Raw genomic sequence first — 144,179 nt, 5'->3', positions numbered from 1 at the left:
GACTCTGAGAAGATGACCTAGGGCTTGCTGGAATAGATCTGTTAGGAAAGTGTTTTCCCAGCACACATGAAGACCTGGGTTCCCTTCCCAACACAGCAAAGACTAGGCGGAGAGAGGCACATCTGAACTCCCAGGCCTAGGAATGTGGAGGCAGGAGGATCATAAGCACAAAGTCAGGCTCAGTTATACAGGAGGTTTGAAGCTACCCTAGGCTACCTGAGACCCTGTCTCAAAAACTGAAACCAAAAGACCCATCTGTGTTTAACACACAGATACTAACTGCTGTTGTGATGCACGACTCCCTTCTAAAAATGCAGAGTCAAACCGTGTGAACTACTCAGGTAGACTTGGTGTAAGGCAGTCACCATGTATTCACAGCCTAACTTTCATGAAGAAGAATGTGTCAATACAGAAAGCTGAACAGAAATGTCTGCTGCTGGAAAAGAACATTTAAAATATAAAATAGCAAGAATTTTAGAAAACTGTCTGTGTTCAATGAGATTAATTTTTTGAGTACCTTCATTTTCTCATGAGTCACATTACCATGTGGTCCATTATAAGTTTGCAAGCCTGCAGAAATATTTTTTAATAACTCTACTATGAATGCAATATTTCCAGATGTAACGTCAGAGGATTTCACAGCATCAACTATGCAGACATAGTCCTCAGGGCAGTATTTGTGGATTCCTTGAAATACATTCCCGATATGAACCTTGTTGTCTATTAAGTTCATGGGAAAAACAGAGGATGCTGCGATGGAAAGACTAGCTGCAGCATTTGGGACCTGAAAAAGAAAAAAAGATAACAAGCATTAGATGAAAGGAACTAAACCACCACAAACAACTTCAATTTCATTGGGAAAACAGACTGACAAGGTGGCCCTAGAAGTAGGTCACTTGCTGAGAGTAGCAGTCACAGGAGGCCTGGCTACCACCAAAATTCCAGAGATCGGGCTAGTGACCCTGCCTAGAATTTGCTTTCAGGATAATGGTTTGAATTGAAAGGTGTGTGTGTGTGTGTGTGTTATAAGCATGTATATGTTTGTGTGTATACAAGTCACAGGATGGAGGGTGTCCTCACCTGTGTTTGCACATATGGACATCAAGAGTCAATGTCGGGTGTCCCCCTCAATCAATCTCTCCACTTTATTACATTTTAGGATTTATTTTATTGTTAATTATATATACCCATATATGTCTGTGTGCAGGTCTGTGCACATAACTACAGATACCTGGGAAGGTCAAGAGAGGACATTGGTTTTCTTTGGAGCTAGACTTACAAAGAGTTGTGGGCCATCCAACTTGGGTACTGAGAACCAAAGCCTGGGCCTGTGAACTGGCAGAGCCCTATTGTTGTTGTTGTTGTTGTTATTATTATTATTCGGTCTCTCACTGAGCTTGGAGCTCACTTTTTGGCTATACTGGCTGAACAGCTAGCTCCAGGGAGGTGCCCAGCATGGAGTTTACAGGCACACATGGCTGTTACAGCAAGAACTTTACCCACTGAGCCATCCTCCACAGTCCTTCAAGATTCTATAGCAAGCCAAATTCGACAGAAATAGGGAGAAGGAAGTTCCAAGTGGAATTTCAAAGGACAATTGTTTGGGTAGGTTAGCTGTTCAAATACTAAAGAATCAAAATTTCAAAAAAAAAATGTACATTTTTCCAAGTGTAAGTTGTTGACCATTTCCTGTTATTTTTTACCTATACTCCCTCAGAAAGTAACTTTGAATAAGTAAGCATTTCTGTTCTCTTGTGCCTCTCACTGTAGTTACAGGGGCTTCACCATGATTCCCTTGGCTATAAAAGCAACATCCTCTGTAATTTCTTTCTAAAGCCCCATTAAATAAAAAATGTGGAGATCCATGTCCTTTGGGGGAGTTGGAGGAAATGGAAAGAAGTGGGTGCCCAGTAGAAGTATATGAGATAGATTTTTATTGTAATTGAGACACGTAGGGACCATTGAATTTTTATTCCATCTACATTCTGTTTTAGTTAAAGGATTGAAAGCATTATAAAAGAAGTCAAGTTTAATTTAAGACATGTTTAGTTGATTTAATACAAGAGGCATACAAATCCACCCATGAACCTAAGCTGATAATTCTCATCCATCATTTGCATTTACTTTAAGGAACTTTTATTTGATTTATTCAACCATCTGTTCCCAAGGTTAGAGTTGACACAATCTCTATTTCTCAGCTGGACTTCTCACCCAAGCCTGGAACTGATCTTTACTGAGAAGAGGGAGAGAGTGAAGAAAGAGGCAAGTACATCAGTGCATGGATAAGGAAAGGCAGCCATGATGCAAGCCACTGGGCAACTTCCCCCAAGTCATTTAGAGCAGATAAGAACAGAAGTGCCACCAACCACCCCCTTACACACACACACACACACACACACACACACACACACACACCCCTCAGGGAGAGGTAGCTCCTGTCACCAGGAGTATACCAGAGTATCACCTGAAACAGGGTGTCCACAGAGAGGCTTGTACATGTTTCAATTCTTTTTTGCCATTTATCTTGATTACATGTGAATTCTATTTCTCCATGGAAATACCAAGGACAGCTCTGGCTACATTTGGTAGATGGGGTGCAAGATCCATCACATGTATCTGAAAATAGGAAGACAAAAAAAAAAAAAAAGACAGAAAAGAAAAAAATCAACAAGTTAGAAATTACCATTTCCACACTGATAAATTCATCTAGTTCATTCTGGAACTTCATGAATAGCTAGCCAAGAAGACAACACTGAACTGCATTCTCAGCAACAAGAAAGAACCACATGGTGGATGGTGAAGCTAGTGTCCAGGAGGAGTGAGCAGGAGGCAGAAAGGGGGAACTCAGGGTATCCAGAAATCCGTGTTGAGAAACTCTGAGGTGGGAGAAAAGGAAAAGAACATGAGAAGGAACACAAGAGCTCTGAAGACTGTGGTAGTGGAAGTGAGACGTGACCCCCATGAGCTCATGTATTTGAGCTTGGTCCCCAGTTGGTTTAGCAAGGTTATGGAACTTATAGGATGCCAAGTATTTCTGGAGGAATTATGTCACCGAGAGCAGGCACTGAGAATGTATAGCCTCACCTCACTTCCAGTTTGCCCTCTCTGGTTGAAAATATGACCTCTCAGCTCCCTGCTCTGAATATCTGCTGCCATGCCTCCACCACCACTATGGACTCTCCTTCCTGAACTAGAAGCCCAAATGAACTCTCTCTTCCTGGTTACCTTTGGTCATGGTGTTTTATCACAGCAACAAAAAATAACTAGCACAAATGCTGAGCAGAAAGCATGATTACATTTGTGATTGAAAGATAATTGGCAGGTGCAGAGAGCAAGAGCCAGTGAGCCTTTCTGTGCAGAGCTATACACTTAGAGCTGGGGAATATGATGACACAGGCAATGCATGTAACCTTTATATCATTTGAGGGACAGTCACTGTCCTTATTCACTGGGGTTACTCTATATACAGTCACCATGAATTAGCGAGTACTGATACAAGGCTAAATTCCTGGGATTTTTCTGCTCATGATATTCTCAGCATGATGAGTCTGTGGCCTTGCTTTGATCTGTATTTCTGAATAAAAACATAACACAGTCTTTAATACATATTGTTGATTCATTAAGTTGAGCTCATAGTACACAGCACTCATAGTGCATAGTGGTTCTTACTCAAGCCTGAACAATGCTGACCTGGCCTACCTAACATATGCATTTTCTCCACCACAGCCATCTTTGGTCTATAAATACTACACAGCATTCCAACATTCTTATTAGAGGATCACTTGGAAAAGAAAAATCACCACTAATAAGTCCCCAAAACACAAAATGATAGATCCTGGTTAGTTTTTCATTGGTGGTGGTGGTAGTGGCAGTAGTGGTGTTCTGCTTGTTTGTTTTTGTTCTTTGTTTTTGAAAACTTATTTTCAGAACAGATTGGCCCTAAGTGGTGGAGCAGACTTAAAATTTAGTACTTGGGAGGGAGAATCAGCCTACATAGTAAGTCCTGTCTCAAAAACCAAAAGCAGAACAGGAAAGAAGGGGAAAAAAATAGCATTGAGTGATATTACAGTGTTGGAATCAGTAAAAACAAGGTAACAAACTAGACACAACTCCACTCCCCGGCAAAGGAAGTAAGTAGGTTTGTATTTTTCCTTGACATCTATTCAGGATACTTATTTTGGCTAATTCATTAACTAGAATAGTACTTAGTTTCTTCATCCACTATTTGGAGATGGTGCCTTGGTGTTGTTGTAGACATACAATGGGACAGCATCTTGCACAACACTTAATGTTAAATACTCAATAATTGCTATCTTCCTTTCTGTCCTCTTTGTTTCCACAGAAAATGAAAAGCCGTGGATTCCTTCCAGACTAATGTGGTTTGATCAGGCCAGACCACCTGAAACAGAGTTCCATTTCCATTATCATATTACATGTGCTAGTGGCCTTAAACCTGACAGTGACTTGAAATGTTTGACTGAAGTCATATGATGCTAAAATGTTAGTAATGATAATGTTCTCATTCCTCTACTTCAGGAGTGGCCAGTCTTATCACCATCAAATCACCCTGTCTTGCTTTACCAGAACTCAGATCACAAGAGTATTGCATATATTTAAGAACCCTGAATATGCCTTTGCAGGAAAGAATAATAGGGCCCTCTTGACCTGCTCTGAGTTTAACAAATTTACTTTCCTTCTAAGTTTGAAAATGGACATCAATCTACTGTTGTAGAGCATGTGTGAATATGTGCCAACTTGCCTAATTAGTTACATAAGAAACAAATTGTTGATAAACACAGACAACTCATGAAAGGTTATTATTGCATTGCAAAGTCTGAGGTCTGAAGACATGCTGGCACCATCCACCTCCTTCTCTATTTTTGCCCTGTCTCCAAATGAATGAAGACTATTCTATAGCCATACATACCTTGCATCCGACTAAACTTATGCTTCCATGAAGATATTTGAAGTTCATTTTTATCCTGAAAAAAAAAATTTCCAAAAGAACATTTACTGTGTGATGTTCTCTCTCAGTTTAACTTAAAGTATCCATGCAAATGCAAAGAGGAAAAGTGTCCAAGGCTAAAAAGGAAACTGTGACAGACTCAAGTGATTGTCTGGAGGGAACTTGCTGGACAAGTCACAAGTGAGGACACTCTGAGGGCTAACCTTGTAGGTCACTTGAGCTCTGAAGGTCAAGCTAGTGGATGGGGTGAATCTCTTGTAGTTTTAAGGATCCAGAGAGAACATAGAAATGGCAATTACACCATCAAGCTAGACTCTACTGACTGCATGGATGGAATACAGCTAAGGAGAAACCCCAGTTACTCAAAATCCATCCTTAGGATCAAAATAATAGAAATTAAGAATATTCACTGGGTTGCAATCAAATCACAAAGCTTTTATACAAGTGAAGGATTATAAGTATTGCCTTAAAGTATAAACTTCGATATGATATAGATATGATATATGATAAAGAAATTAAGAGTCTGTGAAGCAAACAACTCCCAGAGCCAGAAAAAAATAAAACTAAAGAGATCTGAATCTAAATTGTTCTGCTGCAAGCTTTGGTTTGTCCCCTCTTGATAGTTACCTGCAAACAATCTCTGTGGCTTGCACAGGGACTGCCTGTGCTATTATTTCCACCCCCTCTTAACTTTTGTTGATATTCCATTCATTTGAAAGTTACTATCGATAAGAGTAAAGTTATGGTCATACAAAGATGACCATATTTGGCATGTGACTGATCAGATTCCTAGACATGTAAGAGAGGTGATTTCTCTTGGGATAACACAGCAAAAGATAAAGTTTACCTTTTTGTGAATCTTGGGTTTAGACTGAGAATATTCTGTGGTCAGGAAAAACACTAAACAGCAAACAATGGTGACCGGGGGCTTCATTTTCACACATGAGGATTTTAACCTGCAACAGAAGAGCAAGAAGGTAGATACAGCTGAAGGTGATGACTTTACTTGATCTACTCAGTACACAGCAGGGTAAATATACCAAAGAGAGCCACAGTGGGGTGGCTAGAGTCATGGGAAAAACAGGAGACTCAACTGAGAAAATGACTCCTTCAGCTTGGCCTATGGACAGACATGTCTGTGGGCATTTTGTTGATTAATGATTGATACAGGAGGTCCTGGTCCACTGTGAGCAGCTCCACCCCTGGGCAGATCTTGGGATGTATAAGATAACAGGCTGTGTAAATAATCAGGAACATCCCAGAAATCAGTGTTCAGTTGCTATTCCTGCCGAAGCTTCTCTTGGAGATGGACTGCAGTTGGAATGTGAAAGAAGAAGCCCTTTACTCCTCAGAGTTGCTTTCAATCAGAACATTTATCATAACAATAGAAAGCACACTGGGTTACAAACCAAAGCAACATTCCTTAGGAGAGGACTCTAATACCTATTTTCAATCTAATTAAAATGAAAAAAAATTAAGAATTTCTCTCATCATTGATCTCTCTACCAGAGGAGACAATGGACGTATCCAGAAAGATGCATGTTCAGCAAAACTCCAGTCCCTATTCTTTACATCACAAATTTCTTGAAAGTCATATTTATCGAATTTTCTAGGGAGTCTGGGAAGATGGTCAGTCACACCTATAATCCCCTATGATTAGGAAGGCTAATACAAAAAGAACCCTGGGGCTCACTGGCCAGCCAGGCCAGGCAAATCAGCCAGTTCTGGGTTAGTGAGAGACCCTGTCTCAAAACAATGTGCAAAGTGACAGAACAAACACAAAACACAACAGTGTCATCCTTTGGCCTACGTGTGTGTGTGCGCACGCGCACGCACGCACGCGCGCGCGCGTGCGCGCGCGCACACACACACACACATACACACAGGGAAGGGACTATTCAACTGCTGTGCATCAGGTCACATGGAGACAAATAATGAGATAAATTAATGTACATACCTGTCTGCTACTAGATCAAGTGCTGAGACTCCCTCAGTAGAGGAGTCAGCTACTATGCAGATAGACTGAAGGCCCTGGGGAGTACTTATCTCTTCTGTACCCATATCTGCATTTCTTACCTTTTCCATGACAATCTTTCAAAGTCATATCCCTAAGAAGGTATCACCACAGCACTTCCATGTGGAATAGAAGCAATTCAGACCCCTTACTTTAAAAAAAAAAAATCCTTATAATTTTTCTCTTTGAGGTATAGAGCACAGAAGAGGAAAAATAGCCTAGGAGATGAAGCTGGGTTGCAGGTTCCTGTCTACTATTTACAAACTGTCCTTACCCAGCCTGTTTTCCCACTCACCTCCTTAAAGTCACTGTAGAACGACACTAACAACCAGCATTTATCAGGTGACTCGAATTTGCCAGAAACTACTGCAGCTGATGTGAGAGAGTAAAAGAAAAAAAAAAAAAAAAGACAAGCTGTATTGGTTACTTTTCTGTTGTGAGGTTTGGTTTACGGTTTCACGGTGATGTGAACTCATCACGGGCAGAGGGTTGTGGCAACAAGCAGCGGACACTGGAACAGGGACGTGAAGCTGAGAGGCCACATTTCAATGCAAGCATGAAGATGGAAGCTGGCACAGGATGCTCAAGACGGGAGTAGTAGGGGAGAGGGAGATGAAGAAGAGAATATGGGAAGACAGCAAAAACGAGGGATCATTTGAGGAGGAAGAATGGAAACCTAATATAGCAGAAGATTCCTAAAATAAATACATATAAGAAGGTGATCTAAATGAAATCACCAAATAATGGGGGAGAGAGAGCCCCAATTGGACATCGCTTGTCACCAAATGAAGCTTCCGGTAGTGGGGATTGGGTTACATCTAATTAGTTGTTGGCCAAAAGGGACCCATGAAAATCCTCAAACAACCCACGCTGTTTCCAATACTATAGGTTGCTATCCACAAACTGACAGCGAGGCGCCATTGCTGAAGATAATACCTTCACAACTCATTGAACATGGAGAGGCCATGCCTACATAGAGCCTTCACCCCTACATGCTAGTGTCTCCCGTACAGAGGTACTCTGCACACTACCAAAAGAGAAAACAGAAACATCAACCCAGCCGCAAACCCTTTGATCTACATGCTGTGGTGCCTGCAAGAAAAGGAGGCACAAAGCTTATGGGTGTAACCAACCAATGTCTCCTCCACAAGATGGAACCCATATGTGACATCCTTGGGTGACCAAGAACCTGAGACTAGCTAGCCTAGGGACCTACGGTAAAACCAAATACTACTGTTCTAAAAATAAATAAATAAATAGAAATTAAAAAGTAGCAAAATAACGACTCCTAATGACATTCTGCTACACTCACAGATCAGTGCCTTGCTCATGCATCATCAGAGAAACTTCCTCCTACAGCAGACGGGAACAAATACAGAGACCCTCAGCCAGACATTATACAGAGAGTGAGAGACCTAGAGCCCTCAGTCCCAAAGGAAGATTTCTCCAATAAATCCCTCCCCCTCTGGCTCCGGGAACCCTTCTAAAGAGGAGGCAGAAAAAGTGTAAAGAGCCAGAGGTGGTGGAGGACACCAAGACCACAATGCCCCTCTAAACCAGCATCGCAGCTCATACGAACTCACAGATACAGAGGTGGCATGCACGGGGCCTGCCAGAGTCTAAACCAGGTACCCAAAGCTTCCAGTTTGGTGTTCTTATTGGATTCCTGAGTGTGCAGGCAAGTGTGTCTCTGCTTCATGGGCCTCCTCTCGGGCTTTTTTCCTTCTGTTTGTTTGATCCAATCCCAATGTGATGGTTTTTGCTTTACTTTATATTTTATCTTCTTTGTATCCCTTAGAAGCCTGTTTGTTTTCTGATGAGAGACAGAAAAGAGATGGATCCAGATGGCAGAGGAGGTGTGGAGGAGCCGGGAGGCAGGGGAATGAGTAACTGGGATATATTGCATAAACAAATGTATGCTTTCAACAAAAGGGAAAACATTAAGAAGAAATAAAAAGGAAGTCTTCGCAGGGAAACGGAAGCAGGAGGAAGGACAGCTGAGGGGTGGCAATAAATTCGCAAGGACTCTGGGACTGTGTGTACAGAATTCATGATCTTACAGTGTGGGTGGAAAGAGGCCCCGGGATCTGATTGGCCCATGGTTGTGCTGAGCAATGCCGTGGTAGACATTGTGATGGTTAGTTAACCATCACAAAACAAAATACCAGAAGAACCTGTGTAAGTCATCTTTAAGTGCCCACACATTTCACAGACACGCCTGACTTTCAAATTTCGTTACCATGACACAATTAAAAAAAAAAAAAAGCATACAATATGAATCAGTGTGCATAAACAAATATGCATATAGATCTCTATATACAAAACGGAAAATTAGTCCCTTCCCTGACATGGCCTTTTCCAATCCTTCCTCAGTACTTTTCTTCACAATTACTCTGAAATCTCCCTCTTGAGGTATGTGTATCAGGCCCAGAGATGTAGAACAAATTCTGAAGACTAAACAAAGTCTCCTCTGCTGGAAAAGAGAACGAGAAATGTACAAATAGGCAAAATGTCCACAGAGGCGTTTGTAAATAATAACACCTGCACCCGAGGCTTCAAGACAAGGGCTGCTTTCCCCACACCGTGTTTAGTACAGGAATTTTGTTTAAAGCTAATTGTGCTTTCCAGGCATGGTGGATACACTGCTATGCCTGGTACACGGGCTACTCAAGCAGGAAGTTTGTTTGAGGCCATTCTGGCTTGCACAGGAAGTTCCTGTCAAAGGAAGGAGGGAAAGAAGCAGAGAGGGAGGAAGAGGTGGAGAGAGAAAGAGAGAAAAAGACTAAATGAAGAGAGAGACGTAGATGCAGAAGGAGAAAGAGAGGAAATGAAGGGGGAAAGGGAGACCGCGGGAAGGAGGCCAGCTTGCTAGAAGAAACTCGGGCACAGCAATGTGACATGATGTATGGAATTCCCAGTGACAGGGCTTCTGCATTGTGAGTGTTAGGGTGCAACGGATCCAGTAGTCACAAATTGTCAAGCTCTTTGAGAAGCTCTGTGAGACAAAGACACATGGTATATATTCCTACCAGCTAAGAAACATTTAACAAGCAGACAATGTTTATACACACGTGAGGCCATGACTGTAAGAAACATAAAGCTGGAGCCCATCACAGTTAGCTGGGTGGTGTTGATCGTTTGTCCTATTGTTGTCAGAGATCTGTGATGACATATCATTTGGTGTGATAATTACTGTATGTTCAGTTTTTTTTTTCAGTTCTATCAAATACTAGGGGAGAATTTGAAAGCTGTTATACAACAGGAACCACTCATTTCTAAGTTTTGCCTACTCTGGTTGACATGGATGGATGCTATAGATGATGTCAGGTTGGTCTCAATGGGGTTTGTTTTAGTTCTTGTAAGAAAGAATTGAACAGGAGCCATCCCTCTAGAACTCAGATGTAACCAAAGACAAGAGCTGGCATGCTCTGTAAAGCAGCGAATACATTTTAAGAATGGAAATTAGGGCTGGAGAGATGGCTCATCCATTAAAGACTAGGCTTACAACCAAAAATATAAGAATGCAAATTAAAAGATTTTAAAAAAGAATAGCAGTGTCCTCAAAGCTCACAACCAGAGGTCAGTGTTTCAGCCAATAGGGTGGAGGAAGCACTGATATTTTTATTTAAACCTTCTTAGATTTACTATTGATTAATACTTAAAGTGAATTAAGGGCTGGTGACATGGCTCAACAGATAAAGACCTGTTAGCAAGCTTGATGACCAGAGTTGGATCATGGAACCCATTTAAAGAAAGGAAAGAGAGATCCAACTCCCACAAAGTTGTCCTCTGACCTCATGTGCACACTGGGACATGAACCTGCACACCTGCACACCTGCACACACATGCACTGTAAATAAACACATGGAAATTTACACTTAAAGTGAAGTTTACATTTTGCAAGATTCCAAACTGAAAAGTTTCTATTAATGAATTAAGTCCCTCTCTAGTCTTTGGCAGCATCTTGTACGTAGTATGTTATCTCTTAATCAGATAGAAAAACACCTAAGTACTATTCTTAAGGCAACAGAAAGGTGCAAGCCATCCAAAAGAGCAAAGCGCAGCTCTCAGGCAGGAACCTAGGCTGTCTCACCTGGCTGGACAGTTCAGCAGTTCTTAGTGAAGACTGAGTGTCAGGCCTTACCCCATGGAAATACTAAGTATTGCTGCACATATGTGGTGCTCAGCTTTGTTCTGCAGTATGTTCAGCTTGTTGGCAAGTTGTGTGCATCTTTAACATCTATCACTGTGAATCATGGGTGTGGTAGCAGAGATGCTCCCAGTAGGAAGATAGTTCACTGGCTTCTTAAATAAAGACCCTAACTCAGGGATAGGTGTATGTTTCCATGGAAGGAAAAAAAAAAACACCCACTTGGCTCAGGAAAGGCCTTGGCTTCAAACCCCAGCATGTAATACAAAGAGAAAGAGAGAGAGGCGCTAGGACTCTGTGGGAGAAAACAAAATAAGCAGGGTTCTTGGGGTACCACAGTAATGCATATGTATATATGGGACACTTTCCTATTATCCACCAATTTTTTTCCTCAGCCATTTGCAATGGGAACCAAATGTGAAAGAAAATAAAACAAAAGAAAATTTTAACAATCAGGGCATTTATATCCACTGGTTTCAATTTTCTTTGAATTTGAGAGCTCTGTTTGCTTTCCTATGGTAAGCAGTGTAGGTTTCATGTACACTGGGTTCAGTGCCCTAAACTGGGATTCTGTGGAACCTTAGTTTCAAGCTATATAAAGAATGTTACAGTAACTCAACCTAGGGAACAAAATAAACTACACCAGGCTCCCTCTCACCTGCAACACACACACACACACACACACACACACACACACACACACACACACACACACACACACACTTCCTTCAATAACAGTATTGTTTCATCCAGACTTTAGCAAAATTACATCAGCAACAAAAAATGCTTTGGGGGCTGAGAAGAGGTTGGGTAGATGACTCACAGGTTAAGAACACTGGCTTCTCTTTCAGCTGACCCAGGTTGATTCCCAGCACCCACATGACAGCTCACAACCTTCTGGGGGTCAGGTCCCGGGACCTGCTTCTGATCAGTGCAGATACTACACGCACATACTGCATATGTGCACACAGGCATATGTGCAAGGAAAACTCTAGCTTGGGGTCAGCTGCAGCAATGGCGTAAATAGCGAGCCACTTGACATTTGCAAAGAACCTCTCTCTGGTTTCTATGCTGGCCCCCCAGTGAGGGCAGATCCACGCCTTATTCGCCTTATTCTCGGAGTGAAGAGCACAAGGTACTAATTTCAGCCAAGCCACCTAGCGCGGCAGTTTCTCAGGACCTATAAAAGTCAGTGACGCACAATCCAGATCTCTCCTTCTGTCCAGAGCAGCTTGCCTCTCCACACACCCTGACAAAAGTGTGAATTACCCTCTGCCATCCACATTCACTTCTCACACAATAATAAACAGCAATTCTAAGCTGCCAAGTACAGCCAGGCTCCCTGTTGTAACCTAGTGATTACAGAGAGAAAATAACATGGGCCGGCCTCAAAGGCTTGAGGGGATAACGCAACTAAATCCACTAGCCAGCCCAGAGTGCTAAGTAACTACCTCTCCCAACCTATTTACTGTCGTGGTCATCTCACACACTCCTATTGAAGAGTTCTAGTCACAATGGGTCAAGAAAATCTGAGAGAAAAAGAAAAAGAAATCTTGTTAGCCAGGAGATGGACATCTGCAGTCTCTCCATCCTCAGCCAACTCAGCATTTGTTCAGAGTGGAAAACCCTTGTTGACTAAATGATGAGTGAATGAATAATCTGCAGATTGAATGAGTGAATGAAGCCCTTGCCCACCATCTGAAGGTTTGGCTCTAAGACCCGAGGAAGCCCCTCTGTCCTTAAGAATTGGGTGAGCATACAGATGTCTCCCAGTAGCCTCCTTCAGACACCAAAATCCCTACATACTTAGGTCTTTTCCAAAAAAAAACTGGTGCAAGCATTTGCACAAAACCTCTGCTGCATGTTACACTGTCGCAAAAGCTTTGTAAATAGTTGTTAACCTGGCTTGTTTCGGAAATGATAATGATAGACACGTCTGCACGTGTTCCGTTCCAACACAGGATCATCCCTGATGCTTTGCGCACTCCCATTAAAGATGTGGGTATGGAGCACACAGACACAGGCGATCCAGCTACTTGCAACTCCAGATAACTTTTGGACCCTGCTGAGGTTGATAGAAATGTTCCTTCTCTCATCACACCTCCATTTTGTTGCAACATCTGGGCCCTGATTTAAAAAAAAAAAAGTTTATGAAGTTTCATGAAGGAAAGAAAGGAGGGAGGAAGGAGGGAGAGAAAAAGCATGAAAGAAAGAAAAAGAAGACAGAGAGCGGAAAGGAAGGGAGGAGAAGGAAGCGAGGTAAAGATGAGGGCACGGGGTGCTGGCTGTGCATGTGTCCCTCGAGTCATAAACACTGATGCTGAGGACAGATCACAAGAACTGCATGTTCCTGAACACCACCTCCTATTTGTTCCCTCTTTCTTGTACATACAGCTGAGTTTCTGAGTGAGTTGTAATTCCAAACAACCAGTCTTTCTGGGTCCTGGGACTCACTCCTCTCATTCACTAGATGAGGCTGTAGGATGAGTCATGCTCGCAGAGGCACTCCGCACCCGTCTCAACAAGCCCCCGGGAAGGACTGACATCAGGATCCCAAAGAAAATAAAAGGTCAGGCCACGAACTGAAAAGTAGACAGCGGTGAAGGATGACTGGCGTATGAGCTCTCAAATGCCTTGATTATCTCCTCTGCAGTGTGAGAGAGAGGCATATTCTCACTTCTCTATTAGCCTTGAGGACAGCATCTGGCTTCATACTCCTTGACAAATCCTACTATTTTATGGGAATGACTAATTCAGAAAGGTTAACTGGAGGATGAGGAACTCAAAGAGCGAGAGGGGTGTGTGTGTGTGTGTGTGTGTGTGTGTGTCTAATTCCATAGCCATATATCCCTACTCGTGTTGTGTAATTAGAACTTTGATTATAGCATCAGATGGCTAAATGACTTGTTTATATGTTGACCTCAATAGTAGAGTCTATAGCCTGGCTTTCGCTGGTTCTCTTTCTCCATGCGTGAAGTATAGAGCCTTGGTGGAAGAAGAACTACAGAGAGCTACTAGAAATAAAACCAGACCCATCTCTTCTTGGCTTCCACCCATCTCTTTGTATCTGGATCCAAATGTGGTCAGCTCTTAGGAAGCACAAAATTTCAGAGTAGGGAAGCATCTTCATCTCACCAACTATCTCAATACTCAAATAATTATAAGAAAATATTGATGCTGGCAATTTCTCTGTTCTGTGAAGAACATATAGCCAACAATGCAACACCCAATAAAGCAAGAGCCCAACACTCCCGCAGTTTCCCTGTGAGTCCAGAGCACAGGCCTTCAAGCAACCCACAATGTCCACCCAGACCAGGGGGACACTGTAGGAAGGGGTTTCCAGCAGTCACTGTAGGTAGTGCTTTCTTTTGCATTGCCACAGAGACAATTTGTCAGGGTCATGAAAATAAGAGACAAGAGTTTTAAAGGTTTGCGTTTCATCTGAAGGGAGTTGAAATTTTTCTGGCATGGAGACAGCGCAGAAGCAGTGAGTCGAAGTGGCTGGCAAGGCACTTTGCATTCTCACTCCAAGGAATGAGCAACGCAAGCCAGACAGATGGCCCCGTGAAGAAAGACAAATATAAAACACGCTCCAACTCTGAGCTAGCCACATTCCAAAAGGCATGAAAGAGGGGACACTGCAGAATCAAGCATTCCAGAAAACACATTCCCCCAACTCTGGAACGGTGCAGGGAAAAATCAGCTGTTTACTAGGAAAGGGATGATGGCATGGGCCAAGTACTCACGCATCCAGGAAGTAGATCTGGCTGCCCAGAAACCGACAGTCACCTGGCAGGAAAGTCAGCACTGAACTGCGTACCGTGGTGCCCCACCATCACGTGGCCACACCGAAACTGTACAGCCCCCTTCAGCGATAGTGACCCATCACTATCTTTTGGATAGTTAGTCCCGGAGGCCCGAGTGAGTAGCAACTGCCGATGGGGAGAACCCAATCTGTCCACTGCAAAGCAGCCCACAGCCTCCAGGCTTGTGTGAGGCTGTGATTCACCCCACAATGGGTCTGTCAAGCATGCCTAAGAGAAATTACAGGTTTCTCTTGTCTGAAGCGAATCCATTAAAGTGAGTCACTTGTTTGTCCTTCGGTTCTTCAGCTTTATCTCAGATGGTCACGTGACAGTCTGTGTTACATCTTCCCTGGTGTGATCAGAACAAGGGTGACAACATGCAAGGCTTTGCCACTATTGTTTACGGTCTTAAAAGGCTATTATTGTACATTACCTGTACCTATGAATTTGGAGAAAGCTGACCGAGAAAGTGACCAGAAAATTATGAGCTAGTCTCTACCTTGGCGCCAGAGAGATTTATGGTTCTTTCTTTTTTAGTTTATTTATCTGTGTGTGTGTGTGTGTGTGTGTGTGTGTGTGTGTGTGTATGTGTGTGTGTGGGTGTGGTGTGTGATGAGCCAGGTCATCAGGCTTGATGGCAATTGCCTTCACACACTGAGCTGTCTTTGAGCCCTACTTACTTCTTCTTTTATTTCTAAGGAATAGGATGAGAAGTTCTTTCCCAACCTCCCCATGCCAATGTAATGCAGAGCCAGAAAGGCACCATCTCCACATGCAGAAAAGTTTCACATGACCCAGCTTCCCACCGACCAGTCAGTCTGGATTGGTGTCCTCGCCACTAGAGTCCCACATACCCTAATTCTGGTGGCGCCTGTTTAGAAGCCTCCTTTCCCCAGCTGCTGTAATGCCATGCTTAGAAGTCATGGGGGAGGGGTGATGCAAAGAGAAATAAGTGAGTTGCAGCTGCGTTACATAACTTACAGCAATGCAGGTCAAGGCTGCGACATTTGCAGAAATGGGTCAGTTCCATGTGGGTCACTCCTTAAGTACTGGGTCATTTGTGTTGTGGAAAAAAACAACACGCTCTCAAGTGGTTGTGTAATCGAAGGACTTTATTGAACTTAACATATTTACTGATCATGCTCTATGTAGAAGACACTGGGTTGCCCTATCGGTGTGCAGAAGAAAAAAGTTACAAAGTGCTTATCAAAAATAAAGTCAGCCTGTTCCTAAAGAGTCACAACCTTATCTGGGAAAGAAAACATAGAGAAAAAGACCAAGCCGAACAAACCATACAGTCCAGTATTAGTGGAAGTGAACAGCACAGAAAGTGTGTGGGGGCGGGAGACCAGTCAGGGAAGGAGGAGGCAGAAAGGAAGGCAGGCTTGGAAAAAACACAGGATGAATGGAGCCCCATGGTAGCCCCATGGCAGCCCCATGGCAGCCCTATGGTAGCCCCCATTGAACTATGCATTATGATCTGGGGACACTAAGGCTCATTCCATAAGCCTCAGTGGGTTTTACTGGCTCATAACCCTACTGTTACACAGACAAAATCAAATGCTTCATTGTTTTATTTAGAAGTCACTTAGCTTGTTCCCATGAGGATATCTTCATTCAAACTCATGCCAGAGGCCATGGCTGTGTGTTTACTTGTGCATGGGCATATATGTTCATGTATTCACAGGCATGCTAATAAAAGAAGTTAGCAATTATTATTCCCCCAGTACTATTATAAATGCTTCACTATTTTGAATCAATACAGTAATCTGAGGAGGGAGACTCACTTGTCTAATACTTACAAATGAGGAAACCAAATTCTAAAGAATGTTAAGTGATTTCCCAAGGAGGGCCAAGTAACGTGTTCTTTCAAGTGACAACGGTTCTTCAGAACAGTATCTCCTTGAGCTGGATGACCATAGGACGTGAGCAGAATATTAAAAATGTCTCCACTGAGGCTCACACAAATCAACCTAGTCTGTGTAGTCCCTTGACATCTTTCAAGATGCCAAAGTGTACATTTTGAGCTACAGGAGAGAAGGTTAGAGTTCTTCTTCTTCAAGAAAATGCCCAGGAATGCCAGAGTGGTTCTTTTAGCATCCATGGGCCTTTCTTGGTTAGTGATATCACCATCCTGTCACAGAATGAGTGCACCCGACTTGAGTACTTTCAAGCCAGACACACCTGCATGAGTTGCTCCCTCTCTCCCTGTGCTCGGGGTTCTCGTGGAAAAATACTTATTCTTTTCCAAGCTCTGTGCACATTGGCATTCTTGCACCCATTAGCCACATGAGACTCCATCTTGAGTTCATTATATTGACCTTAAGCAAGTGACAGTTCATGATGCTACAGTATCTGCACTGCAGAAGGAAAGTCGGCACTGTATCTACCCCATCTTATGCATTTAAAGGGATATGAGGATCTGGACTGTAACTAACTAGACCATCTCTGTTACATGAAAAGGATGCTATAGCCCGTCATCAGCACCCCACTGGAAAGATTACTTTTTCCTAGTTGGTTCATGCTTTCCCATCAAATGAAGATATTTCTTTTTATTTCTGTTAACCATGTGTGGATAGGCTGGGGAGATGCCTAACTGGTAAGAGTCCTTATTGTACAAGCATAAGGACTTGACTTCAAATTCCCGAGATATAGAGCGAGCCATACCCACCTATAATCCGTGGGTGGCAGACAAGGGAGGCTCACTGGGGCTTGCTGGCTTGAGTGTAGCTTAGGTCAGTGAGAGACCATTTCTCAAAGAAGTAAGGCAAAGAGTGGTAGAGCAGGACCCCAGGCATCCCCTCCTGAGCATCTGGAGCACGCCACACACATGTGTGCAGACACACACCCACACATAAACAGCGCACACATTCTCGCACACACAAAGGAGAGAGAGCTACTCACCCACAGAGTGAGCCTGACTTTTCCATTTGTGTTTTGGTTGGGGTTTTAGTTGGGGATTTTGCTGTTGTTTTTGTGATTTTGCTTGTTGCTTGGTTTTTATTTGTGTGTGACGGGTGTGTGATGGGGTATTACTCTTTAGCTTTGGCCCATCTAGAACTCACCACGTAAACCAAAGTGGCCTTGAACTCACAGCAGCTCCGTGTCTGCCTCCCAAAAGCTGGGATTCCAGTGGAGCCCACCCTTCTCAGTTTCCCATCTGTAACAGAACACCAACAATACTGGCCTCTAGATAGGATGGCTTGGGCACCTGTCCATGTCCCTCCGCCTTTATCCCCTGCTTTACTTCAGGGGCAGCTGCCTGTAGGTTTGCTTCAGCATTGCTCTCTGTCAGGTGACAGCTGATTTGAATGTTGAATGTGTTTATGAAAAGCAAGGAAAAGGAGTAGCACGAGGCTTGGAATATGATATTTCCTCTCCCCCGCTCAGGGTTCAGCAGCCTCTTGTGTCCAAAGGTGGAATCAGAGCCTCTCAGAGACCCCACGCTCTGGAAGACAACATGAGTTCTGGAAGCTAACAGAGTTGACCCAGGCTAGCAGAGCCATGACTCACAGTTCTAGGCTTCCAGCTCCTCTTAAAACAGGCATCCTGTCTGATTCAAAGCCCTATGGTTTTCACTTGGCTTGCTGTCAAAGAAGTCACATCCAAGTCCAAGCCAGGCTTGACCATCTAATCACTTTGACTTTGAGAAAGGAGAATATACTGGCAGAAGGCTCCCTTCTATACAGAGAGGCCGCTGTGAGGTACTTAAGAGTCTGTCCAACCACTGGAGACTATTCTTCAGAGCCCTCCTTTAGAATCCAGCACGTTGCATCATAGGCCACCTTTGCTGAGATAAGCCGGGCTCCCTCCCCGATGGTAAGTATGACCCAGCAGTATGGAGATGGAGGGACCACTGACATGCTGTTGTTGTAACCCACTTTGTGTCCTTGTCCCTTGTGGATGCTTTAGCATGTCATATATAGATTTGTAGTTGGTGGGGAAGACATGTTTAGAAGCACAGAACAGCTTTGACAGAGGGGCCTTCGTGCTTTCCACACATCACCCCCTCCTCCATCAGCTCTGCAGTGTGGGAGGCTTCCTTCAATGTGCCCAGCGACAAGAAGACGGGAATTAAGTGCATGCTTCCTCAGGCACTGCCATTCCAGGAATGAGCAACCTTGTCAAGAACAGAAAACCCCAGTTTAAATATACAGACGCTTCACACTTGCACACCAAGAGCCCAGTCTCTTCCTCGAAGTTTCTTTAGAACCCAGGAACTTGTCTTGTTCTGTTCCCAGAGGGTGCAGAGCTGTAAGCCTTGCCTTCCTCTAACATGAACCACTTCACTTCGGGAACGAGTTCAGGCAAGATCTCAGGTAGCACAAGTTAGCCTCAAACCTGTTATGTACTTGAGAATGACATCACAGTAATCCTCCTGCCTCCACCCCTGCAAGATGTCCTAGGAGTGGAAAACGAGAAGGGACGGGGCAGAGGGAGCCAGGAAGAGAGGCGATCCCTGCTCAGCCCCCTTAAGTATTCCCAGGCCAGGTCATAAGCCTTTTCAGAAATACCCTATTGTTTTATGGAACAAAAATTTCAGTAACCCAAGAATATGCCTTACCAAGACAAGAGTCAAGAGGACTTATTTCTAATTATAACCAAAGGAATGCCATAAACACAAAGCATACTTAGAGACTGCCCTGCTGCATGCTCACCTCCCATGCTAGGGATGCACCCTGGTTTGTTAGCTTGGCCCTTTGGTAGGATGGCAAGAGAATTCAGAAGAAAGGTCCTGTTGAAGACAAAATATCACTGCATTTATCATTACCAGTCAGTCTGCAGTTGTCACAGTGATTCTAGGTGCACAGAGAACCCAAGGCATGGGAAAATAGTCTTACCACTTCACACCACCGTCTCCTTCCCTGTTTATACTAAAACTAACAACATAGTGACAGGCTTGTCTAAGGGGTCTTTGCCACCATAACCTGGCACTAAGAAAATTCCACAGGAGGAGGAGGAAGAGTGGAAGAGCATGAGAAAGAAAAGCTGGAAGAGGAGAGAAGAAAAAAGAGAAGAGAGAGGGGATGGGGGAATAGAGGAGAAGAGAAAAGAGAAGGGAGGGGAGGGGAGAGGGGAGGGGAGGGAGACGGGATAGAGTCGTGAGGAGAAAGGAACCTTGGCTTAAGAACTGTTCTACTGAAGCCCTCAACAGTAAAGTACCCCCTACACCTTTGTGATGCTCCTGTGCCAAAGGATCTTTTGGGTATGTTTTAGTCGTGTGTTGTCTAAAGAGGCAAGACATTGACACGGCGGCAGATCTGCAGCTACATGAGCATAGGCTAGCTCATCTTGTCAGCTACAAAATGAACACAAAAGGGTATGCTGTGCGGGGTGTTGGGGACTAGGACTGGTCCTGTCCAGGTGGGTTCCATGGAGGGTGAGCTAAATCTGGACTGTAGAAGATTACTACCAGGGATTGCAGGCCCTCAAAGCAGATGGATAAACAGACGGTAACGCTACTTCTTCTGTACTTGGTAAGGGTGTTAAAGCTAATGACAGGCAATGGCCTAAGGCTGCTGAACAGAATGAAGGAAGGAATGCAAGATGAAGGATAAATACATGTTGTCCTTAGACCAGAGGCTCTTAACCCTAGCCACATGCTAGAATCACTGTAGAACTCAAAATAAATGCTTAGGCTCAAGCCTCCAGAGTTTCTGGTTTAATTTTTGAGTGAGGCATAGACTGCGGTTTGCTATGGGGATTTTTGTTTGTTTGTTTGTTTTGAAGCTCCCAAGATGTTTCTAAGATACAGCCAGTATCAAGAACCATCAACAATAATGAAGGGCCGGGTGTCTTTCTGACTTAGGTAAAAACCAGAGAAGTGGAGAAAATGACTGTTTGTCTTAGCCCTCGAAGGCCAGCCAGAATTTCCCTATGGCGGCCTGAATAGATCATTCTAAAAACACACAAGGAAAGGACCAAGGCTACTGCTTTTGAAGGGATTTGAAATAATCAGGCCAAGTCAGAGACAAGAGCCTGGGGTGGTTTGAATGAGGATGGACCCCATAGGCTCAAGGATTTGAATGCTTGGTCACCAGGGAATGGCACTCTTTGAAAGGATTAGGAGGTGTGGCCTTGTTGGAGGAAGTGTCTATTCTCAGTAAATTTATCCCCTTTTTAAAGATGGGACAGAATATAGAGAAGTCAGTAACCTCCCTCTGGGTGGGACTAAGGATGTGACCAAATTTGGCTGAGGGTAAAGAGGAAGAGAATAGGGAGGGAGGGCAGCTGGGGGAGGGGAGGGAGAGGAGAGGAGAGGAGATAAGCAGGAGGAAAGGGGGCAGAAGGCAGATGTGCAAATGGAAAGTGGTGCACTCAGCCAGGGGTGCCCAGGCACACGTGTGCTCTGCTAGGTCAAGGAATGGCAGGTGATGAGTCAAAGCCACAGATCACCTCTTGTAGTTGGGCATGTTCGTTAGGTCAGCCCTGAGCCCCTTTGGCTGACATGTAAACATTTCCAGTTCTTCCCTCACTCGGAACAGCCTTGCATCACAATAAAGTTTATAAATCACAGAAAGAGAGGATAAGTCACAGTCCAGTCCCCACGTGACGACTGAAGCACCTCCCGCACATCTCTGGACTGGCCCTGTGCCTACGCCACTGTGGTAACCATGGCAACTGCTTCCTTGATAATCAAGCTCCTGGGAGGTCCTTGGCATAGGGTTTCAGTGTGAGCTCACTTCCCTAGGCTTTTCACGCTTGGCATGTGAGCAGCTGAACAGTATCGGAGAGAACCACCAGGCTGCCCTGGCAGCCTGAGAACATTCATCTCCTTCCATTTCTCCTTCTGGTCAGCCACTTCCTACTTCAGGGTTTGGGGTTGGTACCTACAATGTCTGCCACCCTGTCACCTCCTCTTTATACATTTAAACTGACTTTCCTCTTCATATTTGGACAGCTCAAAGAGACGCCCACCCAGGAAAACTCCGCATCCAAAGGGTTTACACTGTTACCTCATCAAATGAAAAAGCAAGGGGTTTTACCTCTGATACTCTGGAGATCCACTTGGCAGACGTTACTCGACTCTTTAAGGCTTCTCTTATCTGGGAATTTAACAAAAGGGGTTAATAATTAAACATTTATAGGAAGTTAACAATGTGCTTGTAGCTGTGGCCAAGGGAAGTGGCGGCCGGCTGGGTCCTTTCAGTGGAGTCAGTAACACGGTGGAATTAATAGAGAAAATCAAGGCAATGAGGAGGGGCAGCTTCTGGAACAGACACATGTCCAATCTTAAACATGGATCCTGTGACTAAGAAGCAAGTTTGCGAGAGCTCTTGGGTTCTAATTACAGTATTTTTTAAACCATTAAAGTAGTTCATCTTATCTCACTTGAAATTATTCAAATCTTCTATGAAGTACTATGCAAGGTATCAGTGGGTCCAGAACTAAGGAAATGATAATGATGGTGATGATGGCTTTGCAATGTTTTCCGTACCTGTCAATCCCATTTTATGAAGAAAATAACCCTGAAATTATTGTCCCCATTACACAGCTGATGAAACTGACACTCCAAATTTAAATAACACCAAACTCAGTTAATTGCAAAGATAAATATCCAGGATTCATGCCCATCAACTGCAGATGGCCCTGCCTCTCTCCCTTACCATATCCTAATTTCTTCGCTTTCTCTCATCTGCCATGGAAAACCTTGCTTTCCAAGACCCTGCATACATTATCTTCACACTAAAGCCTGTGAAAGCCCTCCAGCCCAGAGAGACTTCACCCCTCCCTGAAGATGCAAAGATTTTGCTGCAAGTTTATAAGGAAGGGAGGTGCTTCTGGCTTCTGCTGGGGTCTTCAAAGCCATGTCAGCACTTCTACCGACATATCCTGCTCTGATACTTTTTGAAATTCTACATTTCAGAATTGCGTAATACTCACTTAATACATAATTGCATGATATTCACATTAACAGTAAGTGCATTTGGGAAGGCATGCACAGTTTTCAGCTGAGTTTAGGATTTTCAGGGCTCCTCCCCCTTTGCATATATTAATCATGGCTGGTCCTGTGATGCTTCCTGTATTTACCTTTTACATTTTAAGTTTAATGAAGAGATTCTGATCTCATACACATAAAGCAAGTGAATAAATCTTAAGAGATAACCCTGCTTGGGTTGGAGAGAGAGCTCAGTGGGTAAGAGCATGGGCTGCTCTTCAAGAGGATCAGGGTTCAACTCCCAGCATCTATACGACAGCTCACAAGCTTTTGAAATTCTAGTTCTAAGTGATCCAACACCTTCTTCTGGGCTCTGCAGGCAACACCACACTTGGTATACATACATCATCTCAGGAAAACACACATGTAAAAATAAATAAAAATCTCAAAACAATTAATAAAAAAAAAAAAGGGAAGACTGATGCTCCATTTCAGATGACTGCACAGGTGACGGAGGACAAAGTCCATTAAGTGCTCTTCACAAGTCAGCATTTCACATCATGTTTGCATACAATACCTTTGGGTCCAGGATTGTCCCAAACACCAGGATGAAGAAGCCCTGTGAAAGATGGGGGAGAGAGGGGGAAAAAGACCCATTTACAATGACGCTGAAAATAACAAATGTGGCATTCATCACATCACTACTATTCAGGCCACAATCATTCTTCTCATCCCTAGTCTAAGGCCACAGTGACGACTCTTTGTTCAACAAATAGTGTCTAAAATAAAAACAACAAGCATGCCATTCAATTCCCCTGTCCCTTCCCCTGATCTCAGGATGTAAAGTTCTCAGCTGCTCCAGCACAATGTAAGCAGGTAAGCCTGAAGTCTTCTCCCAGGTTTTAGTCTACAATGCTTTATTCTCTTACTAAAATATCTTTGGAATGTGAAGATGTCTCAAAATCCCACCCAGCCCACAGTAGCTCTCAGAGAAGACAGAAGAGGAAAGAGGCAGCAGCTACTGTGACACCAAGGAAGCTACTGACTCCACACTAATAGTTCTGCAGTGAAGGGGCTGGCTCGACTCCCAATCAGCAGAGATATTTCTGTAGGACCATAATCGGAGAAGCTATGGAAGGAGTTGCCTCCTTCACCTTCTGCCCTCCCAGACTGTTCAGAAACCCTCTTTTGCTCTCTCAGCCTCAGCTGCCCCTCACCACTCCTCACCCTAAGCCCCGCCTCTGCTGTTGCTTCCCATCCTGTTGATTGAATCTGACCTCAGAGGGGCTACAGCTCTGCTCTCTGCTCCCTTTCCTTCCTTGCTGAGCATCTCAAAGATGCCCTAGTACAAGAGTAGGCAAGGACTGTATCAAAACAGACCAAGAAAGAGGTTTGGGGAGTACACGGCTGTTGTTTTGAATCTAATCCACGTCCCTGTCAATCCATGTCACTGAGTTTTACTGATGGCTATGTCTATAACCATCTCACAAAATTCCTAAATTATAAGTCAGCTTCCATGAGGCAGTACCAGCCATAACAGCACTGCCTTCTCCCATGCCAGTGTCTAGCCCTCATCCACACTGGTTGGCAGCTGCTAACCACCTCATAGGTCCTGGCATCTCAGTGACTTCGCCCTTCTCCTTGCCAGGAGTGAAGACAGAAAATGACTTGAGTTTGACGTTGACCCTATTAGAAGTGAAAGCACCCACAGTATCAAAACTGAAGCTTTCGCAGTCCAATCCAAAACAAGAGTCACAAGTCAGGTAGCCTGAGGGGAGCCTGCCATGGCGTGAGGCAGGTGTTTATTAAGGGTTTATGAAGAGTAGGCTGGAGATTTGCTGAGCTGAAGGTTAAAAACCATGGGGTCTTCCCTCAGTCCCATCGATAACTAGACTGCAAAGATGTATAACGAGTTGATGATTACTAACATTGCTATAAATCTAGGCGGTAATAACATTTTCTATAGAAATACAGAAAATGGCCAAGATTTACACATGCTCTTCTACTGCTAACAGTGTTCCTCAAGGCATTAAAATGTTTACTGTATAAAGTGAATCATTTATGTTCACATTTTGAAATAGAAAAATGTTTGACCCAACTGGGTAAAACACGTATTTGAAAATACTTTAACTGGCTACTCCACACGCTCCAAAAATTGTATAGTTCTTTAGAAAATTAGAAGCTTCTTTTTAATTAATTACAATCTTTGTATTTAATGTATGTAATTTTAATCAAGAAGAAAAACGTTCAATAGAAAATATTATCTAAACATGAAATAGACATATACACTAGATCAGTGGAAGATTAAAATGTAATGTTAAGTGAAAAAGAAAATTGTATAATAGCTATAATGTCATTCAGTGGGTAGAACACAGTCTATAAAACCCTGAGTTTGACCTCCACCACCATCTAAAATGGAACGTTGGAGGCATGCATGCCTAACAGGCACATAATAATATACATAAATTTTCAATTCTTATAGTAAGTATATATTTGATAAGCAAACAGAAAGAAATTGGCAAGGATACACATGAAACTGTGAACATCACTTAATCGATACAAGCATGAGAAGGCTGAAGAGAAATGACCTTTAAAGCCTCTGGTGTAACTTGCCTTGTTCAAATAAGATGGTATGCACTGCTGTCTAAAACCATGAAGCAGCAGAAACTACAACCAGTATAAAAAATGTAACACCTCCAGTCTAAGACTAAATTTTAGAACAGGTGATTGTTCGCTTTCTAAATAGTAACAGCTCAGGGCTAGCATACAGCTCAGTTGGTCGATTATTTGCCTAGCATGACGCACTGGGTTCAATGTCCAGGACCCCATACATGGTGCATGGTGTGCACACCTGTAATCCCAGTCCCTGGGGGATGGAGACAGGAAGATCAAAACTTTAAGGTCATAGTGAGTTTGAGGCCAACCTGGAATACATAAGACACATCTCAAAAAATATGAAAACCTCAACATATTAACAGATACCTATGGTCTTTAGTACCTGATTTTAGTATTTGAACTTGTTGCTTTCAATTTTGTACTTATTTCATTTTCCAGGCACCTACAGAAAGTCACAGCACTATTCTCTCCTTTTGTAAGAGAAAAACATGTGCTCGCAAAAACTAGACATGAAAAATCATGCTACATATTCTTAACAAATAAGTCAGCATTCATACCCAGGCCCTTCTGAAACAAAAACGTGTCTCTATGTCACTGCCTTCTGCATGAAACGTGGTACCCTGGGCTCCTGTTCACAAGACAGCTGCACATATGCTCCTACTTCCGGTTCTACCATGGCATCCGGACTTACCTGCAATGCATTCAGTAAGGAGAAAATAATGTGGAAAGCCAGAGAGCGACCGTCGATGACCATGGCTATTCCGAATCCCCAGGTCAGCCCCAGCAGCGGTGTGAGGATGGCAATGTTCTTACAGATCCTCACGATGGCTCTTACTTCCTGGAACATGGAACTACCAATGGCAGCTCTCTGGGTCTTGATGATAACCAGTGTAACCGTAATCAGGTTTACTGCCACAATGGCCAGAGCTGGAACTACAAAGGCCAGGAGAGCCTTGGTTATGTCCCAGTTAAGCCAGCAGGCCTCGGGCCGCAGGTAACCTTTCCCAGGCTCTGTAACAGCAACTGTGATAACAGCAATCACCAAAGGGCACCCGTAGCCCACTGAAAACAGACAAACCACCAGGAATGACTTGGGCAGTGTATGGAACACGATCAGGATCCCATAGAGAATAAGGAGAGCCTTGGCAAGCATCCAGAAAAACACAGCCAGATAAAAGAAATGAACAAAAAATGTCGCAGCCACACATCCATTGTGATGTGATATTGGGCCACTGAGAAAGGAAGCCACAATGAACCACACATCGGCCATCAGCAAGGTGGCTGCAATGTTAGCGATACACAGGTGACGTAAGTATGAGATCTCTGTCTTTGTCACTTGACTCCACACCAAGGCCTCAATGAACAGGCAGATGATCAAGCTGCAGATGGAGATGCCCAGGCCTATGTATGTGATATAAATCAGAACTGGGGACTCTATGGTGTCAGGTGACATGAGAATGGAGAAAGAGGTAAATGACTTGTTTGGCCAACATCTGCAAACGGCTTGCTGGGAGTTTTCTTGAATCAGCTTACAAGCTCTCTGGTCCCATCTGCTCTCCAGGGAGTGCCAGCCCACGCACTGGGACTTCCTTCCTTCAGCCTTGCTGATTTTTTCAAACATCAGTGAGATTTTTTTAAGCTCCTTGGGCAAAATGACAGACAAGACAAGCCCATTCACGGTCATGTTTTCCGAAAGACTGGCTTCCAGGATGGCCCCAAGAGTTGGGAATGCAATGCTGATGACCTGGAAAGAAGAAGGAACCTTCTGGAGCTCTTCGGTGGTGAGCAGTACCCTCCCAGTGACTTCATCACTCGTGTCATTAATTCGCATTGAGAAAGTGAAATTCTTCCCAAGGCTGTTCTTGGACATGACAGTTCCCATGGTATGGATGAAGACTTGTGATATGTTGATGAGATGTTCCTTCACAAGTAGTTTGCTTGCAAATGAATTGATTGACTGAAGCAAGACACAGCTGCTGTTTCTATCTTGGATGAAAGTCCAATTTGATATGCTTTTGCTGTTAAGGATATGATTAGCCATGGCACTGTAACTCTGTCAAAGAAGAGCTGACATTAGTAGTGATCCACTCTTTGAAGCTTCCAATGCATGTAAGAGTTGCTCTTACAAAGTGTGGTCTCCTTAGAAATGCAGAATCTCACATCCCATTCCAAACTCAATGGATCATATTCAGTATCTTAAGTAAACCCCTGGGTGACTAGCTTGCACAGTAAGCTTAAGTTTACTTGTAGTCATGTCAAACCTGTAGGCCCCACATTGCATGCATCTTGTAATAGGTAATAACACGGACCACCACATATATAGATGACAGTACCATATCACAATGTCAGAAGGTTGGACAGGGCTCAGAAACAGTGCAATCACTAACATGCTTGCCATGCAAGCATGAAGACCCAAGTTCAGATCCCCAGCACCCATGTTAAAGATGGACACGGTGGTACATTTGTAATCCCAGAACTTGGGAAGCAGAGACCAGTGTACCCCAGAAGCTCATTTGGCTAATCGATATATCCAAATCATTGATCTCCAAGATTAGCAAGAGACTTTGTCTCAATAACATGGAAAGAAACTGACATCGCCCTCTGACATCCACACATGAATGGATACCTGTACACACATGAGTACATACCCATACATACACACACACACACACACACACACACACACACACACACACATACATTATTGGATGTCATTTAGGGAATTTATCTGTAAAGGAAATCCTTGCTTTGTTTTCGTCTTATTTGTTCAGTGCCTTCCTGTGAGACCTGCAGGTATTCAGCTTGTATATGCCCATTTCTACCATCCACTGTACACCTGGACATAATCCATCATTCAATTGTCCTTTCAGAATACCCATAATCCAGCTGACATCTGTTAGTCCCAGCCAGTTAGCTACAAGATCCTATATAGAAATATGCTGACAACTAGAACTTGACCACAGAGGTTGAATCACCCTTCACTACTCTACTGTAAGGATCAAAAGTATGAAGAAATGAATCCAATTCCATTTCACACTTCCATAGTTCACAGAAGGCTTGCTCATTTGTTTTGCTTCCATTTTAGGACTTGTTCTAATTCACAAATGTATATGAGTCTTCCTTTGAGCACGGTCCACAATGTTTCTTCAAAAATTTCAGTACTTTAAATGTGCTTTGGGAAAACAGACTCTGGTCCCCAACAGACTCATAACACACAGGTGCAACTCCTCAAAGACTCAGACCTTTAAAAGCCCAGGTAACCATAGGATCAACCCCTCACAGCCTTTGCCCTCACAGATTCTACCCCTCATAGAATCACCCTTCAAAGGCCCAACCTCTCATAGACTCAACTCCTCCCAGGCTCAACCCATCACAGACCCAGACCCTGAGAAATATAAAAAAGACTCAGATGCCTACCAAAGAACCAAGAAAGCTCTCTCTACTGGTGCATCTTGACCTGGCATGTGAAATTTATTCTCTTGGTTACTATTCGTCCATCCATAACATTCACTAAGCAAGAACTTGCTGTGTAGGACAATGGAAATACTGGGAAGCTCAGAAGATATTCCAACTAACCTAAACACCTCCTCCAAAGAGAAGATGCTGGCTGATCTGCAAAGCCACTCACCTGCATCTTTTCCTCATTAACCTCTCTGGTTAGAGCTGTTGAAATGTTGTGTAAGAGCTGTACCACCACAGCAATGTTCCCTGGCATCCGAGGAGACTTCTGAATGCTTCTGATGATGCAAGACAAGTCCTTTGGACACTTTTCCATCAATATGTCTGCTATGGTTTGAGGATGTCTATGAGATTCGTGTAGAACCATAGTTGATTCAGATGGTTGAAGTGAATATAATTCCACATCCTCCTGAAACAGGACCAAAGTCAAAGTAAAGAAATCCTTTGTTTGTGTTAACTACAAAGATACTTTTGTTAGAATTTAGGGGAGCCCTATTATACAGTTGTATATCACATAATATTCTTTCATGTTTTCAAAGTGGCAACTAGGGTGGAATAACTCGACCAATATCAAGATGGATAAAGACAAATATAAGTCTGAATTTCCCAACTCTCTAGCCCTGTCTTCTAAAACAGCAACTGCTTTCTTTAACACATCACTTCAGATATTCCTGTGGATGTACATTCATGTATATCTTGTATATTTATATGGATTATTACTGACATTTAAATTATTTTTACATTCTCAAGAGGTAAACCAATAGACATGGTGTTTTTTGTTTGATTGATTGATTGATTGATTGATTGATTGATTGATTTTTTAATAGCAGGAGCTGGAGAGATGGCTCAGCAGTTAGGAGTGGGTACTATTCTTTCAAAGAACTCAGGATACAGTTCCTAAATCCAAATTAGGTGGCTCACAGCTGACTACAACTCCAGCTCCAGGAAACCTAAGGCCTTTGCAGACACCCACATCATGTGAAGATTCTGATGGGACTGCAGCTCCTCACCTATCAAAGTCTGGGGTGCAGCCCAAATTTCACATGTCTAACAAGTTTGGGAGGGTATCTGTGAGTATCAATGCTTTGGGTTATTTTAAGGGCTGAAGGCAAAGACGGAGATCTTGGATGTGGCAACTCTAGATGCCTCTCCTTGCTCTGCACAAATGACCAGGTTCCCTCGTGTCATGCAGGGGACAGGATACACTGCACTTACTCTCAGATGCACAAAGTGAAGAGAGAAGAGATAGGTAGGTGTTTATGTATTCATAGACAAACAACCTATTACTACCATGGAAGCATGTCTTTTCCCCTAAGTGAGCAATATGGTCATCTGAAGCTCCACTTTACTCATAGAGACCTTGTAAGAGTCCATGATGCAGAAGAAAGGGTATTACCTCAAAGATGCTGATGGCATTAAGAGTGTGGCAGGTTTCCATGACTTTATGCCATTTCTTGGCCTTACAGACAAATTTCATGTTGCCCTCGCTTTCTGGAGGACAAGATTGAAAGCAGGGGGCAGCATTGTCCTTACACACACCATCACATACATCTGGGAAAACAAAAGGCATCCATATCAGATAGAAAAGTCTGAGAACGTGGCTGCTCGTCCAGTTAGTAAGGTGTAACTGCATCGAAGGCACATCGACTCTGTAGACATGGGCTTCTTTTCCCAGTAAAATTGAAGATGATTGAACATGAGTTAGCAGTCATAACATAGTTCTGAAATATAGTCCTGTTCCTTCTGTCAGAACCACCCAGCAAATTCCAAGGTGTAAAACTGACCAAGTATAAACTCCTCCCATTAAGTAAGAGGAAAGAACCCATGAGTTACCATACTGAGTCACAGTATGTCCACAGAACCCCTCAAAGACTTCCTCAGAGTCCTAGAGATACCCAGGTCAGCTCTAGTTTGGAATCCACTCCCTCAGATGTTCCCAAAGAAGTTCCCTTGTCCAGAACTTTAAAGCAAACTCCATGGTCAATGAGATCCATTCGAGTCACTGCCCTGGTTTGAATTAGCTCAATGAGAATTCACAGCAAAGAAGTCTGACTCAGTGTGGACCAGAGGATGCTGGGAAGATATGAATATGGCTGGGGATAAAGACACAATGGATTTGCATGTAAATAATCAAAGTATAAATGTAGTCTCTCAAGGGGTCTCATCTCTCATGCCATGAGCCAGAGGGCTGAGAGTGGCCTGCTGTCACACACAACAGATGATCAAACTTCCATGGGACTGGTAGCTGCTGTCACCATACCGTGTGGTCTGGACATCACCATCTCCTTGCTTTTGCTGGTAGCCTGAAACAAAAAAAAAAAAATCAAAATTCTCAGCAAAATCAAATGTCAACAGGTGATCCCACTGGATATGACAAAGAGTCATATCCAAATCAGCCATGAAGCAAACACAGCCACTGAGAGCTCAGCTGTTACATACAGCCCAGTAACATGTCCTTCAACTTTTCTCCCCAGTGACAGCCATTAGGCCTCTCCTCTCTCCGAAGTCCTCATTCAGTTCATTACAGTCTATAGTCTTCACATAAACTACATACTGGGCAGAGGGACTTTACTAGGAAGTTCGTGAAGACTTACTTCACTTGTATGGGCACCACTGAATCCTGGGAGGAGGTCATGCTGTGTGACCGCGAGTTCACATTTATCATATTTTCAAAGACGAAATATTCCAACTGCCTTTCATCTATTGAGATGATCATTTTTGTCATTCTGTCTCACCTCTTCCCCTTCACATTCTCTCCTATTCGGTGCATCACTACAGTGGAGCATTTATTAGAGAAACCCAGTCAAAGAGTTAGTGAGGAATACGTTTCATTGGATTTAATGGGATATATTTATATAGTTTGCAGTCACTTCTAAATTACAAGAAGGTCAATCCTTGAGTGTCATTAATTCAAAATTATTTACAGGTGGCCACAGAACAGCACAACAAATGTTAAGTGCCCTGACATCTGACAGCTCTTCGGGGGGAAAAAAAATGAAGTTTTCCCAATTTTTATAGCACTACTACATAGTTACATAAAACTGCCAATGACAAGCGGGAAAACTGAATAGTGTTACTCCAAACCAGCAACGATAAGAACAGTGTAGGGCAATGCAAAAGGAAAGAATGGAAGGCTGGAGGGACGGCTCAGCACCTAATTAAGAGCACCAGCTGTCCTTCCAAAGGACGGGCTCCAACTCCCAGGACCCACACAGGAGCTCACAGTCTTCTGTAACTACATCCCCATGGCCTCCTAGGGCACCAGGCACAAATGTGGTGCACAGATCGACATACAGACAAAACACCCAGGTACATAAAATGAATGTTTTAAAAACGATTTTAAAAATGAAAGATTGATCTTTTTATCCTCTATATAGAAGAAATTATAAATTCGTTCGTATGCAAAATGTAAGAAAATGTAAGTACAGCTCATTAATTATTATTATTTTTGTTGAATGTATGACTGAGTGCTATTGAGTAATTACTGGACACAAAAGCAATTCTGTTTGAACTTTATTTTCATTCCTTTTCTCATTCTAAGAAAATTCTCACTTTCAGTTTGTATTTTATGTTATTCTTCTTTAAGGGAGCCCCCCCATTCCACCCACCCATTCACATCTGGTTATCCTGAGAAAGTGTGGTCTAGGAAAAGCCCACCAGCCCACCTGGGCTCAAATCCTAACACTGTCCCTTAAGAGGGAATGTTCAACTGTCTGCGTCTGTTCCCCCACCTGTAAGCAAAGCAGGCATTACTGCTTTTATAGGGGAATAAATGAGTTGACACATGAGAAACCCTTAGCGCCATCCTTAAAAGTGTGAGATCTGTTTATGGTTTAATTGCTGTTACTATTCTGATGCTGAATAGTAATTACATCGAGCTCGTGTTTCGCCCTCCCAAGTAATCTTTTCTGATGGAGTTCTAGATGCTCTAACTCTCACCCTAGTATCTGAAGGACTTGTTGTCCACAATACATACCACACTGCCTTCCCTCCACTCACCTGCCTGCTACCACAATACTCCTTTTCATGTTATCTTCTCGATTAAAATTTAAGTTCCTTAAACATGAGTGTGTATTGTTTTCCTTTACCCCCTATGTAAATAATGCAAGGTCTCGTACATATGTGCATTTGTGTAATAACACATTGGTATGCACGTCTATATTCATAAATACAGACATATATATGTTACTATGTGTACAGGAAAAGAGGTAAACTCAATCCTCCTCTTTCTGAACAAAATAAGTGCCCTCTAGTGGCTAGGAAGAGCATTATTCATGGCTCCAACTTTTCATTCCAAGATGTTAGCTATTGAGGAAGAAATACAATTTCTGGACATTGTTGCTTGGTTGACAAATGATATTCATCGTATTTTCTCTATGTTATCAAAAACAATATTGGATATCACCTGTTTTTCCTATCAAATAAAACTATGGAGACTCTGAATTGAATAGCTGAGGTCTCTCCATAGCTGAGAAGGTGTCTCTGAGGAAATTCATGAAACAGAATACCCTTGGACTAACCCGTGCATGATGGCCTCTCATTTTTATTCATGGAAACAAATCCCTAGGTGTTCAGTCAAAAAGTTGCATTGCTTCCAATAAACCAGAAGGCTACAATGCTATTTTGAAAGATATTGAAGATTGAGTAGACAGATAGTCCATCCAGTCTCCTTATTTGACAAATAAGAATGCAGAGAGTGCCCTAGATGAGGTGACCCGAAGAAGGACAGTCATGGAACTCCTCTTATTCCTGAGAATAGAATTTGTTCTCCTAGAGAAGTCCCAGTCCCTACTTCAAATGACTTGACAGATTTACATGACCCCACCTGGATGCCATTGCCCTACATATGGAATTGGGGTGGGGGATGGGAGGGGAGAGCAGTCAGGGTGCATGTGAGGGGGGAGAGAGGGAAAAATGGTAGGAGTGAGGGAGGGAGAGGGAACTGGGATCAACATGTAAGATAACAACAAATCAATAAGCAGAGGGGATGTATGGCAGGAAGTACAGGCCTCTCAAGTCACCCAAAACCCATTATTTGCAATATACCAAAGTCAACAGCTTTGGAGGATCCCTAGTCACTAAACACACTCCAGAGAAGGTGCAGTTGACTAATTGGGTGTGTGGGCAGGACCTGGGATGCTGTTGACAAGAAGTTCTGGAAAGTCTACCTTCTTACATCAAAGACCTGATTTGCTTCATCCCAGTTAGGTTTCTAAGGTACATCATGTCTGTTTCCTCTCTCAGTTCACATCAGGTAGCATCCGAGGTGGGTGGCTTTAGGTTCAACTATTAACATTCCACAACCTCATCCTAGACAAAAAGGCAGATGCTAACCTGCAACCCACGTGAACTGCAGAGCTTGCCGGTGCATAGGTAAGTGAGGAGAGGACCAGCACCCGGAAGCTTGGGAACCAGAAACTCAAACAATGAGAAGAAAAGGATAGTCTGTTCCTGGTGGGGTGAGCCCCACCATAACAATAATAACTCTTTTCCATGCTCTGTTCTGCCTACTCCATATTTTGTTGAAAATTGTAGATGAGAAAATAAAAGACATGGGAATAAGAATGCCCCAGCAAAACGTCTTCCCAGAGCATCTATTTATTCTCTCAGAAACCAGATTTCAGTTCAGCAATAAAGGGGAGGAGCAAAAAAGAAAGGCAAAAAATGGATTAGATGGTGAATGTTGTTTGGAAAACTTGTGACAAGAATTTCCAAAATCATTCTCTCCTGAGGAGGCTCTTATCCATCTTTTCTCATATAAAGCATATTCTTCAACACCAACCCTAGTATCTCTGTCTATAAAGTAAGAAATGAGAGCTTTGCCAGTTAGTCCCAAGGTGGGCTTCTAGGTCTTATGGTCAAATAACAGTACTTTCCCCCCAAAATTCTCAAAATATTTTAAAATCCTTTATACTCTTTTTTTTAAGTACATTTACACATTGGAATACCACTCAGCAGAGAAAAAAAAAGTGACATCTTGACATTTGCAGGCAAATGTTTGGACCTACAAAAAGCCATCCTGAGAAAGGTAACTCAGAGTCAGAAAGACGAATATAATATGAACTCACTCATGAGTTGATAGTAGACATAAAGCAAAAGGCAATCAGCCTACAGGCCACAATCCCAGGGAATCTAAGTAACAAAGAGGGACCTACGAGAAACATACATGGATCCACCAAGGAAGGCAGACAAAAACAAAAACAGAACTCATTGAGTAAATTTGGAGCATGAGGAATAGGGCTTAGGGTGGAAGGAGAGAGGGGAGGAGGAGAGGGGAATGGGGAAATGTACAGCCCAATAAAAAATAATAAGTAAATAAATAAACAATAGGAAAATTAAAGTATGGCATGAGGAAAATATGCCACAAAGAGCCGTGGGGTTCACTGCCCCTACAAAAGTTGAAGGTGTAATTTGCTAGAAATTCCACCCCTGTTCTTCTGCCAAGATTCTGAAAGGAGACACTATCACTACTTTGAACGGGATAATAGCTCATCGTACCAAATCATTTTGAGATCCCTGCCCACTAACCGTCTCCAGTATCTCCTAGTCACTATGGTAACCTTCCCTGCCTCTACAATTCAAGGCCCTCAGGAAGCAGCAGCCCCCCAGATACGAAGTGAAAGAGTCACTACCGAGAATATGGGGAGTGAGGCTTATTACCCTTGAGTCGTCTCGGCTTTGCTGGATTTCAGGACTGACTGGGGAAATTAATGTGAGACCAATTCATAGCATAGTGGTCTTTTCTGTCACCTGCCGTGGTCATTTCTTCAGGTTGTGCTGGCCCATGTCACCACCTTCCCCTTATAGTTCAGCTCTCAGATAACAGAGCTTGTGACTGGAGAATTCTCTGTCCATTTGTTATCTCCACCAACTCAATATCCACCCTTCCCCGCATTTTTACCTGGCATAATATCCTGCAGGATTCTATAGGCAGAAGAAGCACCAAGCAGTACAGCCAAAGGGCAGGGACCATTGTCTTCCACACAGCTGATTTTCTTGATTCTGTAAAAATGAAGGCAAAATTTGAGGCTTTTGTAGCACCATTCCTCTGCAGGTACAGTGCGCCGAAGAGACTTGACTCTGTTTTAGGTGCTGTCCAAGCAGCTCTCTCGGGCCAGCAGTGGTAGCCCTGTGTCCTACCACAATTGTTACCAGGATGCTGCAGGTGGAAACACCAGCCCGGCTTGATGTTGTTGATTTGCATGGCACGCCTCACATGGGAATCCCTCTTAACAAAGCTGCTTGTGGATTTCACCTGGCCTACCGGCTATCTAACAAATAACAGCCTGTGTTCCAGCAGTGGGAATGACAGTTCACTCTCTGGGTTAGACAGGGCTGAGAACTGTGTAGGTGGCCACAGAAGACGAGCAGGGATTCTTGTGGATAAGTGTGGCTTAAAAATACCTTTGAAGAATAAGTCCTAGGGTTATCCTATTATCTCTCTCCACCTCTCCCTAAGTTAAACATGGATTTCTGCAATTGATATGTTCTTGTTATGTCTAACAGAAATTACGACAAAACTAAAGCAATTGCTAGCCATCTCCAGCAATGTTAGCATGTGATGGGCACACGATACACTCAGTAATACACTGAATAGAGGAAGAGAAATGGATGAGTAGGGTAGGAAGAGAGTAAAGAAAGAAGGGAATATGGGGAGAAGAGCTGAAAAAATACTTAAGGGACACAAAGGATTGAATGGGATTCATCTGAGAATATTAACAGTAAATCTTACTATTTTCATCCTGAGTGAGATAGTAATTGAAAGATGTTAGATGTCTGCACTCCTGGATAAAAGGATTTGGATGATCAGAATTCTTTTTTTTTTTTTTTTTTTTTTTGCATGAATGAAAACTGCATAATAAGTCTATTATTGTGCACAATTAATACATTTCCACATAAAGCTTTTAAAAAGCAAGATTCGACATGTACCCAAAGGCATGCAACCCTCCCACCATGATAGGCAGATAGTTGGTAGATAGATAGGTAAAATGGTAGATAGATAGATAGATAAATAGATAATCAATAAATAAATAGATGATAGATGGACAGGCAAATAATAGATAGATAGATAGATAGATAGATAGATAGATAGATAGATGATAGATGGACAGGCAGACTGTAGATAGAAATAACAGATTTGATAAATAAATGATATATGATTATAGATGATGATGATAGATGATAGTTAGAGACAGATATAGAAGACAGATGATACATACATACATACATACATACATACATACATAGGAAATAGAGAGATAGATTATTGATAGAATAAAATTCAGAAGAATTTTATTGAATTTATTGAAAAGCTCAGGGGCTATCTTAATGGTTGATTTTTGTTGTTGTTACTTGATCATTTTTAGCCAAAAAGTATTCTTCCAACCAATCATACATCATATACAATAATGTCATTACTTAAATGATAGAATTATATTGATTTTTAGATTCATATTTTTTGCCCTGAAAGACTAATCTAGCAGGAATTCCACTAAAAGTCCAACAATTGTGAAAAATATTTATTTACAGCACATCTTCCAGTATTCTGTACTACATTTATGGCTCTCACACAAAAGGACAAACATACTGCTCATTGCTTTGAAATGGCAGTGCAAAGGGGTACATAATTCCCAATAAACTCACAGCTACTTTTAAATCTTTTATTTCATCCTGTCACTCAAACAGATAATGACTCCCTATGAAAAGCATACTAGTGATCTGTCAGGCCATCACCAAAGCCATCACTACTTTGAGCACACTTAGTATAACAGAAACATTAAAGCCATGGATGATTTTGTTGCTATAATTCTGAGAAAACCTAAAAATGTTTCTGAATTAACTTTCTCTTTAAATTCTGTCATCAGAATGGGATACAGCATGATGGTAGCACATTTACCAGGCTGTAGGCTCAATCTCTAGCATCTCTCTCTCTCTCTCTCTCTCTCTCTCACACACACACACACACACACACACACACACACACACACAAACCTACACACATACACAAATAACAACAACCACTCCACCCAAACAGAAATCCATTAAGAAGCTGGGAAATGGCTAAATCAGTAAGGTGTCTGTTGTACATGCATGAGGAGCTCAGTTCAATTTCCAGCAAAAACCAAGAGTAGCCGCAGTTACCCTATATTGCCAACACCGGGGTGGCAAAGAAAGAAAAGTCCCTGGGGTTCACCGGCCAGCCAGACTAGGCAAATTGTCAAGTTCCAGATTGAGTAAGAGATCTCAAATAATAAAGTAGAAGGACTTAAAATATGGCTCAGAAATTAAGAGCACTGTTCCTAGTACCCAGACTGTAACTTCAGTTCCAGAGCACAGCAGCCACACACACTGGCATACATATAATAATAATAATAATAATAATAATAATAATAATAATAATAATAATGTAGACAGCAATTGAGGAAGACACTTGATATTGACCTCTGGCCTCCACAAGCATAATCAAGTGTGCACAAACAGTTCTACATACAAAAATACGCACAGATGTGCACATATGCACACATACAAAATGACAACTAAGTTCTACAAAAGAAGATGGAAATTGTTTTATTTGCCTAAAATTGATGTGTATTATACATAAAAAAAACCTTGATTATATATAATTTAACTTTTTTTTTTTTTAGAAAGGGTATCTCTGCATAGCCCTTGCTACCCTAGAACTCTCTATGTAGACCAGGCTGGCCTCAATCATACAAAAAATCTTCTGCCTCCCAAGTATTGAGAGTAAAGTTGTATGCTGCCTACCTGGTTTGCTTTAACTTTTAAAGAGTTAATTAGTATAATACTTATAAAGATAGTTTTGGTTATTTTTAAACATGTTTCTATGCAAGGCAAAATAATCAGTGTTTGATGTGTAAACATTCCCCTCTAGGCCTCATTAGACTTTGCGGGGTGTGGGGGGAGCTGCTTGATAGCTGTATTGCTACAGAGACCCAGATCCTCCTAACACCATCTCTAGTACCCACTAGCATTTGGTCATGCATAGAAACCTTGACCCTTTCTTAGATTTGGCTTATAGAACAGGTTGCTCCTTTAGCGGAGTAGTGTGTTTTAATGTGGACTTGTGGGGAAGAGTTTTTCTGCCCAGTGTGTTCAGGTACTAAGCTTCAGTCCTTAACTCCTTCTCAGTGGCATGGAAGCAGAGGGTTCAGAAGCAGCAGGAAGGTCTGGCTGCAGGATGGAGGCATGATTTGAATATCCAATATATCCCCCATCCCCAGGGCCTCAGGCTCTGTATTCTTTTCCAAAGCCACGGTGTGTGGTAGGTAGATACACATATACACAAACTTAAATATTAATTAACACTGACTTTTCCCTCATCCTCTTCAAGGAAGCCAAAATGCGATGGAGCACTCAGGGCCTGGGATTACAAACAATGACCTTCTCCCTAAAACACTGCATACTCTAGAGGCAAAGCACACGTGCTCAATGTGCAGAGGTGGTCCAAATTTCCAGATCCCACAAAACGGTCCTCATCTGTGCTGGCAATTTAACTTTCAAATATTCCCCTCCCCCTATATCTAAGACCAAAACGCTTCACCCCAAAGCACGTGGGTGGATTTCCATAGCACAGCTCACTCATTAAGACAAAGTAAGTGCAAAGCAACCATGTAGACGGCATGCTGGGATATGCTGAGAGTATGGTTGCTTTGGAAACCCGATTCATTTCATTGAAAATACACTAGCAATAATGCATGTTTACAGTGTCATTTTGAGAAGGGAAAGAATATTTTCAACAACAACTTGAGTTCCTCTGTCTACTCTGGTTTTTAAAAAGTACTAGAACAGCAATCACAAATCACATTGTGTACAAAAGTGAACAAAACTCCACACAGAGTTTACAGTTTAACTTTGTAGCTCACTGGCAAAGCTGGTAACAATCTTCAGCTACTTCCTACATACTTAGGTTTTATAATGAGCTGTTGTGTGTCAAGATTCACAAACAGCCTATAAGTCTCCCCAGTTGACTGTGGGCATACATTTCAGAAGGTGTCAGTTAGAAAATTCCATGGCATCTGTCATTAGCCAGCATCCTTGGATAGTGATGGATGGAGGCATCCTAACAGATGCTGTTGTTGTGAGAGGCAAGGAGAGAACAACATAGACGTCTTTGTTGTCTCTTTGCTGTCCAGAGCTCTGCATCAGAGCTTCCAGTGCTTTCAAATAACCCTGAGCTTCTGAAAGGCCTCCAAGCTTACTTATTAAAGAGCTATTGATAAATCTTGCTCTCCTCATCTCCTCAGTGCCAGGCAGCACATCTGTGATTTGAACCTGAGTCTGTGATTTTTCCCGACTATAGAACAAACACAGAAGAGCTGGTCTTTGCACAGAATCACATATAACTCTCATCTTGCTGCTGTAATAATTGCACGAGTTACCAAGGTAGATGCCACAACTCTCTTATCTCTAGCAGGAATCGCGGTTCAGATGGTAAATTGCTTTAGCAAGATCACATTTGAAGATATTGGAAAATTCAGATTCATTTTGCAACAACTGATCTCTGGCTCCTAACTCAAGTCACCCTTTGGTGCTGGTGAGGGATTGGCACCAGGACCTTCCTTATATACGGATATCTGGGAATGTTCAAGGCTTGTACATAAATTGCACATGACCGCCCCATAGCCTCCCTTGTCTCTAGTCTGTATCTAATGATTAAGACAATAAAGGGAAGCAGAGATGAAGCAGCTTTGATCAGAAAGCCTGGTCCATGGTTGCTGAACTTGTGGCTTTGAGGCAGAGAGAAAACTACAGTCTCGTTTTTTGCTCTTTATGAGGTCATCAGGAGGTCATATGTTAGTGTTGCTGGACAAAAGACTAGAAACCCTGGTTAGATATGATAGTGCCTGCCTGAAATCCCAGTGGTTCCAGAGGCTAAAGCGGGAGTTTGAGGCCAGGTTGTACTGCACAGTGTCTCAAAAAAGGAAAAGGAAGAGGAGGAGGAAGAGGAAGAGGAGGAGGAAGAGGAGGAGGAGGAAGAACCAGCAGCATCAAATACAGTGTATGTATCAGAAGGAGGAGAAGGTAACACGATGCAAATACTAATAGTATTGTTATACTGTTTTTTACAGAATGACAAGAGAGTGTGCACATATTCGATACAGGTGCAGTGTGTGTGTGTGTCCATAGTTAAATCCACAGATGTGAACCTCATGGTCATGGAGCACCAACTCTGCACTGTTTTGTGTTTGCCTTCTTCTCTTAGCTTGTTGGAAATGGAGAGCACTAGGTTATCCTTGCTAGTAAAGTAACCAATGGCAACAGTTCTGCTTCCCAGATACTTGTAGGTTTTCCTGAGGCAGCCCTTCCGGTGGCAGGGAATACAGGCTCTGTGTCACATGAACATGAGAAATCTTTGGAAGCAAAGATGACTTTTCATGACCCAAACCACACCCACAAAGCTGCCTACTCATGTATGGGTGAGCCCTCAGTTTCCCCAGAAACCCAGCTTTAGAAAGTTCAAGTCATTCTCATAGGTCCTTTTGAGCCAGTTCCTCTAAACCAGTGACCCTCAGCTTGTGGGTCTCAGCCCTCACAGCGGTCATATATCAGATATCCTGCATATCAAACATTTATATTACAATCCATAACAGTAGCCAAATTACAGGTATGAAGTAGCAATGGTGTGATTTTATGGTTAGGGCAACTGTGTTAAAGGATCCCTATGTTAGGAAAGTTAAGAATGACTGCTCTAAAATTTAGATGCCCCCTCCTGGAAGGTATCACCCTACATGTGGAGGGGGGTGGGATGGGAGTGTGGGGGGGCATGGGAGGGTGGAAGAGAGGGAGAGAGGGAGGGAGAAGGAACTGGGATCGATAAGAAAAATACATTTAAAAAAAAAGAATGACTGATCTAAACTGTTGTTGAATTGGGCTCTTTCCTCTTCACACAGTGAGGAGCTATGCCAAAAACAGATGAGCACTGAGCCTAAGGTGCAAACAGTACACAAGGTGATTGTGTGCACATGACATCTATGTCAGGCCCTGACCAAGGTGTGTCCTGAGAAACATCTACCTCATGAATCACCATAAAACCAAAGACAATTTACAGTCATCCAGACTCTGCAAGCATCAGACTAACAACATGTGAAATTTAGGGCCGGGGTTTTAGCTGAGTCAGCCAAATGCTTGCTATGCAAACATGAGAAACCAGCACAATTGCTCCTGGCAACACCACCTGCATCAGAAAGGAAGATGGATATTAAAGAAACACATTATGGAGTTTGCTTTCAATATGGCAAGACTAGCCATTTGGACAAGATATTTCTCTTGTCTGGACTATTTGACTTTATGAGGTATAAACTGGACATGCAGGACCCACAGGAAAATGACTGCTGATACAAGATGGACATTGATACAGGGTTCCTGCTACATGGAAGAGTCTGCCAGACAGTCTACAGAACACAGAGAAAAATGACTGACAAACTGCCAACACAGGTGGACAGTTTAAAGTTTCCTGCTTTGCTGAGGAGTCTGCCAGACACACTACGGCCTATGGGCTGAAGATGGAACATTACAGAAGAACTTTGGGTGACTGACCAGGCAGTGAGTTGTCTCTATCATTTCTAGAGTTTATATATTATCCTTCTGTGGTCTTTGAAGGAGTTGAAGACAAATAGTTATGGTTATTGTTTTCCTTAGTTAGGATTAAAGATAAGTTACATTTAAGACTTTAGACTCACAAAGATAGATGATAGAATATTTTCTTTAAATCTTACTAAATGTTAATGAACTAAATATTGTTAACTGTGATTCTAATTTGATAACTGTTTTGTGATACATTTTACTACGTTAAAGTTAAAACCCTTCTTTTTATTTTAGACAGAAAAGAGTAGATGATGGGAGATGTCATTCTGTAAATATGTTTCTCTTATTGGTTAATGAATAAAGCAATGTTGGCCAATAGGAAAGCAAGATAGGCAGGACTAGGAGACAAGGAGGAGAGAGGAAGTAGTAGGGAGGAGATCCAAGATGGAGGACGGAGAGAGCAGAACGCCAGCCCCTCTCCCCAGTAAGATGAGACCACATGGAAATACTTAGATTAATAGAAATAATTAAGACAGAGCTAGCCAATAAGAAACTAGTAACTGGCCAACAGAATTATATCTAATACCCAGTCTCTGTGTATTATTTGGGGCTAGCATGGTGGTGGGCCCAGACCGGCAGGAAACACCTTATTAGTAACACCCAATTATAATTTCCCTGGACCCAATTAAATAGTGGAAAGAGAAAAAAAACTGACTTGTACAAGTTATCCTCTAACCTCCACACCAAGTATATAAATAAACATTTGAAAGTTTTAATTAAGAATTCTGAAAGGGAGCAGAATGCCATAGATAAGCACAATTCCTAAATTATACTGTATTTTCACTCCTTTTTAACTAACCATAGATTAGGCAGAATCTCCTGAAATGTCACCACACCTGAAATGTACCCCTCTGAAGCATGCCCTGAGCTCTGAGGATTGGTGCTTCATGTTCTCCCAGAGCTTAGCAGAAAGGCAAACACAGGAGAGATGGGGAAGCAAGACTCCAAGGCAAAGGTCCTAATCCAGCCATGAGGCTCTGCTGCAGGCTTCACAGGTTATGTCAGTGTGAATTTTGGAGGGACGGTCAAATGGTAGCATCATCCTACTGAATGTTTGGCATGTATTGTGAAATGGAGAGAGGGCCATGAGATTCCCTCATCTGGTAGAAGTAAGGACTCTCAGCCTATCCCAAGGCAAAAGCGGAAATAAGAGCCTTAACATATTTGCACGTGCAACACTTGGAACTGGAGGAAACTCTGACACTGCATTTAACAAAATCTCAGTGGCAGAGAGCTGGGGCTGAGGAGCAGGTTTGTTCCCCATTTCTCATCGAAGTTCTCGCCAGCCTTACAATCCTGCTCTTCCTAAACCACTGACGTCCTCGGACTGGCTTGTCTCTACCTCCAGTGGAGTTCTTCCTGCCAAATTCATTGATGGGAGATTGCAGTGGGGCTGGAGATTCTGGTTAATCTCCAGCATACTTGCAGGCATGCTGGAGATTAGAGGGGCAGAGACAGGTGGGTCCCTGGGGCTTGCTGCCCAATCAGACTCACGGAAATGGCAAACTCCAAGTTTAGGAAGAGGCATGTCTCAAAAGTAAGGTGGAGAGTCACAGAGGAAGACGTCTAATAAGACCTCTGATCCTCACAAGCACACATACATGTGTGTGCGCACACACACACGACACATATACACACTCATACACACATATGGAAATACTTCACTGCTAGATTTATGACCAGAAGAACCTGGTATGAAAATGTGTTTTAATTATACATCAGTTCAAAGAAGAAAACATAAAATAATAACAAATTAAGATAAAACTTGGGAGCTGGGCTGGGGATGTAGCTCAGCTGGTGGAATGCTTGCCATGGGTTTGACCCCCCAGGATCACATAAACCAGATGTCACATCATGGCACATGCCTGTGTGGCACATGGTACATAGTACATGGAAGATAGAAACATGGGAAGGTCCAGGTCGTCCTCACCTACATAGCATTTGAATCCAGCCTGGACTACTTGAGGCTCTATCTCAAAAAAAAAAAAAAAAAAAAAAAAAAAACCTCCCAAAGTGTAAATAACCTCCCGGACTTCATAAATGAGTTCAATTGAAGCCAAGTGACAATAATAAAAAGTATCAACCTAAGAAACAGTTGAGGCAATTCAACAGCTCCTGCTGACAAAGGAGAAACACACGGGAAGAGAGCAACTCCAACAGTTAATCTCCGCTATCAACTTGATTAGATAGAGAGACATCTAGGAAATTTAAATTATACTTCTGGGTGCCTCCATGGGGACTTGTGAAAAGATGACTGACACTTGGGTTAGCAAAGTGAGAGAGGAAGGCCCACTCTGAGCATGGGCAGCCCTAGGAGTGGCAGGAGCTTCGGGTTGGGAAAGGGGGCGGGAGGAGGGAACATACAGGGCAAGCCAGCTGTGTTCTGATGTCAGGGCATCTACTGGAGCCCTCCTCTATGGGCTCTGAGAAGATGAATGCATAGCAGCACCTCACCAGGGAGCTTCTCAGCCTCCAGCCTCACACCTGGCCTACATCATTGGTCCCTCTCGCTCTGTAGGTGCGTATGCCAATTTAGAATCCTCTAGAAATTTTGTTTCACAAAATTCTGCTTCAGCAACATGTGAAAAATAGGAGATTCCAGTGGCCATGGTAGAACACACCTTTAATCCAAACCATTAGAGGGCAGTGGTAGAGAGATCTCTGTGAATCTGAGAACAGCCTGACCTACCCAGCAAGTTCCAGGGTAGCCAGGGCTATATGTGCAGACCCTGTCTCAAAAGAAAAACAAAAGTAGATTTTTAAAATCACTCCACCCTCATTGCATTTTACATTTTATAACTCCTCTCTTGATTATTAGGATCATTGTTTAGACACTGGTGTTTCTTATGAGGCAAAATTGAAATACAGAAATCCCTTTAGTACTTTTAATAGAAAATGCAGAATAATAGCTATAATTGTATTTGTCTGCTTTGCTTTATATTTTGGGGAGGGAAAGTCATGGATAGTATGTATTTATGTACTTAGAGTCAGCAATTTTGGTGCCATTCATCAAGAGGAGAAACAAAGAAAAACTAAATCTAGGAACAGATAATGGGGGAATTAAGATAATATTTGGGTAGAACTTGGCTTGATTTATGTGTTTTCATTAGGTAATTTTCCCCCCTGAATCACTCTTGTTACTCCAATTTTAATAGCCAGTTATTATCATAAGTTATTATCATATTATCATTATCTGTGCTTCCGCAAAAGGGTTCCGAGACCTTTTTGCACATGAGAACATGCAGAAAAGTTCAACATGAAAACTCATGACAAGCGGCCGCAATGATGGCTCAACAGGTGAGAGCACACACTTCTGCAGAGGATGTGAGCTCAGCTCCCAGCATCCACACCACGCAGCCCACAATGCCCGTAAGTGTGGTCCAGTGACATCATCTGACCTCCAAGAGCCCCGGCATATACATGGAATACAGTCACACAGACATGCATTTAATAAAAGCAAATTCATTCTTAAGTACACAATTACACTATAACTGCCATAACTGCCGTGCAAACACATGTAAACATGTAATAGTCGGCCACAAGAGGACTTTTTATGCCTACAGATGTTCATAAAAGCACTGCATGCAAATCTTTACATGGAACCCTGTCTCAAAAAAAAAAAAAAAAACAAAAAACAAAATGAAAAAATAAAAAGACATTTACACATCAAATAGTTTTTATTCTGTTCACAAGTTATGAATTCAACCATCTTGTATCTTATATTTCTACCTCTCCTGTCCTGTGTGTGTGTGTGTGTGTGTGTGTGTGTGTGTGTGTGTGTATGTGTGTGTGGTCAGAAGATAATTTGTAGGAGTCGGTTCTCTCCTAACATGTGGGTTCCAGAGATGTACCTCAGATCATCAGGATCATCAGCAAGGACCTCTAACCCACTGACCCATCTCACCAGCCTAAAATGTAATCGCTTTAAACTGTCCTGGGGCAAACTGCATAGCTGCTACAATTGGGACATTATGCTGAGCAGGACACTTTGTAGTGCTTTCTTGAATGCTTTATTTTATGCACAGCAATCTGGCTGGACTACTCTCATATGGGTAGAGTTTTGGGTTTATTGCCAAGTCTGTTTAATTTGTGTTTTGTGCTACAAAGCTTTCCTATTGACAAAAAATGAATTAATTCACACCATCCCAATCTTTCCTAATGAAGTTTTAATTGGGAAAACATAGTGTTAATAATAATTTAGGACTTCGGTTGATCAACGATCAGATGCTCTCGAGTTTAGCTGCTCAAGGCTTCCTTTGCCTTTGTGAGGGTAGAGTAGGTTAGATTCCTGGTAGTATAATTGTTGCTGTTGTTTTTTGTTACACTCTCATTATGGCTATTAATTACCTGCCTAGGCATGGTCACATCTCAAACAAACTTGCCTGGAATTTGCATGCCCTTTCAGTGTTTACCATGGATGCAGCCATGTGAACATGCTTGACCCAACTCTTTGAACTAAGGAAAAGAAGCTGGCCTCAACGGGCCTATAAGCCCTCAGCACTATTTTAAAACCTAAACAGGAAGAAAAAGTTAGACTCCCTCCCTTAATCCAGAAAAGGAGAAAACAATGGCAGCTCAAAGCAGTAATCCCTGATTTAATGGTACAATAGGATCCCAAGGGGAACGTCTGGGCCTGAGTTCAATGAGAAGGAAGGAAGACTCAGACACATGTATTTTCCATCAAACTCTTTTGTGCTAGTTTGTCATTTTGACATAAATGCGGGTTACCTGGGAAGAAGGGATCTCTGATAAAGAACAGCCTCCATCAGATTGGCGCACGAGCATGTCTGTGGAGAATTTCCTTAATTGCTAACTGACACAAGAAGACACTGTGGGCAGTGCCATCCGTCCCAGAGCTGAATGAGAAATGAAGCTGAGCAAGGTACGGGGAGCAAGCCAGAAATGAGCATTCTTTCGTGCTACTTGCTTCGGGGTCTGCTTTCAAACTTGCCAAGGCTTGCCTCGGGGGGGGGGGGGGTGTGAATGCTCCATAACCTGTAAAGCAACAAACCTGCATTTCCCCAAGGTGGTTTTGGTTGGTGTTCTATCACAGCTACAGAAAGTAAGCTAGAACATCTTCATTCTGCATGATTTCATTACTCAGGACAAACTGGAATGGACATGTGAGGGCACCTCTGCATGCTTCACCTTGAGTATGCTCATCCTTAGTGATGAGCTTCCCAACGTTCAGCACTTCCCAACTGATATGAACATATGAGAATGAGAAGAACCCCAGGACTGGTACTAATAAGTTGTTGAGAACAACCCATCCACTGAAGGAAGTGAAGAACAAATCAAGAAGATGCCGTAGGAAAACAGAAGTGAAAACTGAGAGTTGGACCTATCTTCCATGCCCTGACTGCCCCAGAATTGTGAGGCAGTCCCTTTGAGACGCTCAAGCTAGAGTGCCTTAGGAGTTTGCTTGCTGCGTTTAAAAGATTAAGAAATAATGTGGAAAGTCAGTAAGAGTCTACAACTTTTATAAAACTAAAATCAGGACAGGGAAAGGGTGCTCAAGAGTTAAGAACACTGGCTCTTCCTCAATAGAACTTGGGTTCAAATCCCAGCACCTACAAGGCAGTTAACAACCACCTGTAATTTCAGTTCTGAGGGATCCAACACACGCTTCTTCTAGCCACTATGGGCACCAGGCACATATATTAGTACACAGACATGTGTGCAGGCAAAAATACACATACATATACATTTTTGAAAAGCATAAAAATAAAAGAATATCAGGGGTTTTCCTATCTACTTATGGCTATTTACTGGCTACTCTACTAAGAGAAATAATTAGAAATAACAATTTATATAGAATTCCCAAAGCCATCTATTCCCAAGACTGCCCACTAAACTGTAGTTTTCCGAGGTACCTAAGGTGGGCAGAGACTATTTTCCTCTCACTTCTCACTAATAGACAGTACTGAGGGGCAACGGCGGCAGTGGGGGTGACCTGCCCCACTAAGAAGATGCACATTATCACTTAATGGTCCAGAATTTACTGAGGATTAAAGAAAGAAAGAAAAACTGACCATTTTTGATGCACATTTGTACTACTGTTCTCTATAGGCACACTACCCATTACCCCTTAGACCCAGGGAAAACTGCTTCCAACCTCATTCCCTAAGCTCTCCTCCATATCCAAGTCTAGAGAGACCAAGCCTGATCCCTGTTTACAAATTTTCATTCATCCAGCAAAACACGCAGTGTTGGTGTAACTCCATACTCAGCAAATACGGCTGGAAGGGGAAGTGAGTGCATCTGATCATGGAATATAATCCATAAAGACTCGAAATGAAGCACTTGGGAGCTGGGAACTGGCTCAGTCAGTAAAGTGCTTGATAATCAAGTGTATGGACCTGTTTGTCTCCCCAGCATCCATGTAAAATGGCTAGGAACTGGAGTGAGTACCTGAAACTTCAGTGCTAAGGGGCAGAGACAGAGGAACCCCAGGGGCTCCAGTACAACAGACTCTGTCTCAAAATATAAGGTTAAGGGCAATAGGAGACACCCACTGTCAAGTTCTGGCATTGACATGAATGTACACATATGTGTATATGCAGCCCATATACAGCTGAGCACTTGAGCTCTCTCTCTTTCACACGCACACACATGCACGTACACAGGCACTCGGGTATACACACCCAATTGCAAGCTTGCAATCCAGTAAGACTAGCCAACTCTGAGTGTGCCAAAGACCACTCATCTGAGCTACTAAGAAGTCAAGAGTACTTGCAAACTAAAAAGACAAATACCAATCAACTCTGAAAGAGTAAATGAAATAAACCCAGAATAATGGGAGATAAATGTGAGCATCCCTTTCCAGGCAATAAGCTTTTTCCAGTGGGGTGGGAGACAAACATTTTGTCAGAACTCAAACACTAAACATTTTGAATAAAAATTAAGCATAAAAACAAATAAAGAATTAAGCTTTTAAGATTGCACTCAACTGACAAAGACTCCTGCTGGGAAAGGACAGCATAAGTGAAGGGACAATCACAATATGGCTTTAAGAACGAGCATGAAAATATAGAGGGCTGGCAGGATTGCTCAGTGAACAAAGGCACTTGCTGACAGAACAACCTGAGTTCCACCCCGGACCCCACGTGATGACAGAAGAGAAGCCACACTTGAGACACCCTTCTAAACCAAAAGAAACCCCCCTCAAGGCCAGACATGCTCTGTGGGAGTGTAGGACCACACCTCTACCAGCTGATGGTACTCCAGGGTTTTTTGAGAAGATATAAAAATTCCCCTCTGGTATCAAGGAGATTTTGAAGTTGGCGAAACTCCCATAATAAAATTGAGTGTTAAATATCGCAGCGCCCGCCGGGAGAAAATGTCAAAGGTTTCATGAGCATCTGTGTTTAAACACGTGGAGATCACCAGATAGGGAGTTGAATGGAATCAGTCGTTCAGAGGCTCTAATTTCTTGTACTTCAAAATACAGATGGGGTCAGGAGAGCATAGATCCAAAGATGGGAGATTCCTTCACCTGAGGCCAGAGCTCTCATTGAATAGAGCTTCTCAGTCACCAGCTTCTTCTTGGTACTTACTCCCTGTATGTGTGTTATTGACGCCCAAATAACCAAAGCCTCCCAGCCACGCTGTCATAATCAGCTGCTCATTTCTGAAATTCCTCAGCACAGGATGGGGAAGTACTCACCGTGGCTGGACAACACGATTCTCAGGAACACCTGCCTTCTTCCCTGGTGGCTTGAGAGAGGGGCATCAGTGGCTTTCCTTGGTCATCTCTCTCTTCAGATCAGCAGCTGGGTTCCTGTACCCCTTGCGTAGTCACTTCAGCCCCAAATGGCAGCTCCAGAGACTGAGGCAGCTGTGCCGGGCTCTGCCCTCCCACAGACAGCTGCCCCATGTGCCCGAGAAGCCTCAGCCTGACAGACAGGTCCTTCCTGGGAGTAGCATCTGCAGAGGGAGGGGCACAGAGCTGGAGAGTGGATGAGTCAAGTGCCAAGGGACACACACTCTCTCTCCCCATAGGTAAAGGCTCTGCCTTTGACAAGAAGCCCAGGGCTGAGGTGATGGTACAGGATCCATGGTACTTGGTCAACCCTTCTCACCTGGCAAGTCTACCTGAGCCTGAGAGTGGGAGATAGAAAGCACGAGCTGGCTCTGGAGACACTAGGTTATTTAAGTATGTCTTCACCTACTTCTTCTTGTCCTTACTTTCAGGGCCAAGCGTTAGTGCAATTCTCCTTCCTTTGTGGTTACGGAGACACAGATGTTCCACCATGGTGGCCAGCAGTTCAGAATTCCAGCCCCTCCACGAGCCCGGGGTTGGGTGTCACTGATAAGCAGGCTCTTGTGACTGGCAGAGGGCATAAGAAAAGGTTATTGTTTTTCTTAGTCACTGGTATCTGGGAGCTAGTTTTTACTACAGCAAAACCTAGCCTACACTGCCTGATGTAAACATGCATACTCTTTAAAAGCTACAGGATTGTACCTTTCTGAAACTTTAAAGCAACTTTAAAAAAAAAAAACATCTTTCCAAGTGTTTGGGGGGGGGTCATGGGAGTTGGGGGTTGGGTTTTTGTTCAGGTTTTTTTTTTTTTTTTTTTTTTTTTTGGCCAGGGAGGGACTTTGGTTTTGTATTCAGGGTCTTTTTCATTTTCACTCAGTTTGGAAAGCAACAGTCATAGTTATTTGGACACACCCTCAGAAAAGTTCTTGCAGGGCACTGAGATGCATGCTGTCCTAGCTTGCTTCCCGTTGTTGTGATACACACCCCGAGCAAACGTGATTTGAAGAGGAAAGGGCTTATTTCACCTCATAGCTTATAGCCAATCATCCATTAAGAAGGAAAGTCAGGTCAGGAACCTGGAGGCAGGAATTGAAGCCAAGGGCATGGAAGAATGCTTCTTACTGGCTTGCTCTCTGTGGCTTGCTGAGCCTGCTTTCTTACGCAGCCTAGGATCACCTGTCCAGGGGTGGCATCATCTTCAGTAAACTAGGCCCTTGTCGTCTGTCAGTAATTAAGAAAATGCCCCCACAGACTTGCTGTCTACAGACCAATATGATGAAGGCATTTTCTCAATTGAGGTTCCCTCTTCCCAGCTGACCCAGGCCTGTGTCACAGTGACAAAAACTAACCAGCATACACACATACACCTCCAGAACTCACATCTCTCTGCAGCCTGAACTATTTTAGATATTCTAGGGGGTGATCAGAGCAGGATGGGGGAGTTAGTAGGTGCTGACTTGGTTTGTATTTTCACAATATATTTCACTCTAGATTTCAAAATCCTCTTTGGGGTAAACACTCCCATCTGTAAATCTTGTCAAGTACCTCAAATGGGAAAATTCTTATTTTCTAGGGTATTTTATTTGTAGAAGGTTAGGTTCCCAGTGAAAGTAACCTGAGAGGGCTTGTGAAGCTCCACCCCTAAGGGGAGGTGCTATTGGAAACTGATGGCTGCTGAGGGATGCTCCAGTAGACGGTCCTACTTCCAGCCCCATACAGGAAGCACAAGAGGATTCTGTGGGTTTTAACAACAATAGCAGGAGGAGTGGGAAGAGAAAACTTGAAGGCAGAGATAGGGCAGGAACCAGAAGTGAAGGAGCGCCAGGGAGATTTGATCAAAACCAGTATATGCATGCATGAAATATTCTCGGACAGTAAAATAAAGATGTCTTCTTTGCTCCCAGAGTTAAACACATGAGCATACAATGCATCTGAGAGTTTCTCTTCAAAGACCTGACAGTTACTGCAATTGCAAAGCAGCAAGGGATGCTGGAAGCTGGGTTGGTCTGCTGTTGCCCCAGGGACCACCCAGGGTCAGTCCAGCCAGGCCTGGAAGAATCTGTTCACTTCATATAAGGAGCACGGTTTTCATTAACAGTTCCTTTGTTCGTCAAACTTTTAAGCATCTACTAAAGACCAAGAATGTAAAAAGAGGGAAGGGTTTTTGCAGAGCATCCTGGAGCAAATGAGAAAATCAACTCAACTCTCATTGGCGGGGCTGGGACTCCCAACTTTTATGAAGGTGGGGACTGGCCTTCACTAAACAAAGCAGAGCTCCAGCTGCAGCAGATGGCATACTCTGCTTCCCCTGTAATACTCCAGCAGTGCCTTGCTGAAGGCTTTTTATCTTGCCTTGAGTCTCCTAGCTTTGGTCCTCACTGTCCTGTGCTGATGCTGTCCTTCATCTCCTCTTCTGTGGCTGACTCCAATGCTCAAGCAGGGTTCAACCCAACACTTCCTAGAGGACACATCGTCCAAAGTCCAGGCGAATCCAATCCAGCACCCTACTTCTGCATAGGTCCCCTTAGCACTGATTTTATGATGCTAAAATCCTATCTCTGCTCTCCCCTCCCCCACAAATCATGTCTACCAAGGTAGCAACCTACCCCATCCTGTTCATCCTGCTCCAGCCTCACAAACGGGTTCCCACCCCTTGCCTTTCTGTTGGCATTTACTGTAGGCCTCCACCCATCCCCACCCACAGCTTCACACCTGGCTGACTCACCTGTGTCCCCAAGAGTGTCTCCTCCTTTGTCAGGCTTTCCATGACCAACCTCCCTGACTGGCTTCTCCCTTTGCATCCCAAAGCACACAAGGCTGTCTCCACCTTACTGTGTGATTTCAGCTCATATGCCAATCTCACCAGACACACATTCCATGACAACGCTGTCACTATTGACTACTCCATACCATATTGCTTTCTCGCTCTTTTCTCCTTCTCTTCTCCTTCCTTCTCCCCCTTCCTCCTTCTTTTTCTCCCTTCTCCTCTTCTTCCTCCTATATTTGATTGTTCCTAATGACTTTTAGCCAGTTCTGGAAGGTCCTCTTTGCTGGTCACTGAACTAGACATAGGCTGATGACCATAAGTTTTAGGGGATTTTCTGAGGGATGAGCGGTGTTCAAAGAATATTTGCTTGAAAGATGACAATGCTTTTTCTAGGTGCACTAGAAAAATAGCCACCTTGTCTCCATTTCCGACCTTCCTTTCTTCCCAGTTTGGAAATGATGAGAGGAGGATGTAGTGTATACTGCTAGGTCAGCCATTTTGCAACCATGAGGTGACAAAGCTCAGAACACCAATATGTTGAGTCAGGGGCTAGAGGTGTGAGCGGGAGGTAGGAAGTTAGAAAAGCCCTTGGTCATTGATTGTGGTGATACATTATTTGTGATTGATTAAAGCTTACCTGAGGGTACAGGAAGCAAAGCTAGCCATAAGCCACAGAGCCAGGCAATGATGATACAGGTGGTAGTAGCACATCCCTTTAATCCCAGGACTCAAGAGACAAGCAGATGGATCTCTGTCAGTTCAAGGCCACACTGAGCTACATGAAACTGATCCAGTCCTAAAGGGAAACAGCTCACACAAAGGTGATCTTAGCACTTGGAATCCTACACCTTTAATCCCAGCACTAGAGAGGTATAAAAGGAAAAACTAAAAGGCCTCATGGGAAGATTTATTCTCCAGCCACGTTGAGGAGAGGGCAGCCCTTTCAGTGTCCTCTGGTCTCAATTTCCCTTCCCTCCTCACTGTAATTTGAATGAGTGTCCTCTACAATAGAAAGTTGTCACTCCTATCAGGGTGAACTCATTGTCTGGGAACCCTAGGGTTGGCCGACTCATGCCATGTGCAGACTGAGATAAGTCTTAAGAGAATGATGTGAGGCTAGGTCGCTCAGTTGGTTAGAGTTTTGCCTAGCAAGCCTCAAGCCTGGGGTCCAATTCTCAGTATTACATAAACCAAGCATGGGAGGCCCACACTTGCAATCCTAGAACTCCAGACTTGGAGGCAGGACTCTCAGAAGTTCAAGGCCATCCTTGGCTCCATTGTAAGTTTGAGGCCAGCCTGGGCTATGTGAGATCATGTCTTAAAAAATAAAAAGAAAGATGTGCCATGTAGTAGTAATGCCTGTCACCCTGGTACTGAGAGGCCGAGGCAGGGGAATCATAAATTTGAAAGCCGCCCAAGCAACATATAGCGATGTTGTCTGGAGTGAGGAAAGTATAGCTGGTCCAAGCTATTTGGCTAGTCACTGGTGGAATGAAAAAGCACTAGAAATGTGTGCAGTGAACTGAAATGAGCTCATTATTTTTATTTCATTTTTCTCTTTCTCGTTTCCCTCCACAGCTCGGCTGATTATCCTGGCAAGACTAAAGAAACAATCCCATTTGCATCTGAACCCTGATCTCTGGGCTTTGACAAAATACATGACAAGAGCAATGTTAGAAAGGGCGGATTTGTTTGGGCTCATGGCGGGAGGGCACAGACCAGGCCGTTATGGCAGGGAAGGCAGGATGACAGTATGGTAAGTATGTGCAATCAGGAAACAGAGACAGAGAGTTCAGCTCACTGCCTCCATTGTATTTATTCCTCTGGGACTCCAGTCAGTGAAACAGCACTGTCCACATTTGGTGAGCCTTCCCTCCTCAGTCAGTCATCTCTGGACACAGCCTCACATACGTGCCAGAGGTGTCCCTGCTAGGTGGCTCCAAGACCCTTCAGGTTGACACTGAAGATAAATTATCACAACATCCAAGAAGCATCACTAAGTCTCTGGTTTGACATCCTGGGTAAGCTCTATGCCAATGTCACGTGATACATGTGGCAACTTTCCCTTTTCTAAGATGTGTGCTCTTGCTAACTGGTTGTGGGAAACTGTGTGACATCACCACATCTTTCTGGGTCCTCCGACACAGCACCTCTGGAGTCTCCTCTTAGATGAGCATGTCATTTCGAGGGTAGATCTGTTTTTGACTTCTGTGACCCTGTGCTTATGTCATTACCACAAGAAGGACACGTCGATGTCCTATAGGGGTTGAGGGTTTCTTTTTCTTCTGGGGCCGGGTTTCACTTTATAGCCCTGACAGCAGGTTGGCCTCAATTCACTTCTTGTCACTGCCTCCCGCGTGCTTATGTTCTCTTGAAAATGAAAGTCACTTCCTACTTAGAATTAAATCAGCAAATAAATGTGCTACTTCTGACATTGTCCTGCTACCATAGTTCCCAAGAGCCACACTCCCTGGACTGCAGTATGCTCTATGGATTACTGCAGGTTCCTGGGAGAAGAGAGGAACAGAAAAACAGGAGCTGCCCTATCCAGAAATTCACCAAGAAGGTACAGCACATCTTCTTGTGAGGTTATTCAATAAGGGATTGTAGAAGAGATCTATTTCCTCTTGGTTGCTGTAGAAGTGCATTACAGGACAAAATAGAGAAGCAGAGCCTAGAATGGCAGAGTGAAGGGTGGTAGAGGCCAAAGACAAGATGGGGGAAGGAGTCGAATTTGTGCAGAAGCCCGGGTTGAACTCCTGGAATGCAGTTGCAGAAAGGGAGGAGTGATGAGCAAACGGGTCAAGACCAGGCTAGGGAAACCCACAGAAACTGCTGACCTGAACAAGGGGGAGCTCATGGACTCGTCTGATAGCTGGGAAACCAGCTAGGACTGACCCAGACCCCCTGAATGTGGGTGTCAGTTAGGAGGACTGGGCAGTCTATGGGGCCTCTAGTAACGGATCAGTATTTATCCCTAGTATAGGAATAGACTTTGGGAGCCCATCCCACATAAAGGGATACTCTCTCAGCCTGGACACATGGGGGAGGGCCTGGGCCCTGCTCCAAATGATAGGACAGACTTTGAAGATCCCCCATGGAAGGCCTCACCCTCCCTGGAGAGCAGAAAGGGGATGGGGAGGAGGTGGGGGAGGGGACAGGGGAGGAGGGGAGAGTGCAGGAACTGGGATTGAAATGTAAAACACGCTTGTTTGAAATTTAAATTTAAAAAATTATCAAAAAAGAAGCCTGGGTTGAGAGCACCTCCACACCAACATGCAACTGGACAGGCATCCTACAGACAGATCTACGGCTGTTGTGGGTATTGAGCATTTTCCCCAAATCTCAGGGCACTTTGTTTGCCCTCTGTACTCCACTCCAGTGCATGACAAGAAGAGATGGCTTTAAATTATAGCAGGAATTTTTACAGTGTACATCTCGATGGTAAGAGAAATGATACGATTTGAGTGATTTCGGGACACATAAAGCTACTAATTTTGAGAAGCAGTTTTCAAAGCCACGTTGTCTGATTCAAAGGCCCTCAGCCCCATGCCTCCAGCAGCTAAGTTTCTGCTTGAGGTGGTCAGGCTGAGGGAATGAAAAGGCTGTGTCCAGTTCTGGGTAATCAGTAGATGGAGCCCTCCATGACTGTGTCAAAGACAAGGTTTCCACAAGACAACAAAATCATTGAGCCTTGACTGCCACCTAGCGTTCATTTAATTTCCTTCTAGAGACTGAGCAGAACTTTGGGATTTTATCTTTGCTGAGAAGCCATGAAAATCATTTGGGTTTACAATGATGTGCACTACAAGATAAAGAATGTTTCCTAATGCTCTATGTGTGAGTATGCCACGCAGAGGACATGACCAACCACCCTGATAAATTATGGAGGTTCTCTTACCAGTGGAAGAATTTGGTGCACCAAGTTGGGAAAGGATCCTAAAGAGCTAAAGTGGAAGAAATCTGAGTGCCCATTCTGTTCTGCCTCCCTTCCTATTCATTATCCACGCAGAGAGGTGTCAGTAACATGGCTGACCAGGAGCAGTGGCTTCAAAGCCAGCTCAGAGCTCAGAGCTCCTAGAATTTCACCCATTCTTAGCTGGGTGGCCTTGGTCAAGAGGCTTAACTTCTCTGAGCTTAAAAGGTCGCTTGAGTTAAGCTGGTGTCTGCTTTTTTTCCTAGAACTGGATCTAGTCTATCTTCAGACAAAAGCCATCTGCACAAAGTTGAGTTAGACAACATATGACTCAAACCTTGCTCAGCTTTTGTGTATAAGTTTTGCCCCGCATTTATGCAGATCATAAGAAAGCAATCAGAATCCAAACATGGAGGCAGACACCTATAATCCCAGCACTTGGAGAAGCTGGAAGGTTTCAAACTCTAGGCCAGCCTGAGCCTCTGACTCAAAGGGCAGGGGTTGAAGCCAGAGAGATGGCTCAGCATTCATGTGTTTACAGTGGTTTCCACTAGCCCTCACAACTGACAACAAATTTAGGGAGATCAAATGCACTCATATGGCTTCTGTGAGAAGCTACCTAATACATATCTACACAGGCACACACATAACTTAAAACTATTTCTAAAATATGCTTTATTTTTATTATCAGTGGTACAGTGCTTGCCCTAATGTGTGAAGCCTTGACTTTTAATCCTCAGTCCAAAAGCAAAACAAGTTGAAAATTTTAAACGAAGACTAACTCATTTCTAACTTAGATGATGTAGCAGTTATTTTCCATACTCTGTTCTCAGTCTTTGAGCAAACATTTAAGGCCACCTTAGAGGCCATTTTCAGCCATGGTATGTGGTGTTTTGTTTTGTTGGGGGGGGGGTTGTTTCTGTTTTGCCAAAAATTTCTGCTGCTAGAGATTAAGCCCAAAGCCAGATAAATACATGGCAAGTAATCTACCACTAAGTGATATCCCCAGCCACTTTTGTATCATCTGGACTTTGTGAATTAAGAAATCAATAAGGCTTTGAGGTGTGCTTAGAGGAGCCAAATGGGCAGCTGAAGCCTCAAGAGCTACTGTTGTGCATGGCAATCCTAGATCTTGCTCACAACTCCATGCTCTCCTGAATTTAGTTCTTTCAGCAGACAGAAGAATACATACAAAGAGCTCTCACATTTACAGCTCTTATTTCCAGTCTGTAAAATCCCAGCCTGAGGCCAACTGGCATCGATTTTGGTGTTATCTGAGGAGGCAGCTATCTTCAGGTATGCCCCACCCTCAGAAAGGAATACTGTATTACAAACCAGAGGAAGAAATCCTTCGATCACAGCTCATCTGCGTCACACCAACATTGTAAAATGCTTCTGATGAGATGGAACCCAGCACTGCATCAAGCTCTCTACAAGGCACCCCATAGAACCTCAAATCCTCCCCCCATCCTGTGAGGTAGGAACTGTCGAAGTAAGTTCATATGAGCCAGCTACTCAGAATGGTTTAGTAAAATCCAGCCAGCCAGAACTCACAATGCCATAATATTACAAATAACTCTCACACCCTTAAAGACACACACGATGGACACACAGGCTCATGTTTGAATGTGAGACTTCCAGCTGCTGGACTGTTCTGGGAAGGGCTGGGAGATGTGGCCTTGTTGGAAGATGTGTGTCCCTGAGGATGGGCTTTGAGGGTCCCGAGTGTGTGCCTCTCTCAGCCTTCTGCTGAGGATCTATATGTGAGCACAGCTGTCCCTATGCCATGCTTTTGCCTTGCCGCCATGGACTCTACTCTCTGAAACCATGAGCCTAATGTTGTCATCTGTAAGCAGCCTTGGTCATGGTGTTTAATCACAGGAGAAAAGTTAACTAAGATAAACAATAACCGATGAAGACAGACACAAGTAGCAATACAATTCTTTATTACTAATTTTTCTTTTTGAGGGAAAAATATGCTTTCTTTCATTTTTTTAACAGCACCTATAAAAAATGAGTTATTATTCTGAGATTCCATATGTATGTATGTATGTATGTATACACACACACATATTTACACATACATATGTATATATATGGAGGGTTGGAAGTTAGATAGTCAAAACATCAATTGCAACACATTAATAGTTACCGAAGGCAAGGTAGGCTACACAGGAAAAATATTCATAGCAGCAACTTTTGAAAGATGATTTTATTAAAGTCATTGCACTTGGTCATTTTATTGCTACAGGACAAGGCCATTCAACTGTAACACTTATCAATTCTGATTGTAAGGATTGTCTCATTCTGCTCATACATTTCAAGTTTAAATGCAAGCATAAAACATTCATCGAAAATCTACAGAGCACTTGAAACGTTTTTGTTGTCTGTGATCACAGTAAGGAGTGTTGTTGTTGTTTCTTTATTTTTATTTTTATTTTATTTTTTTTAAAGTCCTCTGTTAAAATCAGGCCTGTTCTCTCGGCATCTTCAGACTTTCTGGTGAAGTCCTGCACAGTTCCACAGAGGTAACAGCTTTATAATAAGAAACCAGCTTAGTGGTCACAAACACACCAAAACAACATTGAAATTCCATTAGAAACTTAGTAGTACTGTGTTTCAAGAACAGCAAAACTGAACCATACATTCACTAGCAATTTGGCAATAACAGATTCAATGCTGTCTTTTATATTCATATGTGGGGAAGACTTACCTCAAAATAGAAGTTATTATTATTACTATCATTTTTGTGACATTAACTTTAGGAATAGTAAAAGTTCCCACACCAAGGGAAAATACTGGCAATTTACTATTTTAAAAGAATCGTTCTTCCCTTTAAAATAAAGTTCAAGCTTGCTTGTTTTTTTCTGAAATCATTAGTTAAAGGCAGAAAAGCAGAGGGATGGAGAGGGAGGGAGGAAGAGAGACAGAGAAACAGAGAGACAAGAGTATCAGTATGACTTCTCCATTCTGACTGTATGTCAACTACAGCAAAACACGGCCACCGCCACCGCCGCCGCCACCGCCACCGCCACCTCCACCGCCACCGCCACCTTTTCTTGTGGACACAGGGTCCCTATGCAGCACAGGCTGGCCTCAAACTCATCATTTTCCTTCCTCAGTCTCCAAGTTACAGGCACGCTGTCACCATTCTTGACTCCAATACACCTTTTAATAGCTTACAAGTATTAAAATACATGTGTTGCCAAGGCCAAGATCACTAAGCAGATGAATGATATGTAACAGTTCAGAAAGGAACCAAATTGCACATAAGATTTGGTATACATAAGGGGTTGTGCTTCTATTTTCCTTACTCCTGTTTATATCACATAAATTCAGTTTTATCTGTTTTTCTATTAGAATTATATCCCATTTTTTACATTTTAATTAGCATCTATAAGGTACATATTTGTCCAGAAAGCTCACGTTAGTTACTCGCCTACTGCTGAATATTTATGTTACTTTTCTGTTAATGTAATCTTCAGTAGGAAAAGAACACAGCTTGAACTGCCGGAGCCTTTCCCACCCAGCAGTGTGGGTGGAGAAAATTTCAACAGGGGATGATTTCTGAGATGGCTTACTTTCATCTGAGAACTGTCATTAAGAACTAATTTATTAACAAGAAACAAAGTGATTCGTTTGACTAATCACTTCAAGATAAAAATGGAACAATTTTGTTCATCAATAACCCTCATTAGATGAGCTTGGGCTTGAAATGGTTAAAATGGCTAGGCATAACGGCAAGTCTGTCATCCTAGCACTTGGGAGACAGGCAGGGGCATCAGAAGTTTCAAATCATCTTTGCTACATAACAAGGGCCAGGCCAGGCCAGGGTATTTAAGACACTTTGTCAAACAACCAAAAAAGCTACAGAAGTTAAGTCTAACTTTGGGTTGGCAATTCTATTACTTTCTACTTTAGTTCTCTTTTATTTGAAGCAACACAAGAAATCTCATTTTAAAAAGACTTTTCTATTTTAAGATTAAAATGTTAAAAAAAAAAAAGTATTGGGTTTGTTTGCTTGTTTAAGAAGCATGATACCTTCATTCATCTACTATAGTAAGCCTTAAAAACTAACTTTTGATTTTTAACAAATAAAAACAAGATTTTTGAATGTTTGCCTGGTCTGAGCCATACTACCCCGAATGTGGTTGATCTGGTCGAAGACATTCACCTGCTGCTTTGTGACGCTGAAGAACAGCTAAGCATCCATTCTGAAATGATCTCCAGTATGGCCACTGTATTTGGTTTACATAACTTATAATGTTACTATCTGTGAAATACTAACACTCTTTTAACAGTTTACATAAGTAACAGTCCAAAATATCTCTAAGAGCTCATTTGTTTTATTAGATAAACTATGTCTGTAAAGTCTAAGTGTTTACAGAATAGCTTTTCCAATATGAACCCTCACTCTGGAATTTTGAAAAGATCTGGGTTTAGAGGCTTTGTTTCCTAAGATAATCATTAGTGAGAATTAAGGGAAGGAAACAATGAGCTAAATATAAGGAAGAGAGTAACACTTAGGACTGTAGACTGAGCATAAGAAACAGCAATAAGGCTGGTGCTTACATACTCCACAGTGCTGCAGTATCTAGGCACAAGTAAGATCCACCGTAACATTTTGCGATTCCTTAGGCCACATGAATTGAGAACAAAGCTCCTATATTCCCAAAGCTTAATCCAATATATTTTAACTAACTTCCTTTAATGAATCCTATAGTATGAGCATTACAGACCACTCTAGAAGTTTAATTTACTTGTATTTTTTCATCAATGATTAATTATGCTTGGGTGAGGAACCTGGTAACTAGGAATCCCTATTTTATCACCCAATATACAAACAGCACTGCAGACAAACAGGCACAACAGTGTAATCCTGGGTAAGAAGCTAAAGGTAGGGGTGTGTGTGTGTGTGTGTGTGTGTGTGTGTGTGTGTGTGTGGTATGTAGTGTACGTATACAAGTTTATGTCCTTATATATTACAGGAAAGCACTGACTATAGTTACTATAAAGCTAACCCGTCCACCTCAAATACTTTATCTTACAGCTTATTTGTAAAGATAGTACGATATTTATAGTATAGAACTCTTTAAAAATAATACAAGTCTCAATAAAAAAAAGCTATTGTGAACTTTCATTCCTTTTTATACAGATTCAGTAGTATTTTCAAGCAAACAACATAAATGTTTGCTATCCCAGCACAGTAAGAAATAAGGCCTCTTATTTTTTCATATTGGCAAAACAAAATATATAAAAAATTTGTCACCCCCCCCCAGACTTTTCAATAGATACCATAGTTCATGTCCTCTCATTTCTTCATCACAACACCGCATTTGCTGTCTTAACAAGTCAGTTAAGTTCATAGTGTTGCTCCTAGATCCCTGCATTAAGAACACTGGGTCCACACAACCTCAAGAAGACAGAACAGCTTTCTTCAGCTTTTCTATTTCCACCTATAAAAACAAAAACAAAACAAAACAAATTGTACAACATGAAATACCTTTAGCAAAGCTAAATTAGACTATCTGTACCACATGACCACACTTTCAGCCTTGGACTTCTGATTTTGTCAAAATCTAATTCCCCAGATGCCAAAATAATAATAATAATAATAATAATAATAATAATACTTTTGAATATGACTGTCAGCAGAAAATATAGTTATGCAAGTTCCAAAACAGCAAGAAATAAGACAAAAGTAATGTATTTCTTTTAGCTAGAACAACAATGCTAAGTAGAAGTTAAGTATTGGAAGAAAACCAGACATATGCATTCATCCCGCACATACAAACACAATGAAAGGGAAACTCTCTTAAAGGGAAAAGGAAAGAGAAAGTAGAAAGCATGCAGGGGCGCTGAAGTCAAGCATCCTTTAAGGAGGTGGTAATGGTGAAACTGTGACATGCTCAGAAGCCGAGGAAGAGACTGAGACCTAGATCTGCCATCAGCAAGCACAATCTAAAATGCACAGGGTTGGGGCTGCATGTGGCGTCCCATGTTTGTATTCACAGTACTTGGGAGGCCAGGGGCAAGAATGTAAGGCCAGCCTGTCTTAAGAAATAGAGGAAAGGAAAAAAAGAAAAAGAAGAAAAAAAGAACTATTCCAAGGTAAAGACCCTGAGATGGAAAATGTGGGACATATTTAGCAGGCAGAGTGAGAGCTATCCCCAAGTAAAAAGTGAAAGCAACTGGAGCAGATCAAGTGGCAGCTGGATGATGAAGAAAGGCTTTGTCTTTAAATGAAGTGGTGCAGGGGGATGACTATTTTCATATAAAGAACAAAGGTGCCAAGAGAGACCTGAAAGTTATCAATGGAGTTGTGGTAACTGACAAAGCACCTTCAAGACAACATACACTGTTCCCAGAGAGCTATGAGGATAAGAACATGACTGCTATACCGTCATTCTAAACCCTGCTTCACCTCTGCAGTGTGACTAGTGGTCCTTACAGCTCCTTGCAGGCCCCAGCAATAACTAAGTCCACCGGATATGGAGCTAAGTAGCCCTTTGAAGCCAGGAGCTTTAGATAACACACTTTCTGATTCCCTGACAAGACAATGAAGCTAAGTAATGAAGCAAGGTAGACGAGGGGTGAAGGTAGTGAGCAAGGAAGAGAAGGCTCAGAAGAGGCAGAGCACAAGAGAAAAACGGAAAAGTTAAGATAAAGAAACTAAGTGTAACTTCCAGCTGTCCCCAGGATACTATAATCTCTCCAGTGGCAAATGAGTGCCACAAAGTGCTTGCCCTTCAAGTGTGTGGTGAGGGTAGGGTGGGATCAGAGACCTACGAAAACAGCATTGATCTACTTGACCGTTGGATACCAGGGACTCCACACACTGTCCTGAGTTAGTACTCAGGACAATTACTGGCTGGGGCCACAGGCCAGCACCTGGACCTTTCCTCAAAATGGAAAGAAAAAAGAATCTTTTTAATTACGTGCTATACAGTCAACAAGAAACTCGGGAAATTGCTACTAAGGAATGGTGCTGTGTTCACATGAGGTAGGAGAGGAAACTGTGTAGCCGAGTCAACCACACAGTGGAGAGATGGAAAAAGCAAAACCTCACATTTTTCTAAAATTGCAAATGCATTACCTCTAGATTACTTCGCATGATCTTCTCTTCTTCTAATTCTTTGCGTAACTTTTCCAGTTCTTTCCTAAAGGCAAAGTTTACTGTTCAGTTTTGTAGTTAAACAGTCTATTTCCACTGATGTTAACTGGAACTTTAACACCCCCCCACACACACACACACACACACACGCGCACGCGCACTTGATCCACAAAAACAACGGAGTTAACAGGAGGGCTTTGGGGATCTCTTGTGGGTTGGAACCCGTTCGTTTTGTAACAATCTAATGTAGGCCTGGCAGTAAGTATTTGAGGAAACAAGTATGAGGATCTGGATCCTACCCAAAACACCAATACAGTTTTCTCAGGATTCTTGAGACAGTAACACCAGTGCTTGGAGAGCTCCTGCCTACAGATCTTCTAGAACTGAGCCACTGCAACAAGTTCCCAATCAAAGCTTTTTGCTGAAAATGCTTTGAAAACACGTGCACCTGTATATGCAGGAGATTGGGGCTTCAGCTGACAACACATAAAAGTCTTTATATGTGCTGGCGGGCAGGCTTAGGATGAAGTAAAAGTCACTTACCCATGATCCTTCCTCAATGCGTCTACAATACATAGTAACTCAATAATTTGGGCTCTAAGTTCATCCAGGGAACTTTTTTTCCCATCATCTGCTTCTGCTTTAGCTTTGAGTTCTAATGGACTTAGGAAAGCAGATGTATTTACTTTAGAAGCACTTGAAGGTGTTGAAAGAGATGGCTGAAAAACATAAAAATGGTTTCTCATTATGTTTGTGTTCAAATTTAATATATATTTAAAATTCAGAAGATTATGTTTTCTTATGGTTTTCCTTTTTTAACACAGATCCACATGTAGTAGAGGCTGGCTTATAACTCCCAATCCTCATACATTAAACTTCTAATCTTACTGTCCTCTACCTCCCAAGTATTGGGGTTATGGTTTATACAGTACTAGGGATTAAATCCAGGGCTTTGAGAATGCTAGGCTATCAATCTGAGCTACATTCCCCAGGTCACAATATTTTTACAACAAGAATACAAACAATTAATGAGCATATATACATTAAACATTCCTAATTTTTAAATCCCTAGCCTTAAAAATTCTACACCAGACTGTTTCAAATGCAGGCACACTTAAATGTGGGATATATAAAACAAATGAATTTTATGTTTAGTCTTGAATCCCAGCCCAAAAATATGTTATTGAATATGTGAAAGTTTTCCAAGATTCTGGAAAAAGGATATTCAGCTACACCTTGGGATAAATGGGACCCACTGAACTGAATGTGGACTGCTTGTAGCCTGAACTGAGTTCCAACCAGAACTTCAGGTTAGACAAGCTTCTTGTAGTAAATGATAATTAAGACAGAGACCCACAACCGGACAATGTGCAGAGAAAAGGGACTTTGGAGTTCTCAGTCCTAAATGGGACATCTATGTCACATGCCTTCTCTTATGGTTCAGAGATCTAAGCAAAACAGGAGGCAGAATCCAGCGTGGTAGGTGACTTCAAAGGACACAACAGGGCTGGGCAAATATTAACTCACAGAGACTGAGTAGCATGCACAGGACTTGCACAAGCTTAAGCCAGACAAACTTCCAACTCAGAGAAGGGGAAATGGACATACAGTCCCACCCCTGGCAAGAAAGCTGCATGTAATTAATAGTGGCTAGGAGAGAAAATCAGTTTCCTTCAGTGGAGTGAAGTTAAGTGTATATTGATCACACTCCAGGGCAGACCCCACACTCAGGTGTAGTTCGCCAACACACAAATTGGACTCCTTGTTTTCTTGTGGGTTGAGTTTTGCTAAAACAGAAAACTAATGAAATTGGATGGGAAGGGATGAGTGAGTGTGTGTGTGTGTGTGTGTGTGTGTGTGTGTGTGTGTGTGTGTGTCTGGGAAGAGTTAGAGGAGGGAGAATATGATAAAAATATACTGCATGAAATTTTCAGAGAATAAAAAAACAACAAAAGATAAAATGGTAGAACTCTGAAGTTCCAAAAGCAGTTTGATATTCACTGCTTGGAGGTGGGGGGAGGGAAAATCAATAAAAAATAATCTGCAATCACTAGTGATTTTATTTGTTTAAAGGAAAGAGATACCCAATGGTTTAATCTAGGGGATAGTTTGCCCTGTAGGGCATCTACAAGTAAAACTAATCAATATGAAGGTGTTCTTTCTCCAAAGCCTCACCTAAAAGTAATTAAGAAGAATTATTTAAGTTCACAGACTACTTGAGGATTTCACCAAAATCAGTCCTTTTAGAAAAGTTTCAAGAGACTGGTTAAAATATAGAGAACCAGATTAGATGATTTGATAAATTTAAGAAGTAACCAAATATTCTGGAATAAAAAGGAGGAATCGTTACCCTTAAGTATACGTGTAAACTGTCCTTAATAAAACGACCAACTTTAGAAAAGTAACATCACCATGGGTTCATCTATGCTATCACTAGTTCCAATGCACACAGAGTGATAGAGAGAGTGCCAGGGTCCAAACTAAAGAGCGAGTAAACAAATCGTGACTTCCAACCGCTCACCCTCACAAGTAATTAGGCTGAAGTTTTATGGGAGTTGAGCGTGGTTACACATGCCTATGGAGGTTGAGGCAGGAAGATCAACACAAGCTTGAGAGAGTCTGGGAAACATATGAAGGCACAGACCAGCCAGGGCCACAGAGAGAGACCCTATCTCAAAACAAACAAAACAGGCCCCACCCCCAAATTATCTTATGTGAACTAATTCCAAAGTATATGTTCAATAAGATAATGAAACAATGTACAGACTTATGCCTTGGAAATATGAAACAAAGTGCATTCTTTAAAATAATGTAAGTGCTTCTATTATTGAAAGAGCTGAAACGACTAAAGCAAGAATTACTTTATTTCTCCACAGAAGAGAAAAAAATCTTTCTAAAAGGAAACTATCAATTCTCTGATGGGTACAACATATCTTTAAAAAATTAAGCAATCATTAGGGCATAGTGGCTCTACCTTTGACAAGTAGCTCGCATCCTTTTTGAGCTCCAACAACTTTAGGCTGCCACTATCTTCTTCTTTTGGTAACTTCAAGGTTTTCTCTGGGCTTTGAGTTGGCTACATGTTTAACATTAAAAACAAAATCAAGACATGGATTTTATTAAAAGGAAACTTTAATAAGCATGTGCATAACAGCAGCAACATTCCCACCACTTAGCTGCTGCTGTCCCCATTGCTCACAGCTGTGGACAAGATGTCATGTGACTTGAGACTGCACAGCACTTCTGCATATCTGAAGTACAAAACCAGCTTTCCTCACAGAAGCAAACCTGTTTTCCACTGAGGTAATTTTAAAGGAAGACGGAGCTGATGAACTAATACAATAACACTGAAGTAGGTTTGCATTCCAAACCACAAATAGCATGAAAAGAAGTTGCTCAGCTGTGAGACGATATACTACAAGAGGAGGACGTCCCAAGCGATGGGGGAAAGCGCCCCTTCCCTGGTCTGGATCTGATGCTCAGTTCTCCTCACTGACCCTGCTGTACTGACTGAAGAGCACAGCACAGGCCCTGCTCCCTGTTGGCTCTGCTCTGGACGGCAATCCCAACACAACTCTATTTTCTGATTCTGCAATCTTTCATGCAAGAACTTACAGAACTGGACATACCTCTTTTCCTGAATTTTCTTAAATTAACAATCATAAAGCTCTCTTCCAGACTTTGTAAATTAGATGTGGCTATCACCCATTCATCCTCATCTTAAAGAGGACTTAGCACTTTGTTCATCTTTATGTTTTCTAAAGTAAGGGAGACTCACAGAATGTCCGCCATTGAAGCGGCCAGGCAACCTTCTTCCAGGCATCTTGGGTCTATTTGCAGTGAGATGTAGTAAGTTCTCTGAGGAAGCTATGTCATCAAAATTTACAGTATCTAGAGAATAAAAAGAAGTATTAGCAACTAAGAGAGTTGTTACTTCTAAAAGGTAAAAATTGTTATTTCTGGTTTCTTACACTATGAATTAAAAGTCACCACTAAGTAGAAAAGCTCATAAACTGTTCAGTGCTTTATATATGCATTTGGAAAACAACACCCATGCACTTAAAAAAAAAAAAATCAATCTTTCAACATATAGTAAGACCTTGTTAACCATGTAAGAACTGTTTCCAACAGGTTTAACAAAATGATCTTATAGGAAGAATTCTGTACCATGAGCTGTATTTGAGGTTCTCAGATTTTTAAAAATCTATTTAAATTCTCAATTAATTACAACTTAGAGAAATTTTATATGTTCAACATTTTAAACTTCACACTGTGAACTAATACCAAATTTGAAAGACTAAACTGTATCTGACTAACTGTACCTGTTGCTTTCTATGTATTCTCAACATAGTAAAGTCATGATTGAGTTGCATGAACATATACAGATGTTACAGTCAGGACTCAAAACTTAGACATAAGAATCATAAGGTAGTTTTAAATCTAAGGTAAATAAGATACCAAGTATAGATGCTACATAGATCAAGAACTTGTTTCTCTGCCATCAATCAATCAATCAATCAAAGGCTAGTTGATACCCGACCAAATAATTTGGGTTTAAGGGCATATAAGACATGTATGGTAACATACCCTTCAAACAATGGTATGCACTGCCTGGAATGTTCTAGAGTAACCAGAAAACCTTAAACAAGTTGTGATTACTCTAAAGTCCAAATGTCAACACATGGCACTGAATCTTTTGTAAATTCCTGATACTATCCAAGTCAGTCTAATTTCCGGGAGTTTAGATAAGACACTAGGAATATCAACCACAGCCAAAATATCCCAATCTTCCAGGAGACTTATCTGGTTCATTACCATTTATCTGACAGTTGTAAAGCTTATCACACACATGTCCAAATTCACTGATCTGTTATTTCTTTATAAATGACCTAAACATCATTGTCAACCTCAAAAGTTTAATTAATCAAACTTTATATTCAAAGTAACTTACAGATTTTCATTTAAGAGATGGAGAATGCAAGGTAAAGAGAGTCAGCACTTTGGAAATGAGCACCATATTACTGGAAATACTGGCTGACTGTTACATTTTTTTTTTTTTTATAGATTACTTTTTGTGTTCTACCTTGGAGAAATACATCAAAACAGATGCTATAAATTAAAAAAAAAAAAATCAGTTTAATTTTCTGGTCTTTTGATAATTTTAATTATAAAACATTGCAAACCATAGGAAGAAAAAAGCAACATTAGTGGAAAATGAATTACATAATTTAAAAGGTTTGTTTTAAATGTTAAGTATACCTCATTCTGCTTATAAATATATTAAAATAATTGGCATAAAAGTATGTTAAACTGATAAATGTGCACTAGCGGCCTATGGGACAACTCTGAAAAGAAAAACCCTATCATTCTGACCAAAGAAATAATTTTAAAATGCATATTTAAGCAACTTGTAGAGAGAAAAAAGAATTAAAACAAAAATAAGGAAATTAAAGAAAAATGAAATAGAAAGGGTAGATTTTTTTTAACAGAGGTTTACAAGGTACAGCATACTCATATAAAATGCCTTCATATGTCCAATTTAGGGTTATAAAACCAAGACAACTTTGCAATTCTAAAACTCTCTCAGGTTCTCCATTTAAGACATCAAGTAAAACAGAACAGCACACATTTTGGATTTATGATAACCTAACCCTTTATAAATGATCTAAGATCAATCAACAATAGATTTACACTGTCAAAATGGTATAAAGGCATCAACTCTTACAATCGCACCTGTCACTCTGACAGCCACTTACACTTCTGTATGTTCTAAGGAAGACATGGACAGATTTTAAGAGCCAAGTGATATACCAATTGTGAGAGAAAATCGGATTTGTATGGCTGCCAACTTTTTTGGAGATGTATTATCAAAAGAGTATTTTAAATTAGAATTAAGAGAGAAGGTTTTTAAAAATGAACTTCAATTTATTTTAAAATGGAAAACCAAAAGGGTTAGAATAGACAAACATGTACACTTTTAGCAAAATTACAAAGAAGACTGATGTGCACCACCTACTTATATTGAATATACTACTTTGATTTCTTTTATAAATTGTTATCTTACCAAAATGGAGAAGGGTAGGACAATTTCCTGACACGTAAGAAGGGAGGGAACATGGCAAACAGGCTAGGAAACAAAATCTGGAAAGAAAAGTCAAGGATAGGAAGGTCTAGAAAAAAGACTAAACCAAAAAAATTATTTTACAAAGCAGGAAAAAAAGAACAGTTGTAGATGAATAGAAGCATTTCAATGTCTAGCAAACAAGGTTATCTGAACTTACACAAAATGTGTACTTATTTTAGATCTATTCCTTTGTCTTTCAAAAGGAAAATTTCAATTACTATTAATTTCAATATACAATAAGATTTTTTAAGCCACATTGTATTACTCACTGAACAATACCAAGACAGCTTCTAAATGGACAGCTTATTACTGTAAAAGGCCAAGGGTATAAATCAACATTCTAACATCTCATAAGATAGTTGTAACTAAAGTACTAAAATGACACCATCCTTTAGTCACATTCTAGTGTTTGGTGCATTACAGTGATAAAAGTGATTTTAATTTTACGACACTGTAAAAATAAAAATATGCCAATAGCAAATAGTATGTTTTAAATTCTTCATTATAAATCTGATTCAACACAATCTTTGAACTCTCTCTCTCTTAATGCTAGCTCTCCACAACTAAGCAAAATAATGATTACTAGGGACAGGAACACTGTTTTGTTCCTAACTTGGCTACAAATCTTACTGTATATGTTTACAACTTAATAGTAGCCTTATTTGAAAAGCTGCATCATAAATTATTCCTGAAAGAAATACATGAATAAATAAATACTAAAAAAGCAATTCAAAGAAAAGTAAATCATCTATAAAGTTAAGAAAAAGAATAATTTATTCATCAATGTCATGGAATGCTTTGATAGCAAATATATAGCTTTATATAAAAATTTCCATGTAATTTTAAAAGAATTTATCAAAGGGAAAAAATAATCAAGACACAAAATGCTTTATCAAAGGACACTTCATATGCTCTTAATGTAATCACAATGCTACTAGTAAATCATTTCTTTCTTTTTCACTTTGTGTGTGTGTTTGTTTTCCGAGTCACTGTTTCACTGTGTAGCCCTAGCTGCCCTGGAACGCACTTCATAGATCAGGGGACCTCAAGCTCACAGAGATCTGCCTGCCTCTGCTTCCCAAGTGCTGGGATTAAAGGCGTGAACCACCACTGCCTATCGTAAATTTTCGATCAACTGTCCTAAAACTAATTTGAAAAATACTTCGCTTCCTTTAAAAAAAAATGTCATTTTAGACACGTGACTTTTAACTGATAATTAATTGGTAATAGCAATGAGATTTTCCTTAAAACTAATTTTTGATGAAGCATTTGAAAAAGAGAAAGAAATTAAAGCATGGGTCCTGACAGCTCTACAATTTATAGCACTGCTATATTATGACCATACTGGTGACAGAACTGAAATTATTTCATATAATTAAAATAAAAAAGAAAAATTCAAGAAACTAATATTGTAGGAATGACTTACTTGTATTTTTAAAAATTCTTACATTTTTAAAAGCATCTGCATTTACAATATATACATCAATGTTTATCTGTAGCTCTGTAAACAGGAAATTGTGGAAATGAGATAAGGAAATTAAGTCCTTCATAGATCAAAGCAGAAATAGAATGAGATGGATTTTAAAAGGTGGAGGGACTAAAGAAACAAAACATTCACAGTATCCTCCACATCCAGTGTATAGGAAGAAAAATGATCCCGGGAATAAACCTACCTAATAAACAATAACCAAAGTTTGAACACCAAAGTCAGGGTGGTTTCTACCTGTCAGTCAAGTTTTCATGTATGTTTTACATGAATGTGTCTGTGTGTGGGTGCTGTGCATATGAATACAGGTGCTCAGGGAGACCAGAAAAGGGTTTCCTATCCCTAGGATCTGGAGCTACAGGAAGTTGGGAGCTGCCCAGTGTGCATGCTGGGAACTGAACTCAGGTCCTCTGCAAGAGCAGTATTCTCTCTCTTAACCACTGAGCCATCTTTCCAAACCCTATTTTACATTTTCTGAGACTTACAAACTAGGTTCTAGCCTAACACCAAACACAAGGCCGTACTCAACCCAAACTCATGGCGGCTCATGACGGCACATGCCTTTATCCCCAGCACTCTGATGGCAAGGCCAGAGAGGTCTGGGCCAGCTATGCAACTTGGTCTATATAGCAAGTTACAAGACAGCCAGAGTTACTTTGTCTCAATCAGCAAAATATATGGTGCACACTGTTCTTGGAGAAGACCCCATGAGGTGGCTCACAAACTACCTATAACTTCAGCTCCATGGGGATCTAATGTGTCTCATCTCCATAGGAACCCAAATGCACATATGCATGTACACACTGACACACACACAGACATATATGCAACTGGAAATAATAAAAACAAGTCTTTAAAAAAAGCAAAAGCTTATTTCACCTAAAGTGTTTTAAAGCGTCTACTACCTAAAAACCAAATAGAACAGATATTTAAAAGTAATACAACATTAAAAAAAAAAACCTTAAATCCCCAAAAGTAGACATCAAATTTAAGACTCGTGATAAAAGGTCACAAAACCTGGGGCAACTGAAAGATAATACCAACAGACGCTTTTAGTTAAAGTATTAAATTTGTATAAATAGCTGAATTTTCTTCAACTATTACTTCTGAAAACATTTCTGGCCATATTCTGAGTGAACATAGAAATATGAGTTGTGACAATTCTATCATTTTACTACTAAAGTCTATAAAAATATTGGGTATTTTAAATCATTTTTCCATTTTTTATTTAGTAGGAAATAAGGGCAATTTTAACAAATAAAACACAAAGAATATATTTTAGTGAACTTTTCTAAGCTATAATCAGCATCTTAATTCCCAAATATTTGGTAATGAATGTAACACCATCCAGAGAAGGAAGTGTGTAAATATGACAAAGGGATTTACAAAATATTTAAATAAGATGAGCCTTTGCAGTGATAAAGTGAAAAGACAAAAGAAAAACAGATTATATTTTAAAATATTTAAATTCAATAGCATATTTTATAAAACCATGACAAAAAAGTCTGTGTAATTACCATTTAAGCTTACATGTAAATATAAAATGTTAGAAATGAAGCCAAAAAGACTACTATGCCCCTAAGATTTTCTGAAGAACATCAGCATTTATCTACATGCAAGGACTTCAGCGATCTCTCACTCATGATATCCACATTAGTGTGTCTGCACTGTTTACATATAAAGTGGGGGGAAAATGACATCTATTTCCTGGGGCTACAGTAAAAATTTAAAAAGAACATATATGGAAAAAGTCCTCTAAAAATGTAGGAAACTAAAAAGGAATGCAAAATATTATACAAAATAATATCCATTATCATAAAGTAATGACTACCTAATGCTCTTATTGGATAGATTTCACCAAGATGTTTGTGCTTCCAATTTTCTACTTTCCAATTACATAAAGAGCCAAGAAGATGTATGTATGTATATATGTACAATACAAGATGGCAAAAAGTCCTAAATCTTAAGAAATACTATTTAGCAAAAGTGAAGCCAATTGATAATATTTTCTTGCAGATAACAAAAATTTCTCCCGATGAAGGTAAAAATTTTTTGTTTTATAAAATACAAAGTATTGCTAGCACTGAAAGTCTATGTCATCCTAGTTATCATGTTTTGTAAAAAGCATGCATGCAGGTACAGATGGTGGCCAGAAGAGGGCTCTGGGTCACCTGGAGTTACAGACAGTTATGAGCTGCCAGAGAACCCAGGTTCTTTGGAGCAGCCAATGCTCACAAAAATTGAGCCATTTAACTGGCTCTTGGATTTCAAATTTTTAAAATAAAAATGTTACTCAACCCTGAGTAATTCAGGAGATATGGTCATTACAAGGGCATAATGAAGAACAAAGCATGCCAATCTTGGTCATTTCTTTCTCACCAGTAAGAAATCTTTACTCAGGCAGAACTATATTTTGTCCACCTAACATCCTCATTTTTCTACTCTGGCTACTAAATTTTAAGCCCATGTCAACTAGTTGCCATTCTTTCTTTCTGTAAGTTGCATATATAGTATCTTGTCCATTCCAGCTTACCTGCTTCTTTAAAGTTTCTGACTACAAAGGCATCAAAGTCTACTGATTTTGGCCTAACTGGCAACTGTTCAGTATCTAGCTTTGGTTTTGATGCTGGCTCAGTTTCAATCTTTGAAGAAATTGTAGAAACTTCTCCATTAATTCTGAAATGAGAAAAAAAAAAAAAACATGTAAAAATTACCTGAAGGTAAAATAGAACTTTTAGATAGTGAATGAAAAGCATTAAAGATTCTGTGTAAAATAATACTAATTTCCATCTGTTCTATAAAGCTATGCATAAACACCAGCTTCTTGTCCTAAGACTGATCACAACAAAATCAGAAATGCAAAAAAACAGTTTAAGTGAATTTATTTACTCTGAATATTAGATTAACATTTAAAGAATTAATAGTCTACAAAGAAATAAGTATGTGGAAAACAGATACTTCAGGTCAAAGCGAGGTGATCAACATCTAACTTAAAGTAGGGTTAAAGCTTACTTGGCTGTTGGAGGTGGAGGAAGAACTGGCTTGTCTGGCCGCTTTGGGTATACTGTTCCAGGAGACCGCAATAAATTATTGGCTTTGGTAGGTGGAGTGGGCTTTTTGGGTGGGACTTGAGGAGCAGCTGGTTTAGGTTTCTGTTCCTGCAGTGATTTTTCATCTGACGATTAAAAAAATATTTATTAACAATCAAAACTATCCAGGTTTTTTTGGAGGTAGAAATCATTATTAACCTTCACACTCTATGTGTATAAACACACACTGTTTGAAGGTTGCACCTTAAAAAAATTACCCAGTGGAGCCAGAACTCATTAAAAACCTGGTTACAAATAACACTTGCTTTTTGTTATTCTTTCAGGAACTTTTGCTTTCTACTAGGAGTGGTAATGCTATTTTAATGAAATAGCTATTTCTTATTTGATTAAAAAAATGCTTAAGTAACAGTATTATGAATTATTCTATGCCACATTCATTAAAAACAACTTCACCAGCAAAAAAAAAGGCACCAAGCACTCATGGTCCTACATATACCATATTCACTTCCTATTTTTCAATTACTAAGCACAAAAATACTTAATAAAACATCTGTGCTTACACGGTTAGGATCCATGCAGTAGTGAGTGTAAGAGGCACCATTAAAAAATAATAAACTCAGGACCAACACCAACTATTTACCTTCAAAAATAATGTGTATACAAGTCCACAAATAATTTTATGAAATTTCCTTAGTCAGAAACTAGTGAATATTAAACTTGAACCAGTATCACAAGACACTGCACCTCCTTTAAAATTACAAGTTTCATATAAAGCATTGGGGGTGGAGAGAAGACTCAGCAAGTTAATGTCACTGGCTGCTCTTGCATAGGACCCAGGTTCAGTTCCCAAAACCCACATAATAACTCACTGTCTGTGACTCCAGTTCCAGGGATCTAATGCCCCCTTGTGGCCTCCTTGGTACCAGGCATGCATATGGTACACATACATGCAGGCAAACACTTAAGTGTTACAGCCTCTATTCTATCATGTATGTAATTACCCCCTTAGAGCTTATGAAAAATAGCAATCTGTTAAAGTACTGATCATTATGCAAGACAAAAGTCTGTTGTTTTGTTTTGTTTTTTGTTTTTAAGACAAGATCTCTCTATATGCCTTTGGCTGTACTGGAACTCATTATGTAGACAGCCTGCATTTAATCTCACAGAGAGCCTCTGCTTCCCAAGTGCTGGGATTGTAGGCATGTGCCACCATGCCTAACTAAAAATCTATTTTCACATGGCCTCAAAATACAGCAAAATATCACATACCTTCCTATTTCTGACCATAGGGCTGTAACAGCTAGCTGAATCTAAATTTCTAGAAAATACTGAAAATTATTTCATAGAAGACAGCATATGGGACACTTTGCTTCCTCCCATTCTTGGGAGTTTTTCTGCCTTGCTATCCTATTTCTCATCATGTGTTCCTGACAAGATCCTTTGCCCTGGGACAAAACAGTATGGGATTGTTGCCTGTTGAACTCAGATCTGCAGCTCTGGCATTCGGGGTGTTCACAATGCCTCTCTCAGCCCACATCTAAGTCACATGACATGACTTGTCCCCTAACTCCACCTTTTCCTGCATCTGTTAAGATGCACAGTGTTCAGGCAAAATCTCACAATAATCCCAAAGCAAATCCCCAAATGCTCCTTTTGTGCAGAACCCAATACTCAGGCACTCTGTACAACTGACTTAGCATCCTAAAGGCCTATGTCTAGAGCAAGTCCCAGAACAGTCTCCAAAGCAATACAGAGGAACCCTGTCTCAAAAAAACAAACAAAAAAAAGAACGGAAGGAAGGAATATGAAAACTAAACTGGTCCCTATCAAATGACCCAGCAATTTCATCCTTGGTATTTATTTAAAAGAACTAAAATGTATGTTCAAACTAAAATCAGAATATATGTTTATAGTAGCTTTGCTTATAACTGCAAAAACTTATAACCAACCCAAACATTCATTATGAAACAGTAGTAAAAGCAAATGAGATACCAAGTCATGAAAAACCATGGGTAGGACTTTACATACACAGTAAATCAAAGAAACCAATGAAAATGGCCACACATTTCAATTAATGGGAGTTGTAAAGGTATAGAGCAAGTGAGGGGAAAGTGACTGCCGAAAGTTAGTCTGGAGGGAGGCCTGAGACAGCGAGGTACAGGACAATGAAACTACTATGGTGGCAGAATGGCGGGTCCATGCCACCACACATTTGTACAGACAACAGAATTTACAACACACAGTAAACTATGAACTCTTGGCATGTCGATTATAATTATAACCACCAGTCATAATAGCACACTACTATGATGCAGAATGTTTACGTAGGAAAATGTGTAAGAGAACTTATATTTTTGTTTTAATTGCCCTTTCTTCCCTCTCATTATTTCTGAGTATGTGTATGCAAGATAGGGGGTTGCACATGCCACAGTACATGTGTGTGTGTGTGGGGGGGGGGTCATAGACAACCTTGATGTAGATTTCAGGCATCAAACTCAGATCATCAGGTTTGTGCAGCAAAGTACTTTTACCTACTGAGTCAATCTTGCTGGTCTTAGTTTGACTTTCTGTGACTCAAAAATTATGTAGTAGGAAGAAGGAAAATAGATAGATGACTCTAAATATACTATGAAGTACAATCCAGATAAGGAGTTAAAAGTAGGAGAAATCAGTTAAAAATACACAACAATTCAGGCAAGAAATAATGATAGACTAACATTGGCCATACAAATAAAAGCATCCTGAAGTAAAAGTCCAGTTTGTGCCCAATCTATTAGAGACAGGTACCACAGACCTTTTTGTACAGGTAAAGTCTTATTTTCCTAAATTTAACAACAATATAAAGTGTTGACAAAATACATGGTATCTAGGAAAAACTTGACAAGCTCATATACTATGAGATTAAAGAACACCTAGTAATCTCCACAATTAAATTCTAAAACCATTTTAAAATTTATTTTCACTGAGTACTTTACTTTTATATGTGAGACAATAGTTAAATACTACATTTTACTGAAGGATTCGTTTACTTCTTAATGAATATAAATTATCAGTATGATGAAAGATTTAATTTTTTATCAGTTTGACACAACACTCATCCCTAGAAAACTCTTAGCACAGAAAAGTATCAACAAGTGAATAAAGAAATGATCTATTGTGATGGTCATGTTTCTTTAAAAGACAATCAAAGAAACGATTTGTTGGGTAAGGGAGAAATCAGCCTTACCTTTTTCTTCAGACTTTAGAGGAAAACCTTTCTTCTCTGCAGCTAACAGGTCAGGCTTTGGAGCTGGGAGGTAGAGAAAAAAGTGAATACTAACTTTTAAAAAATATACACAAGAAGAGAACAAAAAGATGGTAATTTCTGGGACTCAATGAAACACCAGCATTCAAACTAATTTCATCTCTACTTGGATTAACAACATTAATGTTCCTTGATTTGGCATGTTTATCTTATGAATGCATCTATACTCATAAGATTACATTTTATTTCAGTTGTAAAGCCATAATAGGGATGGCATGATTGTAACACATCTGAAATTGCAGCAGTTAGGAGGTAGAGGCAAATAAGTTTGAGGCTAACATGGGCTGTCTAGTTAGCACACATTTCATCTTCGACTTCACAGTGAGATCCTGTCTCAACAAACCAAAATCAAAGAAAAACCCAAAACAAAAGAAATGCACAAAACCTCCAAACTGTGTTTGGGTATCTAGGAATACTTTCTCTATAGAAGCATTTGTTCAAATTAAATACGAATAAAAAAGTAGACTATGGAGCCAGTTGTCATGGCACACAACTCTAATCCCAGCATTGCAGAGGCAGCGCAGGCAGATCTCTCTGAGTTAAGTCAACCGGGTCTACATAATGAGTTCCAGACTAGCCAGGTCTACTTAGTGAAACCCTGTCTCCAATCGATTGATCAATCAATCAACCAACCAACCAATCAGAGTAGAGCACAATCAGAGCACTTAAGAGAAGTGGCTGTTCCTCCAGAAGACTCAGAGTTCAATTCCTGCTCCAATGTGGCAGCTCTTACACTCATCTTTAACTCTGGGCCGAGAGTGGATCTGGCGCACTCTTCTGGCATTATAGGCAATGCACGCACATGGTGGGCAAACAGGCATGCAGGCAAAACCACCACACACGTAAAATTTAAGTGGAATATATATTTTAGCCAAGTCATTCTAAAACAGGTTTAAACATGATTAACTGTATTAACTCAATAGTTCTATTACTGCAAAGTATCCAAATTATTTCTAAGTTCCTCATTTTATTTTTGGAGACAGGATATAAATATATAGGCAGGCTAGCACTGAACTTAACAATCCTAAAAATGTAAGGATTATAGATATTCACCACCAATACCTGAGTAGGATCTTTATATCATTTGTACTTTTAAAAATGATGACGAATAATGCATGTGAACATTTAATTTTACATAGATCTAAAATAACTTAATATTCACTTTAACTGGTTTTGTTAGTAATAAAATTCAATTGTTTATATTAAACTAAACCTTATTATTTGTAACTTAAAAAAGTACCAAACTAAATAATACATTTTTTTTTTTTTTTTTTAAACAAACCTGGGCCCTTTACAGGAGGAGGCGGTTTCTTTGGTTTCTGAGAGGGGTTAAAAAAAAAAAAGTTAAAACAAATTAGTTATTTAAGTTAAAATAAATTAATCCAAATTATATTGTTTCTCACCTCAATCTTGCCAAGAACAATAAAATACTAAGAAGCTAAAAATTCTAGGGAAGGCCACTGGAAAAAAAAAATATTATGATAACCAAACAGATTCCTGGATCAAAAGTTAAAACAAACAAACAAATCAATTAATTGGACAAAACCAAGGAATCTTGGTGAGCCAAATTTTTTAACCTCGACTAATTAGTTTTAGTTTTTAAACATCAATTTGCCCCTTCTTCACCCAGGGATAGAGGAACGGAGTGGGTAAGGAGGTGAAGGAAGGTAAGGCTGGCCTTGAGCCCACTGCTGTACTGGCATGACTGTACAGCGGAAACCAAGCACCTTCTACTTGGATTTATGCCTGCTCTACCACAGGAACTCATGTTAGGTACTACAAACCTGGTCAAAAGCACACAGAGTGGGAGGACATGGGTCCCAGGGGGAAATTACTACTGATATTTTTCTATATGGATGATATATAAAATTGCCTTTTAAATACTTCTATTTATACTCATAGTGTTGCTCTCTGCCTTAATTAGAGCAGATTCTGCTTTCGGCAAGCTATACATAACGCAGAGACTTGTAACAGGATAAAGTGCTAAGAATAAACTACTTTTCAGCACTCAGCACCAAGCTATTCATGTGTATTATCCCCACCGAGGGTCAGAGATGCCACAGTAGAAAGAACGAACATAAGAGGGGTCCTGAGAAGAGCTGGCTTTTGGATATGATGAGGGCATTCATCCATGGCCTCATGCAGCAGTGGGTATGTGCTTGAGACTGAGACCATCAGCACTACATCCACCATGCCCTGAGGAGGGCTCGGAGGCCTCACGAGCCAGAGAAGCTAGAGGCAGTGATGGTTTCTGGGTATGAGGTGTCATTCCTCTGTGGTGGTAATTTGCCCTTGCTCAAGGTTCAAGCAAATAAACCTCATTCACAGTCAACGATAACTAAATACAGTTGATAACAAGCAGCAATGAAAAGGACTTGCTGGCAAGAAGGACTAGGTGAGAAGGGGGTGTGTGATAAAAGAGGGTAGGCAGGGGAATATGATCAATGTGTATTACATATGTACAAAACTGTGAAAGAATAAGTTAAAACAACCTAAAAGTACTTATGAGAAATTAAAAAACAAAAGCGTAATGATAAACCTAGCTTTCCTTCTAAGTCTAAAGAACTCACAGACACAGTTAAAAACAAAGGCCTCCTTTCCTCTCAATTTCTAAGCATTCATTCACTTTTAGGACTTAATTTAGTGTCTTAAAAAGTTTCTAACATCCTCAATTGTGTTGTTCCAGATTAAGGGTAACTAGTAAGCAATACAATAAATGCGGAAAAAACAGTGCCCAATAAGGAAAGAATGAAAGTAGACTGGAAGCAAATCAAAACTGAATGCAATGTAGCAAAGAAAGGATTCAGACAGCCTCAGTGTCTATAAAGAAATTGCCAATAATTAACGTGATTGAAGACTACAAAGGATTAGCACGCTCTGCATGGGCTTGAACTGAACATGACAGCCTATTTTGCTGTGCACACCTAACTGCTTTGCCTTCTAATTTGTAAGCTCAGGAAATCTTGCATGTGGTGAAACTGTCAAGGCATGAAAAGACAAAAACGTGTCTAGTACTAACTAATGAATGATTTAGTTTCACTCATTTCCCTCTGAGAATTAATATAGAAATATTACATGTATAAGGAGGCAAGCACTCAGCTTCACAATGCCATAAAATAAACTGACACTTTCATTTACTTAAATTTCATTCAGAAAATTAAGACTCTATTCAACTTATATAAAGCCAGCTATTTTTGAAAAGCAGAAAAGGTAAAGAAGTCACAGCTGAGCAGGGCGATGAGGGCACACACCTTTAATCCCAGTGCTCGGGAAGCAGGTGAATCTCTGTGAGTTCAAGAACAGCCTGGTTCACAGAGAAACCCTGTCTGGGGCAGGGATTGGGGGGGAAGTAGGGGGAGGGTGTCACAGCTGACCTTCAATACATATACTTGATATCAAGACTAAAACATAAGACTGAAATAAAATAATGTTTCAGGGAAAATCAAATTTTACTTAAGTATATGCTTTAATGAAACTACGTAATGGAGGATACCCTTCTGTATACATGTAAATTCTGTCTACAACTATGAAATTTACTCAGTAGCAATGTAAAACAACTATTTTTGAAAAAGAATATCATCATTAAAAAGCACAGACTCTTACTGGAAAGTCTTTATCTAGTTCATTGATCTGAACAGCAAAGTTGTCTGGAAACACTCCTTCTTTGCCATTGAGTTCACCCTTCCACCAGCCTGTTTCTCCAGTCTCCTGAAATGCAAACCAGACAGTCACATGAATGGAAGCCTTGGATTGTCTTTCCTTTTTGGGGGTGAAGAGCTTGTTAGGCACGAGCTAACAGTTACCGCTAAATGAGAGGAAATTCACAATGAGCTAGGATGAATTCCATTATCTTTGAAGGGCTTGGACTAGGTTGGGCAACCTCAACAAACAGTAAATCTTTCCTAGGGAAAAATGTTCCCAGCACAGCAGGAGTTAGAAAACTGGGTTTAACACCCAGGTATAGTGCGACATACCCTCAAATCCCAGTACTACATACCCTTAAAATAAATCATTTTTAAAATGTAATCTGTAAGTTAAAATGTTCTCATAGGGGACAGGGGAAGTAAAGAAGAGAAAAATATAATAGTTAAGAAAAAAGAGGAAAAAGTAAGAATTCCTAAATTTTTACTATATTAACATTTTATATGCATATCCTAAAATCACTTATCTAACAGCTTTAGAAAATAATACTTTTAATGACTACCTACATAAAGTATTAAGTTTTATCAGTCTAAACTATGAAAATGAAAAATTACAGGGGTGACGTTAAATCAATGGACTATAGATGCTTTATCTATCATATGGATTCCTAAGTGAGATGCTTAGGAATATTTTTTGTATTCCTAATACATACACTTTACATGTACACAATAAATACATTTCTAAAAAAGGAAAAAAGAAAAAAGAAAAAAAAAAAAATCACACACACTAAGCCAAATCTTAACAGTTAACTTAAAACAGTAAGATGAACTTGAACACCAAATATTTCACGGGGCTACAACAAAAGTAGATATTTAATATTATCTCACAAGACCTAAAACCCAGGAGGCTTTGGGTTTTTGTTTATTTCCCTTAGAATTTATTCTAATTTATACAATCGTTTCTTTAAAATAGGTGTAACAAGGCTGGTGAGACGGCACAGCAGGCAGAGGCGCCTGCTATCAATAACCTGAGTTCAAACCCAGGGATCCACAGGGTGGAAGGAGAAATTGTTCTCAGACCTTTTCCCACAGGAAGACGAGTCTCCTGACCTTTTACTTACTAATGAACATTAAATTGCCCAATTCTTAGAGTTAATAAAGGAATAAAAATAAACATTATAATCACTGGTCATTTCTCTTTCTTTTTCCTTTTTAAGATTTATTTAAGCATTTGAGTATTTTACCTACATGTATGAACTATGTACCTCATGCATGCCTGATGGCTACAGAAGTCAAAAATAGGTGTCTGATCCCCTGGAACTAAAGTTACAATGTCTCTAAGCAACCATGTGTGTGGTTGGCACTGAACCCAGGTCCTCTGCAAAAGCAACAAGTGTTCTTAATTGCTAAGCCATCTCTCCAGCACCCATCACTGGTTTTTAGTATATCAATTATAAGCAATATAGACAATAAAAAATTTTAAAAATAAATCACTTTAAGCGCTTATATTTATGTTCCCAAAAATAACAAAGTTGCAGACCATCTGATGCTAATATTCTATAGGCAATGCAAGAACTTTGAAAGATACTTGTATGAATGATGATTCACTGAAAAAATATACCTTACCTTACTTATCAAATGGATTATCTCCCCTTCTTTAAAAGTTAGTTCATCTTCATTGTTTCCTTCATAGGCAAATAATGTTTTACAATATTCTTTAGCTGAAATAAGAATATAAATAATGTGACATACAAATTGATTAATGTTGCAGATACTTATTAAGCCTCTATGAAGTAAGCTATCAAAGGTTAAACCAATAATTTTAAAGCTTATACTCAATGGTAAGAAAAAATTTTCCTACCACTGAAATATTATTCAGTGTCTGTTATGTACAAAACACCGTTTTACTTAAGAGAGATTCTTAAATGAATATAGCACACCAGAAATCTCAACCTCCTGTGTTTTTATCCAGTAGGATTTAATATTCTGGGAATTTGTCCAGTGTAAAAGTTGCTCTACTTATTCAGTAATTTATGGCATACTTACACTAGAGTGGCTACTTTGGAACTCACCTTTAATAATCTTGCCATCAGGGTCTGGTTTTGTCACCTCCAAATTCTGTGTTCTGGATCCCAGTGACTGCAGGATTAAGGGCTAAAAGAGAAAAGGATAGCATCAACTAGCTTAGTTAAAATAAACTTTTTTTTTTAAAGTACTTTACTTTTCAGGCTTGAGAGAGGGCTTAGTAGTTAAGGGGGCTTATTGCTTTTCCAGAAGACCCAAGTTCAATTTCCAGCACCCACATGGTGGCTCACAACCATCTGTAACCCCAGGAAAATCCAAGTCCTTTCTGGCCTCTGAAGGTATTAGGAATACATTTGGTTCAGATATACAAACAGGCAAAACATCCACACACATAAAACAAAAATAAGTAAGTCTAAAAGAAGTTTACTAAGATCTCTCTCTCTCTCTTTCTCTTTCTCTCTCTCTCTCTCTCTCTCTCTCTCTCTCTCTCTCTCTCTCTCTCTGTGTGTGTGTGTGTGTGTGTGTGAATGTTTATGTGAATTCAGTAGCCCATAGAGGCCCAAAGATGGTGTTGATCCCTGGAGCTGGAATTACAGGCTGTTGTGAGTTACCTGACATAGATATTGGTTCTGGTTCTCTACAAGACCAATATGCATTCTTAACTGCTGGACCATGTCTCCAGCCTGAGAACAATACCGTTAAACCAAGTTTTCCTTTTCACTTGCCCAGCCCTCCTAATGGTCCTTTTAGTCAGGTTAGTAATCTAACTAAAAACTCAGCATTTAACAAGTTAATAATCTCAAAATTTCCCCAAATGATAGCTACTAATTTTTTTCCTTCTTACATGTATGGATGTTTTGCCTGCATGTATATGTGTACATCGAGTGTATGCAGTGCCCACAGAGGCCAGAAGAGGGAGTGGGCACCCTGGTAATGGAGTTATAGAGGGTTATGAATCACCATGTGAATGCCAGGAATCTAACCCAGGTCCTCTGGAAGAGCAGCCAGTGTTCTTAACCACTAAGCCATTGCTCCAGTGATTTTAGTCCTGGAATCCAGGTTGGAAGCTACAAAGAGACCCATGATCATTTAGTTCAATGTCACTTACAGAGCAAAAAGCTATAGAACACCATTTCACAAAACTGAGAATCCAATCACTACACCCTACAATCTTTCTTTTAAGACAGCATTTCACTATGGAATCCTAGCTGGCCTGGAAATGGAGACCTGGCAGGCCTCTAACTCAGAGAGACTCACCTGCCTCCGCTTCGAATGTTAAAATTCAAAGATACACGCCATCATACTGGACTAGACTCCAAAATCTTAATGCCAAGAGTCTCAAAGATAGGACAGGGCAGCAGGGCAGGGCAGGGCAGGGCAGGGCAGGGCAGGAAGCAGAAGTGCTCTTTCCCGAATCTAACTCACAATTAAATAAGAAAATATGTAGCAACCTGGCAGAGAAGACTACTGAAAACTATCATCTTGGGAGAAATAACAATGTATCTCACCATCCAAACTAGACCTGCGGAAGTGGCTGAAGCGGTAAATAGTGAAATACTTTAAACTGTTAAGAGACGAGGAGGAGGCACAAATAGAGTTACAGTCCCTGGTGCCATGGTACAGCAGGCAAGAGCACTTACTGCTCTTAAAGGCCCAGGTTTGGTTCCCAGCACCAACTCAAGCAGCTCGAGCAAAAACAATGTAACTCACTTCAGGGGGTCCAGCTCCTTCTTCTGATATTCTTTGGGGTAATGTGTGCATGTTACACCCAAATACACACACACACACACACACACACACACACAAAACTTTTTCTTAAAAGTGAGAACTATAGAGATAAAGTTCATGTCTTCGGAAGCAAGTGCTCAGTCAGTATCTCTACAATACAGACAGTGGGAAAGACTGTAATTACTTCCCCCAAAACAAAATGTAAAGGCTTACTTTTTAGCTTTTTATTAGATATTATAAATTATGGATTGTTTACTTGATGTCATTTGAAAATGCCAGTAAAATGCTAGTAAGATTATCTAAACACTGAGAAGTGAGGTTAGTAAAGTTAGCTATTGTTGAGAATCCAGAGGAAAGTTAAGTAACACTTAGGTATTTAGTATTTCGCTTTGAATTCACTTTAGTTCACTTTTAGCTTTCAAATTAAAAGAAAAATAACAAAAATTTAGCTTTAAAAGACAAAAAGGAAATATTTCCCTTTTTATATTTACATTATAAATATAAATACACTATAAATACAAAACCCTAAGGTTTCCAGTAAAAAAAAATCTATCTTAGAGTCATCAATTAATAAGCACCCTAACTTTGTAACACTGAAATATAAGTATTAGCCATTACAAATCACAAGAGAAGTTTCCCATAAATTTCTCATTCATAAGTATGGCCGCATGACCCCTAAAGGGAAATTAACAGATTTTCAAACCTTTACAACTTTAAAAAAAAACTTAGTGATGTGGGGTAAGATACCAGGAGGACCTTGAAGTCCAGGCTAGACTCAGCTACATAGGGAATCCTTATCACAAAAAAAGCATACAAACAAACAAAAAGCCAATACCCTCACCCCAAAAATGCTAAATGAAACAACAAAATTAATCTAAGTGAAACTCATTATTACTACCTGTGATTGTTAACTATGATTGCCTGTGACAGTTAACTATGGCACCTGTGATGGTTAACTATGACTGCCAGTGATGGTTAACTATGATTGCCTGCGATGGTTAACTATGATTATCTGTGACAGTTAACTGTGACTACCTGTGACAGTTAAGTTTTTGTCAACTTAACATAAGCTAGCATCACTGAAGAGGGAAGCTCACCTGAGGAATTGCTTCCGTTTACTAGCCTGTGGGTCATGGCCTTAAAGCATCTTCTGGGTTGCTGACTGGTGTGAAAGGGACCAGTCCAGCTGAGGGTCCCTGCCTCTATTCGTGCTTGAGTCTTGCTTTGATTTCCCTCAATGGTGGACTGTTAGGAACATGTGAGCCAGACAAATTCTTTCCTCCCTCCAAGTCAGTTTTGGTCGGTATATATTATAGGAACAGAGAACCAAACTAGTACACACCTTTTCTGGTTTTTTCTCTTCTGTTTCATTACTGGATGTTCTTGTCCTAAGTTTCACAGAGCCTTCTTTAAAAATATCTCCAAATCCAATTCCTCGAATTTTCTTTGGCTGGGTAAGTGTTCCAGGAGCAGTTTCACTCCCATTCCCCGGAGACAGTACAGGTGAGGTAGAGCCAGTCAAAGCTATTTCTAAAAAAATAATTTTGTTTATGAAGAATGACACCCAAATATACAAGTCTTTATATCACGTTCTACAAATTCTCAGATTTAATTCTTAATTAAAACAAAAAGAACTAAGACAGTAAGATAAATAGCACGGTGCTCAACCATGCTAGAGCAGGATGTACCTTACATTGGCTTTTGTTGCTATGTTGAATAAAACAGTAACTATTCTTATTGTGTTGACATTATGACTATGAAATCCAGGAAATTTAATGCAAAAGATTCTTAGCAAGTGCTACAGCTTAGCTATGGTTTGTCTCCTAAAGGTTCATGTGCTTGAAGTTAACAGTACCGAAAGTTGATGGACCACCTGACAGATGGCACCCACTAGGGGAGACCGATGCATCACAAACCGGGGAGGACAAACTCTAGTGTTAGGATTTGCAGAAGTGGACTGGTTCCTGAAAGAGCACTTTGCAATAAAGAAGCTCCATGGCAGAGTTTCTCTTCCTGCAGGACCATTCGACATTAACACAACCATCCTTGAGTTAGTATGTCTCACACAGAACACCAGGTTCTGTATTTCTTGTAACCTGCTTTGAGGCTCTGATAGTATACTTATCAGTCTGACAATTCTTGTCCTTTCAATTTTCAGACCATTTATAATTAATATAATTAATGACATTTAAATCCATTAGCTTGCTATTTGTTTTTTATTTGCTTACTTATTTTTACTCCTTTTCTCTCATCTTGTTTTGTCCCACTGTTTATTAGCATCTCATTTTAATAACTCACTAAATATATCTCTGCTACAGTTTGAATGTACACACACACACACGTATGTGTGTGTGTATATATATATATGTGTGTATGTGTGTGTATATATCCAATGACTATATCACTATTTACCCTAAAATCTGTCCTTTTTCCACTAAATTTATACTTCATGTGTACCTCCACATAGCGACATAAAACAATTTTTTAAAATTCAAATGTGATCTTTTGTGATTATGGATTATACTGACACCTGATGAAAACACAATACAACACTCAGTAGAAACAATCCAGTCTCAATAGAAACGATCCAGTTTATTGTTAATTTTACAACAGTAATATAAAAGCTTTTAAAGATGGCCCCACATTTTCATGTGAAGGAACAAAGAGGGAGAGGGGGCAAGAGATCGACTCTCTTGATTGTCTTTACTTGAATAGCCCCATATTCCCTCCCTAGCAGGGCACTAACTCAACACCTCCAAAGCAAGTCCACCTTCTCTCCCCACTTGAACGCAAATCCAGAAACAGTATCTGCCTCAACCCCAGGACTACCTGGTAATCTCTGACCACTCTTCTTCTGTCATTCTCCATATCCCATAATAACTAGGTCCTATGATACAGAACCTAGTAGTTCTCCCATTGTACCCATGGCTCCCCATACCCACGGCATTCTTGTAGTTTAGACAAGCACTGTTTCTACTAAATCATCAAACACTCTCAGCTGGCCCTGCCTTCTTCAATGCACCTCCACACTGCAACCAAAACAATCAAACTGAATAAAACAATGTCATCGTTTCACTTGTCTTCAAGCCACCTCTGTGATTTAGTTTTTAATGCCTGAAGTTTCTCCCCATCCTTAATACTTACTGCCTTCAACTACATAATCCAAAATCCTCTCAAATAAATGAAAAAAAAAAAAAAAAAACTATGGTTTTTTTTTTTTTTTGCACTCTTCAAGTTTGCTGAAGCTTATTTGAGATCTCAATAGATGACTTTTGCAAAAGGTTCTCCTCCCTCCTCTTAGAACATCTATAGTGCTCTCAAGTTCCTTGTGACAAATATTTTTATGTCAAATTACATTAACTTTAACCTATTTAATAAATAGCCTTTAATTTTGAATAGAACAAAAGCTTGTTATTCACCACTGAATCCCCAGTGGTAAACAAACCATGGATATTAAGTAGTTTTTATATGCGGGATTTCCCTTCAGTCTATGACTATTGGATTTCAGATTTAATGCCATGCTTCCATTGAAATGTAAATGACTCTCCTATCACTGTTCAAAAATCTTAGTCATGACTCAGGGAAATTAAAACCCAACAAGCAAACCACAGGGCTGCAATACTAAGAAATGCCTAGTACCTAATTTCCTATCCATGCTTTCCATACATCAAGTAATATAAAGAAAGCAACAGAAGCCCAACTGTGATTTTCCTACTCAGTAGATAAGCAGGAGTTCCAATTTCATCACCCTTAGCAAGAGTGATACTAATACCCTCAACAGTTAAGATTTCACTTTCTAAACTGACCAGAAAGTTCTCTGTATACCAAAAAGTACTATTCTTTTACTGGACATCAACATGTCACACTAGTCCACAAAAACAGGTCTTTGGGAATGATTAAAAAATATATTTTTTAACTTAGTAGTTCGCCTGTGTGTATGTATGTGCAAATAAGGAAGAGTAAATTCTGCTTCAAAATGAAATCAAAGAGAAGATAATTAAAGAGAAGGGATTGAGGCTTTTGTTTTATATTGTTTTGTTTTTATAGAGCGGTCAGAAAAGGCACCAATAATGAAGTGATTGAGACTCCTAAGTCAGACACTAGAAGCCTTAAGAATACTTCAAAAAAGCCTTCCAAGCAAAGATACATGAGGTCACAGTATCCATGGAAGTTCTATACCCAACTCTTCTGTATCCAGGTTCAACCAAAAAGTGGAAATGTGGTTAGGGAGGGGTGTGTGTGTCTGTGTGTGTGTGTGTGTGTGTGTGTGTGAGAGAGAGAGAGAGAGAGAGAGAGAGAGAGAGAGAGAGAAGAGAGAGAGAGAGAGAGAGAGAGAGAGAGAGAGAGAGAGAGAGGAGAGAGAAAGAGATGCTAGAGATATTTATGATAACTACACCTTTACAGACTGTTTCTTGTTTTTCCTTATAAATACAATGTAACAACTATTTACTTTGTTTTGGGCATTATAAGTAAAACTGGAAATTACTTAACATACACAATCTGATGTGGCTAAATCATATGCAAATTCTACGTGGTTTTAGAAAGAAATTAGTGTCCTCTGATTTTGATATCTACAGGGATCCCCAGAGCCTAAGTGCAGCAGATACTAAATGAACAACAATGTACTGAACCCACTCAAAAATCAAAGTCTCAATGCCCAGAAAAGCAGACAGAAGATAAAGGAACTGGTTGAAAGACGAAAAGTAAACCATATCTATGGCCCTATGTTAAAAAGAAATCATTATAAAAGCATAAAAGAACAACTAAAGAAGTCCTTACATGAACTACATGTGAAACAGTATTATCAATATAAAGTGTCATGATTTGATGATGATAATGTAACTATAAGACTATACTCGTTCTCAAAAGATTAACAAGATTTTTGAAACAAATGTAGAGAGAACATGAACAATAATTAGCACACAGTGAACTGTTAACTGGATAATCTGGGTAAATGCTTTGTTTCTCCAAGATAAAACTACCTGTTAAGTCTAATCCCAAAGGAGCCAACACTCTTCTGGCCTCCCTGACAAGAAGGCACACATGTGGCATACACAAAACATGCAGGCAAAACACCCATAAACACTAAACAAATTATTTAAAAAAAAACAAAACAAAACAATAGACTGCCTGCTCTCCAGGATCCAAATTTCCTATATGCAAATATAATCACATAATTATGAATGATGACAAAAGCTGAAAGGTTCTTTTCAAAGTCTGACATAGCAAATCTAAAAGCACAACATTTAAGTATAACTTCAAAACTGAACTCTAAATTTCTTTATCAATTATTTAATTTTAACTGTAGATAAATTTTCATTTTGAAAGGATTTATTTTAATTATTTGTGGGTGGGTAGGAGCACATGAGTACAGGTGCCCACGGAGCCAAGTCCTTCTGGAGCTGGAGTTACAGGCTGTGTGAACTGCCCAACATGCATGCTGGGAAACCAAGCCAAGTGCCCTGAAAGAGTAGGAGTAGTGTGTGTTCTTAACTGCTGAGCCAGAAATTTCCAATCATTATTGGGATTTATTTTCTCTAAAGGTCTCTTGTCATTTAGTTCACTAAAGCTCAGAAATCCATTCTCTACACATTAACAGCTTTTGTTTCACCTCAAACCATTTGCTCATCCACATATAGAACAACAAAATGACAAGTCAGAGAAAATAATAGTTCAAAACAGTACACTGCCCTACAACTGCGTATAATACTTTTGATAAAATCATTACTCTTGTTTGCTAATTAATTACAGAAAAGCAAAGATAGCATATATTCACTGCCACTACTCACATGAACAAGTACCACACACACACACACACACACACACACACACAGACACCATGGCATTATACTGATCCTGATCCTAAAAAGAAAAGTAACTGGCATCCTTAGGCTATAGACTACCCCTCAAAATCTATGCATATACGTATATAACCCAAAAAAGGCTATGTATTACTAGATAATAGAAACATAACTTTTTAAAATCCTCGGTATATGTACAATTCTACCAGCACTTGAAAATTTAAGTCATCTTTTAAAGCAACTTTCCTACATATCACAGCAATTTTTTAAAAATAGTATTAAATAGGGTTAAATTTTCCTCAAATTCTTGAATGGTGAGCATATTAAGATGAATTTGTGTCTCTAATTAACAAGAGATCAAAATGTATTATGCTACACATGGTAGGACACACTCTTGGAAAGCTGTTCCAAGCAGGTCCTGTCTACATGGTGAGTTCCATGTCAGACATATAGAGAACTTATCTCAAAAGACCAACCACAGTAACAGCAACAATTAAATGGCATTTGGCTGTAGGAAAAAAAAAAAAAACAAAAAACCAGAATCTGTTGTATAAATATAGAAACCAAAATAACACTATGTTGAATTTTCTCAATTATTAAGCTAGGCCGTTTGCAAACTCAGCAGTTCAAAAAAAACAAAAAGGTAAAACAGAACTCAGAGAAAGAAAAAGAAACTATTTGACCAGTTATTTTTTTTCCCTTTGATTCCCATTATAACTTGCTTTTTAAAACTAGATTAACTGACACTGATTCAGCACTCAAAAGAAGAATTCCTAAAGAAAAAGTAATAGTGAAGTCTTTCACCTACCTGATTCGTCCTGCCCTTCATGAGTTTCACCATCATCTGTGAGCTCTAATTCTTTCACAAAATTTGAGGGGAAAAGTCCCAACTTATTGTTCAGGGTTCCACTCCACCAGCCTTCCTCTACCTGAAAAAGTTCACAGCTCAAATATAACAAAATTCTTTTAGTCTATGAAAACACAGAGCTATAAAAATAAATGAGCAAATAATGATGCAAAGCAAGTACTTTAAAAAGAAAGAAAACTTGAAAAGAAAGTTGATAAAATCGTATTAATATTTCTACATGAACACTAGATTACTTGTGTATGGAATTAATCATATTCTTGTAATATTTACAATGTGAACTTACAATCAATTACAACCTATGAAGAAAATACTTCTTATTAAAGTAACAAATAAAGTATAATGTATAACTGAGAAAGCAGACAGCTCCTGACTGGAATAGTACCCATATATTACTGAGTCTTGTTTTATAAATATAAGATATATTTTTTACTTTAAAAATTTGTTTGAGCAAAGTGTAGTAACTCTAAGAATGTAACTTCTCAGACCAGTGAAATGACTGGGCAGGTTAAAGTGTTTGCCAACCTGAAGTTGACCCCTGAGGCCCACAGAATGTAAGAAAACTGACTCCTGGAAGTTCTCTGATCTGTATACATGTGCCATAGCATGAGCACAACATCACACACACACATGCTCAGGGATCAGAGTTCAATTCCCAGCACCCATGTTGGACAGCTCACAACATCTCATTTCTTGGGGTTCACAAACCTCTAGCCACTTCAGGCACCTGCACATATTTGCACATAGATACACACACATATAATTAATATTAAATTTAATAATACATGTAAAAACATCTTTAAGGATGTCATTTCCCAAGTGGTATAAAAATCTTATTTCCCCCTTTTAAACAGTAATTCTTAACCAAAGTACGAAAAAATTATTTTGGTTTTGTTTATTATTTTGTTCATTTTATGTGCATGGATATTTGCCTGAATGTGGTATATGACTACATGCATGTAGTAGCTCCAGAGGCCATAAGAAGGCCTCAGGGGCCCTGGAACTAGGGTTACCATGTGAGCTGACATATGAATGTTGGAAAGTGAACTGGGGTCCTCCAGAATGGCAGCCAGTGCTCTGAAATGCTGCGCTATCTCTCCAACCCTGAAAAAATTCACTTTCAAATTCACATTAATCAAATTCTTTAACAGAGGCTGGAGAGATGGCTTAGTGGTTAAGAGCACTGGCTGCTCTTCCAGAGGACCAGGGTTCAATTCCCAGCACCCATATGGCAGCTCACAACCATCTGTACCTCCCGTTCCAAGTGACTCATCACCCTCATACAGACACACATGCCAGCAAAACAGCCTCAAACCCACAAAGAATCACTTGTCCAGATTAAAGGTTTGTGCTACCATGCCCAACCTGAAAACCAACTTTTAATAAATAATTGACGCAACAGATACTCTTTATATACAAGCCATGACTTACTGCTAGGAAAAGATTCAGATCTTGTGAATGAGAAATCCCTTCCTTGCCTTTGCTGAAATAACTAAACTGGGAAACTATTAGACTACAGCAATCCCGGCTCTTGATAAAACAATCTAAGAAAGCAGTGAAAACACATAGAATGTAACTGCTAGGCATGGTAGCACACACTTTTAATCCCAGCAATAGAAGAAAGAGACAGCCAGTATTTTAGTCCCAAGTCAGCAAAAATTACGTAGTGAGTACCTGTCTCAAAAAACAAAACAAACAAAAAACTAACAATAATGATCTGTAAAAATAAATGCTGCAATCAAAGTGGGTACAAAGTGCTAGGAGCATAGGGGCATATGCTTGAAAATATCAGAGTCTTCTCCCCTAAAAACAAGTGACCAAAAAACTCAACATTAAGCCTAAATAAGAATCTTCTAGATAAAAAGCATGTGAGAAAAAATAGTCACATCAAAACACAAGATGATTTACAGACAGGATATCTGAAACACAAACAGCTAGACACAGCATGTTTGGGACAGCGATGTAAAGCAGAAAACATTAAGAGCTCAGGGGCTTTAGCAGACTTAAGGCAATATGAAACTGGGCATGATGACTCATGTCTGACCATAGCACTCAGGATACAGGGTAGGAAGGGAGTTGCTTTGAATGGAAGTCCAGACCAAGCTAAATTGTGAGCTCCAGAAAGTGGGCTACAGAGTGAGATCCTGCCTCCAAGAATGAGGGAAGAAAGAGAAGGAAGAAAAAACTAAGATAAAAAATTAAAAATTATAGGAGTCACGTGTGCTATGTAATTAAGGAAGAAACACATACAAAGAAAAACATTAGTATTATTTAAACTCCAAATACCAGCAAGTTGTTAGAAGCTATTTAATTAAGAAATTCTTGGGAAGAAGAGTGGTTAAGAACACACATTCAAGCATAGCAATAATGAACTGGACATGATGACCACGCCTGTAATCCCATCACTGAGGCGGCGAGAGCAGTAAGACCAATTTAGGCCAGCGTGGGCTACGAGACCTAGTCTCTAAGAAGCAACCAAACAAAAAGCAAACAATCATTTGAAAACAGACTGCACAGTCTGGCCTGCTGACACATGCGTAATTCCAGAGCTCAGAAGGTGAAAAGAAAGACTACAACTGTGAAGCTGGCTGAGATACATGGTCAGACTCTGGCTCAAAAAACCAAAGGCCCACTATGCACAAGACCATGGTTCATATCCGCCATGGGGGATGTGGGGAGACCTTCAAGACAGACACAACAAGACAAGATTCAAATTCACACACATTCAGATTCAGGCCACTGCATGTCAGGCACATATAAAGTTAAGGTTATCTCACACCACAAATATGGTCTTGACACGATTCCCATCAACAACTGCTCATTTCTGAGCTCTCCCCCTTCACTCCTGACAGCTTCTAAGTGGTTTGTAAGTAGCTGTCATTTCCAAGGCTAGACTGTAAAAGGCACTTCACCCTATTTGCTGATATAGTAGCATTGAGAGTTGTGAAACTGCTGTGCAAATCAAAATAAGCACCCTCTGCTCAAAATGTGTTTCAGATTTCTGACTACAGAACAGTTACATTAACTTTACCCAAAATCTGAAGCTTTTTGATTTTTATGTAAGTAGTCAAGAGGTTTCGGAATCGTGACCATTTCAAGATTGTAAGATCAACTACCCAGATACTCCATACTCTAAGAAATCCAACCCAAATGGAAAGAACACTAAATAGCTGTCCAAGAGGCAGTTCTAGTCTTCAAGACTATCAGCCATTGGGTGTGAATAAAGGGGCTTTCTTGCAAAGGCTCTCACCAAGCCCTTACCCTGAACCATTGCAGCTGAGGCCCTAGATAGCACAGAACAGACAAGCCAATCCTTTTGAGCTCTATGTGCATTCTTGAGCCATACAACCCACAAGATAACAGTTGTTTTTGCCACAGGTTTTGGGGTAGCTTCTTATGGATCATGAGTAAAAACAATAAACAATGTGACTCAATCTCCACATCTGAGAAAGGGGGCTGGAGAGATGGCTCAGCCGTTAGAGGCTAGGCTCACAACCAAAATACCCCTGAGAAATGAAGATAAATATTCCTTTCTGTTAGACTGTTTCAAGATTAAAGGAAATAACTGTGAAAATTATTTAGTACAATACTTCCAAATAAACATTAACTGGTGGTGTCATCAGACAGAGTAGATCAGACTGCCTTTCGTATAGGTTTCCTCGAAGTTATTATAGACTCAATGACAGTGAGACATTATGACACAAAATCAATTCCTGCTACAATATATTTTATCAAAGTACTCTCTTTGAAAACAGTATCTTCACTGCCCAGCAAAACATTTCATAGTTCTTCAATGACAAAAACAGATGTGAGAAATTAAAAATATTCTCATACCTCATTCTAGTACTAAAATGTGAAAAATATATACCTGGCTAGTATTTAAATACAACAATTCAAACATGACAGACTTTAAAGCAATTTATGCATTGCACTCCTACGTCATGCAAAAGGAAATTGTTCTGTTACTGTCTTATGGCAACATAGAATCAAGATAAGGCTCTCTGGTGTTTGGGGCTATTTAAATAATGAATAATTTTACTTTAGGATTATTATACTGCTCTGTGTGCATGGTGTACGTATGGGTTTGCACACGCACAGGTCAGGCGGCAGTGGTGCAGAGTCAATTCTCTCTTTCCACCTTTATGTGGGTGATAAGGATGGAACTCAGGTAGCCAGGTTTAGGTGAGCAATCTTGTCAACAGAACATTAAGCTTAACAAATAGTATATAGCAAAGACAACTAAAAAAGACTGTCTTCAAATTTTATTGACAGAAAGCCCTCTTCTAGAAGCTGTTGCACTACTGCGAGTGTACACACCCTTAAGGTCCTTACCTCCTCATTAATATCAATGACGTCCCCCACTGCCAGTTCCAGTTCGTCCTCATTCTGAGGAGTGTAGTCAAAAAGAACTTTACACTGACGCTTCTTTGTCTCTGGAAGAAATCATTTTTAAAAATAGGTTAAGAAAGGTATTTTTCTAAATAGCACCTTTATTCACATATACAATTACAGTTACAGGATGTGTAGAAGAAAGAAAACGAGTATGTAAGTCTTTAAACCACAAACAGCATTGGGTGACTGTTTTAAAACAATTCTCCCACAACATAATATGCTCATCCCCAGATGAAGTGTAAGGCTTCTGGGCATAGAAAACAGGGACATACCTGATCTCTTCAATTACACAAAAGCAAAATATCCACAACCCACTTTTAAGACTACAAATACATTTTGACAATAAAATTATTGTAGGCAAGCTCCTCTCAGTAGTAATTTTCAGATTACTTCCTGATCAACGCCTAAGAATATTTAAAATGTACTATTTTAAGTAAGTGTTGAAGGGATGGTAAGATGGCTGAACAGAAGCAGCCAGCACTCATCACATGCTCCTTCAAAATAGAAAAAAGGGGGCGGGGAAAGGGAGAGAAATAGGGAAGAAGCAGGCCGGCTACAGGTAACAGCTATACAGTTGCATGTTGAGATGGCAAACTGGCATTCAACCATAGAAAAATGACAGTGTTGTAAAGTCAAGGAGCCTTGGGGACAGCTGCATAGTAAAAGAAAAAAGTATCCCAACACCTGTGTCCCTAGCTCGGCAACTTGAGACCCTCTCCCTTCTGCTGGATTAAAGGTGAAAGAGAATTAGAAAACGATCAGCACAGATAGACACTGGCACTCCTACCTAATTGGAAGTTTCACAACCCTGGGAGCCTAATTTCTAAAGAGAATCTGAATTTATCCACTAGAATAGTGTTAGGAAAAAGACTTCATCTCCCAGCAATTCCACAGGATGCAGTAACCCGGAGGCTTCTTGGAATGCCATGTTTCAGAGGGTCAGACTTGGCTCAGGGAAAGACACTGACTGATACAAACCCACCAACAGAGCTATACTGTGAGAATTCCAGATAAGGGATGCAGAGTGAGGGGCAAGGTGTTAGCCACAAAAACCAAACTGATTAGGGAACCCATCAACTGAGATGAGTGTGTAGATCCTGCTCAGCTCTCAGTTCCACACAGCAAGTTCCTGTCTCTAACAAGATGAAGAAAAGAGCTCCAAGCTGTCTTCTCAACCCACATCGGTGTGTTGGGGCAGTTTCAAGCAATGTCACTGCACCATCAGTCTAGCACTGCCCACTGGTTCTCAGCTAAAGTTGTCAGAGAAACTGTGGCTGGATGTATTCTTTCTCCTTCATTTCTGTCTGCACCTAAAACTAAGAGGACTTTTGCAAAGCTCCAGCTGCAACCATTCCTGCAATACTGGTATACAGTACAAGTGACTTTTCAAAGGAAGTAAAGCACATTCCAAGCAAGCGTGTACACCAGGGGAGGGGAGATCTGAGGTCCCACCCTTGGGCAGGAATGATTACAATCGCAGCAGCAGATCAGAGGAATACCATTTCTGCTTCCATCACAACTATATGTGTCCTCTCTATCAGTCTTCACAATATCTTGTACAATCACACACTCCTGTTAAGACTAGGTATCAGTGGCACAAAGGGAAAGCTATGATTTCTCTTCTAACCTTCCTAGGAAACCACTGGACTTGTACCAATGCTTACTCAAAGAACAAATGTATCCGACCCTACATGAGTGAGCTGCATATTCAAATAACAGGCTCACCACACAGACAGACAGGCAGGCAGGCAGGCAGGAATGCAGCCGGACAGGCAGAGAGACAGACACAAGAATATGCATTTTTAAAAATACCTACTTTTCTTAATAAATCAAACTGAACTATCTCCCACATAGAGTTTAACAGGCTTGAAAAAAAAAAATTAGAAAATTTAGTATTTAGTGTGATTGTTTGCACGGCTAATACATCTTTTTTGGGGTGTGGGGGAGGGAGTGGGGGGAGTTGAGGCAGGTTTCTCTGTCTAACAGTCCTGGCTATCCTGGAGCTCACTTTGTAGATCAGGCTGGCCTCAAACTCACTGAGATCTGCCTGCCTCTGTGTCCCAAGTGCTGGTACTTTTAAATGACAGTCTTTGAGAATGGCATTGTTGCCTCTTTCCTTAAATGAAGTTTAAAAAAAAAAAAAAAAAAAAAGAACAAGTAAATCTGAGGCCATAAAAGAAATCAGAGTTCTACAATTTAAAGTGTGTTGGCACAATAACCCTGAAGGTATAACAGTGCACAAGTACCTTGGAGGCCAAGTTAAACCATGCCTGCTACTGAAACCTAACCATTCAGTACAAATGAAATCAGGGTTACTGGAAAACTTGGAGGCCGCCAAGGTAAACCATGCCTGCTACTGAAACCCTAACCATTCAGTACAAATGAAATCAGGGTTACTGGAAAAGAATCTACCACCACTAATTTACTAAACCAACATAATCCCTAAAATCAATCTATAAACATTTGTCTTTATACCCACAGAGGTCTTCACCCATCATCAAGGAAACTTTCCTTTGGTACCTTAGGATTGATACCTATAGCCCATATAAAGCTGGAAGAATCAAATCTGTAACGTTGTCCTCTGGTCTCCACACTCAACACCCATACACATAATGAATTTAGAAAAAAAAAAAAAAAATCAGTAAAACATGGTATTCTTTCTTCGTCAATTTTTTCCCTAACTTGTTTACAAAGAACTTTCCAGAGCAGGAGAATCACATGTGAGGGCAACATAAGCTACCGAGCAAGACCTTATTTCAAAAGAAAAGAAAAGGAAAGAAAAAAAAAAAAAAAAAAAAAAAACTACCAAACATTTCAGACTAGCAGATACCTCAACATCTAGTAAGTACTATCTATTAAATACAATCAATGTGTTAGTCATTCAAAACACAGTAAGAGATAAACCCAGGCCTTCATTTACAATTCCTGTATATGGCCACCAGCTACTCAAGCTGGATTAATGTTATTGACTCAACGTGACCAACCATAAAAACTATGTATGCCAAACATCAGTACATGATACTAACTTAATTACTGCAGTTGGCTGTAAAAGACTGAACCCGTCTTTCTGAATTTATAGGCAGTCATAAATATCTTATTTTGACATAACTAGCTAGGAAAGAAATTGTTGACATACTCTTCTTAATAGTTTTGGTTTGTGGGTGTGGCTGAATTCCTCCAGCTGGAAGTCCGTAAGTGCTGATTCGCTGTACGAGACTTGCTACATTTCCATGCCTTTCCCGTTTGATGGGCAAATTGTCATCCTTGGGTTCTGTCTCTCGCTTAATTTCCTACAAAAAGGGAAATCAGTAAAAGGAAAAATTTAAGTATATCTTATTCAATTTACATTCTTAAACATTTCTAAATCTTTTTAAATGTAATTTAGGCTAGTCTAGAACACACAGTAATCCTCCCTCCTCAGACACCCTTCTCTGTTTCTCAAATGTAAGATGCCAAGACAAACCTTACAGGAATTACTAAATAAATCATGGCATAACTCATTTTAAAGCTTTTGTTGTACTCAGATATATATATATGAAGAATGCAGATCATTTGCCAAGCATGACATTGTATAAGTTTGCATCTTATTAAAACTGGAGAAAAGGTAAAGGAGATTTGCAACCCACCCTCACTAACATACATAAGAAAATCCTGAAACACCAAACAAATAACCCAATAGTTTCAAGTCAAGGGTACACAACTTTTTTCTATAAAGCACTATATACTAAATGTTTATGGCTTCTAGGCCATGCAATCTCTTTCCAAACTGAGTTTTATCATATGTAATTCAAATGCAGTCATATTATTTAAATAATTAACTCAAACTTATTCTAAAAGTACTCATGAACCAAATTGGGCATGATGGTCCACACCTGAAACCCCAGCACTTGGGAGTTAGAGGCAAAAGAATCAGGAGTTCAAGGCCATCTTCCACTATGAGATCACAGTGGGTTCAAAGCCAACATGACTATGTGAGGTCCTATTTCCAAAAACAAAAAGCAAAAACAAAAAAAAAAAAAAAAAAACAGGAGATTTTTTAATACTTTCTTAATTTCCCCCATGCAGTTATAAAAATTTTAGTTAGCAACCTTACAACACTAGTCATACACAAACCAATGACTAGATTCTATCCTATAGTTTTAATTTAGTGGCTCCCTGCTCTAATTCACAGGTGTAGTAAAATGAATGCTGGGCAGGGGTGGCACACACCTTTAAACCCAGTATTCAAGAGACAGAGGCAGGCGGATCTCTGAGTTCAGGCCAACCTAATGAACAAAGCAAGTTTCAGGATAGCCGGGGCTACACACAGAAACTCTCAAAAAAACAAAAGAAACCTGTAAAAAGTATGGATTTTACTAGAACAAACAAAAGACCACATAAACATGAAGCCATGCCATATTCAATGATTAAAAGCTCAGTATGAGAGGCAGCCCTGGAAGTGACCTCAGTCCATGTCCTGTCTTCAGCCTCTGTCCCACCACCCAAAGTTACTAAATGTCAGTCCACCTAACACATTTAGCCAATCAGGGTAACTTCACACAGCAACCACAGGGCCGGTGAGATGGCCAGTGGGTAAAGGCACCAGCCACCTACCCTGACAAGCTGATTTTAACTCTCCGTATTGTACCCACATGGTAGGGAAATAGAACTGACTCCTTCCACTGAGACAAGTGAGTTGGTAACAGGGAGCAAGGTACAGGGAAGGAACACAAAAGACAATGAACAACCTGACTGGAAAACAACACGGCGCAAAACTTCTGAGAAGCAAAGGTGGCACTACATACTGCTGAGGCATGACAATGAAGAGGCCTTAAGAGTCATAGAGACTAAGAGCAACTAGGCTGGAAGGCTGATGATCCAAGGCTCTGAAATATACTACCAATAAGGTGGGACAATGCTCAAACACTTCCATAATGCAAGGGGGCAGCATGTGCAGTATGCCAACAAGCTTACGGCAAACAGGTGCTGGAAGAACTCAGGCATTACCCCGGCCTGCCCCTGTCACCTGGCAGAATGCACGCAGGCAGTACCCTGGTCAGCCCAGGGTTCCATGACTAGTGTGCAAGCAGGTGCAAAGGACCCTTTAAAAGTCAGACCCCGCCCACACACACTTATGCTCTCTTTGCCCTTTCCAGCTCTTCTCTCTCTCTCCTTTTCCGCTCCCAGTGTCTCTATGTCTCTTTTCCCTTCCCCCTCACTCCCCTTTCTAAATAAACTTCTCACTCAAGCTCTGGCTGTCTGGCGTGTTATTCCCTCTGCCTCGGTCACCCTCGCCTGGTGGTCTCCCATGTGGGAACCCCCTCCAGTTTTATCCTAAAACTATAACAAAAGAATAACAGGTGCAACTGGTGATGAATGTTCCAAATCAATGACAGAGCAGACAAATTTAGAAAGATTCAGAAAATATTCAAAATATTGAGAAACTTGAAAATTCATCAGCTCCAACTCAGATAAGATGATACCCAAGTTCCTGGCTTGAGCAACTATCAGATGATGATACTGCCGTTCACTAAGCCGCAATCTCTGGTCATTGCTTATTCTCACCCCTGGACAGAGATCCACTTCCAGCTTCAATCACCTCTAGCTATCGTCTGTACTACATGTGTCTTGTTTGAATTCTTTTAACAGAGATCACGAGAACTAGGTAGCTAAGGAAAGACCAAGGTACATTATTTTAGTGTCCCCATCAAGTGCAACTGAATTTCTTCATCTTCATCACAGTTAAGTCCTAGAGGTCCCTACTAGGGTTGCCATCATGGGATTCCCTGCTCTGTTATACTTAAAGGCTTCCTCAATGTAGACACTTCTCTTAGATACAGGATCTCACTTTCTTTATTTTCAGGACAATATGCCTGAGGCATCTTAGTCCACTTCCACCCTGTTATATGCACAGAACCAAACTCAGATGCCTTTTTCAAAATGGAATGGCTATGCTCATAAAATGTATTTTGTATATCCCTACTGCCATGAGTTTCCTATATCAGATTAAAGCGCTAACAATAGACACAAACAGTAGGTTCTTCTGATTTTAAATCATCTCTTTTTCATAATATACTAGCTAAAATATCCCTTGTGGGCATTAGCCTTTAATACAATGTAGCCAGGATATGCAACTGTTTCTTTTTGGGTTTCCTCCATATCTCTCAAGAGACTGGGGGGGATGCTCTGTATCTGAGAGAGACAAGCATACCTTTCTTTACTATGAACAAAAATTATAAAGGTAAAACCTGATTCCCAACAGCTAGAAGCAACTCCAGAATAGGGTAATACATGCTATATCTGATTCCCATGCTCAGAAGCAAACAGGCAATGCCCCAGTTGTTCACTCCATTTTAGTAAGGCTCAAACAGAAGGATGCCTTCTTTATGACCTCCTGTATTTAAGTGGACAATTCCTCTTCAGTTCCTATTGATTCCTCCCAGACACAGCCTTCATAATTTGGATAAATTTGAACCCAAAGCCTTGACAGGAGTTAACTTGACCTGTGACCCTTTCATACCTCTCTTGTGATTTAGGGCTGAGATCTCCCAGTGTAAATTCTTCCTGCTCTTCAGCTTAGTTCCTAGCACCCAAGTCAGGTGGCTCTCAACTGCCAACTCCCCAGGGATCTGACTCCCTCTTCTGGCCTCTGTGGGCAATGCATATGCACACATATACACATAAATAAAAATGAAATTTAAGTTGGGCACTAGTGGCTCAGGACTTTGATCCCAGCACTCAGGAGGCAGAGGCAGGAGAATCTCTGAGTTTAAGGCCAGCCAGGTCTATAGAGTGAGTTCCAGGATAGCAGGGGTTACACAGAGAATCCTCACAGTTATTTTGAGGTCTTGATTCCTTTATTCCTATTACTATTATTAGCGTGTGTGTGCATACATCACATGATGTCATGAGACATGAGCAGAGGTCAGAGGATAACTTGCATGGGTCGGTTCTCTCTTTTCCCTCTGCTGAGGAAGGGTCACTCTTGTTTCTGACAGGCTAGCTGGCCTGCCCACAACTTTCCAGATAATTCTCCTACCTCCAGCTCCCATTTCCCTATTGGCATGCTGTGATTACAGATACAAGCAACCTAACCCATCTTTTTTACATGAGTTCAAGGATCAAACCCAGGTTGTTGGTTTTCTACAAGAAGCACTTTTAACCACTGAGCCATCCCTCTCGCCTGGGTCTCACCTCCTGAGGAAAGGCTGCAGCCAGTTAGGTATTAGCAGGTTTAGCTGTCACTAAGGTTAGACTACTCCCTCATAATCAGCAGCCTATAAAACCAAGGACTCAAACTGCAGTACTATAATTATTGGTCAAATGAATGGGATCTGAAACAGCAGTGGCCCTTGGTGAAAACAGAACACTCTGACCTACATACATCATGAATAAATAGTTAACACTAAAAACTAAGTACTGAGATTACTATCTCCAAGAAGGCTTTCTAGTAACAAAGACATACCATTGCCTCCTCCTATGTCAATCCATTAGAGCACTCAAGAGGCAGGGGCAGGTGGATCTCTGTGAGTTCAAGGCCAGCCTGGTCTACATAGTAAGTACCAGGACAGCCAGAGCTATATAGTGGGACACTGTCTCAAATATAAAAAGAATAACTTCATCCAAGCATGGTGGCATGCCTTTAAATCCTAGAAATGGGGAGGGAGGCAGAAGTAGGCAAATCTGTGATTTCAAGGTCAGCCAAGTCTACACAGTAAAACCCCATCTCAAGAAGGAAAAAAGCAAATCCAAATGGGGCCTGTCAACCATAGGAACAAGAAAACACTTGTTTTATATAACTTTAGAAATGGTATAAAGCCAGCCTAAAATGTAGGTGGACACACAGTCTCCTTGGCCACTGTCCATTCTTACCCCTTCAATGGTCTCTTGGGTCACTGTCTAATACTTTCCGTACCTTTTACATACACACACACAAAGGGGGGGGGGGGGTGGGAACACACCAAGAGAAGAAAATACACAGCAGAAAGTATTTGCAATGATGTATCTGGTAAATCCGAGAGAAAAGCAACAACAACAACAAAACCCAATGGAAGAATTGCGGGACAATTCTAAAACAGTAGCTCAACATGCAACCCAACTGAAAGCTATTACCTATGGCTTAAAGAAGAGAAAGGATGGGCAGATAGATACATACACGCATACAAGCATAAACTAGCACAAAGATCAACACTGCACTACTGTACAGCAGGTTAGCAATCAATAGTAAAATCTGTTACAGATGCATCTATACCTGTGCTTTTCTACATGTCAAGAGTAAACCTTTTAAAGTATTTTTATTTTAAACATGTATGGATTTCTTGACATATATAGTTAATTCTGAGAAGCAAAAGCAAGAAGTTAAACTGAAAATACTTACCTTAACAAAATTGTCAGGGAACATCCCTCTTCTCCCGTTTAGTTCTCCTTCTAGCCATCCTTCTTCCTGGAGTTTTTTCACATTTCTGATGATTTCCCCAACTCGAATGGTTAACTCATCATCATGTATAGCATCATAGTCATACTCCACAATATAGTCAACTAAAACAGGAAAAGACAAATGTCTAAAATCTATTTTGCAAAATTTCTAAAACCATATTAATAAGTGTTCACCTACAGAATCTGTATAGCAACAACTAATACTGAAAAGATATAAGGCTTGTCTCAGTGATTTAAATATTTGATCACATCAACAGTCCTTGGTCATCTAAATATAATACATTTTTAAGTGAGAGCCTCAAGAGAAACAAAATGTACATTCATTACATATTGCATTCTTACAGTTGAGCTTTGTGGCAGTGTGAAGTGGCCCCAAGATCTCACACATAAAGCCACCCTTATGTTCCCATTGTCATAAAATTCCTTCTTGAGCGTGACCTATGATCACCTTGTAACCAACAGACTATGACAAAGATGATAAACTGTATGGAATGAAATAATACCATAATGGCCATGTTGCTTCTCACTTACAGGCTTTGAAGACACAAGCCACTACATTAGTATGCTGGCTAGGGTGGGCCACAAGCAAACAACGGAAACAGACCTCTGGCTAAGGCCCACACTATAATAAAGCAAAGAACCTGAATAATATCAATGATCACAGGAGTTTAGAAACAGTCCATCCACAGGACCCAACCCTGTGAACACCCTTACTGCAGCCTTACAGAGGACCCAGACAGCACTGTGTCCAGACTCAAAAGCCACAGAAACTATGCAATATTTCTTTTTTTCTTTTTTTAATTATGTGGTAGGAAGAAGATACACATGTGAGTGTGCATGCATGTGGAATCTAAAAGAGGGTATCAGATCCTCTGGGGCAGGGGTGATGTGGGATTGAGAGCTGCTGGATGTGGGTGCTGGGATCCGAGCTTGGCTGTGCAAAAGCAGCAGTACATATTCTTAACCACTGAGCCAATCTCTGCAGCTCCTGCCCCACAATGTTTCAAAAATGCTACCTTGTATCAACAGTATTAGAGAACAAATGAAAAGCAAAAAATAATACTGCCTGCTCTAACTACAGGATTTCTGGTCACAGACACTGTAGAGGTACATTTTATCAAGTTCAATTTTAAAAGGCAGAACAGATTCCCTATGTAAGAGGACAGATTACCAGCTATACCCATTATCTTTTCTTCCGCCTACAACCATAAGGAAAAATAAAAAACATTTCAACCAAAAATATTAAAGTAAAAAAGTACACTTTAAATCAACAGCCACAACACCCCTCTCAGTTCTTACAGATTCTTAATTTTGTTCAGATAGTCTGAACCCCTGGGTTTATGAACAAAGCTTCTTGCAGCCCAGGTTAGATCAGAACTTCTCAAGCACTAACTGTAACCAAGTAGTCTGGGAAATCTTAATTAAAGGCTGACAGATTAAAACTGAGATATCTAAATTGTTGGTAAGAGGCAAAAGTGTAGAGATAATTATTTCATAATCATTCTAATTCCACCCAATCACATTCAGAAATCTGATTTTCCTTCTCATTTGACCTAAAAAGCAAAAACACAGAGCTAGGACATAGTGTCTGGTTATTATGCAGGAGCTTCTGCTTCAATCACAAACACACATCTTCAAAACACAGGGCCAGGCATGGTGATACATGCATATATATCTACCACCAGGACACTGAGGCAAGGGGACCATGACCCTGAGGCCAGCCTGCACCACACAGGGAAATTTTATCTAAAACAAATACAGGAAGTAACACCCAAACTGCTCCAGTCTCAGGTAAAGAAAACCACAGATATGCTTAGGGCAGAAAGCAGACAAGACTCCAAGCAGATTTATCAAGCTGCTACCCTAACCAAGCCCAACTGCAATACCCCAGATTAGTTATATGAAGTAATTTCTTTGTTTGTTGTTTTATTGTTTTCTCAAGACAGACTTTCATGTATAACCGCTTCTGGAACTCACTTTGTAGATCAGGTTGGCCTCAAACTCACAGAGATAAAGGCCTCTGCCTCCAGCACCCAGTGAAGTCATGTTTTATTTCGTTTGGAAGTGAACCTTTCAGAATTTCTACTAGAGGTGAAGATATGGTTAAGAGAGCCAGCAGAACTGATAAAGCCAGGAAACTTAAAGCTGCCCACTTTTAAAACTAATTGATTACTTCAAAACTAATAAATAAATAAATAAATAAATAAAAGTAAATTATTTAGATCTGCAGAAATGTTCTACTGGGTTGCTCAGGAGCACCTGAGTTCAAACCTCCAGCAACTGGGAGGGAGGGAGGGAGGGAGGGAAGGAGGGAGGGAGGGAGGAAAAAGAAGAAAGTAAGGAAGCAGGCAGTGTGGCAGCCTCCTTCCAGGTTCAGTTAGAAATCTTGTCTGGAGAATAAAGGATGCCAAAGGGCATCTAACACCCTGCTCTCACCACCACCCCAAGTACCTCCACACCCCACATACATCACACATACATTAAAAAATAACTGGAAGTAAACTAAATTTAAAAATATATCAACTAAGTTTTGTCTTCAAGTTTATAATATTGGCAATGCTTTAAACTTAAAATTACATGAATACTTGTCAAAAATATGACAAATCCAAGAAAACATTCAAAATAAAGAAGACAAGCACAGGACTTTTGTTTGGATCCAGGACATTCGGGAGGGAGGGAGGGAGGTACTTCAAAAACAGAAGGATCTCTGTCAAATGAGTAAGTTTCAGGTTCAGTGAAAAGCCCTATCAGAAATTAAGGTAGAGAACAGCCGAGAAAGACACTCAACACTTAGCCTCCATATACATATATAATATATATTCTCCACATATATAGCCCCCATATATATAGCCTCCATGTTACATATATACACACACACATATGTGTGTGTATATACATATATATATATATATATATATATATATATATATATCCTCCATATATATAGCTTCGACATATAGGTCTGTGTGTGTGTGTGTGTGTGTGCATTCCATAGACATACACACAGAAAATTAATATAATACAGAAAAAGGAGATTATAGAATCCCCCACCTTACATATCACTCCCCCCCAAGACACCCATATAGGGAGCTACAATTGAAAGAGCAGCAAAATGTAGATTCCATCTTACACCCAGTGAAAGACTAAAACATAATTTTATGATCATAGAATACTATCCTCCATCACCTTTTATAGCTACACTGACACTCTAGTAACAATGAACTATAACTGAAAGAATCAAAAGATGCACATTCTATCTGAGCATTTAGATATACTCAAAGACAAGCTGGGAGACAAAACTAAGACACTAGGGGAATCTGAACTGTTTGGGACCTACTTGAGCAATCATTAAAACAGTTTACAGTTACAAGTCCAAACCAGGTAAAAACACAAGCCTCAAACTAAAGACTATGGTGCTATTTCTAAGCCTAAACACATGTTCCTTAACAACACTATAAAACACAAAACTGACTAGTATTGTTTAATGTTACTGTATCCATTAGATTCTACAAAATTAGATCCATGTAAAAATATTAATCAAAAGTCACCAGTATCATCCCTAAAGCCCCTGTTAGCAGTTATCAATTATTAAATTCAGAAATGATAAAAGCAGCATTTCTTATATATTTTCAGAAGTAAGTAGTATTTTTTTTTTTTTCTATTTGGGGTGTGTGTGTGTATGTATCTGTCTGTCTGTTTTGAAAGAGGATCACACACTACAGCTCAGACTGTCCTGAAACTATGGAACACTGGCTGTCCCCATACTTCCAGCTATCCTGAGTGCTAGATTTAAAAACATGATCCACTATGCCTACGTTCTAGATGTGCATTTATCTCTTTATTTAGATACAGGGCCCTACTTATTCAAGGTGAGCCTCCACTTCCAATATTGGGGTTGCAAGCAGGAGACAAGTGTTGGGATCCCAGGTGTGCACCACCACACCCTAAAAATGTATCTAGTCTTATGCACTGAACACAAGGTTTCGTACATAACAGGCAAAGATTCTATCAGTTAAGCTACATCCCCAGCTCTAGTCACTCTTAAGATACCAAAAGCAAGGGCACATAAAATCTACCAGGTGAATTGGTTACTTTTTCTATTGCTGTGAGAAACATGCTCAAAAGCATTTCATAAAATTCAGTGTGCAGCAATAGAAGACATGGCAACTCACATCACAGTATACAGGACACTGACAAAATGCCAGCAACAAGATAAACTCAAGGACATACCCCAGTGCTACTTCCTCCAACCAAACCTCACCTCCTAGTTTCAACAAGCTCCCCCAGTCAGATCAAGCAAACAAAACAAGAGCTTAAGGGGACAGTTCAGACTCCAACTGTAACCCCTTCCTCCTCTTCCTGCTCAAGTACTATGTAAAGGTGTACACTATGTATACTCCAACCACATTTCTCAGGACATTTCATCAGTTAATGTTTTCATAGTAGTCTATCCCTTCTAATATTACATATCAATTGGTGACATACCCACAAAAACAACCTCAAAACTTAAAAATTACTTTGACCTAACAAGGACTAATTACTTATAGTTACAACTATTAGCAAAGAACTTGTCATATGCATATAATCAATTCCTTCTCCCAAAATAACACACAAAACTCATACTAGGAAAAATCAAGTTGGAATATGCATTAAGTTTCTACATTCCTTGCTTAGGGTTTCTGTTTGTTTCTTTTTACTTACTCCTCCCACTATCACACCCCAACCCCAGACATATAGGGTCTGGCTTCATAACCCAAACTGGCCTCAAATTCATAGCAATCTTGCCTAATCTCCCTAGTACTGAGATTACAGGTATGGACACCACATCTACCTCTTAATTCCTCAATTTCAATTCTTAACTTCAAGAAAATACTAGAAATAATAGTATTAATCTTCTTTCAAGTCAGACCAAAATCATACCATATAAATTGTTCATTGAAGTTGTATTGAACTCAGAGAGAGGGAGGGAGGGAGGGAGGGAGGGAGGGAGGGAGGGAGGGAGGGAGGGAGGGAGGGAGGGATGCCACTACTTAGAAGGATTAGAAGATGTTGCCTTGTTGGAATAGGTGTTGTGTTGCTGAAGGAAGCAGGGCACTGGAGGTGGGCTTTAATGTTTCAAAAGCCCAACCCTGGCACAGTGACTCTCTCTCTTCCTGCTGCCTGTGGATCCAGATGTAGAACTCACTCTCAACTTCTCCAGCACCATGTCTGCCTGCACAATGCCATACTCCCCCACCATGACATTAAGGGACTACATCTCTGAAAACCTAAGTAAGCCCCAACTAAATGTTTTCCTTTTAAGAGCTGTCATGGTCTCTTCACTGGAAAAGAACACTAAGACAGATGCAATGTGTAATACAGTGTATTTGTTAAAAAGTATCTTAAAAGAAAGGAGTTTCTCAAACACTTCCACAGTGTATGGTATCCATCCACAATTTCTAGGAAAGTTAATTTTGTTTGGAATGCTTCTGTTTCTGTATTGAGAAAGGGACTCATTCAGTTGCTCAGCCTGGTCTCCTAAGCTTTCAGAGTAGCTGAGGTGACAGGTTTCAGAGTGCCATTGTGCCTAGCTAAGCTTCTTTATTTGCATATAATAAAGTAGTTGTTTCAATCTTACTATTTTCTTTGCTTAACTCAACATTTCCTCCCTTTCGTAAAATGGTTTAAATGTTTAAGGCATACTTTCAAACCAGACCAATGCAAGTCACAGCCTGACCCCCCCATATCCTGTATCTAACCTCGGGTAAGCAACAATCTCTATACTTCTAAAAACTGAAATCACCAATATTTTTACTCTTGTGGACATTAAAAGCTCAATGCAATACCTAACATGGTAAACATACTTCAAATATGAATAACTGGCAAAAATACCACAAGAGAACAAGTTTAACTTAGGAAAACATAGGAATTTGCTATAAAAGTTCACTCATTTTCTAGGCAGTTTTTTTTTTTTTAATTAAGTTATACAGACAAATGCAAACACTTGTAACATCAGATGCATGGATCATGAAAATTTCTGAAACAATCGTTTTTATTTCTTCATATTTCTAGGCATCCTTCAAAAATACTTTTTAAAAAAGAAACTAAATTCTTTGATGAAAAGAGCAAGGAATCATGTTTTATAATGCCTGGCATAATACATAATCAATAGCTATGCATAGCACTGAACTGAAATATATTGCATGGAATTTTAAAGTCTCATTTCAAATTTGTTAACTGTGATTGCCAGTCAATTATTTTTCATATACAATAAAACATGTATAATCATGTTCAACCTTCATTCAGCAAATATTTACCTGGTAATTCCTTTAAAAGACTTAATCTAAGCATACTTAGGAGACATCTAAGAAAAAGAACAAAGTTCTCTGAACTCCTGATGAGTCAAAAACAAAGACTAGAGATATAATTCAGAGGTTAAGAGCCTGGGGTTCAATCCTCAGCACCAAGAAATAAAGAGGAGACAATAAAAAGAAATTCCAGCCAGGCTGTGGTGGCGATCACCTTTGATCCCAGTACTTGAGACAAGCGATCTCTGTGAGTTTGAGGCCAGCCTGGTCTACAGAGTGAGTTCCATGACAGGCTCCAAAGCTACACAGAGCAAGCCTGTCTCCAAAAAAAAAAAAATCCAAAACAAGTTACAATCTGGATGAACTTAGTAGGATTAGATCAAGAATGTCTACAACCTAAATAGCTCCCAAGGAAAGAATAAGCTGTTTACCCTACAGTACCGAGAGTTCAAGCAGTGAACAGGCCTGCCCAGTTTCAGGCCTTGGTCTTGAATTAACTGCTGTTGCATTGTTTCCCCCAACTATAATAACAAGGCCAAGGGAATGGCTCAACGAGCATAGGTGCCTGCCACCAATTCTGATGACCCGAGTTCAATCCCTAGGACCCATCCAGTAGAGGAAAGATACACTGTGACACATGCATACTCCCACACACGTACACACACAAAATAAATATAAAAAATGTTTTTCAAGGATTAATAACAGTACTCAAAATGAATAGATTTGTGAGAATTAAAGGATACATAGAAAAGAGCTTTAAGATGTATCTAAAACAGAAATACCTAATAAACAATCACTAAATCACAAACACATTCTAGAGTACAAGCATTTTGTCCATTTTTTTTTTTTTTTTTTTCCCAGACAGATTCCTGTAACCCAGACTCGCTGTGAACTCCACACAGGCAAAAAATAACCATGAATTTCTGATCCTCCTGTTCACCTCCTGAGGACTGGGATTACAGGCATTCCATATGCAGTGGGAGGGGATTGGAAATTTCTAGCAACTGAACTACATCTGTCTGCAATGATAAAGACAAAGGTTTCAAATCATATTTGATGAATTTAACCAAAGCATTTACTGTTGGGATAATAGTAATAATTATTACTCTGAGAAAAAAAAATTAGTATACTAAGACTGGTTAAAAAGAACTAGCACAAGCCAAGCATTGGGTGGTGCATGCCTTTGACCCTGCACTCGGGAGGATCTCTATGAGTTTGAGACCAGCCTGGTCTACAGACTGAGTTCCAGAACAGCCAGGGCTATACAGAGAAACCCTGTCTCGAAAAACCAAAAAAAAGGAAAAGAACTAGCATTAGCAAAAATTAATTAAGAAATTATTAAAGCACAAACTGCTATTTAAAGTTCTTCAAAACTCTTATCAGATTACAAGTGTCACTGAAAAAGTCCCTGAAAAAAGTCGCAGTTGGGTCATGCCTGTAATCAGCACTCAGGAGGCTGAGATGGACCACAAAAAGCGGGAGAGCAGCCTGAACTAGAGTAAGTTCTAGGCCAGTCTACACAACAGTGTAAGAACCTGTCTCAAAATACACATACATACCATGAAGACATAGGTCCTTTTCTCAAACAATTCCATCACAAAGGTTCACAAAATATTTTGCATATAAAATCTGATGGCCTTGTGCCAGCCAGACGTCTCAATAGATTTAAAAAAAGGCACTTGCCTCAAAAAAGCATGGTGACCTGAGTTCACATGTATCTTGTGACCTGATGACATATGTGTACCCATGACCACACACAAAAGAAGAAAAAAAAAAAAAAAAAAAAAACACTGATGGACTATGAAATGTGTCCCCATGTCACTTTTTCAGAACCTTATTACATTCCTATAAACTAAATTACTTCCTTATGAGGTTTTCACCAACATTTTTCAGTTATTACTGAAATATTTCTCTTAGGCCTTCCTTTTGAGAGGCCTAGCCTGGAATTTGTGACGTGCCTAAGCTAAACTCCAGCTCACAATCTTCTTGCCATATCTCCTGAAGGCCGGATTGTAGAGTACACTACCATGCCGGCTCTATGATGATATTTTAAATGTAGCTACTGGCCAAGCATGGTGACACACAGTTTGAAACCTCAGACTCGGCACTTAGGGACTAATCGCCACAGAGGTGGATCTCTGTGAGTTTGAGACCAGCCTGATCTACACAGCAAGTTCCAGGCCAGACAAGGTTATTTAGTAAGACCCTTTCTCAGATGGATGGATGGATGGATGGATGGATGGATGGATGGATGGATGGATGGATGGATGGATGGATGGGTAGATGATACATACATACGTACATATGTACGTACGTACATAGATAGGTAGGTAGACAGACAGACAGATGAGGCTTCCTGCTCGGGTGGTGGTAGTCTATATGATAATCCCAACACCTGAAAAGCATAAGCAGGAGCATCATATGTTAAGGCCAGCCTGGGCTGCGCTACACAGCCAATCCTAGGGCAGACAGCCTGGGGAGGGAAGAAAAGAAATTATACTCTAAAGTATTACCAAATACTAAAGTATTACCAAATACAGTATTATTAAGCTAAACCACAATTATAAATAGCAATCTAAATGTTGTTTAGAAGCTTTAAATATACTATTATTATGCCTCTTAGCTGTGATTCACAACCTCAAAGTCTTATAATTCAAAGTGCAAATCAAAAAATATGTGGTAACAACAAGAGGTCTCTGAACACAACGACCAAAGATTAACTCAAAACCAAACAAAATGAATCTAGGACACTTCTGGTGGCACTCACCCGTGCTATATGGCACATCTTCAATGAACCTTCTAAATACATACCATGCTCGCGTTACACTGCACATGCCCCATGCCAGGCAACACTAACTAACACTACCTGAACACTGCTCAGACTCAAGAACGAGCACTCTTATTTTTATGAACTACAGTGTTTACTGTATAAGGTTTGTGTCCCTTATAGAAACAAGACAGTTTAATTACAGAAAACAAAAGACTACTATCACTCTTCAGTGCATGAGTACCAAGTAAGTATACCACTGGATTGAATTGGATTACAATGTCTGACCTGAGGAGTGCTCTTTAAACTATTAACTGCATTTAATTAAAAACAAACAAACAGAAAAAAAATGCATGTCATCTTTGGATTAGGATAGAATTTCCAACAGTTTCTTTCATGGCTCTGAACACACTTCTGCCATTTTATACTACATATTTACATGAAGTGATCTCCCAGCACTGACAATTATAAGATCAAGTATCAGTCAGGAATAACGGTTCACACCTGTAATTCCAGTACTCATGAGGCAGAGGTCAGATGACTGTTACAAAGCCAAAGTCAAATTAATATATAAAGCAAGTTCCAAGCAAACCAGGGTTACAGTAAGAAATGACTTAACAAAAAAAAAAAAAATTAAAATTACCAATCATCTGGAAATCTGAATATCATGCAGTATTAAAGAGTCTGCCAAGATTTAATTCATGCGCATGGGAGCTGGAGAAATGGTTCAGCAGTTAGGAACACTGGCAGCTCTTGCAGAGGGTCTGGGTTCAATTCTAGCACCCACATGGTGACTCACAACTCTTCAACTCCAGTTCCAGGTGATCTGATATCTTCATCTGGCTTCTTAGACACCAAGTACACACACACTGCACATAGACATACATCAGGCAAACACTACGCATAAATAAGCTAAATCTATAAAAACAAGCACAATTATCTCAATATATACATTTGCTTTCACCTTCAATAAATGGTAAAAGTTTTATATATTTATACACACACACACAAAGAATTGTTTGGGTTTTTTTTGGGGGGTGGGGGTTGTTTGTTCTGCAACAGGGTCTCATTATGTCCTGGAACTCTCAGTAGATCAGGCTGGCTTCCAGCTCAGAGCTCCACCTGCCTTTGCCTCCTAAAGCTGGAATTACAAGCATGTGAATTACAAGTGTGTGCTAAGACATGCTTGTGTCCAAAGAAATGTTTTAAAATAAATTTCTTTTGATTATTTTCATTAATGCTTGATTTATGTGCTAGCTAATTTTATGTCAACTTGGCACAAGCTAGAGCCATCTGAGAGGAGGAAATCCCAACTGAGAAAATGCCTCCACAAGATTAGGCTACAGGCCAGCCTTAGGCATTTTCTTAATTAGTAATTGATGTGGGAGAGCCCAGTCCACTATGAGTAGGGCCACCCTGGAGAGGTGGTCCTGGTTTTATAGGAAAACAGGCTGAGCACGAAAGCCAGTAAGCAACACTTCTCCATGGCCTAAGCATCAGCTCTGACTCCAGCCAGGTCCCTGCCCTTTTTGAGTTCCTGTCTTGACTTCCCCCAGTGGACTTCTGTGGAAATATAACAACTTGCTCTTGGTTATGGTGTTTCATCACAGCAATTGTAACCCTAATTAAGACAATTTGCATGCCTATTTTATATATGTGTACATATCTGGGGTCATATAAAAGTTTCTCAGGAGGAGCAAATTGGGAGGGGGGAAGTTAGGAGAAAGAGAAGGGGAGAAGAGGAGGACATGAGGGAGCAGAAAGATTGAGTCAGGGGAAGAATAGAGGAGAGCAAGAAAAAAAGATACCATAATAGAGGGAGCCATTATAGGTTTAAAGAGAAATCTAGCACTAGGGAATTTTCCACAGACCTACAAGGATGACCCCAACTAACAATCTAAGCAATAGTGGAGAGGCTTCAATTCCCTTCCCTGATTATGAGATTGATGACTATCTTATATGCCATCCTGGAGCCTTCATCCAGTGCTGATGGAAGCAGAAGCAGACACCCACAGCTAAACACTGAGCAGAACTCCTGGAATCCAGTTGTAGAGAGGGAGGAGTGATGAGCATAGGGGTCAAGACCAGGCTGGAGAAACCCACAGAAACAGTTGACCTGAACAAGAGGGAGCTCATGGACCCCAGACTGACAACTGGGAAACCAGCACAGGACTGACCCAGACTCCCTGAATTTGGGTCTCAGTTAAGAGGCCTGGACAGTCTATGGGATCTCTGACAATGGAACCAGGATGTATTCCTAGTACACAAACAGACTTCGGGAGCCCATTGCCCAAGGAGGGATACTCCCTTAGCCTAGAGACACTGGGGAGGGCCTAGGCCCTACCCCAAATGACTGGACAGATTATGATGATCCCTCATGGAAGGCCTCACCTTCCCTGAGAGATGGGATGGGGGGGGGGGGGGTCTGTGGGGGCAATGGAAGGATGGGAGGGAGAAGGAACTGGGATCGATATGTAAAATAAAAAAAAATATTAAATAAAAAAAAGAAAAAATCAAAAACAAAAAAAATATTTCTCAGGAGGTTATAAAATTTCAATGGGAAAAAGTTAAACTACTCTAATACACCAATAAATCACATGTGTGCCAGAAACTGTTATTTAGAATACAGGATGAAATAAGCCTGAAGGCTATTTCATTAATTTCCATGAGAAAGTACACTTAAGTATAATAAATCAGCACCAGTTAAATATCCAACAAAAAATAATACTTCAGAAATATTTTCATACATTCTTCCATTAGGCTCACATAAAAACCTCCTACAAGCTTCAAATTTTAAAAATGCACACTAGGTTCACCAGCAATCTTTGCCAGATGTGGCTCTCAACCTTCAAGGCTGATCTGTACAGCAAATACAGACCATAGCAAAAAGCCACAATCGGTCAAACTATGGAGAATTTGATCATAGGCTGCCCAGTTCTAGCAGATGTGTATCAATGATGAAACTAAGAAAACAAGAATGGCTTAGGCAGACATAATGGTGGCAAGCCTTTAAGTCCAGCACTCTGACAAGAGCATCCCTGGGAGTTCAGGGCCAGCAGGGACTATGTGCATTCCAGGCTAGGCAAGTTTACACAGTAAGACCATCTCAAAGGAAAGAAAGGAGAATTCTCGTTTTATGTGATGCATGCACAAGTAAATATACACACTAAGCAGCACAGCAAAATACTCCTTGGAATTCAACCTCCTGGAGCAGGGAAGGAATTTTAATTAATGTCTACTGCAAATCTTAAGAGAACATTTTTTGGTGGTATGTTTGTGCATGTGCATATGGAGGCCAGAGATCAATGCCAGTGTTTCTCCTCATTTGCACTTAAATATCTTTTTTGTAATTGTTGTTACATTTATTTATTGGGGGGGGTTGTTTTTAGAGACATGGTTTTTGTGTAACTCCAGCTGTCCTGGAGCTCAACTCTGTAGACCAACTGGCCTCAACTCAAGACATCTGCCTGCCCTGCCCCTGCCTCCCAAGTGCTAAGATAAAGGTATGTGTCACCACATCTAGCTTACATTTATCTAATATAGGAGTGGGGTGAAGATGAGAGTTCCAGTTGCCTGTGGAAGTCAGTTTGTGCTCTCCTTCTACCATATGGGTCATCAGGCTTGGTGACAAGCACCTTTACTCACTGAGCCATCTCACAGGTCCTCCACCTAAGTCAGGGTCTTTCAGTGCACCTGGAACTCCACCAGTTCTGCTGGGCACAGGGCTACTTCACCAGTGCTAGATTAGAGGTGCACTGGTTTGTTTTGTTCTGCTTTCTTAACGTGAGGCTGGAGATCTAAACTCAGGTCCTCATGAGTTGTTTCCCAAGCACTTTAGCAACTAGATTAGAGGTGCACTGGTTTGTTTTGTTCTGCTTTCTTAACGTGAGGCTGGAGATCTAAACTCAGGTCCTCATGAGTTGTTTCCCAAGCACTTTAGCAACTAAACCATCTCCCCAGCCTTCTTCCTTTCTTTTGTTTTATTTTTGAGATAGGTCAGGGTCTTAAAGATTCCAAATTGGCCTTGACCATATTATGCAACCAAAGGATGACCTTGAACTCCTTGTCCTCTTCCTGCCTTCACCTCCCTAGTACTGGAATTACAGATGTGGGCCAACATACCAGCTAAGGAAACACAATTTTAAATAAACTGAGAGTTGTTTCAACACACTATAGCAAGTATTTCAATGACAATGGCAAAGCAGTTCCTTATCATGTGAAGCCCAGGGTTCAATTACTAGCATGTGGGGGATGGGGAGGATATACTGTACATATTTCATTTTAAAAAGTAAGTAAACTACGCAAACTCAAAATTACAAATATACAAACTTCTATATTTAAAACCCAAAATGTTCTGTACTTAACAATTATAGTAATCATGAGTAGGCACTCATAGCTCATAGTCTACAGGCTGGAAATATCTCTAGCATCTTTAATAGCAGGGTACCAATATGTCCCTCAAAAGGATCTCCTCAAGTAAAGTCTTGTTTTAGTCAGAAGACTTGATGTCAGAGATCTTAAAAGTATCTTAGTTACTGCTGATATAGTCTGGATCTTGAATGTCCCAATGACTCTTGTGTTGTGAAGACCTAGTCCCCCACCATGACCCTATTAGGTGATGAAAACTTTAAGAGGTGGATGGCAGGAAGTTAGGTTAAATATAATCCCTTTAGGGTAACCTCTTCCTGCCTCTCTTTTATGATGTCCAACTATTATCGTCTTAGTTAGGTTTCTATTGCTGTGATAAACACTAAGACCAAAATGGATTTATTTGGCTTACAATTGCTCATCACAGTCCACCATAAAACGCCAGTCAGAGTGAGAATTCAAGGCAGGAACCTAGAGACAGAAACTGAAGCCAAGGCCATGGAAGAATAGCACTTACAGTCTTGTTCTCTATGGTTCACTCAGCTTATTTTTCTATACAAGAGAGCACCACCAGCCAAGGGGCGGCACTGCCCACACTGGAGCGAGCCCTCTCATACTAATCGTTAATCAGGAAAATATACCACAGGCTTGCCAAGCAAAATGATGAGGGCACTTTCTCGACTGAAGTTTCTTTTCCTGGACGACCCTAGCTTGTGTTAACAAAAAGATAATCAGCACAGCCGTGAAGACAACAGACTTTTTGAACTATGTGCTCTCACAATGATGCTACCAGTCCTAAAGCAACAGTCAAGAGACTATAAATTATAAACTGAAATTCTGTACTGTGAGCTCAAGTAAACCTTTCCTCCTCTTAAACTGATTATCTCAGGTGTTTTTGCCACAGCAACAGGAAACAATCACATCTGCCAAGTACTTACTTTATCACTGATCAAACTAATGAAATGCATAGATCCTACTTCCTCCCAATACAAAAAAAATTCTTATTAGTATTTATTCTTCTCATTACACTTTAACATTTTTTTATACTAGAACACAACCCTATCCCCTTAAATCACCACAATCCCTGGTTTGGGTTTCTAATGAATTCCCATGTTGTTTCTCCTATTGTTACATTCTTAGTCTAGTACAACACTAATATGCCATACCAACAGAACAACAGGAAGAGACAGGAACATTTATATCAGAACCCAGGGGTTGTAAGAAGTTTTGTTTTTTAAAAAAAGAAAGAAAACAATACTTAATTAATCTCTAAGCAGCAGCTCCTTTCCTTGATATGACCTTGCATTAATAGCTTTCTTGTTTAGAATAGACATAACAATTCACAACCCACCAGAGATCGGTTAGTACTTTTACGCTGAGTACATTCCCAGCCCCCACACCTTTCTGGTAAATTGACAGTAACTGTGTGTTACTACAATGAAACATCAGAGTATTTTTCTACCTGAAATCCCTAGTGTTTGAATGTTCCACAGTCACTCCCTTGGAACACAAATTACCTGAACATTCAATCATCTTAAATAACTTAAAATACACCCAATACAGCATCTGGCACATTCAGACAGCTTCCATTCAGAAGTCTGAGTGCCATCCTAGAGAATATAATAGAACCCATTACCAAAGTGGGGTAGGGATGTAGAAAGCAGGTACATCAAATCACTAGGACCAAGTAAGAAGGGATGCTAAACTGTGACAAAGGAATACTCTCAAACATTTTGATAAGCAGAGGATGGCTTTAAAACCCAAAGCTATTCATGATACCTATACTCAAACATTCAACCACTACCATTGACTAATATAATCTCAAGACATATACTATACAATATAGCATCCATAACAGAGAGGGTCAAGTATCTTGTCAGTGATACTTTTGTGATCATCTGAAACAATCTCAGTCAGTAATCAGGCTCCTGTCCCTAAAAAGAGAGGGAGAGGGAGTGTGAATAAAAGAAACACCTACCTTTTATTTCTCTCAGAAAAATACTGGACCTAGTCCAGGCAGTGGTAATAAATACCTTTGATTCCAGCACTTGGGAGGCAGAGGCAGGTGGACCTCTAAGTTCAAGGCCAGCCTGGTCTACAGAGAGAGTTCCAGGACAGCCAAAGTTACACAGAGAAACCCTGTTTTTTTTTTGGGGGGGGGAGAAAAATACTGGCCCTTATCTTACTTCATTTCCCTGTCTTTGAGAGACCCTGCCAAACCCCATTTCCTCTCATTCCCCCCAGGGTTCCAGTCTGAACTTCTACCTAGTGCTTGCCACCAACTACCAACCTGATCTGCTTGGCACACACTCTGCCACACATATCCCACATGCTGACTGTGTAGGCACATATGAACCTCCATCTAGATTTCCCAAACTTACCAGCTGCCCCCTACCTCACCTAGAAAGACTTCATGACTGACTACTATTTACTTGTGTCAAGTCTATATATTAGATATTAATTTTACAGAATTAAAGGTGTTCAAACTTTAAAAAGTTTTAATAATTTCATCATGAGTGCAACATATTCTAATTAAGGAACAGACTTCGATTGCTGTGATTCATCTTTGAAAGGAAACTCTTCTATGCTCTGAAACTGCTTGGTAAATCACAAGATATCTATACTTATCTGTACAAATGAGTATAATTATTTACAAAGTAAAAGAAAAAAAACACTATAGAAGTACATTTATCATCTAAACCAACTGTAAATTTCTATTAAAAACAACTTCAGCCAAACAAGGTGGCACCTGTAATCCCAACAATCAAAATGGTGAGGCCGGATGTTCACTGTGAGTTCAATGCAAGCCTGATCTACACAGTAACTTCTATGCCAGCCAGTGTACAGAGTGGAAACCTGGTCTCAAAAAATAAGTTGTGATTAGTGTGCTTTATACACATACAAAATACTTTCAAAACAAATTTTATTCTTTTGCAGAAATTTGTATTTAATTTTGATGCTGTAAAATAGTATCAATCATCTGTCCCACAGAGGATGGATCCATCTGGCTGACTTGAAGGAGGTAAAGTGCATGCTTGCTGCTACCACAAAACCTTCAAGTTTTTGGAAAAACATAAAGTATCTATCTGTACTTCACACAATCATGAATTTCTGGAACAGTCTTACTATGCCCATAAGCTCCCCTGGAATTCATGATCACCTCCTACACCTACTCCCAAGTAGGTGAGAAAACAGGTGCCTATCACCATAACCCTGAAATTATGAGTGTGTAAGATAAGGCATCTGCCTGTCTGTACACAGAGGCTGGAGAGATAGCTCAGCTGTTAAGAGCACTTGCTCTGCAATCCTGAGGCCCGAAGTTCAGATCCTTGCACACATGTAACTAACTGGGGCCACCACAAGCACCCATAACTCCCAAGGAGGCAGAGGCAGGAGGATTGCCGAGGCTTACAGTCTTTAATGGGAGCCAGGGAATCACGATCCCCAGGGTTCAGAGCAACACTTTGCCTCAGGGGAACTGGTAAAGTGGTTGAAAAAGCACTGAGCACCCTCCTGTGGAACCCACATATGCACCCGGACACATGTTCTCGTTCTCTCTCTCTCTCTCTCTCTCTCTCTCTCTCTCTCTCTCTCTCTCTCTCACACACACACACACACACACACACACACAAACACCCTACATTTTCTATCTGACAATAAAAGGTTCAATTATTTCCATGAGCATAAATGTTATCATTTCAGCAAGATACAACAGTAAAACAAAGTTTAAAATAAAAAATTGTTATTTAAAATTAAGAGAAACATGTTTTAAGTATCTGCTTACCTTTTCAAAGATATATATATATATATAGCCACTGACTTGTCTTATTTCACTCCAAAATGCATATCTGTATTTTTGAGGGCAAAAAAAGTATTGGTGGCTAGGAAGTTGACTCAGCAGTTAAAAGCACTGACTGCTCTGAAGTCCTGAGTTCAATTCCCAGCACCCACATAGCGGCTCACAACCATCTATAACTACAGTGCCATGGGATCTGATGCCCTCTTCTGTCCTGCAGATGCAAGTGCACACAAAACACCCAAATGCATAAAATACATAAATATTTTTTAAAAGGTACTGCCTTTCGTAATTGCCTAAAACCCTTTCTTCTAATGCCTTCACATGGGTACCTTAAAAAGTGACAGGCATTTCCTCTACAGTTAATGTAGAAACTAAAAACATTAACACAAAACTTCAGTGTCTCTAGTAGTAGAAATCTTTAAGTTTTTCTCAAACAAATGAACATTTCAAATGAATAATTGTTTCTCACAGTATAAGCAATATTGGAAAACAATTTTGTGCCAGTTGTTGGTGGCACTTGCTTTTTGTCCCATAACTCTGGAGGCAGAGGTAGGTGGATCTCTATGAGCTTGAGGTCATCCTCATCTACAGAGAGGGTTCCAGGACAGGCTCCAAAATAATACAGAGAAACCCTGCCTCAAAAAAAAAAAAAAAAAAAAAAAAAAAAAAAAAGTAAAAGAAAAAGAAAATAAAGAAAGACAACAGACAGACAGACAATTTTGGGGGCTGGAGAGATAGCTCAGGGGTTAAGAGCAATGAATGCTCTTCCAGAGGACCGAAATTCAATTCCCAGCACCCACATGGCAGCTCACAACTGTCTGTAATTCCAAGATCTAACCCCCTCACACAGATACACATGCAGGCAAAACACCAGTGTACACAAAATATGAATAAATAAATTATAAAAAAAAAGAAAAATAATTTTTGTTAAATTATACAGAATTCAATTTCTGTGTTAACACAAAGTCATCTTACTGGCTCTTGAAAGGCCATACTCTGTCTGCATTCACTTATGGGCTAGTGAACTGCAGAGATCTTTGAACACACAAGGCAGCTCCTGCAATATCCCAGGCCTCATTAGCTCATTCATTCTCCTTTAGCCTGTACTTGGCCCTTCTCACAGATCAAGAGACTGAAGCACAGACAGGCTAATTCACTTCCTAAGTTGCAAAGCTTGTAAGTAAAATCTCAGGAAGTCCCTGTCCAGAGCCCTTTTTTCCCTTTTTTAGACAGTTTCAAGGAGTCCAGCAAGACCTTGAATAAGCTGTGCAAACAAAGTTGGCCTTGAATTCTTTACTCCTGCTTCTACTTTCAAAGTAGCACAGGTCTAGGCTTCAGAAACTCTCTTAATTAGTGGTGTATCCTTCAAGTACAGGAACCATCACCTTGTAAGTATCCAAGTTCTCAAAACAAGTGTAAGACTTACTTTTATTTTGCAACAACCTAGATAAAACATTTGAGTATTTTGGGCTACATTGTGTGTGTGTGTGTGTGTGTGTGTGTGTGTGTGTGTTTGCTCAAGTGTGTAAAAATGTCATGGGGGGGGTGCCCTCAGAAACCAGAAGAGGTTATCAGATCCCTTGTAGATTAGAACCAATTGTAAGCCACCGAATATGAATGTTAAGAACCAAATTAGAGCCTTCTGAGAAAGCAGAGAGATCTCTTAGGAGCTGCCATGTGTTATAAGAACTACAGCCAACCAACTGGCTGGGTGTGACAGCTAGAGCCTATAATCACTAAAAATTCAAAGCCTAGACCACTGGGTGAGGAGGTGAGTTCTTGTCTTAAAGATGCAAGAAAAAGAACAATGGCAGGTAACAAACCGAACAAGTTATCTATTAGAGGAATTCAGAGGATTTTACAACTAACAAATCAAGTACACATTCATCTGCAAATGTTTCACAAATATTAAATGGAAAAACAATGACAAACATCCAAAATAACAGACATTGAAAGCACATACTGACAGTATGCTAAACATTTAACTTTCACCTAAGTAGACCAAAGCAAGTCACAAAGAAAAAGCCTGTGAACAATTGCTACAGGTATTACAATATAAGATACTTCTCATTTATTTTTCCTAAGAAAAGACTTTAGCTAGGGGTAACCCCAGCACTTGAGAGGCAGGTGGATCTCTGTGAATTCAAAGCTAGCCTGGTCTACAAAGTGAGTTCCAGGGTAGCCAGAACTACATTGTAAGAGCCTGTCCTGAGGAAAGAAAAAAAAAAAAAAAAAACTACTTATATTCAAAGCATGAGCCCACTGATTTCCCCTATAACGAATCACAACTTTAGATGACTTTCACGCTTTTAAAAAATACAAATGAGAAAGAGGAAGGTAAAAGCTAACACTAATCAGTTTCAAGCCCATTCTATAACAAGCAGGAGAACCCGTACTTAAAATAACTGCAAAGAGCAAAGGAGTAAGTCTGTTGTTGTTCAGCACTGAGCCCAAAAGTCTATGGTCAAAAAGGTCACAGCAAGTCAAAGTCACAAAATGGTGACTGTAGATCATCAAAAGATGTCTAATTACATTCTGCATCCTGACTTAAGGCAGATAAGAATTGTATACTTACTTTCAGCTTTTTATCCCAATCAGTTAAGCTAGCTTTTGATGCTTAAATAAGCCTGCAATTACCCCGTAAACTCAACTAATCAAGTGGAAAGGAATCCATTTGAAAGTCCCTAACAGCAAATGCTTGGCTCCTGGGCGGAGGAGTACTTGGTATATAAAAGGTACACAGGGCAGAAGGGCAGCCAGCCGAGGGAGCATAAAATTAGAAACGCGAAGAAAACATAATAGGCAGTGTCTGTAAACACTAGCTATATTCGCGTCCCACAAAACAAAGTGTGGGCACAGGGCGCCACATCAGCAGTCCTCCAGTTTGTGTCGTGCTCCTGAACCATCCGTTAGTTTCATGAATTATTAATTTCAGTAATGGTTGAGGCAGCACCAGGTCTCAAGGGAGAAGTGAGAACGTCTTTCTGATTTGCACCACAAAACCAAATTCGGGTTTTACAACTTACTGAGCACACTCTTCCTGCCTTATGGCGGCCCAGATTTGATTTTTAAAAAGAAAAAAAAAAAGGCTTTAATGGTTTAAAAAGAAAAACTATTACTTTTAATTTGTAAAGTTTAGGGAGGTAGTGCCTAGCCCAGACGCAACTTTGTTATCCAAAAAAAAAAAAAAAAAAAAAAAAAAAAAAAACTGTTACACGACTTCATTCACAAAACTCCTTTTCGAAGACCCACTAAGTCCAAAAGAAAACCCCGAGGAACGCACAGAAAACCACCTTGTACTTTTTTTCTCCCCTCCAAGAAGGAAGTGTCGCTGCAAACAGGAAACTAACTGCTCCTCCAAGAGCTTCGCCTGGGAATCCTCGAATGCCGAGCCCCCAAGCCAGCCCTGGGGAGGAAACTCGAGGTGCTGCTGTTAAATGCCAACACACCTGAGCAGGGGAGGCTGCCGGGAAAACGGCTTCCCAGGCGAAGCCACGGCAGGGGGAAGGGGGAAGGCGAGCCTGGGCGCCAATCAGTGCCAACCGGGCCAACTGCAAAAGGGAGCCTTGAGGGTTTTCGGTGCTTCCCGTCATCCACGACAGAATAAAACTAAAAAAAGCCTGTGCGTGCGTGATGGATGTGGGGGTGTGAGAGCTTTCTCTCTTCCCTCCTTCACAAGCCAGCCTCGCAGGGAGCGGAGCGGCCAGCGCCACTTGGTCAACTTCGCGATCGCCCTCCCTCCCATCGAAGCCGGAGGCTCCCGGAGGGCGCGGGGCGGCCGGGCACGGGTTCGAGCCCCGCTGTGCCCGCAGAGGACGACCCGATCCGACCCGACCCGCGTGCGATTCCCCCGAGGCCGGCGCGACCAATGCTTACCCATGCTGCGGCTCTGGCGGCGGAGAGCGCGGCCCCGCGCGCGGCCTCTCCCGTGCACCGGCTCAGGCGCGCCAGGGAGGCGCCTCCATCCGCCCGCGGCGCGCTCCGCCGCTCCTCACGCCCGGCCTCCGCCGCGGCCCCGGCGGGCGGGAGCGAGCGGCGCCCGCGCGTGCGCACGGTGCGCACTGGCTCGGCGGCGGCGGCGGCGGCGGCGGGTCGCTTCCGCTCGCCTGAGAGCTGCGGGGCACCGTGCGGCCGGAGCCCTCGCCGACGGCCCGGCCCGCGCCCACTGCCTCGGAGGCCGAGCGCGCCTCGCTCGAAAGCGGGGAGGAACCCACGCGCCCGCCGGGAGGGAGGACAGTCGGGCCCCCGGCTGGGGCGAAATCTCGCGAGAGCGGCCTGGGCCTCCCGGCCACGCCCCCTGCGGCCCCCGCGCGCCACCCGGGCTCCCGCAGCTGGTGCCAGGTGCGGTGACGTCACGGCGGGGGCGCGCGCCACCCTCTGCCCTCCAGGTGTGGCGGGCGCTCGGGCTCCCCGCGGCGCGCGACAGCTGGCGCCGGGGCCCCACTTGGTGGTCTGCGGAGACGTAGCTGGCGGCCGGGAGACCCGGGAGGGGCGAACTAGGGGAGCGAGCGAGCGCTTTGATTTCGAAGTTCAGGGCAGGCCCTGCAAATGCGGGGACCCCACAGTCCCCCTGCAAAGTTCCCTGCGGGCCAGAGGCAGTCGCTCTTCTTTGGGGTAGGGGAGGCACGAAATGAATTTTCATAGGAATACATTACTGCATTGCTTGAGTCTCTTTTTTTGACCAAAGACGACTTCCTACCCCATCTTTTGAAATAGAAAATAGTCTAAATTAGGCATCGTGGTTTGAAACGTTGCCAGACGGTGTGTTTGGTTTGGTTTTGACCCCTAGAATCAATATGAAGTCAGGTTTAGGATTATTGTAATCAGACAGGAGCTTTCTTCGCACTGTAGACAAATTGTATTAATTCAATGTAATTTTCTTCCCTTTGTTTTTTTTATCTCCCCCACTATTTGAAGAAATCGATTCAGCTCCTGAGCAAATATGTAGAAGCAACATGTGTTCTCTGCCAACTATTGTGCCTCGTGCTTTTTCAAGAAATTGTGTCATTGAATTCTCACAGCTACTTGACTTGCCCTCTGGAAGCTGGCTGAGTTGGGTCTCTGAAACTCCAACACCGCCATTTACTTTTTGTAGGTCCTTGGGTGAAAAGAACCTGACTGGCTCTTCAGCTCTTAAATGAGTTGAAGGAAATCTTTACAGTGTGGAATAGTATCTGACTCAAGACTAGTAACTTTGTACATACCCATTCTCACTAGCTCCTATAAGCCAGCTTTGAGCATCTTTCACTGCTTCTGCAAGGGTTGCCTTGGTGATTTTAAAACAGGAATTGTTAAGATTCATGGTGGATAAAACATTTACAATTAGTTCTGTCCAAGAAGAAACAAGGAAAACACTTAATTTGCACCAGTAAACAAGACGTCAGCTGCATGGCATGGGAAAGCACAGAAGCCTGCTTTGTTTTAGTCGAGGACTATTTATTGAGTAATATGTTCACTGTCTCCTATCCGGCAAACAACAGGAATAAAAAATCCATAGCCCTTATCTTCAGTGACTTTGCTTTGTAAGCCAAAGGCAGAACATAAACGTATAATAAACAGCCTAAAGTAGACACAAGTCAGGTGTGTAAGAGCTTAAAGGAAGATAAGTTACGAGCAAGGCAAGGCTCAGGGAGAGGGGCAGGACAGAGGAGAGGTAAAACTGAAAAACTATCCCAATCCTAAAGTTAGCAGTGTCTTCCACAGATAAAACCATGAAAGCCAGCCTGGAGGCCAGCCTGGAGCTGGAGTTACAGGCAATTCTGGACTACCCAGTGTGGGTGCTGGGAACCAAACCCAGGTCCTCTGTAAGAGCAGCAAGTGCCTTTAACTGCTGAGCCATCTCTCTAGCCCCCAGAAATATGTTTCTAAGCTTTAAAATCTGTGTATAGTGGGCTGGAGAGATGGCTCGGAGGTTAAGAGCACTGGCTGCTCTTCCGAGGTCATGAGTTCAATTCCACATGGTGGTTCACAACCATCTATATTAAAAGTACTTCCTAAGACCAGCAAGGCAGTCTTGGGTGAAGGCACCTGCAAAGGCTGACAACATGAGTCCCATCCTTAGGACTCACATGCTCCTAATTAACTTTTAAAGTACTTTCTAAACTTCCGAGTGTACAAATGTTACTTCATCAGTTCTCAGCTGTATTCCAGGGCAAGGGATTCATTTCACTCGGACATCACTCGGACAATTTACCCTCCTTTCTTCTCCTTCTATATAGTCAACATTTTCATCTGGCTTCAAGAATGTTACAGTCTCTGTGACTGACTCATTTTCCGACCAGTCTAATTCATGCCTATCTACCATCATGTTTTCCCAAAGTTTTCTTAGGACATAGTTAGAAAATAACTGCACTATCACCAATTATTCTCCTTTTGGTAAAAACTGCTTTACAGGGACAAGTATAGTAAAGAAAGACACTTCAGTGTTCACTTTTAAGTACTTGTTGAGCCCAAAGTTGCCAAAAACTAATTCTTTGTTTCTTTGTTCTTAGTTTCAAAATACTAGATTTCCTGAGCAGAGTTTTAGTCTTGTTTGGCTTGGCTAATTTCTGCTACAGTTAAATTTCTACCACCTCAATCTTTTTTTTTTTTTTAAATCCCTCTTTAGAAAACAATTGTAGGAAATTATAATCTTGATCACAAAGCCTATGCTGTGAGTTCATGGAAAAAAAAAAAAAGCATCCAGCCTCCTCCTCTCCCTCCCCCACCCCACCCTCTTCTCAAACTAGCATCCCATCCATCAGCATGAGACAGGACCCTGTCACTCCACTAGCAATTTGGGGGATATGCTGAGGCATGTGACCACTCTTTTAAATGTTTTAAAAGTCTAGGCTCAGTGGTGGGTTGCTTGTCTAGTGTGCACAAGCCCAGGGTTGATCCCCAGCTCTGAAAACCTGTCTTTAATTCATTAATAATAATAAACTAGAGAGATGAAAGCAAAATCGTGATGGCCCCATTCAAACAATTGGCCATTCTGCATACTGCAGGGATCTCTTTAAGGATGCTATTTGCAGTTGATTGGATGCCAGTGTCATAGGCAGGTCACAGGAAGCTGGCAGGCTCTCTCCACAGGAGTCTCTTTCAAGAGGTAGGTATTACTCCCCCCAAAACATTGAAGCTCTTAGCTGGCGATGGTGGCTTCTCACTTCGTGGCCCAGGTTGGTCTCCAACTTGTGATCTTCCTGCCTCTCCTCCCAAATGTTTGAACTCCAAGTTTATGCTGCCGTTCCATGCTTTTCTGTTCATTGTTATTTTGAAAACAAGGTCTCTCCTGGCGTGGAACTCACAGAGATCCTCCTCCTGTCCTGGCTTCTCCAGGGCTAGGACTACATGTGTAGTAGCTACCATGCCTGGCTTTCCATGTCATGCTTAAACTGACCCCTATCAATTGTGAAATACTTTTTATTTTTTGAAGATTTATTTAGTTTTATGTGTATGAGTATTGTGCCTTCAAGTATAATTAATTCACTGTTGTTTAAATGAGATCCCTTATCTCAAAAAAAAAAAAAAAAAAAAAAAAAAAAAGCTGTATTGAGAATGAACATAGCACAGACCAATAAAATGTAAGCTCTCCCCTTCACCGCTCTTGTATGGCTTGTTTTGTTGTCATTATTGCTGTTGTGTTTTGTTTTTGGATTTGGTTGCTTGGTTGATTTGGTTGTTTTTGAGACAGGTTCTCACTGTAGCAATGGCTAGTCTAGAACTCACTATGTAGAACAGACTGGCCTTTTAATTTACAGAAATTAAATTAATTTTCTGCCCTCTGAGTACTAGTTGCTTGTTTTATATTTTCATTTGTGTATGTTTGTTCTACATGGTACTACATTACATAAGGGCATCTTCATACAAGTATAGAGTATATTTTCATCTTATTTCCCCCATATCCTTCCCCTCTCCCCTTCCCCTTCCTCCTATCCCCTTCCTTCTTAATTCCTTTTGTTCATCTCCACAGTTTCACTTCTACCTTCATGCCGTAGTACACGCATAATTTTGAATATCTATGTAAAACCTAAGAATCAAAAATGAGTGAAAACATGCAATATCTGTTTTTCTGGGACTGACTTACGTTGCTTAATATTATACCCAGTCGCATCTATTTTACTTAAAACAACATTTATGATTAAAAACAATTCATTGCGTATGTGTCATATGTGTGTATATGTACACATATACATATGTATATCACATATTTTTATCTATTTCTATGTTGATAGACTCGTAGGTTTGAGCCATCACTGACCTATTATGACACTAGTACTAAATATAAACATTGACGTGCCAATGTCTCTGTGACATGTTGGTTTGGATTCCTGTGGGTAAATACCCTGAGTCATGCAATTTGATCATAAGTATGTATCTCTTTTTAAAACTTTGAGGAACCTCCATGCTGATTTCCATAGGAGCTAGACTTCTTCATTCCCATCAACACTGTGTGGAGTTTTCCCCACTTTTTGTTTTGTTTTGTCTTTCATTTATATAAGGTTCTCACTGTATGGCTGTGGCTGGCCCGGAACAGACTATACAGACCTGGCAGACCTGAAATTCATAGAGATCTGCCTGCCCTGCTTCCCTCCTGAGTGCTAAGAGTGAATCATGCTGCACCAGGCCCAGAGAGGTTTCCCTTTTTTATTGCAGGTTGTTTTCTTTGGTTTCTGATGCCTCCCAGGTTGGTTTCCTCCTCCATCTGTAGCTAAAGACGATGTTGAACTTCTGATCCTCCCATTTGTGTTTGCTGAACCCTGTGATTACAGACTTGGGTGCCCTATTATTTGTTTTCTTAATGACTGCCATTCTGACTGGGTTGCGATGGAATCTCGATGTCATTTGAATTTGCATTCTCTGAGATTAAACTTTTTTCATATACTGATTAGCCATTGTACTTTAATCTTTTGAGAAATATCTTTCCATTTCATTAGCCCATGAATTGGTTGAGTTGTTTACAATGAGTACTATTGTGTTGTATTGTCCATAAGTCAGATAATAGTTATACATATCACCAATCACTCTCCCACAAGAAAGTTTTTTTACAAAGAGGATAATATTACTAATTTGTGTTTCCATTACTCGGACACAGAGAGCCAGGGTGGAAGCTCATGCCTGAATCCTAGCACTTGGGAAACAAATACAGGAGGATCAGGAGTCTCAGTCATCCTCAGCTTCCAAGTGAGTTTGAGGCCAGTTGTTCTTTTGTTACAGTTATAGGAATAAAAGCTGGAGAAGGTGGGGATAGTCCCCAGTGAGTGGGGTGTCAAGGTAAGGGACCAACGGGAGAGCATAGCAGGTTCCATAGCAGGTGAAGGGGACGGAGGCTGAGGGAATAGCATGCCAGGCAGATGGAGCTTAAATTTAGAAAGGGGAGTGAGGGGGAAGGGAAGAGACATAGAGACACTGGGAACAGGAGAGAGAGACAGAGAGAGGGAAGGAGGGAGGGAGAGAGAGAGAGGGAGAGCAGAGCTGGAAGGAGTGCAAAAGGAAAGGCAAAAGAGATCGTAAGTGGGCGGGGTCTGACTTTTAAAGGGTCCTTTGCACCTGCCTGCACACTAGTCGTCATGGAACCCTGGGCTGACCAGGGCACTGCCTCAGTGCATTCTGCCAGGTGACAGGGGCAGGCCGGGGTAATGCCCGAATCCTTACATAGGCTACATGAACCCATGTCTAAAAAGTCAAAAAAAAAAAAAAAGTCCTAGGGATGAAGTTCAGTTTGTGGGGTGCTTGCCTGGCATACATGAAGCCCGTGGGCTTGATTCCAGTACCAACACAAACCAGACATGGTGGCCCGCTTGTGTAATCCCAACCCTCAGGAGACAATTACATGATAGGGCTTCTTCTTAAAATAGTAACCCAAAGGACTCTGAGCAGATCTCGTACATTTCCTGGCCACCATCTGGCCTAATAAGGTACTAAAAGGCATTCATTACATTATTATATCGATGTGTTTCTGCCCAGACACCCATCATCTGTTTCTAAAACAAGAAGTGGAAACTATTTTAGATCCCCATTTAACTTCCCTAACTGTGCCGAGGACACAGAAGGTTTGATCTCTCATAGGACGCTGGAACTTTGAATCAGTGTCTCCCCCAACCATGTGTGTATGGGGGGTTACTAGAGATTGAATGTGGGGGACATGGTGCTAAAGGATGAATAAGTGTACACGTGTAATGCTGGGGACTTAGTGTTTGTGGATAGAGTGGGGAGTGTGTGTGTGTGTGTGTGTGTGTGTGTGTGTGTGTGTGTGTGTCTGTGTGTATGTGGTTCTGAGTACTGAGCACTGAATGACATTAGTTTGATGCCAAGAGTGAAATGGCTGTCAAAGCAGAAAAAGCTCATAAACCAAGACGTTCCTCTCTGCTCATTGCTACCGTTCACATTTCATTCTGCTGGTTTCCGGCCACATCTCACCACTCCCACAGCCACACCACATTCTATGTGTGGCTCACGAGCCAGGCTCTCCAGCCTTCACTTAGCCCAAGCCTGCTGTATCTTAATCACGCCTGGTTAACTAGAGAAGATGAGGCTTCTTCACCTGGGACACTTGGACCTTCAAGGCCACTTCAACCTCCTTATCCTGGAGGCTTCTACTTAATACTTTGACCTTATAACCAGGGAAATGGAGTCATCCTAAATCACCCCCAACACCTTTCTGTCTACTTTCTTACACAATTGCCTCTCCTTGGACATGGACTATGCCTTCTGTTCTACTTTCTATTGTTAGGACAAAACCCTGACCAAAAACAACTTGGGGAAGAAAGGGCTTGCTTGGCTTACAGGTTCCCATCTGAAGCCAGGGCAGGGGCTCAAAGCTAGAGCCCAGAGGCAGGAACAGAAGCAGAGACCGTGGAAGAATGTCATTTCCTTTCTCACTTTCCATGGTCTGCTCACGCTGCTTTCTCATACAACCCAGGGGTGGCACCACTCACAGTGGGCTGGGCTCTCCTACATCAGTCATTGGTCAAGAAAACAGCTGGACATGGCGGCACACACCTTTAATCCCAGCACTATATGGGCAGAAGCAGGCAGATCTCTGTGTGTGTGTGTGTGTGTGTGTGTGTGTGTGTGTGTGTGTGTGTGTGTGGCCTGCCTAGTCTAATAGGGAGATCCAGGGCAGCCAGGACTATGTAGATGAGACCCTGTCGGGAAAGAAGAAAAAAAAAAAAAAAAAATGGAGGAGGAGGGGAGGAGGAGGAAAGAGAGGAAAAGAAGAGAGGTGGGTAGGACAGATAGAAAGCAACAAAGAAGGCAGGAAGAAAAAGAAAAGGCCTCACAGACATGCCCGAGGGCCAATCTGATGGAGACAATTGCTCAGCTGAGGTTTCCTCTTCCCAGGTGACAGATGTGTCCAGGTGACAGAAATAACCAGCACGCCTTCTTTCCTCCATCAAAAGTATGTCTCTGTCTTAGACATCATTTTCCCCAACAGCTATATTTCCTAGGCCTTGTCTTTACCCTTTTCTTCCATCCCTACATTTTCTCCCTCACCTTTAATGCTCCCTTTAAATCACCAGTCCTGTTTGCCCAGGTTAGCAAACCCTACCTAATACAGTTTCACAGAACACCTGTGATCTTAGCCCGCAGGCTGTCTTTTTCACAGAATAATCCTGGACTCAACTGCAAACACTCTAAGTCACTGACCTTTTACAAGCTAACGGCTTATAATATCTATGTGCGCCCCCAAATCAGTCACTGAAGGAGGAAACGCTCTTTCTACTTTGACAGTAGGAGCATTGATAACAGCAGCCATCGTCTGACCATTTGGAGTCTCAGGCACCATCAGATACGCTTTATATTCCTCCTCAGACATGCCTTTCATTGCAACACTCTGAGCAAGCGGTGGGACAGGCGGGAACTCAAAATGTGTTTAAGTGGCCTAGGATCACTTGACCTGGACAAAGCAACGAGACTAATTCTCTAACTGGTACTCTAGCCTGTTCTGAGTCTATTTGCTTCTTGAACTGGGATTTCTTTCTTGGTTGAAAGAAGAGGAGGAAAGAGGGAAAGAGGTGGGTAGAAGCTCTGAAGGAATCCTATCTTCATTCTTTGCTATGAGAACCAACCAGGGGATGGCCTGGCATAGATTACCTACCATCCATGTGGCCAGTTCAGTGGCCAGTTTCCCCGACATCACTCACTGAAGACCTACTCTGCCAGCGACTGCTTAGGCACTTGAGTAGAGAGGTAGAGAAAGTTGTGAAGGAGGTATCATTCTTGCTGATATCTAGATATGGTAGAGCAAGCCTTTCTTCCCTGAACTCTAGAGGCGAGGCCATAAGTAACAAAGTAGATCAGTGGTAGGGCACTTGCCTAGCATGTCCAAAACCCTGAGCACTTACAAATAAAGTATAGCATGAAGTGGTGTTTTACACCACAATCCCAACCTTGAGGAAGGACAGCCTGGTCCACATAGTAAGTTCTATGCCAGCCTGGGCTACTCAATGACACCTTGTTCTCACAAGCAAAACCAGGGGCTGCAGAGATGACTTGGCAGTTAAGAGCACATGCTGCTCTAGCAGACAGACGACCCACACCAGGGCAGTTAACCATCTATAACCTTAGCTCCAGGCATCTGTACTTATGTGTATACCACCACCCCCAAACACACACACGCACAACACACACAATATTAAAAATACAAATATTTTTAAGAGGAGGATTTTTAAGATAGAGTTATAGACAGAACTGGATACCTTAAACGCCTGGCATGGTGGCTTACCCCTGTAATCCCTGCATTTTGGAAGTTTAGGAAGCTTAGAACAAGTTGGGTTACATAATGACCTCAGGCCAGTCCTAAGATTGAGACACTGACTCAAAGGAACAAAATAAACAAATATTGAATTTAAAAAAAAAAAAAAAAAGGAATCCAACCTTATTATAACCCAACTCCTCACTCTGGTGTTTCTTACCCTCTTTGGAAGGCTCTCAGTGGCGTCAGGCTAAGACGCTGACAGGGGTGTTTGTTGTTTAGTGGGGAGCAGTTCCCTCCCTCCAGGTCCTGGGTATCTAGCATAACCAGAAAACAAAACAACTAAACCAAATACAATAGCATTTGGGAAAATGAAAAAATTATTTCCTTAGCTCTTCAAGGGTTCAGATCAAGGAGTTGTTGCTTCAGTGGTTACAGCAAACTTTGTTTTTAATGAGACAACTTAGGGTGGCTTTGAATTCTCAATCCTCCTGCCTCAGCCTCTTCCCAAGTGCTGGGATTACAGTCACATACCATCATGCCCAACTGCAAACACTTGTAAAGAATGAATGAGACTTAATAGCAAATTCTTGGTGGAGATGTTTGCCCAAGCTATGATTACTTATGATTCATATTACATGTTAAACAAGTAAGTAATAATTTAAAATTAACTTTTACATATTTATATTCCATTTGCCTGCCTGACATGCACAAGGCATTGGATTCAGTCCCCAACACTGCGGAAACCAAGAGCACTAGCAACAAACCTGTTAACCCAGCACTTTGGAGACGGAGGCAGAAGGATTCAGACGTTCAAGATCATCCTCTGTTACATAAGAAGTTCAACCCCAGACTAGGCTAGTGCCCCAATCAAGAGAGAGAGGGAGGAAGACAGGGGGAGGGAGAGAGGGCCAGAGGGATGGGTAGAGGAGGGAAGGAGGGAGAGAATATCTGAATCTCAATAAAAAGATATAAGGATAGCTCAATGGTTAAGACCTCTTGTTGCATTCTGGGCAGTGGTGGTGTGTGCCTTTAATCCCAGGACCTGGGAGGTAGAGGCAGGCAGATCTCTGTGAACTACCATATGGGTGCTGGGAACTGAGCCTGTGTCCTCTGTAAGAGCAACAAGTGCTCTTCTGTTTGTTTGTTTTGTTTTTCAAGGCAGGATTTTTCTGTGTAGCCCTGACTGTCCTGGAAACACTTTATGTAGACAAGGCTGGCCTCTGACTCAGAGATCTGCCTGCCTCTGCCTCCCTAGCACTGGGATTAAAGGCGTGTGCTACCACCGCCGCCTGGCAAATATTTTTAAAATGGAAGAATAGATATATCTTATTATTATTAGCTCACAAACTTTTCTAAGAGCTACTGGGTACAAAGGAGTAGAGAAATAAATGTCCTTTGTGTGTGATGCTGGATGGGTCTGACTGCACAGTGCTCCCCATCTGAGCAGCCAGTCCTAACAGAGGAAAGCTGGCCTTCCGCAGTCTGTTGTTTGTGCACACTAACACATACTTGTGTTTAAAGTTGTGTGTATGTGTGTGTTTATCTACCATACAACTGACACTCTATTCATACCTTACCTCTCACCTGTTTAAAAAAAAAAAAAAAGGAAAGAATGAAGAAATCCAGCCTATTACAACATTACAACCTCATACCACAAACGTATCCAAGAGTCATGACCTACTATTTAGAGAAGTAATCGCTGCTTCTGTGGTTAAGTTTAAAGCCAGATGTCAAGTAATAAGCTGGTGTCCAGAGACACATTGGATGTTTCAGAACCCAAGTGGGCGAAGAAATGGATGATTTGCAGAATGAAAAGGACTTCTAGTCACCACACATCAGCTCTTTTCCAAGGACCCATGAAGTGACATGATTCATGGGAAATTGCTGACCAGGGCTTTCCATGTCTAACGTAAGTCCCAGACCAACCTCTTCCCCAAATGAAAGTACCCATTGGCGAGTTTCTGAAATCAAAATGAAAGGGAAAGGGATTTCCTTGCTGCCGCTTCGAAGAGACAGGAATTGAAAGTACAAGGGGACGGCTTTATTTTGAGGGAAAGAACCGTGAAAAAGAGGAATTTGAGTTTAAATAAATCTAGTGTGGGAAGGAGAAATGCCAGTCAACTATAGGCCTGCGGGAAAATCGCTTCTAATCCACTCACTCATTCATTTATTCATTTGGGGAAGGGAAAGTGGTTGTTTGTTTGTTTGTTTGTTTGTTGTTTTTCTTGAGAGCCTTGAACCAAAACTAGAACCACATACATGCTTTTGCACACTGGACCACTCAGGTGTGCACCCCAGCCCTAGAGCTCAGTTTCATACTCTCCTCATAGTGCAAAAATCACTCCGTGGGGGTCTAGAGAAATACCCCAGCGGTAAAGAGCGTGGCCTGTCTTCCAGAAGAATAGAGCTTAATTAGCAGCACTCACACAAGAGACTCACAAAGGCTTGTAACTCCAGCGCCTAGAGATCCAATGCCCTCTTCTGGCCTCCCCAGACATACCCACGTGCATATATCTACCTTAATGTGAACATACACATAAGGAAAAATGAAATCTTAAAAGTAATTTGCTTTTGAACAACATTCACACTCACCCCAGAAATAGGTTAAAATGACAACGTTCTAGGTATTCCAAAGAACTCGTTTCTTTCTTACATTTACATATATATGTGTGTGTATATATATATATGTACATATATATGTGTGTGTGTACATATATATGTGTATGTGTGTGTGTATGAGAGAGAGAGAGATCCATAGCTCTCATTTGAGAGAGTTGGTTCTCTGCCCACCATCTGGGTTCTAGAACTCAGCTAGGACATTCTCTTTACACTGAGACCACTTTCATCAACCGTGGTCCATTCCTTCTGACTTATGTTCCTATTGAAGAGGCCTGATCCGCTGACTCATCTGTTCTTTGACTTCTGGGATACACATCTAACTTTGTCCCTCCAGTCCCACTGTGATAAAGCTATGCATTATTGTACTTACCAGACCTTCATGTTGGCTTCCCAACTCTTCTGATGGCAAGTCTTATATTCGATTGTCTCTTGGAGTTTCCTCCTTTCCTGGTTGGACCCTACCTGATGTATTCAGTCAAGTATGACTGGATCGATGTTTAATGTTGGGGATATGGCTGATTGGGTTTTGACATTCCATGGTGTTTTTATGCCATTTGGAAAGCAGCACAGGGCTCTAATCCCAGTCCTTGGGCAGTAGAGAGACAGAAGAACCCAGAGCACAAAACCAACCTTGCTTTGTAGAGTTGGAGGTTAGAAGAACCCTGTAACAAGTCTTTTTTTTTTTTTTTGTCCCACCAGCCAACTCCCAAATAATGACATGGAGACTTCTTATTAATTATGAACGCCCTGCCTTAGCTTAGGCGTGTCCCACTAGCTCTTATAACTTGAGTTAACCTATTTCTATTAATCTATGTTCTGTCATGTACTGTCCATGTCTTCTTCCCTGTCTCCTGGCGTTTCTCTCTAGCCTATATTATGTCCTCCTCTTCCTTTCTCTCTCTGGGAATCCCTTCTATACCTCCTGCCTAACTACTGGCCATTTAGCTTTTTATTACACCAATCACAGCAAACATACCTTTATGTAGTTTACAAATATCTCACAACAGAACCTGCCTCAAAAAAGAAAAGAAACAAAATATTAAGTTGCATATGTGTCATCAATATTTTTATTGATAAAATATGCTATGTTATCGATATTTTTACAAAGTCTTGGAAGCTTTTTTTGCACATGTTTATGTGTGGTGTGTGTGTGTGTGTGTGTGTGTGTGTGTGTGTGTGTGTGTGTGTGTGTTTGAGATAGTTCTCCCTATGTAGCCCAGGCTAGCCTTGCATTCACAGAAACCCTTCTGCCTTTAGCCTCCTGAGTGCTAGGCTTGAGCCACCATACCCAGCCTCACTGTTTCATAATGTGTAATACAATTGTGTTGGACATCTCCTATTGCTAATGACTGGCCATCAGAATGTAAACTGCTTTAAGTGTAGAATAACAAAGGGGACTTGCCCTTGCAATAAAGAATGAGTCAAAACAGAAAAACAAGCTCTTAGCCAGGTAAACTGTCTTGTATAGCTCTGAGCTGATGGGATGTTGATCCTCCAGTTGTTAGTCTCTTCAGGTCCTGACATACACAAATATTCAGGGAAGAAGTAGCCCAGCTGAGCATTGTAAGTACAGTAAATGGCTAACTTTCAGATGGAGTGGTAAAAAATCACGTTTTTAGCAGAAAACAATTGTTGCTGGATGCCAATATCATAGACTAAAATCCTGTCACATTAGAATAAAGGCAAATTCGTTGTTAAAAATACCATGCCAAGCCCAGTGCTGATACATGTCTTTTAACCCAGCTCTTGGGAAGCAAAGGCAGGCAGATCTGCATGAGTTCAAAGCCAGCCTGGTCTACAGAGATAGTTCCAGGACAGCCAGGACTGTGTTACATAAAGAAACCTTGTCTCAGAAAAAAAAAAAAAAAAAAAAATTATCATTCCAATTTTCTTATTTAAAATTTAAGGGCCTGGAAAATAGCTCAGTGGATAAAGTGTTTGTCATGTAATCAGTGTGAATCCTATTTTGGATCCCTGGCCCCCATATTAAAAAGATGCTTTGGCAGTTACCCTGTAAGCCCGGTGCTGAGGCCATAAAGGCAGGAGGATCCCTTAGACTTGTCAGTCAGCCAGCAAGAGTCACTGAGCTCCAGGTTTAGTGAGAGACTCCTTCCCAAAACTAAGGTTGGGAAGTGGTTGAGGAGAAACCTCTAGCTTCCACATGCGTCCATCCACTGCTCTCTCTCACACGAACACAAGCACACACATACACAAAAGAAACAAGTGCCAGGTGGTGCGTGCTCATTGGGTAAAGATTCTTGCCACCAAGGCTGATAATTGAGTTTGACTTTCAGACCCTACTCGACGAAAAGAGAGAGCTGACACCATAGGTTGTCCTCTGGCTTCCACGTGTCCCCTGCGGTGGGCATGCGCCTACATGCATATACAGACATCATCATACACATACATATACTCTGTACATGTTAATACTGAGTAAGATAAAAAATAAAAATAATGAATACATTTTCGAAGTCAAATATTTTAGTCTTTAACATTGTAGGGCAAAGCACCGTTTTTCATTACTCTTGCCTTTTCTGGTGCCTCTGTAGTCATTGTATTGTTTCTTCTGCAATGTTTCATATGTGCACATCTTAACACTGGTCCATGGATGACTGGGATCCAAGGTTCGAATGTCCTTGTCTAGCAGGGTGCTCCTGTATTATTGCTACTGGTTTTATGAGCTTCCTTGTTCTCCCAGTGATAATCGACAAGGACCATCTCGAAGAACAAAGGATGGGTGTTGTCTCCTCAGAACACTTTCTTTTCCGTTTTTTGAGATAAGCCTTCTTGCTTATGTATCCCAGAATTTTATATCTTCCTGCCTCAACCTCCAAAGTGCTGGCTGGCGTGGCAGTTATATGTCACCATGACCATGCACACCTTACTTTTCTAAGCAATACAACTATTTCTAGAACCACCATTTTTTTCCATAAAATACATAAATACATTTACCAATGAAAAGTAAAACCTTCGTGACTTGGGAAGGATAGGATGCTTTCCCCAAACCCTTTCTCAACACTCAGCTTTACTCTGAATGTAGTTCACTCCTCTTTATCCTCGGGAGCCTGCACACATTCCTTGGTTTCCGTCTCCTTTTTATAGCCTTAGAACCAACGCTTAGCCTCTCTCTTGTCAAACTTCAGTCCTCCTCTGACTAGTCCTCTGCCTCCCTTGGCCCACATCTACAGGGTGCGGGCAGAGTATGTACACGTGGGAGGCAGAGGTCAACATTAGCGACCACTCCTCGGGAGTCATCAATCTTGGTTTTTAAGACAGGGTCCCTTGGTGGGATCCTGCTGTGTCTACGTCCCCTCTGTTGAAATTACAAGTGTGCAACACTACACCGGCTTTTTATGTGAGTGATGGGGATCAACCCGGCAAGCACTTTTCTAACTGAGCCATCTCCCAAGCCCCTGCATAAACTTAACTCTTCACATACCTTGGCTTCCTAAGTGGTATTATAGGCTCTTATCAGCATACCAGCCTCTTCCTGCTGCTTTTAATGACACTTGCAATTACTTTAGGCCCACTGAAATAATCTAGGGAGCTCAAATTAGCAGCATTACTTCCATTTAAGTTCCCGTTGGCCAAGTAATGTGTCATATTCTCAGCTTCCAGAGGTTAGGATATAGACACCAGGAGGGATAATTCTACCCACCATGCCAAATATGTTTATGCTAGACCAGGATTATCAAGATTCGCAAAAAAAAAAAAAAAAAAAAAAAAAAAAAAAAAAAAACAAAAACATAATCTACTCTGGGCTAAGCAGAGAATTTGTTCCAAAGGTCTTGGAACTGTTTGCTGACTAATTGACTGAATTTAGCTAAGCCCCACCTCCCCAGTCACTTCCAAAGAATGCAGTGCAGAACTAGGGTGACCAGAGAGTTGCCTCTTGTGCTATCATCTCTGGGATCTTGAGCTTGTGAAGCAAGCAACTGTGTGCAGCAGCCACATCCCCTCCATCCCTCACAAAATGCCTCTGGCTGGGCAATGGGATGGGCAGCCCCCGAGCTGAGGCAGGCGGATGTGAGTTGGAGGCTAACCTGGACAACATAGGGAGACCCTGTCTCCAAAGTAAACCAAATCGATGCTGTTGGACCACGTGCCCCCTGTTGGAACCCACACCAACACAACTAATGCCATCTGTCCTGAGTGTCCTCTTTTAGCGGAGTCTCAAATGCAAGTGTGAATCAAGTGCATCCAAGTCGAGAAAACTAAATCGCATCAGGAACTTGGATGCTTTGGGTGGCTCTGACTGCTGGAACTCTCTCACTCTGTAGATCAGGCTGGCCTTGAACTCGGAAATCTGCCTCTTTCTACCTCCCAGGAATTTAGATTTTAATATTGTCTTGGGTTTGTATTTTTAGCTTGCTAGCCTCTGGAAATGCAGACGGCGGTAGGGACAGATGCTAACCATACTAAACAAGGGACCTGCTAGGAAGTAGGTGCTTAGAACTCCTACTGTTTACTGCATCTTTGTGGAGGGAGTTCTAAGATACCAGCACAGTGGACAGTCAGAGGGAACTGAGGGCGGGTAAAAGAATATTTGATTTTCACTTAATAGCCTTTCATCTCTAACTACTGGAATCTGCAACCTTATCATGTACTGGTTATTCAAAATAAGAGCATTTTTAAGTAGTAGAGGGTAAAATGAAATCAAATAAGCTAAAACAAAAAGATCTGATTCTTTTTAGCTTTTTGTGTATTGTTATTATTATTGTTTGAGCATGATGCACGGGCGTTTCACCTTCGTTTATTTGTTTTTATTGTGAGTTGCTTTGTTTTTTGTTTATTTGCTTGTTTGTTTGTTTTTTTCACACAGGGGTTCTCCGTGAAGCATTGCCTGCCCTGGAACTCAGAGATCTGCCTTGCCAGTGCTGGAACTAAAGGCAGGTGGTATGACTTCCCGGGTTGTTTTGGGGTTTTTTGTTTGGTTTTGTTTCGTTTTAAACCCCGGATTTCGCTATGTGGCTCTGACTGGTCTGAAACTCACTACACAGACCAGGCTGGCTAGGATTAAAGCTGTACACCGGCACCCTCAACTTTTATTTTCTTTTTAAACATTCCATTTATTTGATTTCATTGTGTAAGCTTATCTGTTTTCAATAAGGAAAATCTCTGAGTACCAGCCCTCTCCGTCTACCTTGTGGGTCTGGGCAATCAAACTAGGGCTATCAGGCATCAAGCAGCAGCCCTTACCCATGGGGCTGTCTCACTGGCCTGCTATTTATTCTCTTCCCCTTGAACTTTGTTCTTATTTATTGCTTCGTTCCTCATATTTTAGCATGACTGGGTAACTAACATACACTCAAAAGGGTGACTTGTCTAACAAGCCTACACTACCAAAATTATCCCTTATTTTAGCTAAGAAGCACAATTTCAGTGTTGAAAACGGCAAGGCAAGGTTGAAAAGAAGAAACCAACATAGGAACAGACCGGCAGTCATATAATCAAACTTATTAAACCATGGAAAAACGTTGAGTAGTAAGTTAAGCACAATGCTGAACCAAAGAGCCTGAAGAAACGGATAAAATGGGAAAATTCAGAGGCGGTGCCATTTTGACTTGGGAAAATTATGAGTTGATTTGTTCAAAACCAAGGTTGCTACTTGGAGATTGTCTTAGTTCTGTTTCTAGTGCTGTGATAAACACAAATGACCAAAAGCAGTTTGGGGAGCAGAGGGTTAATTTCACCTTACAGCTTATGTCCTTCATGAATGGAAATCAGAGCAGGAACCTGGAGGCAGGAATTGAAGCAGAGGCCATGGAGATATGCTGACTACTAGCTTGCTCCCATAGCTTGCTTAGCCTGTTTCCAATACAACCCAAGAGCACCAGCCAAGAGGTGGCATTGTCCTCCCACACCAACCATTAATCAAGAAAATTCCTTACAGACTTGTCTATGGCCCTAAAATATAGGGAGGCATTTCCTTAATCGAAGTTCCCTCTTCCCAGATAATATATCTATGTTTGTGTCTAGCTGACCAAAAGCCAACCAGGATAGAAATTGTCCTTTTTGGGGTGGGGGGCAGGGTCTCACATTGACCACGCTGGTATCAAACTCTATATTGGTGCCAATTATTTATTTTGAACTCCTGATTCTCCTGACCCCTCCCCCCATCAAATGCTGGGGTTACAGGAATGGGTCAACCCATTCTGAAGAGAGCCCTTTACATAGAAATAGAAAAATCAGTTAAGGAAGCAAAATTTAAAGAGAGGACAGGAAAATAATAACATCAGGCACAGTAACCATAGACACCTGTAAACCTTTGTTAGAAAGCTCGTCACTGGGCAGGCTTGACCATGAATCAACATACATTCTGATGTCTTTAACAGGAAGTGAGTAGAAATAGCAGTCCGGGGCTTTTCCTCTTCAGTGTGCTCAAAATGCCACTTCAATTGCAGTCCCTTACAAGCATGTGTCACAGTATGAACCTCTGGACTCCCACAGGCTATAAGAACCAAGTAGAAAAGTTCACCCCACCCTAGTGTAAAGTTTATCCCAGAGTGCTGTGCCTGGACACATGTGGCAATGTATTATTTGTGATTGATTTAAAACTTACCTGAGGGTACAGAAAGCAAAGCCACAGAGCCAGGCAGTGGTGGCACACACCTTTAATCCCAGGACTCAAGAGGCAAGCAGATGGATCTCTGTTAGTTCAAGACCACACTGCGCTACATGGAATTGATCCAGTCCTAAAGAGAAACAGCTCACACAAAGGTGATCCAGCACTTGGGATCACACGCCTTTAATCCCAGGATCTGAGAGGTCTAAA

The 144,179-nt window shown here is 41.0% G+C and overlaps 3 protein-coding genes across 3 annotated transcripts in view; all 3 read right to left on the bottom strand.

Annotated features, from left to right (window-relative positions):
* Positions 1-15,216, bottom strand: part of Adgrf4 (adhesion G protein-coupled receptor F4) — a 26,717-nt gene extending 11,501 nt beyond the window's left edge. The window contains exons 1-5 of the mRNA XM_051204345.1: positions 14,951-15,216; positions 5,814-5,922; positions 4,928-4,982; positions 2,465-2,616; positions 518-784 (exon numbers count right to left, since the gene is read on the bottom strand). Of these exons, the coding sequence (XP_051060302.1) occupies positions 518-784; positions 2,465-2,616; positions 4,928-4,982; positions 5,814-5,900 (561 nt within the window). The 5' untranslated portion in view covers positions 5,901-5,922; positions 14,951-15,216. The remainder of the gene's footprint in view (positions 1-517; positions 785-2,464; positions 2,617-4,927; positions 4,983-5,813; positions 5,923-14,950) is intronic.
* A 6,664-nt stretch (positions 15,217-21,880) lies between these two features.
* Positions 21,881-35,879, bottom strand: Adgrf2 (adhesion G protein-coupled receptor F2). Its single transcript, XM_051204287.1, has 7 exons — positions 35,792-35,879; positions 31,151-31,193; positions 30,287-30,441; positions 29,060-29,299; positions 26,123-27,484; positions 23,393-23,434; positions 21,881-21,982 (listed from the first exon to the last, which is right to left on the bottom strand). Exons 1-7 carry the CDS (start codon positions 35,861-35,863, stop codon positions 21,881-21,883), a joined length of 2,016 nt encoding a protein of 671 aa, XP_051060244.1. The 5' UTR covers positions 35,864-35,879.
* A 26,177-nt stretch (positions 35,880-62,056) lies between these two features.
* Positions 62,057-126,143, bottom strand: Cd2ap (CD2 associated protein). Its single transcript, XM_051204346.1, has 18 exons — positions 125,983-126,143; positions 104,827-104,987; positions 99,607-99,760; positions 96,411-96,511; positions 92,022-92,142; positions 86,755-86,942; positions 83,732-83,813; positions 83,286-83,380; positions 81,622-81,726; positions 79,301-79,337; positions 77,941-78,003; positions 74,677-74,839; positions 74,198-74,340; positions 67,833-67,945; positions 67,029-67,130; positions 64,598-64,773; positions 64,037-64,100; positions 62,057-62,396 (listed from the first exon to the last, which is right to left on the bottom strand). Exons 1-18 carry the CDS (start codon positions 125,984-125,986, stop codon positions 62,355-62,357), a joined length of 1,914 nt encoding a protein of 637 aa, XP_051060303.1. The 5' UTR covers positions 125,987-126,143; the 3' UTR covers positions 62,057-62,354.
* Positions 126,144-144,179: the final 18,036 nt, after the last annotated feature.

The sequence above is a fragment of the Phodopus roborovskii genome, unplaced genomic scaffold (genome assembly GCF_943737965.1).
Source record: "Phodopus roborovskii unplaced genomic scaffold, PHOROB, whole genome shotgun sequence".
Taxonomy (NCBI): domain Eukaryota; kingdom Metazoa; phylum Chordata; class Mammalia; order Rodentia; family Cricetidae; genus Phodopus; species Phodopus roborovskii.
This window is presented reverse-complemented; position numbering and strand designations above follow the sequence as displayed.

Coding starts and splice junctions, on each gene's coding strand:
- Adgrf2 (XM_051204287.1), bottom strand. CDS start 35,863: ATGGTCCCTGCCCTTTGGCTGTACTGCTTGGTGCTTCTTCTGCCTATA. Junction 29,300..30,286: donor ATGCCATCAGCATCTTTGAG/GTAATACCCTTT, acceptor GTCCTGTTTCAG/GAGGATGTGGAATTATATTC. Junction 23,435..26,122: donor CCTTACTGAATGCATTGCAG/GTAAGTCCGGAT, acceptor CATCTTTCACAG/GGCTTCTTCATCCTGGTGTT.
- Cd2ap (XM_051204346.1), bottom strand. Junction 67,131..67,832: donor GCTTCAATGGCGGACATTCT/GTGAGTCTCCCT, acceptor TTAAACATGTAG/CCAACTCAAAGCCCAGAGAA. Junction 64,101..64,597: donor GCATTGAGGAAGGATCATGG/GTAAGTGACTTT, acceptor CTTTGCCTTTAG/GAAAGAACTGGAAAAGTTAC.